Source organism: Oncorhynchus masou, chromosome 32 (assembly GCF_036934945.1).
Source record: "Oncorhynchus masou masou isolate Uvic2021 chromosome 32, UVic_Omas_1.1, whole genome shotgun sequence".
In the NCBI taxonomy this organism is placed as follows: Eukaryota; Metazoa; Chordata; class Actinopteri; order Salmoniformes; family Salmonidae; genus Oncorhynchus; species Oncorhynchus masou.
Window position 1 is genome coordinate 93,063,304 of NC_088243.1, and position 121,896 is coordinate 93,185,199.

The 121,896-nt window shown below is 47.8% G+C and overlaps 4 protein-coding genes across 8 annotated transcripts; 3 read left to right on the plus strand and 1 right to left on the minus strand.

Moving 5' to 3' along the window:
* Positions 1 to 2,914: 2,914 nt before the first annotated feature.
* LOC135526805 (serine protease inhibitor Kazal-type 1-like) lies at positions 2,915 to 4,602 on the minus strand. The gene is made up of 4 exons (XM_064955472.1): positions 4,498 to 4,602; positions 4,199 to 4,239; positions 3,452 to 3,561; positions 2,915 to 3,316 (listed from the first exon to the last, which is right to left on the minus strand). Exons 1-4 carry the CDS (start codon positions 4,541 to 4,543, stop codon positions 3,271 to 3,273), a joined length of 243 nt encoding a protein of 80 aa, XP_064811544.1. The 5' UTR covers positions 4,544 to 4,602; the 3' UTR covers positions 2,915 to 3,270.
* Positions 4,603 to 20,638: 16,036 nt separating this feature from the next.
* On the plus strand, positions 20,639 to 25,597 carry LOC135526806 (vacuolar ATPase assembly integral membrane protein vma21-like). Its single transcript, XM_064955473.1, has 3 exons — positions 20,639 to 20,798; positions 23,641 to 23,750; positions 24,442 to 25,597. Exons 1-3 carry the CDS (start codon positions 20,737 to 20,739, stop codon positions 24,579 to 24,581), a joined length of 312 nt encoding a protein of 103 aa, XP_064811545.1. The 5' UTR covers positions 20,639 to 20,736; the 3' UTR covers positions 24,582 to 25,597.
* An 8,597-nt stretch (positions 25,598 to 34,194) lies between these two features.
* On the plus strand, positions 34,195 to 36,910 carry LOC135526809 (gap junction beta-1 protein-like). The gene is made up of 2 exons (XM_064955480.1): positions 34,195 to 34,277; positions 34,818 to 36,910. Exon 2 carries the CDS (start codon positions 34,832 to 34,834, stop codon positions 35,657 to 35,659), a length of 828 nt encoding a protein of 275 aa, XP_064811552.1. The 5' UTR covers positions 34,195 to 34,277; positions 34,818 to 34,831; the 3' UTR covers positions 35,660 to 36,910.
* On the plus strand, positions 34,206 to 104,580 carry LOC135526808 (gap junction alpha-3 protein-like). Of its 5 annotated transcripts, none has more exons than XM_064955476.1 (4): positions 34,206 to 34,277; positions 78,412 to 78,599; positions 103,173 to 103,316; positions 103,430 to 104,580. In XM_064955476.1, exons 3-4 carry the CDS (start codon positions 103,188 to 103,190, stop codon positions 104,438 to 104,440), a joined length of 1,140 nt encoding a protein of 379 aa, XP_064811548.1. In that variant the 5' UTR covers positions 34,206 to 34,277; positions 78,412 to 78,599; positions 103,173 to 103,187; the 3' UTR covers positions 104,441 to 104,580. The 5 variants fall into 5 exon arrangements, with proteins under 5 accessions (XP_064811548.1, XP_064811547.1, XP_064811551.1 ...); XM_064955475.1 differs by lacking the exon at positions 34,206 to 34,277 and adding an exon at positions 77,284 to 77,422; XM_064955479.1 differs by lacking the exon at positions 34,206 to 34,277 and having other exon boundaries at positions 77,901 to 78,599; positions 103,430 to 104,115; positions 104,155 to 104,580.
* Positions 104,581 to 121,896: the final 17,316 nt, after the last annotated feature.

Genomic DNA, 121,896 nt, shown 5'->3' on the forward strand with positions numbered 1-121,896 from the left:
TATAATACCCCAGATATATAGATATAGATATATAATATATAATACCCCAGATATATAGATATATAATATATAATACCCCAGATATATAGATATATAATATATAATACCCCAGATATATATAGATATTTAGATATATAATATAATACCCCAGATATATAGATATAGATATTTAGATATATAATATATATAATACCCCAGATATATAGATATAGATATTTAGATATATAATATATATAATACCCCAGATATATAGATATATAATACCCCAGATATATAGATATAGATATTTAGATATATAGATATATAATACCCCAGATATATAGATATAGATATATATAATACCCCAGATATATAGATATATAATACCCCAGATATATAATATCCCAGATATATAGTTATATAATATCCCAGATATATAGTTATATAATACCCCAGATATATAGTTATATAATACCCCAGATATATAGTATCCCAGATATATAGTTATATAATATATAATACCCCAGATTTCTAGATATAGTTTTATAATCTATATATAATACCCCAGATAGATGGGGTGCAAATGGGTGTGCAAATGGGTGTGAATACTTATATATTTCTGTATCTAATTTAATACAATAATTTTGCAAACATATCTTAAAAAAACATGGTTTTCACTTGGTCATGATTGGATATTGTGTGTATATGGGTGAGAAAAAAATGTTTAATCCATTTTGAAATCACGCTGTAAGAAAATGTGAAATAAGTCAAAGGGTAGGAACATTTTCAGAAGAAACTGTAAATACATACTTTGAAACATGAAGCCAATCAGTGAAAAATGTACAATTCTGCACGTAGAAAGTGCCATTAAAGAGGTGTCTGTACAGAGTAAGAGAGAAGAAAGCTTCAAACACACAGACTGAGAAATGTAGGCAGGCCTCAACAAAAAAGACAGAATTTCCAACAGGTCAAATCCTTGAAGACACAGTAATGCTAATGGTGATGACAACATTTCGTTAGGGCTCTATTCAATGCACATCACAGAAGTTCAGCTGTTACAGCGTGATTGACATTTAGAGGCAGAGTTCCTGCTATAGAGGAGACGCTACATATGTCACGTCCACTACCTTCATATTTCTATCATGGAATCTGTAACACCAAATGTAACCTGCCTAAATGACTACCGACCCGTAGCACTCACGTCTGTAGCCATGAAATGCTTTGAAAGGCTGGTCATGACTCACATCAACATCCCAGAAAACCTAGAACCACTCTAATTTGCCCCCCCCGGACAAAAAGGAACACCTACGTGAGAATGCTGTTCATTGAAGACAGCTCAGCATTCAACACCATAGTGCCCTCAAAGCTCATCACTAAGCTAAGGACCCTGGGATTGTACACCTCCCTCTGCGACTGGATCCTGGACTTCCTGACGGGCAGCCCCCAGGTGGTGAGGGTAGGTAACACATCTGTCAAGCTGATCTTCAACACAGGGACCCTGCATGACTCCAACATCATTAAGTTTGCTGATGACAACACAACCTATAGGGAGGTCAGAGACCTGACCGTGTGGTGCCAGGACAACAACCTCTCCCTCAACGTGATCAAGACAAAGGAGATGATTATGGACTACAGGAAAAGGAGGACCAAGCACGCCCCCATTCTCATCGATGGGGCTGTAGTGGAGCAGGTTGAGAGCTTCAACTTCCTTGGTGTCCACATTAAACTAACATGGTCCAAGCACACCAAGAGAGTCGTGAATAGGGCACGACAAAACCTATTCCCACTCAGGAGACTGAAATGATTTGGCATGGGTCGTCAGATCCTCAAAAGGTTCTACAGCTGCACCATCGAGAGCGTTGAATCACTGGCTGGTATGGCAACTGCTCGGCCTCCGACCGCAAGGCACTACAGAGGGTAGTGTGTATATCACTGGGGCCAAGGCACTACAGAGGGTAGTGTGTACATCCCAGTACATCACTGGGGCCAAGGCACTACAGAGGGTAGTGTGTACATCCCAGTACATCACTGGGGCCAAGGCACTACAGAGGGTAGTGTGTACATCCCAGTACATCACTGGGGCCAAGGCACTACAGAGGGTAGTGTGTACATCCCAGTACATCACTGGGGCCAAGGCACTACAGAGGGTAGTGTGTACATCCCAGTACATCACTGGGGACAAGCTTCCTGCCATCCAGGAACTCTATACCAGACGGTGTCATAGGAAAGCCCTAAAAATGGTCAAAGACTCCAGCCACCCTAGTCATACACTTCTCTGCTACCACACGGCAAGCGGTACCGGAGCACCAAGTCCAAGAGGCTTCTAAACAGCTTCTACCCCCAAGCCATAAGACTCCTGAACAGCTAATCAAATGGCTTCCAAGACTATTTGCATTGCCGCCCCCCCCCCCCAACACACTGGTGCTACTCTATCAAGGAATAGTCACTTACACTAACCGGTATCCCCTGTATATAGTCTATTGCTTTTTAATTATTTTCATAGAACTGCATTGTTGGTTAAGGGCTTGGTTAAATGTTAAATCCATTTGTATTTTAAAAGGACAACATTTTCCATTCCCACTGTACCTTTGTAGGGATCATAATGACTAAACAAAAACCAGACGTCATGGGTCCTGCAGAACCAGTTCCTCCACATTTCAGCTATACTTTTAAACTGGAAGAACTTGTCCAGATTGCTGTTAAGGATTTTGAGGCTGATTCCCTGACCTGTCAATGTATTTAATTTTTAATCTGTTTTATACTCGTGAAGTCAATAGTTTTTACTAGATTACTTGTAGTTTTTCATGTTGTCTAATTTTTTGCAATGACTAGGTGCTGCCCATCTTGGCCAGGGCACTCTTGAAAAAGAGATTAATTTCAATGAGCCCTTCCTGGTTAAATAAAAATTAAATCCAGAACCTGACAGTTGACAAGGAACTTTGCTAAAATTGTTTTAATTACAGATTTTTAAAAGGATGGCCAAGTAAAAACACAATAAAGATTATTCCATTTAAAATTCAATTTTGCCACCAAGGTACACTACACAAGTCTTAAAGACTAGGGGGTTAAGTGCTCTACAGAAGACAAACAGGGAGCCCATAAGGTTTGGAGAAGGAAACAGGTGTTGAGGAAACGGCTCAAAGTATATCGAGACAAATCGTTTACCGTCTCCTCAGCATTTAGAAAGCAATAGAAAATACGTCAGTGTTTTGACAAGACAACAGGAAGTGGTTTAAAGTAATGTTGAGGGGGCCTGGTGTGTCGCTGAGACAATGGACGGTCATGTCTGGTTCAGCACTCTCCTTTACTCCGGATGAGAATGTTACTCTTCCGTTCCCTGGGAACACACACACGAGCAGAATTATTATTTTTTAAACACCGAGCGAAACAAGGCAGGCAGACCCGAACAAGACAGGCACAGAGCAAGAGAGAAAGAGAAGTCAGTTGTTGAAAGCTTAAGTTGGATACTTACATGTTCTGAAAGCACAGCATGCATTCATTAGAGTAGTTGGTGCCGTCGCTTCCACACACTGGCTCGAAGTTGCGGGGGCACATGGGCAAGTTGTACTGGGAACAGTCAGCCTGTTGGACAAAGACCAGGTTCTGTACTAAAATGGGGTGTTGGTAATAGTGTACTGGGAACAGTCAACCTGTTTTTTTGGTCCAACAGACTAGTAAAGGACTTGTCTCAATAAATAAAGCGAGGTATTGGTAATAGTGTTCTGGAATGAGCCAATATGAAGAGAACAGGGTTGTAATAGTGTACTGGTATTACACCATATGAAGAGAACATGGAAAACAGGGAACAAACCATACCTTCCCTGCTCCTTCCACTGGTGCAGTGCACCTGGGGTGTATTCATTAGTCAGATTCTGTTGCAAAACGTTTCGCAATGGAAGCCAATTACAGTTTATTCTTGGAATCAAACAGAACGTTTGTCCAATAGAAATTCTCGTTTACTGCAAAACATTTTACATGGAGTAAATAGTTAGTTTCAAAACGTTTCGCAACATAATCCAACTAATGAATGCAGCCCTGAATGTAATGTCAACTAAGGAAGTGACTAAACATACGGGTGTACTTGGTGAACTGAATTTTGTCCAGAGGAAGACCCATACCACAGTTCTACATGAAGTAATCCAGCACATAGAGCAACGTGTTTTAGAAAGGCACATCGCCTTTCACTACACGAAGTAAACAACGCGTTTAGCCTGCTTACCTCTGTGGTTCCGTCTGGGAGACTCGCTCCTCGTGCCAAAACTAAAAACAGAGAAAGATATTAAACCGGAGGCTCATTAAATTATTTAAACGTCAGATGTGATTTCCAATCTAAAACGACAAAAAGGTTCATGTTTTCTCTAGTCAAAAAAATGCGCGTCGGTCATCAAGGCAGTTCGCTGTCTTTGTCTAAACTGCTCTTAGTAGTTAATGTGCCGTTTTTTTTTATTGTTATTTAATAAAACTATTTGACTGCCACTTGGTACTAATTATGTAAAAGTCAAGATGAACAACACTCACCGGCAACACTGAGAAGGCATAGCGTCATCGGTGTAAAGTTCCACATTCTATCCGTTGTGAAGGTGCGTAGGCAGGTGACGCTCCCACCCACCGGAGCCGTATTTATACCTTGTAGGTCTCCACCCCAACCGCTTAAGGATCGGCCCCTTTTTTTCAAATGTTCGCCTAAAAGGACATTCCCAAATCTAACTGCCTGTAACTCAGGCCCTGAAGCAAGGATATGGTTATTATTGGTACCATTTGAAAGGAAACACTTTGAAGTTTATGGAAATGTGAAATTAATGTAGGAGAATATAACAAATTAGATCTGGTAAAAGACAAGACAAAGAAAAAAACATTTATTTATCTTTGAAATGCAAGTGATAGGCCATGATGTATTATTCTTGCCCAGGTGCAGTTTAGATTCTGGCCACTAGATGGCAGCAGTGTACGTGCAAAGTTTTAGACGATCCAATGAACCATTGCATTTCTGTTCAAAATGTTGTATCAAGACTGCCCAAATGTGCCTAGTTGGTTTATTAATACATATTCAAGTTCATAGCTGTGCACTCTCCTCTAACGATAGCATGGTATAATTTCACTGTAAATTGGACAGTGCAGTTGGATGAACAGGAAGTTAAGCTTTCTGCCAATATCAGACATGTCTCTGTCCTGGGAAATGCTCTTGTTACTTACAACATCATGCTAATCGCATTAGCGAGTGACGAAGTTGGTTCGTCACTAGTTACCACAGTCACAAATCATTAACCCCGACTATTTGTACAATGTATCTTCTTAAAATGTGCCTAACCCTCTTAACCTTACATTTCAATGAAATTTGTCTATGGAAACTAGTGAGAGAGATGTGTCCTGTACCTTTGTGAGAGTGTTGTGATTAACCAAAGGGACTTACATCAATTTATTCCCCCCAAAAACATCTGGAGGATCTAATATTTTTTAAATTTTATTTCACCTTTATTTTGTTGCGGAATAGAAAGCCGACTAGATTTGATTTTAGATTGGAGATGTTTGATATGAGTCTGGAAGAAGAGTTTACAGTCTAGCCAGACACCTAGGTACTTATAGGTGTCCACATATTCAAGGTCGGAACCATCCAGGGTGGTGATGCTCGTCGGGCATGCAGGTGCAGGCAGCGATCGGTTGAAAAGCATGCATTTGGTTTTACTAGCGTTTAAGAGCAGTTGGAGGCCACGGAAGGAGTGTTGTATGGCATTGAAGCTTGTTTGGAGGTTAGATAGCACAGTGTCCAAGGACGGGCCAGAAGTATACAGAATGGTGTCGTCTGCATAGAGGTGGATCAGGGAATCGCCCGCAGCAAGAGCAACATCATTGATATATACAGAGAAATGAGTCGGCCCGAGATTTGAACCCTGTGGCACCCTCATAGAGACTGCCAGAGGACCGGACAGCATGCCCTCCGATTTGACACACTGAACTCTGTCTGCAAAGTAGTTGGTGAACCAGGCAAGGCAGTCATCAGAAAAACCGAGGCTACTGAGTCTGCCAATAAGAATATGTTGATTGACAGAGTCGAAAGCCTTGGCAAGGTCGATGAAGACGGCGGCACAGTACTGTCTTTTATCGATGGCGGTTATGATGTCGTTTAGGACCTTGAGCGTGGCTGAGGTGCACCTATGACCGGCTCGGAAACCAGATTGCACAGCGGAGAAGGTACGGTGGGATTCGAGATGTTCAGTGACCTGTTTGTTGACCTGGCTTTCGAAGACCTTAGATAGGCAGGGCAGGATGGATATAGGTCTGTAACAGTTTGGGTCCAGGGTGTCTCCCCCTTTGAAGAGGGGGATGACTGCGGCAGATTTCCAATCCTTGGGGATCTTAGACGATATGAAAGAGAGGTTGAACAGGCTGGTAATAGGGGTTGCGACAATAGTTTCAGAAATAGTTTGTGGAAATCAGCCAGTTTGCAGGAAGTTTGTAATGTAATGTAATGAAAATAAGATATGATAATGTAAACCAAAAACTGTTTTGTGTCCTTAAAGTAAAGCTTTATCCAGGGTATCTTTAAGACTTGGTAAAAATTGGTGAAGTTCAACACATTAGCACTGCCCTCGTTCACTCTGTTTAAAGAACATATTTTTGTTCACTTTGTGAGGTTTATTTTTCCAAATAAAGTTAAACAGCGTCTTATCTAATTGGGAGAAAATAGATTTGGGATTGTCAAGACAAGAGAACACATACGAAGGCCTTAGATAAGCCTTAGTCAGAAAGACAAATCTATGTCTCGCCGTAAAACTTGTGTTTTATTGACAACTGGGGGAAGATGAAGGTTCTTCATTATTTCCTTCTCTTGTGTCATTTTTTATCCCTATATAATTCACTGTGTCTTTGATCTGTCCTATGGTATTGTGTAGAACCATATTAAATATTAAATAATAGTATTGAGGTGATTCGTGCCCTCAATAGATTTAGAGCGTCTAGTACTGAGCAGTGACTCGTTTAGGCCCTCAATAAATTGTGTTGTCTCTGATCATGCATGCAAGGTTCTCCTTCTCTCATTCGTTTTCAGTGTTAGAGACCCAATTATGTTTTGTTGTAGCTCAAGTAAAGATGGTTCTGTGTTTGCTCTCTTTGGTACAATGGCGAAAAAAAGTTTCCATCCGTTGTCATTTCGTGTTCAGAAGTAGTACTCATTGAGCCGGCCCACTGCATTGAGCCGGGTAACAGTGTTCTAGGGCAGGAGTGATTTTCTGCCTGTTCTGCTTCTCCTTTTTCCGTTTGTCTCGTTTGATCATTTTACCTCAGGTTAGCCTGCTAGCTAACTAGCTGGCAACAGGTCTAGAATGTTTTAAAAAATACAAAAAACTAAAGATATTCCTGACACACAAAAGTCACATGTAACTATTTAGTCGCGTAGTCTGTTCACAGTTATGACATGAATCGGAAAAATTTGAGAGCAGGCGTCCAAATCCACGAGGAGCGCTCGCTCACATCACATCTGACCAAGTCGCCGTCACCATGGCAACCCCTATATGGAGCCCTCCGCATTGTTACAACATTTGGGCGGCGCATGGCGAAGCGATACGGAGCGCCATAAGCTCTTTGCACGCCCACTAGCCTACGTATTTCCGCTAAAATCCGAGCCAGACAGCTAGCAAGATGCACATAATGCTCCCACAGCAGAGAGAGAGAGAGAGCAACGACGTGCTGCACAGATCTGCACATATGTGATGTAGAACGCCATTATCGGGGACAGCCTTTTGGCTCGTGAGGGCTCCTATTAGAACTAATGGCAACAACAAACAGGAAACACAAGTGCCGGAGAATGCCTGTAAGAGACATTTGAGATTTGAGATTTTCAATCTGATACCAGATGATTCTCCTATGGTTGTGTTTAAATTGCATCCTAATCTCCCACATTGTAATCTCATTTATTACACTTTTAGTAGAGAGACACCTCAAACAAAATATGTTTATTTTAACCTGGTAAATTGACTGAGAACACATTCTCATTTACAGCAACGACCTGGGGAATAGTTACAAGGGAGAGGAATGAGACAATTGTAAGTGATTTGGTGGCCGTGATGGTTTGAAGGCCAGACTGGTAATTTATCCAGGACACTGGGGTTAACATCCGTACTCTTACGACAAATGCCATGGGATCTTTTAGTGACCACAGAGAGTCAGGACACCTGTTTAACGTCCCATCCGAAAGACAGCACCCTACACCAATCACTACCCTGGGATGTTTTCTTTAGACCAGAGGAAAGGGTGCCTCCTACTGGCCCTCCAACACCACTTCAAGCAGCATCTGATCTCCCATCCAGGGACTGACCAGGACCAACTCTGTTTAGCTTCAGAAGCAAGCCAGCAGTGGTATGCAGGGTGGTATGCTGATGGCTACTAAAAGTCTACGAAATCCAATTCTCCAGTAATATACTACAGTGTTTTGACCTGGCTGTGGCAGAGAGAGCAGATAACAGCCATTAGAGATGGTGTTTCTGCTGAGGCTGTTAAGGTGGTTGTTGAAGCAACAGATAAATATGTCCTGGTGCCAATGAAGAGGTTTACGCAGGCTGATAAAAGCTTTCGAGGTCACTCTGCACGACTGTCTTTAGTGTGCTTGGACCATGTTAGTTTGTTGTTGATGTGGACACCAAGGAACTTGAAGCTCTCAACCTGCTCTACTGCAGCCCCGTCTATGAGAATGGGGGCGTGCTCCATCCTCCTTTGCCTGTAGTCTACAATAATCTGTTTTGTCTTGATCATATGATATGTTGCGATTTTACAATTCGTATGATATGTTAACGAATTTGCTAAATGTATGATGTGTTACGAAGTCCAATTTGTTGTGGCTAACCGTTAGCTAGGCGGCTAACCGCTAGCTAGGCGGCTAACGTTAAGGTTAGGAGTTCGGTTAGGGGTTAGGGAAAGGGAAATGGTTAGCTAATATGGTAAGCAGTTGCAAAGTAACAAAAAAGTAGATGCTAATTAGCTAAAATTGTCCGGTTTTGAGATTTAAACACACAACCATTGGGTTGCTAGACGTTCGCATGACAGGCCTACCCATCCACCCTGATCAACCACCCTACTTTCGTTTTTGCATTAAGTGAGCTTCTGTCTTATGTAACCATAACAATCGAAACATATCATACTAATTTGAGTGTTTTGGATTTACATGTATTATGTTATGTCTAGTCTATGAGACCAGGCTGATTTACTCACCAGCAGAAATAATAGTTTATTTGTGCCTGTCCTCAAGACTCCGCGTCCCAAACTGATACTGTTGAGTGGTACTTTGTATTAATAAAGGCTGACAGCAAACTGTCTTGAATGTCAAATAGTGGATTTGGGCATTTCAGCATCTCAACCGGTCAGCAGTGAATGGTTTGGTTAGTCCTGGCCTTTTCCTGAGAGGCTGATTAGAATGACATGTTTTCTGTGTAACCTGCTGAGAGAAGGGCTGCATGGGGCCGAGGAGAACTGAAGCAGAAACACACTGCCACTGTAACACACAGTCAGGGGAGTTGACCCCACAGAAACATACTGCAGGAACACACAGTCAGGGAAGTTGACCCCACGGAAACACACTGCCTTAACACACAGTCAGGGAAGTTGACCCCACGGAAACCCACTGCCTTAACACACAGTCAGGGAAGTTGACCCCACAGAAACACACTACCACTCTAACACACCGTCAGGGGAGTTGACCCCACAGAAACACACTACCACTCTAACACACAGTCAGGGGAGTTGACCCCACAGAAACACACTGCAGGAACACACAGTCAGGGAAGTTGACCCCACAGAAACACACTGCCACTCTAACACACAGTCAGGGAAGTTGACCCCACAGAAACACACTGCAGGAACACACAGTCAGGGAAGTTGACCCCACAGAAACACACTACCACTCTAACACACAGTCAGGGAAGTTGACCCCACAGAAACATACTGCAGGAACACACAGTCAGGGTAGTTGACCCCACAGAAACACACACCACACACCAGCCAACCAGCAGGGTTCTCTGTTCATTGTGCAGAACAGGAACAAAGAACTCTGCAGGAAACAAAGAGGTGGAGAGGTCATGATTAACAACTCATGGTGTGATTGTGGTAACGTACAGGAACTCAAGTCCTTTTGTTGTCCTGATCTGGAGTACCTCAACGTCAAATACCAACCGCATTACCTCCTGAGAGAATTATCTTCGGTTATAGTCACTGCCGTGTACATTACCCCACAAGCCGACACCCCGACGACTCTTAAGGAGTGTTAACCATTGCTAGGCCCAGACGGCATCACAAGCCGTGTCCTCAGAGCATGCGCAGACCAGCCGGCTGGAGTGTTTACAGACATATTCAATATCTCCCTATCCCCGTTTGTTGTCCTCACTTGCTTCAAGATGAGCACCATCGTTCCTGTTCCCAAGAAAGTGAAAGTATCTGAACTAAACGGTGTTGTGTCATCAGTAAACTTGACGATTGAGTTGGAGATGTGCATAGCCACGCAGTCGTGGGTGAACAGGGAGGACGGGAGGGTACTAAACTTCTGCTCCCTCCTGTCCTCCCTGTTCACCTGCTCCCTCCTGTCCTCCCTGTTCACCTGCTCCCTCCTGTCCTCCCTGTTCACCTGCTCCCTCCTGTCCTCCCTGTTCACCTGCTCCCTCCTGTCGTCCCTGTTCACCTGCTCCCTCCTGTCCTCCCTGTTCACCTGCTCCCTCCTGTCCTCCCTGTTCACCTGCTCCCTCCTGTCCTCCCTGTTCACCTGCTCCCTCCTGTCCTCACTGTTCACCTGCTCCCTCCTGTCCTCCCTGTTCACCTGCTCCCTCCTGTCCTCCCTGTTCACCTGCTCCCTCCTGTCCTCCCTGTTCACCTGCTGCCTCCTGTCCTCCCTGTTCACCTGCGGCCTCCTGTCCTCCCTGTTCACCTGCTCCCTCCTGTCCTCCCTGTTCACCTGCTCCCTCCCGTCCTCCCTGTTCACCTGCTCCCTCCTGTCCTCCCTGTTCACCCACGACTCTGTGGCTACGCACATCTCCAACTCAATCGTCAAGTTTACTGACGACACAACACTGGTAGGCCTGATTACCAATTATGACGAGACAGCCTGAGTTGTGTCAGGAAAACAACGTCTCCCTCAACGTCAACAAAATGAAGAGAGACAGCAGAGAGAGCACTTCCACAGGGTCAAAATAGGGACCTGAAATTGTCCCTTTACACAGACAGTGTTGTGAAGAAGGCTCAACGGTGCCTCTTCAACCTCAAGAGACTGAAGAAATTTGGCAAGGCCTCTATCATAGCCTGGTATGGATATTTCACCCTCTTCAATTGCAGGGCTTTGCCAGAGGGTGGTGCTGCCAGCCCAACGCATCACCGGGGACACACTATCTGCCCTCCAGGACATCATCAAGATCATCAAGGACAACAACCACCTGAGCCACTGCCTGTTCACCCCGCTATCATCCAGAAGGTGGACCCAGTACAGGTGTATCAAAGCAGGGACCGAGAGACTGAAAAACAGCTTCTTTCTCCAGGCCATCAGACTGTTAAACAGCCATCACTAGTCTACCTTCGCCCAGGACCCTGCCTTGAACCTTAGTCACTGTTACGGCTACCACCCAGTACTCTACCCTGAACCTTGTCACTGTTACGGCTCCCACCCGGTACTCTACCCTGAACCTTAGTCACTGTTACCACCACCACCCGGTACTCTACCCTGAACCTTAGTCACTGTTACCACCACCACCCGGTACTCTACCCTGAACCTTAGTCACTGTTACCACCACCACCCGGTACTCTACCCTGAACCTTAGTCACTGTTACGGCTCCCACCCGGTACTCTACCCTGAACCTTAGTCACTGTTACGGCTCCCACCCGGTACTCTACCCTGAACCTTAGTCACTGTTACCACCACCACCCGGTACTCTACCCTGAACCTTAGTCACTGTTACCACCACCACCCGGTACTCTACCCTGAACCTTAGTCACTGTTACCACCACCACCCGGTACTCTACCCTGAACCTTAGTCACTGTTACGGCTCCCACCCGGTACTCTACCCTGAACCTTAGTCACTGTTACGGCTCCCACCCGGTACTCTACCCTGAACCTTAGTCACTGTTACCACCACCACCCGGTACTCTACCCTGAACCTTAGTCACTGTTACCACCACCACCCAGTACTCTACCCTGAACCTTAGTCACTGTTACCACCACCACCCGGTACTCTACCCTGAACCTTAGTCACTGTTACCACCACCACCCGGTACTCTACCCTGAACCTTAGTCACTGTTACGGCTCCCACCCAGTACTCTACCCTGAACCTTAGTCACTGTTACGGCTCCCACCCGGTACTCTACCCTGAACCTTAGTCACTGTTACGGCTCCCACCCGGTACTCTACCCTGAACCTTAGTCACTGTTACCACCACCACCCGGTACTCTACCCTGAACCTTAGTCACTGTTACCACCACCACCCGGTACTCTACCCTGAACCTTAGTCACTGTTACGGCTCCCACCCGGTACTCTACCCTGAACCTTAGTCACTGTTACGGCTCCCACCCGGTACTCTACCCTGAACCTTAGTCACTGTTACCACCACCACCCGGTACTCTACCCTGAACCTTAGTCACTGTTACCACCACCACCCGGTACTCTACCCTGAACCTTAGTCACTGTTACGGCTCCCACCCGGTACTCTACCCTGAACCTTAGTCACTGTTACCACCACCACCCGGTACTCTACCCTGAACCTTAGTCACTGTTACCACCACCACCCGGTACTCTACCCTGAACCTTAGTCACTGTTACCACCACCACCCGGTACTCTACCCTGAACCTTAGTCACTGTTACGGCTCCCACCCGGTACTCTACCCTGAACCTTAGTCACTGTTACGGCTCCCACCCGGTACTCTACCCTGAACCTTAGTCACTGTTACCACCACCACCCGGTACTCTACCCTGAACCTTAGTCACTGTTACCACCACCACCCAGTACTCTACCCTGAACCTTAGTCACTGTTACCACCACCACCCGGTACTCTACCCTGAACCTTAGTCACTGTTACCACCACCACCCGGTACTCTACCCTGAACCTTAGTCACTGTTACCACCACCACCCGGTACTCTACCCTGAACCTTAGTCACTGTTACGGCTCCCACCCGGTACTCTACCCTGAACCTTAGTCACTGTTACGGCTCCCACCCGGTACTCTACCCTGAACCTTAGTCACTGTTACCACCACCACCCGGTACTCTACCCTGAACCTTAGTCACTGTTACGGCTCCCACCCGGTACTCTACCATGAACCTTAGTCACTGTTACTGCTCCCACCCGGTACTCTACCCTGAACCTTAGTCACTGTTACGGCTCCCACCCAGTACTCTACCCTGAACCTTAGTCACTGTTACGGCTCCCACCCGGTACTCTACCCTGAACCTTAGTCACTGTTACGGCTCCCACCCGGTACTCTACCCTGAACCTTAGTCACTGTTACGGCTCCCACCCGGTACTCTACCCTGAACCTTAGTCACTGTTACGGCTACCACCCGGTACTCTACCCTGAACCTTAGTCACTGTTACCACCACCACCCAGTACTCTACCCTGAACCTTAGTCACTGTTACCACCACCACCCGGTACTCTACCCTGAACCTTAGTCACTGTTACGGCTCCCACCCGGTACTCTACCCTGAACCTTAGTCACTGTTACGGCTCCCACCCGGTACTCTACCCTGAACCTTAGTCACTGTTACGGCTCCCACCCGGTACTCTACCCTGAACCTTAGTCACTGTTACGGCTCCCACCCGGTACTCTACCCTGAACCTTAGTCACTGTTACGGCTCCCACCCGGTACTCTACCCTGAACCTTAGTCACTGTTACGGCTCCCACCCGGTACTCTACCCTGAACCTTAGTCACTGTTACGGCTCCCACCCGGTACTCTACCCTGAACCTTAGTCACTGTTACGGCTCCCACCCGGTACTCTACCCTGAACCTTAGTCACTGTTACGGCTCCCACCCGGTACTCTACCCTGAACCTTAGTCACTGTTACGGCTACCACCCGGTACTCTACCCTGAACCTTAGTCACTGTTACGGCTCCCACCCGGTACTCTACCCTGAACCTTAGTCACTGTTACGGCTCCCACCCGGTACTCTACCCTGAACCTTAGTCACTGTTACCACCACCACCCGGTACTCTACCCTGAACCTTAGTCACTGTTACCACCACCACCCGGTACTCTACCCTGAACCTTAGTCACTGTTACGGCTCCCACCCAGTACTCTACCCTGAACCTTAGTCACTGTTACGGCTCCCACCCGGTACTCTACCCTGAACCTTAGTCACTGTTACCACCACCACCCGGTACTCTACCCTGAACCTTAGTCACTGTTACCACCACCACCCGGTACTCTACCCTGAACCTTAGTCACTGTTACCACCACCACCCGGTACTCTACCCTGAACCTTAGTCACTGTTACCTCCACCACCCGGTACTCTACCCTGAACCTTAGTCACTGTTACCACCACCACCCGGTACTCTACCCTGAACCTTAGTCACTGTTACGGCTCCCACCCGGTACTCTACCCTGAACCTTAGTCACTGTTACGGCTCCCACCCGGTACTCTACCCTGAACCTTAGTCACTGTTACGGCTACCACCCGGTACTCTACCCTGAACCTTAGTCACTGTTACCACCACCACCCGGTACTCTACCCTGAACCTTAGTCACTGTTACCACCACCACCCGGTACTCTACCCTGAACCTTAGTCACTGTTACCACCACCACCCAGTACTCTACCCTGAACCTTAGTCACTGTTACCACCACCACCCGGTACTCTACCCTGAACCTTAGTCACTGTTACGGCTCCCACCCGGTACTCTACCCTGAACCTTAGTCACTGTTACGGCTCCCACCCGGTACTCTACCCTGAACCTTAGTCACTGTTACGGCTCCCACCCGGTACTCTACCCTGAACCTTAGTCACTGTTACAGCTCCCACCCGGTACTCTACCCTGAACCTTAGTCACTGTTACGGCTCCCACCCGGTACTCTACCCTGAACCTTAGTCACTGTTACGGCTACCACCCGGTACTCTACCCTGAACCTTAGTCACTGTTACGGCTCCCACCCAGTACTCTACCCTGAACCTTAGTCACTGTTACCACCACCACCCGGTACTCTACCCTGAACCTTAGTCACTGTTACCACCACCACCCGGTACTCTACCCTGAACCTTAGTCACTGTTACCACCACCACCCGGTACTCTACCCTGAACCTTAGTCACTGTTACCACCACCACCCAGTGCTCTACCCTGAACCTTAGTCACTGTTACCACCACCACCCAGTACTCTACCCTGAACCTTAGTCACTGTTACGGCCACCACCCGGTACTCTACCCTGAACCTTAGTCACTGTTACGGCTCCCACCCGGTACTCTACCCTGAACCTTAGTCACTGTTACCACCACCACCCGGTACTCTACCCTGAACTTTAGTCACTGTTACCACCACCACCCGGTACTCTACCCTGAACCTTAGTCACTGTTACGGCTCCCACCCGGTACTCTACCCTGAACCTTAGTCACTGTTACCACCACCACCCGGTACTCTACCCTGAACCTTAGTCACTGTTACGGCTCCCACCCAGTACTCTACCCTGAACCTTAGTCACTGTTACGGCTCCCACCCAGTACTCTACCCTGAACCTTAGTCACTGTTACGGCTCCCACCCGGTACTCTACCCTGAACCTTAGTCACTGTTACAGCTCCCACCCGGTACTCTACCCTGAACCTTAGTCACTGTTACCACCACCACCCGGTACTCTACCCTGAACCTTAGTCACTGTTACCACCACCACCCGGTACTCTACCCTGAACCTTAGTCACTGTTACCACCACCACCCGGTACTTTACCCTGAACCTTAGTCACTGTTACCACCACCACCCGGTACTCTACCCTGAACCTTAGTCACTGTTACGGCTCCCACCCGGTACTCTACCCTGAACCTTAGTCACTGTTACGGCTCCCACCCGGTACTCTACCCTGAACCTTAGTCACTGTTACCACCACCACCCGGTACTCTACCCTGAACCTTAGTCACTGTTACCACCACCACCCAGTACTCTACCCTGAACCTTAGTCACTGTTACCACCACCACCCGGTACTCTACCCTGAACCTTAGTCACTGTTACCACCACCACCCGGTACTCTACCCTGAACCTTAGTCACTGTTACCACCACCACCCAGTACTCTACCCTGAACCTTAGTCACTGTTACCACCACCACCCGGTACTCTACCCTGAACCTTAGTCACTGTTACGGCTCCCACCCGGTACTCTACCCTGAACCTTAGTCACTGTTACGGCTCCCACCCGGTACTCTACCCTGAACCTTAGTCACTGTTACGGCTCCCACCCGGTACTCTACCCTGAACCTTAGTCACTGTTACAGCTCCCACCCGGTACTCTACCCTGAACCTTAGTCACTGTTACGGCTCCCACCCGGTACTCTACCCTGAACCTTAGTCACTGTTACGGCTACCACCCGGTACTCTACCCTGAACCTTAGTCACTGTTACGGCTCCCACCCAGTACTCTACCCTGAACCTTAGTCACTGTTACCACCACCACCCGGTACTCTACCCTGAACCTTAGTCACTGTTACCACCACCACCCGGTACTCTACCCTGAACCTTAGTCACTGTTACCACCACCACCCGGTACTCTACCCTGAACCTTAGTCACTGTTACCACCACCACCCAGTACTCTACCCTGAACCTTAGTCACTGTTACCACCACCACCCAGTACTCTACCCTGAACCTTAGTCACTGTTACCACCACCACCCAGTACTCTACCCTGAACCTTAGTCACTGTTACCACCACCACCCAGTACTCTACCCTGAACCTTAGTCACTGTTACGGCTCCCACCCGGTACTCTACCCTGAACCTTAGTCACTGTTACGGCTACCACCCAGTACTCTACCCTGAACCTTAGTCACTGTTACGGCCACCACCCGGTACTCTACCCTGAACCTTAGTCACTGTTACGGCTCCCACCCGGTACTCTACCCTGAACCTTAGTCACTGTTACCACCACCACCCGGTACTCTACCCTGAACCTTAGTCACTGTTACCACCACCACCCGGTACTCTACCCTGAACCTTAGTCACTGTTACCACCACCACCCAGTACTCTACCCTGAACCTTAGTCACTGTTACCACCACCACCCAGTACTCTACCCTGAACCTTAGTCACTGTTACGGCCACCACCCGGTACTCTACCCTGAACCTTAGTCACTGTTACGGCTCCCACCCGGTACTCTACCCTGAACCTTAGTCACTGTTACCACCACCACCCGGTACTCTACCCTGAACCTTAGTCACTGTTACGGCTCCCTCCCAGTACTCTACCCTGAACCTTAGTCACTGTTACGGCTCCCACCCGGTACTCTACCCTGAACCTTAGTCACTGTTACGGCTACCACCCGGTACTCTACCCTGAACCTTAGTCACTGTTACGGCTCCCACCCGGTACTCTACCCTGAACCTTAGTCACTGTTACGGCTCCCTCCCGGTACTCTACCCTGAACCTTAGTCACTGTTACGGCCACCACCCGGTACTCTACCCTGCCTTGAACCTTAGTCACTGTTACGGCTACCACCCAGTACTCTACCCTGAACCTTAGTCACTGTTACGGCTCCCACCCAGTACTCTACCCTGAACCTTAGTCACTGTTACGGCTACCACCCGGTACTCTACCCTGCTCACTAGAGACTGCTGATCTCGTTATTGAACACTGGCCACATTAATCATTTGTACTTAATGTTTTAACCACTCTATATGTATGTACTGTTGATCCAGGAGCTACTGTATACAGTACCAGCCAATAGTTACTGTATATATTCTGTTGGTCTAGACTCCAGGAGCTACTGTATACAGTACCAGCCAATAGTTACTGTATATATTCTGTTGGTCTAGACTCCAGGAGCTACTGTATACGGTACCAGCCAATAGTTACTGTATATATTCTGTTGATCTAGACTCCAGGAGCTACTGTATACAGTACCAGCCAATAGTTACTGTATATATTCTGTTGATCTAGACTCCAGGAGCTACTGTATACGGTACCAGCCAATAGTTACTGTATATATTCTGTTGGTCTAGACTCCAGGAGCTACTGTATACAGTACCAGCCAATAGTTACTGTATATATTCTGTTGGTCTAGACTCCAGGAGCTACTGTATACAGTACCAGCCAATAGTTACTGTATATATTCTGTTGATCCAGACTCCAGGAGCTACTGTATACAGTACCAGCCAATAGTTACTGTATATATTCTGTTGATCCAGACTCCAGGAGCTACTGTATAAGGTACCAGTCAACAGGTTGGACACACCTACTCATTCAATGATTTTTCTTTATTTTTACTATTTTCTACATTGTGGAATAATAGTGAAGACATCAAAACTATTAAATAACACATATGAAATCACGTAGTAACCAAAAAAACGAATCAAAATATATCTTGTTATTGAGATTCTTTAAAGTAGCAACCCTTTGTCTTGATGACGGCTTTGTAAACTCTTGGCATTGGGCTATGGCACACAAAAAAAAGCACATTTTAAATTCACACGTGTATAATACACACGGGTACATGTGTGAAATAGGACAGATGTAATCAACTACCACATCCTGATTACACAACTCCCAGTCAACAAGCAGCTGAAACACACACAGACAGTCATCTCATGAGTTCATATTAACGTCACCGTCATTGGCTGCTGAATGACTCTAGTTCCAGCAACAATTATTAAAGGAAACGATGTCAGACTCCCTTCACTACCTCATTACTCATTGGTGTAGACAAGCTAGGTCCCCCATATACCGGTGCAGAGTGCATGGTGGAGGGATGGTGGTGGAAGGCTACTCTACATCCCAAATGGCTCCCTATTCCCTATATAGTGCACTACTTTAGACCAGAGACCTATGGGCTGTAGCACCCTATTCCCTATATAGTGCACTACTTTAGACCAGAGCCCTATGGGCCGTAGCACCCTATTCCCTATATAGTGCACTACTTTAGACCAGAGCCCTATGGGCCGTAGCACCCTATTCCCTATATAGTGCACTACTTTAGACCAGAGACCTATGGGCCGTAGCACCCTATTCCCTATATAGTGCACTACTTTAGACCAGAGACCTATGGGCCGTAAGCACCCTATTCCCTATATAGTGCACTACTTTAGACCAGAGCCCTATGGGCCGTAGCACCCTATTCCCTATATAGTACACTACTTTAGACCAGAGACCTATGGGCCGTAAGCACCCTATTCCCTATATAGTACACTACTTTAGACCAGAGCCCTATGGGCCGTAGCACCCTATTCCCTATATAGTACACTACTTTAGACCAGAGACCTATGGGCCGTAAGCACCCTATTCCCTATATAGTGCACTACTTTAGACCAGAGCCCTATGGGCCGTAGCACCCTATTCCCTATATAGTGCACTACTTTAGACCAGAGACCTATGGTCCGTAGCACCCTATTCCCTATATAGTGCACTACTTTAGACCAGAGACCTATGGTCCGTAGCACCCTATTCCCTATATAGTGCACTACTTTAGACCAGAGCCCTATGGGCTGTAGCACCCTATTCCCTATATATAGTGCACTACTTGGGCTCTGGTCAACAGAAGTGCACTATATAGGGAGTTGACTGCTATTTGGGAGCCTGTGTAAATAACATTTAAACCAGTTGATGATGTTTCTAAAAGTCTAATTTATTTATTTATGTTTGATTTGCTATTAATAGGCCTGCTGTGTCCTCTTAGAGGGTTTAAACATCATACGTGCATCCCAGATGGTACCCTATTCCCTATATAGTGCACTACTTTAGACCAGAGCCCTATGGAACCCTGTTCCCTATATAGTGCACTACTTTAGACCAGAGCCCTATGGGCCGTAGCACCCTGTTCCCTATATAGTGCACTACTTTTGACAAGCCACTAGGGAATAGGGCTCTAACCAAAAGTAGTGCAGTCTATAAGGAATAGGGTACCATTTGAGAGGTAGGAAAATATTGGTCTGGGTTTTGAAAGACCTCATATGCAAACATGTTGAATGCATTGGAAGTCGACAATGAGTCTTTGCAGAGTCACTTCACCCCTACCTGTACCCCTGCACATTGACTCAGTACCCCCCTGTATATAGCCTCTTATTGTCATTTTATTGTGTTACTTTTTATTTTAAAATGTTACTTTAGTTTATTTTGTAAATATTTTCTTAACCCTTCTTGAACTGGACTGTTAGTTAAGGGATTGTAAAATCAGCATTTCACGATGAAGGTCCACACTTCGGCGCATGTGACAAATAAAGTTTGATTTGATTTGGATTTGAGATTACATCAAATAAAATTGTATTTGTCACGTGCGTCGAATACAACAGGTGTAGACCTTGTAATAAAATGCTTACTTACAAGCTCTTTCAGAGATTACATCACATCACACACACACACACGCACGCACGCACACACACACACACACACACACACACACACGCTCAGGTGAATCAAGTGCCATTTCCTACCAACCCAGTAGATGACGCACTGAGACAGTTCTCATGCCAAAGACTGGAAAGAAGTCATGTGCTTGTCCCGTGATCAAATGCGGAAGTGTTGAAATATATCCATAGCGACAACAGTTTACCCTCTCTATTTCATATAGATTTTGCTGTTTTATTTGCTGTATTTCTCAGAGAAATGGAAGGATATGCCAAAACATCACTTAGCACCACGTATACTGGAGCCCCGGATTTCAGAGGGTAAGAGAGTGCAAATGATTCAGTCGTCGTATTAGATAGTTAGTTAACATTAGCCCATTCATTACATAGATAGCGAGGCGCTTTAGCCAGCACCTCAACTGGGAGGTCGCGGGAGGATTTTAAGGGGTCGCGGGACTTGTGTAAGAAAAAAAAGATATATAATAATAACACATTTAAAAATTAAAAATATTTTGAAAGGTAACCTCCTCATCGACACTTTTATTTTGAAAGGATGCCACAGCACCGTTTATTGCTGCTGTATTTACATGTGTAGCGGGTCGGTAGTGGGGTTCGGTATCGGAGGGTTTTCGGGCTGCACACACTCACTGACCAATACAATAATGTTCTCGCCCCACACGCAAAAACTGATCCTATGAAATTACAGATTTCTAGACACACACACAGGACCAATAAAATAAATAAATAAAAATGTCATTCTGACACTGTTTTGTTTTAAATGTGACATGTCGTCCAATCAGATAATACAGATTTTCAGTTAGATTGATTGACAGCTAACTATCCAGATGTGGTCTGCAGGCATTGCACAGGTGGATAGTTCGCTGTCATTTAACTCATGTGGGCTAGCTGTCAGAGTAAAATCATGGACACGTTTTTAAAATGTGCAGCTCCCTCTTCTGCTGCTTCCAATGTCAACGACAAGGCAGACAACCCGGCCCCCTGTCGACTGGAGAAAATATAACTCCGACATCATGGAATATGGTTTTCCATATAAAGAAGCCAGGCAGGGTGAGTGTAGGCCACTGGGCGTCCTATGCAATGAGCTGTTCGCTGATGAGAGCATGAAACCCTTCAAAATGAAAAGACATCTGGACACCAAGCATCCAAGCCACAAAGATAAGACAGCTGACTTTTTTTTTTTTTTAAGAGAGAAAATGTCAATATCTGGAGGCCTCACGAGATTCATTTGCAAATATATGTACCATACATGAAGAGGCACTTTGTGCAAAAAAAGCCCACACCTGCCATTAATATACTGCTGCTCCAGTTTCAACTGTTCTGCCTGTGGCTATGAAACCCTGACCTGTTCACCTGGACGTGCTACCTGTCCCAGACCTGCTGTTTTCAACTCTCTAGAGACAGCAGGAGCGGTAGAGATGCTCTTAATGATCGGCTATGAAAAGCCAACTGACATTCACTCCTGAGGTGCTGACTTGTTGCACCCTCAACAACTACTGATTATTATTTGACCCTGCTGGTCATCTATGAACATTTGAACATCTTGGCCATGTTCTGTTATAATCTCCACCCGGCACAGCCAGAAGAAGACTGGCCACCCCTCATAGCCTGGTTCCTCTCTAGGTTTCTTCCTAGGTTCTGGCCTTTCTAGGGAGTTTTTCCTAGCCACCGTGCTTCTACACCTGCATTGCTTGCTGTTTGGGGTTTTAGGCTGGTGTTTCCAGACCGTAAGTAGGGACATGGAGAGGAGCACCAGCAGGTGTTTCCAGACCGTCTGCAGGGACATGGAGAGGAGCACCAGCAGGTGTTTCCAGACCGTCTGTAGGGACATGGAGAGGAGCACCAGCAGGTGTTTCCGTAAGCAGGGACATGGAGAGGAGCACCAGCAGGTGTTTCCAGACCGTCTGCAGGGACATGGAGAGGAGCACCAGCAGGTGTTTCCAGACCGTCTGTAGAGACATGAAGAGGAGCACCAGCAGGTGTTTCCGTAAGCAGGGACATGGAGAGGAGCACCGGCAGGTGTTTCCAGACCGTCTGCAGGGACATGGAGAGGAGCACCAGCAGGTGTTTCCAGACCGTCTGTAGGGACATGGAGAGGAGCACCAGCAGGTGTTTCCAGACCGTCTGTAGGGACATGAAGAGGAGCACCAGCAGGTGTTTCCAGACCGTAAGCAGGGACATGGAGAGGAGCACCAGCAGGTGTTTCCAGACCGTCTGTAGGGACATGGAGAGGAGCACCAGCAGGTGTTTCCAGACCGTCTGTAGGGACATGGAGAGGAGCACCAGCAGGTGTTTCCAGACCGTCTGTAGGGACATGGAGAGGAGCACCGGCAGGTGTTTCCAGACCGTCTGCAGGGACATGGAGAGGAGCACCAGCAGGTGTTTCCAGACCGTCTGTAGGGACATGGAGAGGAGCAGCAGCAGGTGTTTCCAGACCGTCTGTAGGGACATGGAGAGGAGCACCAGCAGGTGTTTCCAGACCGTCTGCAGGGACATGGAGAGGAGCACCAGCAGGTGTTTACAGACCAGCACCACTGGTCTACATTCTGAGTGTCCCCACTAGAGGGCAGCACCACTGGTCTACATTCTGAGTGTTCCCACTAGAGGGCAGCACCACTGGTCTACATTCTGAGTGTCCCCACTAGAGGGCAGCACCACTGGTCTACATTCTGAGTTTCCCCACTAGAGGGCAGCACCACTGGTCTACATTCTGAGTTTCCCCACTAGAGGGCAGCACCACGGGTCTACATTCTGAGTTTCCCCACTAGAGGGCAGCACCACTGGTCTACATTCTGAGGTCCCCACTAGAGGGCAGCACCACTGGTCTACATTCTGAGGTCCCCACTAGAGGGCAGCACCACTGGTCTACATTCTGAGTTTCCCCACTAGAGGGCAGCACCACGGGTCTACATTCTGAGTGTCCCCACTAGAGGGCAGCACCACGGGTCTACATTCTGAGTGTCCCCACTAGAGGGCAGCACCACTATTATAAGGTATTTTAGCTAGCTCTATCAGTATTAACGTCCCATAGCTAACAGTAGGTCTATGCATTCAATAATATCAAACACATGCAGTTCACGTAATGTACTCACCCAGAGCCACCATCAAGACATATGATGGAGGATATATATTGTCTCTCCTGCAGGAATGACAGTTCTCTGGTATCTGCTCTGAAAACTCTTCTCTTCTTCACCATCCTGATGGTCACCCTGCCCATAGGACTGTACTTCGCATCAAAGGCATACATCTTTGAAGGTAAATCATTATTTCTTGTCTGAGAGACGCCTAAATATCCCAATCAATATTCAAAAACAATTCATTTGAATTTCCTCCTCTCTCCTCCTCACCTCTCCTTCCTCCCACCCCTCTCTCCTCCTCACCTCTCCTTCCTCCCACCCCTCTCTCCTCCTCACCTCTCCTTCCTCCCACCCCTCTCTCCTCCTCACCTCTCCTTCCTCCCACCCCTCTCTCCTCCTCACATCTCCTTCCTCCCACCCCTCTCTCCTCCTCACCTCTCCTTCCTCCCACCCCTCTCTCCTCCTCACCTCTCCTTCCTCCCACCCCTCTCTCCTCCTCACCTCTCCTTCCTCCCACCCATCTCTCTCCTCCTCTCCTCTCCTTCCTCCCACCCCTCTCTCTCCTCCTCTCCTTCCTCCCACCCCTCTCTCTCTCCTCCTCCTCTCCTCCTCCCCTCTCCTCCTCCCCTTCCTCCCACCTCTCTCTACCTCCTCCTCCCCTCTCCTTCCTCCCACCCTCTCTCTCCTCCCCACCTCTCCTTCCTCCCACCTCTCTCTCCTCCCTCATCTCCTCCTCCCCTCTCCTCCTCCCCTTCCTCCCACCTCTCTCTCTCCTCCTCCCCTCTCCTTCCACCTCTCTCTCTCCTCCTCCCCTCTCCTTCCTCCCACCCTCTCTCTCCTCCCCACCTCTCCTGCTCTCCTCTCTCCAGGTTCCCTACAGATGTCTAACTCTGACAGTTATTTCTATGCTGCCATCGTAGCTGTGCTGGCCGTACATGTGGTTCTGGCTTTGTTTGTCTACGTGGCCTGGAACGAGGGCTCCACGAAGGACAAGGGGAAACACGACTAACCCTTAAACTGGCCGTGCTGCTGGCCCAGAGAAGGCCTGGACCAAGCCACTTCCAGCCCCCACCCCAGCCTGGCTTCTCTCCAGCCCCAACCCAGACTGGCTTCTCTCCAGCCCCCAGCCCCCTGTTTGACCAGCCCCCACCCCAGCCCCCAACCACCGCCTGGCTTCTCTCCAGCCCCCACCCCAGCCCCCTGTTTGACCAGCCCCCAACCCAGCCCCCTGTTTGACCAGCCCCCAACCCAGCCCCCTGTTTGACCAGCCCCCAACCCAGCCCCCAACCCAGCCCCCAACCCAGCCCCCTGTTTGACCAGCCCCCAACCCAGCCCTCTGTTTGACCAGCCCCCACCCCAGCCCCCAACCACCGCCTGGCTTCTCTCCAGCCCCCAACCCAGCCCCCTGTTTGACCAGCCCCCAACCCAGCCCCCAACCCAGCCCCCTGTTTGACCAGCCCCCACCCCAGCCCCTTGTTTGACCAGACCCTTCCCCAGCCCTCTGTTTGACCAGCCCCCAACCCAGCCCCCTGTTTGACCAGCCCCGTCCCCAGCCCCCTGTTTGACCAGCCCTGTCCTCAGCCCCCTGTTTGACCAGCCCCCACCCCAGCCCAACAGCCATGGAGGGGTTCATACCGAGTCCATCTCCTGGTGTTAGGAGAGAATAATGTATTGGGTGTTTCTGAGCTTCTGCTCAGTGTATTTTGAGACAGACTGAACACCTTCCCTGTCATGTGTTACAGCCCGTTAGAGGGTGTGTCATAAACTGGTCCCTGGCCAGAGATGGCCGTGAAATGCCAGTTCACAACTGGAGCGTGCATGTAGAAATGTATTGTCTGCGTCCAACCCTATTCCCTATTTAATGCACTACGTTTGACCAGGGCCCCGTAAGGCTGCTTGACCAGGGCCCCGTAAGGCTGCTTGACCAGGGCCCCGTAAGGCTGCTTGACCAGGGCCCCGTAAGGCTGCTTGACCAGGGCCCCGTAAGGCTGCTTGACCAGGGCCCCGTAAGGCTGCTTGACCAGGGCCCCGTGACCAGGCTGCTTGACCAGGGCCCCGTAAGGCTGTTTGACCAGGGCCCCGTAAGGCTGTTTGACCAGGGCCCCGTAAGGCTGTTTGACCAGGGCCCCGTAAGGCTGTTTGACCAGGGCCCCGTAAGGCTGCTTGACCAGGGCCCCGTAAGGCTGCTTGACCAGGGCCCCGTAAGGCTGTTTGACCAGGGCCCCGTAAGGCTGTTTGACCAGGGCCCCGTAAGGCTGCTTGACCAGGGCCCCGTAAGGCTGCTTGACCAGGGCCCCGTAAGGCTGCTTGACCAGGGCCCCGTAAGGCTGCTTGACCAGGGCCCCGTAAGGCTGATTGACCAGGGCCCCGTAAGGCTGCTTGACCAGGGCCCCGTAAGGCTGTTTGACCAGGGCCCCGTAAGGCTGTTTGACCAGGGCCCCGTAAGGCTGTTTGACCAGGGCCCCGTAAGGCTGTTTGACCAGGGCCCCGTAAGGCTGTTTGACCAGGGCCCCGTAAGGCTGTTTGACCAGGGCCCCGTAAGGCTGTTTGACCAGGGCCCCGTAAGGCTGCTTGACCAGGGCCCCGTAATGCTGCTTGACCAGGGCCCCGTAAGGCTGTTTGACCAGGGCCCCGTAAGGCTGTTTGACCAGGGCCCCGTTGACCAAACGTAGTGGATTATACAGGGAATAAGGTGACATTTTGTTTTCTGTATGTTTACATCATGTCACTGCTGTTGGATCCGTCTTTGTTGACCGGATTCATTTAAGAACGTTGTGTTTTCGTGCGACTGTCTGTAGACGTTTATTTTTGGTTGTAATTTGATGTCTCCAGAACTGTAGTATAATCATCAGGGTACTCAAGAGTAGTATTTCAACTCCAGAGTGTTTGTTATGATGAAACATTAAACAAATCAAATGATCCATGAACTGTGGAAACATTTTAGTTCTGTAGCAGATGCTCCTATCCAGAGTAGTGACTACTGACTGACACAGCAAGCACCATGCTCTACTGACTGACACAGCAAGCACCATGCTCTACTGACTGACACAGCAAGCACCATGCTCTACTGACTGACACACAGCAAGCACCATGCTCTACTGACTGACACAGCAAGCACCACGCTCTACTGACTGATACAGCAAGCACCATGCTCTACTGACTGACACAGCAAGCACCATGCTCTACTGACTGACACAGCAAGCACCACGCTCTACTGACTGACACACAGCAAGCACCACGCTCTACTGACTGACACACAGCAAGCACCATGCTCTACTGACTGACACACAGCAAGCACCATGCTCTACTGACTGACACACAGCAAGCACCATGCTCTACTGACTGACACACAGCAAGCACCATGCTCTACTGACTGACACACAGCAAGCACCATGCTCTACTGACTGACACACAGCAAGCACCATGCTCTACTGACTGACACACAGCAAGCACCATGCTCTACTGACTGACACACAGCAAGCACCACGCTCTACTGACTGACACACAGCAAGCACCATGCTCTACTGACTGACACACAGCAAGCACCATGCTCTACTGACTGACACACAGCAAGCACCATGCTCTACTGACTGACACACAGCAAGCACCATGCTCTACTGACTGACACACAGCAAGCACCATGCTCTACTGACTGACACACAGCAAGCACCATGCTCTACTGACTGACACACGGCAAGCACCATGCTCTACTGACTGACACAGCAAGCACCACGCTCTACTGACTGACACAGCAAGCACCATGCTCTACTGACTGACACAGCAAGCACCACGCTCTACTGACTGAGACACAGCAAGCACCATGCTCTACTGACTGACACACAGCAAGCACCATGCTCTACTGACTGACACACAGCAAGCACCATGCTCTACTGACTGACACACAGCAAGCACCATGCTCTACTGACTGACACAGCAAGCACCATGCTCTACTGACTGACACAGCAAGCACCACGCTCTACTGACTGAGACACAGCAAGCACCATGCTCTACTGACTGACACAGCAAGCACCATGCTCTACTGACTGACACAGCGAGCACCATGCTCTACTGACTGACACAGCAAGCACCATGCTCTACTGACTGACACACAGCAAGCACCATGCTCTACTGACTGACACAGCAAGCACCATGCTCTACTGACTGACACAGCAAGCACCATGTATTGCTGACTGAGACAGTCATACAGACATCATTATGTATGGCTCAGAGACACAGCAAGCACCACCAAACCACCATGCAGAACAACTCTCATCCTCAGAGTTCCTGTTAGCTCAGTGTTTTCACTGTAGTGTCTTGCGTCACCTGCTGGGCTATGCACATCATGCATCACAAATAATACTCATTTATAAATGGTTCCAATTAGGGGTGTGAACATTTAAATATTTAAACGACATTGGGATTGTTCATGTTTATTAAAAAAAATCCCTAACCTAATTTTTTACCAAATTAAAATCACAGTGCAGTTCTCACAATTACCACTAACAGGTCCCGGTCATAAAGGAATATATTTACGTTAAACAAACACCTAACGCAACAATGCTGTGACGTTTGTCATTCATGATTCCCCTTGATGATATTTTGAAAAGAGGAAGCACTTTTAAGCATACGAAGGAGCACCGGATGTCACAGGAAGGCCTCATCAAGGATAACAACCACCGAGCCACTGCCTGTTCACCCCACTATCATCCAGAAGGTGAGGTCAGTACAGGTGCATCAACGCAGAGACTGAGAGACTGAAAAACAATACATTTATATGGGGAGGTAAGTGGCCTAGTGGTTGGAGCGTTGGACAAGTTGCCGAAAGGTTGCTGGATCGAATCCCCGAATGGACAAGTTAAAAATCTGTCGTTCTGCCCCTGAACAAGGCAGTTAACCCACTGTTCCTAGGCTGTCATTGAAAATAAGACTTTGTTCTTAACTGACTTGCCTAGTTAAATTAAAAATAATATTAAAATATATAAAGTTTTTTTTTTTAAATAGATAAGATCTTGCTACCATGGAAAGGAAAATACACCCTGATTAATTCTATAATTTACCTATTTACTTATGGCCCTGCCTACACTGAACAACTTTATTATATTATATGTGCAAAATATATTCCACTTTATTTGGAATGGCAAACCAGACAAAATGAAACGGGTCTATTTATATAATGAATGTTCGTTCAGAGGGCTGAAATGATTAAATATTAAATAATTGAACCTCTCAGTCATACAAAAGTTGTACTTAAATCCAAATGGTTTTTCCAGCAGATTAGTAAAAATGTTCAAAAATGAACCCCATGTTCAAGAATGGCCTTTTCCCCGTTATACTTGATGAAAGAATAAAATGAGTTAAAGAAAATTGTGATAAATTAAAAAAGTATACCAGCTTAATTTAAGGACCAAAAAATTGACAGCTGTGCCATACAGGTAGCAAAAAAGTTGTGAAGATATTTTCAATGTGCCGATTCCATGGCACATTGTTTATGAACAAAACAACGCCGGATTAAAAAAAATATTTTTTCTATTCAAATTATTATACAAAATTCCATTAGAATGTAATATGTATGGGGGATACAACCATCCAGCTCTGCAGATTTTGCTGTGAAGAGACAGAATAATTAGATCATTTGTTTTGGTCCTGTCCACATGTAGGTTGTTTTTGGTCATAGGTCGAGATATGGCTCAAGAATTGCAACATTTACCTGAAGCTAACTCTGGTAGCACTGCTGGGTGATCTGAAAAGCCATAGTCAATCGATTTAATAAAATAATATTTAGTAAAAATATGCATCTTTAATTTACAATCTGTAGAACCTATGAGAATATAAAGGTTCAGAACTTGTGAAACACCACAGCACAGTTGAAAAATATATGTCGATTAGAAATCAAGGCTGGATGTTTTTCAGAGATGGATGGAAAGGATTTGAGGGTGGGCCTAAAAACAAATCAAAATGAATACATAAAGATAACTATTGTAAAATAGACTGTGTCCGTAAAATGTATAAAAAATAGTGTTCGTAAAATGTATAAAGTGTAAGTTTAAGTAGCAGCCTAAGTGTTGTCGGTTATTTTACTCCAATTAAGGGAGGGGTGGTAGAATTAGGGAATTTATATATATATATATATATATATATATATATACACATACATACATACATACATACATACATACATACATACATACATACATACATACATAGGGGCAAAAAAGTATTTAGTCAGCCACCAATTGTGCACGTTCTCCCACTTAAAAAGATGAGAGGCCTGTAATTTTCATCATAGGTACACTTCAACTATGACAGACAAAATGAGAAAAAAAATCCAGAAAATCAATGCTGCAGAAACATTTTGGTACCCTTCCCCAGATCTGTGCCTCGACACAATCCTGTCTCGGAGCTCCATGGACAATTCTTTCGACCTCATGGCTTGGTTTTTACTCTGACATGCGCTGTCAAATGTCAGACCTTATATAGACAGGTGTGTGTGCCTTTCCAAATCGTGTCCAATCAATTGAATTTACCACAAGTGGACTCCAATCAAGTTGTAGAAACATCTTAAGGATGATCAATGGAAACAGGATGCACCTGAGCTGAATTTCGAGACTCATAGCAAAGGTTCTGAATAAATAAGCTGTTTCCTTTTTTTAATGTTAACACATTTGCAAAATTGTCAAAAAAATCTGTTTGCGCTTTGTCATTATGGGGTATTGTGATGTCATTATGGGGTATTGTGATGTCATTATGGGGTATTGTGATGTCATTATGGGGTTTTGTGATGTCATTATGGGGTATTGTGATGTCATTATGGGGTATTGTGATGTCATTATGGGGTATTGTGTGTAGATTGATGACGAAAAAAATGATGTAATCAATTACAGAATAAGGCTGTAAAGTAACAAAATGTGGAAAAGGGGAAGGGGTCTGAATACTTTCTGAATGCCCTGTTTCTCAGGGATGGAAAGACACTCTTGACCTGTAAAACGACTAACCCCCAAAAAATGAAAACGGACTCTTAATTAGTGCTTGACTTGGGCAGGAGATCAACAGAGCTGAGTACCGGAACCTCAAATGTTCAACTGCTTGATCTCCTCATCCTCTTATAGAACACTAGCTCAACAGTGTTGTGGAGCTCCAGAACCTAAATATAAACCGTACCGGAACACAAAATGAGTACCGGAATCTATTTGAGTCCAAGTCACGCACTGCCCTTACCTTATCTCTAACTTTAACCAGACCATTAACCCTATAACCTAATCTTAACCAATTCTGAAAGTACATTTTGGTTTGCAGGTCAGGAGTGTCCGTACAGCCTTTTCTGTCTGTCTCTGCGTCATGTTGAGGATTTATGGCTGGGTGTACAATGGTATCCTATTCTAAAACATGCACCCCCTCCTCTCCCCTGTAACTATTCCCCAGGTCGTTGCTGTAAATGAGAATGTTCTCAGTCAACTCACCTGGTAAAATAACGGATAAGCAAATATAGCCTTTCTGTGGTGGTTCCCCCAGGTGATGACGTGTGCTCAGGGCTCTTGGCTTGGGGCTCTGGGCTTGTCCTCAGGACTTGGGGCTCAGGGCTTGGGGCTCTGGGCTTGTCCTCAGGACTTGGGGCTCAGGGCTTGTCCTCAGGACTTGGGGCTCAGGGCTTGTCCTCAGGACTTGGGGCTCAGGGCTTGTGTACTCAGGACTTGGGGCTCTGGGCTTGTGTCCTCAGGGCTTGTGTCCTCAGGGCTTGGGGCTCAGAACTTGGGGCTTAGGGCTTGTGTCCTCAGGACTTGGGGCTCTGGGCTTGTGTCCTCAGGGCTTGTGTCCTCAGGGCTTGTGTCCTCAGGGCTTGGGGCTCAGGGCTTGTGTCCTCAGGGCTTGTGTCCTCAGGGCTTGGGGCTCAGGGCTTGGGGCTCAGGGCTTGTGTCCTCAAGACTTGGGGCTCTGGGCTTGTGTCCTCAGGGCTTGTGTCCTCAGGGCTTGGGGCTCAGGGCTTGTGTCCTCAGGGCTTGGAGCTCAGGGCTTGTGTTCTCAGGACTTGGGGCTCAGGGCTTGTGTCCTCAGTGCTTGGGGCTCTGGGCTTGGGGCTCAGGGCTTGGGGCTCAGGGCTTGTGTCCTCAGGACTTGTGTCCTCAGGACTTGTGTCCTCAGGGCTTGGGGCTCAGGGCTTGGGGCTCAGGGCTTGGGGCTCAGGGCTTGTGTCCTCAGGACTTGGGGCTCTGGGCTTGTGTCCTCGGGGCTTGTGTCCTCAGGGCTTGGGGCTCAGGGCTTGTGTCCTCAGGGCTTGGGGCTCAGGGCTTGTGTCCTCAGGGCTTGTGTTCTCAGGACTTGGGACTCAGGGCTTGTGTCCTCAGGGCTTGGGGCTCAGGGCTTGTGTCCTCAGGGCTTGTGTCCTCAGGGCTTGGGGCTCAGGGCTTGGGGCTCAGGGCTTGGGGCTCAGGGCTTGTGTCCTCAGGACTTGGGGCTCTGGGCTTGTGTCCTCAGGGCTTGTGTCCTCAGGGCTTGGGGCTCAGGACTTGTGTCCTCAGGGCTTAGGGCTCAGGGCTTGTGTCCTCAGGGCTTGGGGCTCAGGGCTTGTGTCCTCAGGGCTTGTGTCCTCAGGGCTTGTGGCTCAGCAGGGTTGTTTTCAACCTCTGTCTGACATGAGACCACATGAGTCACTTAGAATGGAATGACTAACACCTGATTGGGTAAGAGGTGTGAATGTTATTCTTAGCGGAATATAGACAGATGAACAGAAATAACATTTAGAGATTTGAGCTATGAATGGATAGATCAGGGAAACAAGACCAATCAGAACCATCTAATTGATAGACCAGGGGAACAAGCCAATCAGAACCATCTAATGGATAGATCAGCAGAACAAGCCAATCAGAACCAGCTAATGGATAGATCAGGGGAACAAGCCAATCAGAACCATCTAATGGATAGATCAGGGAAACAAGCCAATCAGAACCATCTAATGGATAGATCAGGAGAACAAGCCAATCAGAACCAGCTAATGGATAGATGAGGGAAACAAGCCAATCAGAACCATCTAATGGATAGATCAGGAGAACAAGCCAATCAGAACCATCTAATGGATAGACCAGGAGAACAAGCCAATCAGAACCATCTAATGGATAGATCAGGGGAACAAGCCAATCAGAACCATCTAATGGATAGATCAAGGGAACAAGCCAATCAGAACCATATCATGGATAGATCAGGGGATCTAGCCAATCAGAACCATCTAATGGATAGATCAGGGAAACAAGCCAATCAGAACCATCTAATGGATAGATCAGGGAAACAAGCCAATCAGAACCATCTCATGGATAGATCAGGAGAACAAGCCAATCAGAACCATCTAATGGATAGATCAGGGAAACAAGCCAATCAGAACCATCTAATGGATAGATCAGGGAAACAAGCCAATCAGAACCATCTCATGGATAGATCAGGGAAACAAGCCAATCAGAACCAGCTAATGGATAGATCAGGGAAACAAGCCAATCAGAACCAGCTAATCCCTAAATAAACACCCAGTATATAACACAAAGACATTGACTGTCCACTTTTGGAAATGTTTCAGATTTATAGTTTCTTGAATGATTCTGCAAACATCTCATTTTGCCCACTGCCCGCCTTTTTTCCCTGCTCTCTCGCTCAGTGGTTCGGGCCCTCTGCCCTCCCCTCCCAGCACAATAATTCATGTGGCATGGAGCTCAGGCCTTTTGTGTCCACACAGATTCTTTCTACTGTATGTTCTGCTGGGGGTAGGCAGAAACCAGGGCGTTTTATCAGAACAACACAGAGTCTTGTTGGGGCTCTGATAAAGGGCAGCATTGTATGGTAATAGTTTATATAAGACCATGTGACCGCTGTGCTGCGCTGGGCTCTGCTACGGTGCAGGGTAGTGGCTAGTGTCGCGGGAATGATTAGCATTTTACCAATGCATCGTGTTCACAAGCCAAGAGCCTTCTGATTCGATGATAAAATAAACACATTTCATTTAACCCTTCTTTGTACACATTTTGTGTACCACCACAGCTGAAGGTAAAATCCATCATATCTCTGATTCTCTTCATTAACCTTTCGGATGATGATGTGTTGAGATTCCTGAGGAAAAGGAAAGAGATTCTGACTCTCTGAGGTGTTCTGGAGTTCTCTGAGAATTCTAGAATTCCAGACTAGATTCTAGAATGGTTCTGCAGAAAGACAGTAGTTACTGATATGAAACATCTGTTCACTCGAATACAATAACTTCTGTTGGTTTGATCTGGGCGTATTTTATGATTGGCATAGTTTGAAGACTGTTTCAAGATTGGTTATATTTCTTCAGTTACAGTAGAGGTCTTAGACAGTGTCTGTCTGAAGTTAGTTGTAAAATTCTTCTAGTGAGATGGATGTTTGAGTCGTTGCTTGGAGAATATACCTTGGCTGGTTTGTCTGGTGTAGCCGTGTCCGTTTGTCCGTCTGTCTGAAGGTCAGGTTACAGTCAGTCAGTATTAATACTTGTTGAATGGATCACATGTCTCCGTTATCGTTTCGCTATTGGCTATCGGAGCGTTACGTGGCGTGACGTTACGCCCGTGTTAGGCTACCGCCCCGAGGTTCTTAAAGCGCAGGCCAGGGATAGGCTGAGTCTTGTTTGCCGTTGCTGTGACCCGACCGCTCCAGCTCCATGGCTACACCTGACGGTGGTGGTTGAAGGACCCGGTGCTGCCAGCGGAGACTGGTAGGACCAACAGCTCAGGGAGTACTGGGGCTGCTTTCTAAATCACACCCTATTCAATGGGTCCTGGTTGAAAGTAGTGCACTTTTCTAGGTGCAGACAAGGGTGTGTTTTGTTGGGGGTTGTTGACTATATAGGAGGAAGGTTCTGTTTTAGTCCACATTAGTACGGTTTGAGAATGTTTCTCTGTCTGGTGTTTTAGTAATTTGAGTTCATTTCGGATGATTGTTGGTTGGATACATACAGTACACCTGTGGGGTTATTTAAGAACTCTCTCTTCCTCACTACAGGTTTGATTGATTGCCTTTATTAAGGCTTGACTCAGAGATTGTACAGTTTCAATGACTATATCAATTTGTTAAATCAAATCAAATCAAATCAACATGTGTTACCAACCTTGATGTCCCCTAATTCCTTCATTACATGTTTCCTTGACACGGTCGTTCTTATAGAGAATGACCACCCTTCCCAGTGTGATCGAACGTCAGCTTGCATCAACACATTGTCTACAGAACTATATCCCTTCTCGTTTCTCCTCTCCAGACCTGGAATCGAAAATGAACTGGGGGTCGTTTTACGCCGTGATCAGCGGCGTAAACAGGCATTCCACCGGCATCGGCCGCATCTGGCTGTCTGTCATCTTCATCTTCAGAATCCTGGTCCTCGTGGTGGCGGCCGAGTCGGTCTGGGGCGACGAGAAGTCTGGCTTCACCTGCAACACCCAGCAGCCCGGCTGCAACTCTGTCTGCTATGACCAGTTCTTTCCCATCTCACACATCCGCCTGTGGGCCTTGCAGCTCATCCTGGTGTCCACGCCTGCTCTCCTAGTGGCCATGCATGTAGCCCATCGCAGACATATCAACAAGAAGATCCTGAAGAAGTCCGGGCGCGCTTCCCCTAAGGAGTTGGAACAAATCAAGTATCAGAAGTTTGCGATCGCAGGCGCCCTCTGGTGGACCTACATGATCAGTGTGCTGTTTAGGATCGTTCTGGAAGTCGGCTTCCTTTATATATTCTACTTGATCTACCCTGACTTCAAGATGTTCCGTCTGGTCAAGTGTGACTCGTACCCCTGCCCCAACACTGTGGACTGCTTCGTGTCACGACCCACGGAGAAAACCATCTTCACCGTGTTCATGCTCTCCGTGTCGGGGGTGTGTGTTCTCCTCAACCTGGCCGAGGTGGCCTACCTGATTGGCAGAGCCTGTCTGAGGTGTATCCATGGTAACCAGGACAAGAATAAGGTAGCAGGGATTGGTCAGAAACTGTCCTCCTACAAACAGAATGAAATCAACCAGATGATCGCTGACCAGTCGAAGTTCAAGTTCAACGTGGGAGCTAGGAAGACCTCTATGGAGAAGGGAGAGAGGTGCTCTGCTTTCTGATAGGCTGCCCTGGAAGGGAGAGAGGGGCTCTGCTTTCTAATAGGCTGCCCTGGAAGGGAGAGAGGTGTTCTGCTTTCTGATAGGCTGCCCTGGAAGGGAGAGAGGTGCTCTGCTTTCTGATAGGCTGCCCTGGAAGAGAGAGAGGGGCTCTGCTTTCTGATAGGCTGCCCTGGAAGGGAGAGAGGGGCTCTGCTTTCTGATAGGCTGCCCTGGAAGGGAGAGAGGGGCTCTGCTTTCTAATAGGCTGCCCTGGAATGGAGAGAGGGGCTCTGCTTTCTGATAGGCTGCCCTGGAAGAGAGCGAGGTGCTCTGCTTTCTAATAGGCTGCCCTGGAAGGGAGAGAGGGGCTCTGCTTTCTGATAGGCTGCCCTGGAAGGGAGAGAGGTGCTCTGCTTTCTGATAGGCTGCCCTGGAAGGGAGAGAGGTGCTCTGCTTTCTGATAGGCTGCCCTGGAAGAGAGAGAGGTGCTCTGCTTTCTGATAGGCTGCCCTGGAAGGGAGAGAGGGGCTCTGCTTTCTGATAGGCTGCCCTGGAAGAGAGAGAGGTGCTCTGCTTTCTAATAGGCTGCCCTGGAAGGGAGAGAGGTGTTCTGATTTGCTGCCTATGGAGATGGGAAAGCAGTGCTCTGCTTTCTGATAGGCTGTCTAGCCCGAGCTCCCACAAATTTTCACTGCTTCAAACTAATGAACTGTAACCAAGCTTGTAACCATACTGGATAGAAATCCTCAATAGCTCCATCTAGTAATAACATCAATCATTCACTCATTTATTTCTTACATTTACATTTACATCATCTATTTATTCTAGTGGCTGGTGCTAGGTTCTCAACATTCCTAACGGTGGTAGGATATAGAGAAGAACAAACAAGCCCAGACAAACTCAACGCTGGATAGGAGAGAGAACTTTGTTTCATCGTGATCGACACAGTCACTGTTTTGTCTCACAACCTTGGGGCAGGAACTAGTGGATAAAGGAACATTTGTTTTAGCACATGACTTGACAAAACCATTGTATTGGAACTCACTGAGTCTCCTACAGCGGGGAGACTACTCCTACAGACTACTCCTACAGCGTGGAGACTACTCCTACAGCAGGGGGACTACTCCTACAGCAGGGAGACTACTCCTACAATACGGGGATTACTCCTACAGCGGGGAGACTACTCCTACAATACGGAGATTACTCCTACAGCGGGGAGACTACTCCTACAGCAGGGAGACTACTCCTACAGCAGGGAGACTACTCCTACAGCAGGGAGACTACTCCTACAGCAGGGAGACTACTCCTACAGACTACTCCTACAGCAGGGGGACTACTCCTACAGCGGGGAGACTACTCCTACAATACGGAGATTACTCCTACAGCGGGGAGACTACTCCTACAGCAGGGAGACTACTCCTACAGCAGGGAGACTACTCCTACAGACTACTCCTACAGCAGGGGGACTACTCCTACAGACTACTCCTACAGCAGGGAGACTACTCCTACAGACTACTCCTACAGCAGGGGGACTACTCCTACAGCGGGGAGACTACTCCTACAATACGGAGATTACTCCTACAGCAGGGAGACTACTCCTACAGCAGGGAGACTACTCCTACAGCAGGGGGACTACTCCTACAGCGGGGAGACTACTCCTACAGCAGGGGGACTACTCCTACAGCAGGGAGACTACTCCTACAGCAGGGAGACTACCCCTACAGTAGGGAGACGACTCCTACAATACAGAGATTACTCCTACAGCGTGGAGACGACTCCTACAGCAGGGAGACTACTCCTACAGCAGGGAGACTACTCCTACAGACTACTCCTGCAGAAGGGACTACTCCTACAGCAGGGGGACTACTCCTACAGCGGGGAGACTACTCCTACAGCAGGGGGACTACTCCTACAGCAGGGAGACTACTCCTACAGCAGGGAGACTACTGCTACAGCACAGACTACCCCTATAGACTACTCCTACAGTGGAGGGACTACTCCTACGGCACGGAGACTACTCCTACAGACTATTCCTACAGACTACTCCTACAGACTATTCCTACAGACTACTCCTACAGTAGGGAGACTACTCCTACAGCAGGGAGACTACTACTACGGCACAGAGAGTACTCCTACAGACTACTCCTACAGACTACTCCCACGGCACGGAGACTACTCCTACAGACTACTCCTACAGCAGGGAGACTACCCCTACAGTAGGGAGACTACTCCTACAGCAGGGTGACTACCCCTACAGCAGGGAGACTACTCCTACAGCAGGGAGACTACTCCAACAGCAGGGAGACTACCCCTACAGCAGGGAGACTACTCCTACAGCAGGGAGACTACTCCTGCAGACTACTCCTACAACAGGGAGACTACTCCTACAGTAGGGAGACTACTCCTACGGCACGGAGACTACTCCAACAGACTACTCCTACAGCACGGAGACTACTCCTACAGCAGGGAGACTACTACTACGGCACAGAGAGTACTCCTACAGACTACTCCTACAGACTACTCCTACGGCAGAGAGACTACTCCTACAGCAGGGAGACTACTCCTACAGCAGGGAGACTACTCCTACAGCAGGGAGACTACTCCTACAGTAGGGAGACTACTCCTACGGCAGAGAGACTACTCCTACAGCAGGGAGACTACTCCTACAGCAGAGAGACTACTCCTACAGCAGGGAGACTACTCCTACAGCAGGGAGACTACTCCTACAGACTACTCCTACAGCAGGGAGACTACTCCTACAGCAGAGAGACTACTCCTACAGCAGGGAGACTACTCCTACAGCAGAGAGACTACTCCTACAGCAGAGAGACTACTCCTACAGACTACTCCTACAGCAGGGAGACTACTCCTACGGCAGGGAGACTACTCCTACAGCAGGGAGACTACTCCTACAGCAGGGAGACTACTCCTACAGCAGGGAGACTACTCCTACAGCAGAGAGACTACTCCTACAGCAGGGAGACTACTCCTACAGCAGGGAGACTACTCCTACGGCAGGGAGACTACTCCTACAGCAGAGAGACTACTCCTACAGCAGGAACTGATCCCTCATCAAGACACTGAAGGTCTTTTTAATGGTGCACAGCAAACTATGGAGCTTTACTACATTGCTATCAGTACCAAGAGTTGTCCTGAGATGGATTACTGACAACTTCCATTAACGGTTGTTAACCCGTACAAAAATATGGTATGTTCATATCCCACATTATAGTGTTTTATATATATATATATATATATATATATGTTCATATCCCACATTATTCTGTTATATATGATATGTTCATATCCCACAGTGTTATATACTGCAGTACTCTGACTATAATGAGGATGTTTACACAACAACATCTTCAGCTGCAAAGTAAACCTGTTGTTGAGGTTTCGGCTCACAGCATCTGATCGTGGATTGATGGATACAAGTGTTTATGTTTTGCAAATCAAATCAAAATGTGTAGACGTTACAGTGAAATGCTTACTTACAAGCCTTTAACCAACAATGCAGTTTTCAGAAAATACACGCAAAAAAAGTAAGCTATAAGAATAACAAATAATTAAAGAGCAGCAGTAAATAACAGTAGTGAGACTATATACAGGGGGTACCAGTACAGAGTCAATGTGGAGGCTATATACAGGGGGTACCAGTACAGAGTCAATGTGGAGGCTATATACAGGGTATTACGGTACAGAGTCAATGTGGAGGCTATATACAGGGGGTACCGGTACAGAGTCAATGTGGAGGCTCTATACAGGGGGTACCGTTACAGAGTCAATGTGGAGACTATATACAGGGGGTACCAGTATTGAGTCAATGTGGAGGCTATATACAGGGGGTACCGGTACAGAGTCAATGTGGAGGCTATGTACAGGGGGTACCGGTACAGAGTCAATGTGGAGGCTATATACAGGGGGTACCGGTACAGAGTCAATGTGGAGGCTATGTACAGGGGGTACTGGTACAGAGTTAATGTGGAGGCTATATACAGGGGGTACCGGTACAGAGTCAATGTGGAGGCTATATACAGGGGGTACCAGTACAGAGTCAATGTGGAGGCTATATACAGGGGGTACCAGTACAGAGTCAATGTGGAGGCTATATACAGGGGGTACCATTATTGAGTCAATGTGGAGGCTATATACAGGGGTACCGGTACAGAGTCAATGTGGAGGCTATATACAGGGGGTACCGGTACAGAGTCAATGTGGAGGCTATGTACAGGGGGTACTGGTACAGAGTCAATGTGGAGGCTATATACAGGGGGTACCAGTACAGAGTCAATGTGGAGGCTATATACAGGGGGTACCATTATTGAGTCAATGTGGAGGCTATATACAGGGGGTACCGGTACAGAGTCAATGTGGAGGCTATATACAGGGGGTACCGGTACAGAGTCAATGTGGAGGCTATGTACAGGGGGTACTGGTACAGAGTTAATGTGGAGGCTATATACAGGGGGTACCGGTACAGAGTCAATGTGGAGGCTATATACAGGGGGTACCAGTACAGAGTCAATGTGGAGGCTATATACAGGGGGTACCAGTACAGAGTCAATGTGGAGGCTATATACAGGGGGTACCATTATTGAGTCAATGTGGAGGCTATATACAGGAGGTACCATTATTGAGTCAATGTGGAGGCTATATACAGGGGGTACCAGTGCAGAGTCAATGTGGAGGCTATATACAGGGGGTACCAGTACAGAGTCAATGTGGAGGCTATATATAGGGGGCACTAGTACAGAGTCATTGTGGAGGCTATATACAGGGGGTACCAGTACAGAGTCAATGTGGAGGCTATATACAGGGGGTACCAGTACAGAGTCAATGTGGAGGCTATATACAGGGGGTACCAGTACAGAGTCAATGTGGAGGCTATATACAGGGGGTACCAGTACAGAGTCAATGTGGAGGCTATATACAGGGGTACCGGTACAGAGTCAATGTGGAGGCTATATACAGGGGGTACCATTATTGAGTCAATGTGGAGGCTATATACAGGAGGTACCATTATTGAGTCAATGTGGAGGCTATATACAGGGGGTACCAGTGCAGAGTCAATGTGGAGGCTATATACAGGGGGTACCAGTACAGAGTCAATGTGGAGGCTATATATAGGGGGCACTAGTACAGAGTCATTGTGGAGGCTATATACAGGGGGTACCAGTACAGAGTCAATGTGGAGGCTATATACAGGGGGTACCAGTACAGAGTCAATGTGGAGGCTATATACAGGGGGTACCAGTACAGAGTCAATGTGGAGGCTATATACAGGGGGTACCAGTACAGAGTCAATGTGGAGGCTATATACAGGGGTACCGGTACAGAGTCAATGTGGAGGCTATATACAGGGGGTACAGAGTCAATGTGGAGGCTATATACAGGGGGTACTAGTACAGAGTCAATGTGGAGACTATATACAGGGGGTACCAGTGCAGAGTCAATGTGGAGACTATATACAGGGGGTACTAGTACAGAGTCAATGTGGAGGCTATATACAGGGGGTACAGAGTCAATGTGGAGGCTATATACAGGGGGTACTAGTACAGAGTCAATGTGGAGGCTATATACAGGGGGTACTAGTACAGAGTCAATGTGGAGGCTATATACAGGGGGTACTAGTACAGAGTCAATGTGGAGGCTATATACAGGGGGTACCAGTACAGAGTCAATGTGGAGACTATATACAGGGGGTACCAGTACAGAGTCAATGTGGAGGCTCTATACAGGGGGTACCAGTACAGAGTCAATGTGGAGACTATATACAGGGGGTACCGGTACAGAGTCAATGTGGAGGCTATATACAGGGGGTACCAGTACAGAGTCAATGTGGAGGCTATATACAGGGGGTACCAGTACAGAGTCAGTGTGGAGGCTATATACAGGGGGTACCAGTACAGAGTCAATGTGGAGGCTATATACAGGGGGTACCGGTACAGAGTCAATGTGGAGGCTATATACAGGTGGTACCGGTACAGAGTCAATGTGGAGGCTATATACAGGGGGTACCAGTACAGAGTCAGTGTGGAGGCTATATACAGGGGGTACCAGTACAGAGTCAATGTGGAGGCTATATACAGGGGGTACCAGTACAGAGTCAATGTGGAGGCTATATACAGGGGGTACCGGTACAGAGTCAATGTGGAGGCTATATACAGGGGGTACCAGTACAGAGTCAGTGTGGAGGCTATATACAGGGGGTACCGGTACAGAGTCAATGTGGAGGCTATAAACAGGGGGTACCAGTACAGAGTCAATGTGGAGGCTATATACAGGGTGTTAGAAGCTGTTTAGAAGCCTATTGGACCTGGACTTGGTGCTCTGGTACCACTTGCCGTGCGGTAGCAGAGAGAACCGTCTATGACTGGGGCGGCGTTGGTCACATGGTGTTTCTATCTTCTCAGACCGCTACTATACTGAACAAATATAGAAACGCAACATGCAAGAATTTCACTTTAAAAAAATTTATTTGCACCGAATCTATGGATTTAACATGACTGGGCATAGGCCCACCCACTTGGGAGGGGCACAGAGGGCATAGGCCCACCCACTGGGCAGGGGCACAGAGGGCATAGGCCCACCCACTGGGCAGGGGCACAGAGGGCATAGGCCCACCCACTGGGCAGGGGCACAGAGGGCATAGGCCCACCCACTGGGCAGGGGCACAGAGGGCATAGGCCCACCCACTTGGGAGCCAGGCCCAGCCAATCAGAATTAGTTTTTCCCCACAAATGGACTTTATTGCAGACATAAACACTCCTCAGCACCCCCTCCACCCCCCTCAGATGATCCTGCAGGTGAAGAAGGCGGATGTGAAGGTCCTGGGCTGGTGTGGTTACATGTGGTCTGAGGTTGTGAGGCTGGTTGGACGTACTGCCAAATTCTCTAAAGCGACGTTGGAGGCAGTTTATGGTGGAGAAATTAACATTCAATTATCTGTAAACAGCTCTTGCTGACATTCCTGCAGTCAGCATGCCAATTGCACGCTCCCTCAAAATTTGAGACATCTGTGGCATTGTGTTGTTGTCCAAACGGCACATTTTAGAGTGGCCTTGTATTGTGATCATGCTGTTTAATCAGATTCTTGATATGCCACACCTGCCAGGTGGATTATCTTGTCAAGGGAGAAATACTCACTAACAGGAATGTAAACAAATGTGTGCACAACATTTTTGAGAAATCAGCTTTTTGTGCAAATGGAACATTTCTGTGAATTTTTATTTATTTAAGGAAACATTAGTCATCTCAGCACAATGAACTGAGTTTGAACCTGGTCATTATTCTGGATCTGCCCAGAAATGGTGTCATTGTTGAGAAGTCACATGACGTGCAGTGGAACCTATGAAGAGAGCAGAGATTTGAGAGAGAATTCATTTGTCTTTCTTCATGTTTGGGCGTTGCCAGGCAAAGTAGATTAGAAAATAACATCCTGTTTTTTGATTGGTTGAAAACAGGTTGTTGCCATTTGACATTTACCTACAGTTTTTTTAATGACATTAAATCATTTTATTTGGATAATATTATTTATTTTTCATATTTAACGAAAGTTATTGTACTGTAATATAATTATTCTCCTCTCTTTTCCTGTCTAGTTTCCAGTTTATAATTTAATCATATGCATTGTTCTCATAAATACATTTTGTTGTACAGTAAAATTATAAAGATTATGAATTGAACCTGTGCTTGTCATTCAGCTGTTCTACAGCTCTTTATTTCTGCTTCAGTTGCAGTATTAAATGTTCATCTACTGTCTGTAAACATTCCTGTTACTTCCCAGAAATCCTGGTTGATGTCACATGTGCTCCCTCTCCGGTCTCGAGGTCACCAGGCTGCTCGTTATGGCGCACACCTGTCACCATTGTTACGCGCACCTGTCACCATCGTTACGCGCATTATGACACTCACCTGGACTCCATCACTTCCCTGATTACCTTCCCTATATCTGTCCCTCCCTGTGGTTCCTTCCCTATATCTGTCTCTCCCTGTGGTTCCTTCCCTATATATGTTACTTCCTTTGGTTCCTTCCCTATATATGTCTCTCCCTGTGGTTCCTTCCCTATATATGTTACTTCCTTTGGTTCCTTCCCTATATATGTCTCTCCCTGTGGTTCCTTCCCTATATATGTCACTCCCTTTGGTTCCTTCCCTATATCTGTCACTCCCTGTGGTTCCTTCCCTATATATGTCACTCCCTTTGGTTCCTTCCCTATATCTGTCACTCCCTTTGGTTCCTTCCCTAAATATGTCCCTCCCTTTGGTTCCTTCCCTATATATGTCCCTCCCTTTGGTTCCTTCCCTATATATGTCCCTCCCTTTGGTTCCTTCCCTATATCTGTCACTCCCTGTGGTTCCTTCCCTATATATGTCACTCCCTTTGGTTCCTTCCCTATATCTGTCACTCCCTTTGGTTCCTTCCCTATATCTGTCCCTCCCTGTGCTTCCGGTCTGTGGCCTTTGTTCTTGTTTGTGTATTACGTTGTGTCTATTTATTAAAACACACCCTGAACTTGCTTTCCGACTCTCAGCGCACATCGATACAGTTGGAGCGGTACAGATTTCCTGCTTATTCCGTCTTGATTCCCGGAATTCTAAAAAACGGGATTTCTGGGAATTTTGGGGAAAGTAAACAGAATTGTGCAACCCTAATGCAGTCCATGGTGTATATCTGACAGATGAAACACGTTGGAACAGTGTATCTATATATTATTGTACATTAAGGAATAAAATCCACAATGATTTGAACAACTTGTGTGTTGACTTTATAACATTGACTGACATTGCAAAGTGTCAGTAGCTGTATGTTGTTATAGATCCCGACCTCTGGTTTCACATCTCAGTATACAGTAAATCCATGAGGATGTCATCTGTGTGTTTACCAGCACTCCCTATAGCAACCTTGCTGGAGTTGTCTACGTTGGAGTCTTCTCATTCCCTCCGTTACACTCCCTATAGCAACGTTCCTGGTGTTGTCTACGATGGAGTCTTCTCATTCCCTCCGTTACACTCCCTATAGCAACGTTCCTGGAGTTGTCTATGTTGGAGTCTTCTCATTCCCCCCGTTACACTCCGTACAGCAACCTTCCTGGAGTTGTCTACGTTGGAGTCTTCTCATTCCCTCCGTTACACTCCCTATAGCAACCTTCCTGGAGTTGTCTCCATTGGAGTCTTCTCATTCCCTCCGTTACACTCCCTATAGCAACCTTCCTGGAGTTGTCTACGTTGGAGTCTTCTCATTCCCTCCGTTACACTCCCTATAGCAACCTTCCTGGAGTTGTCTACGTTGGAGTCTTCTCATTCCCTCCGTTACACTCCCTACAGCAACCTTCCTGGAGTTGTCTACGTTGGAGTCTTCTCATTCCCTCCGTTACACTCCCTATAGCAACCTTCCTGGAGTTGTCTACGTTGGAGTCTTCTCATTCCCTCCGTTACACTCCCTATAGCAACCTTCCTGGAGTTGTTTACGTTGGAGTCTTCTCATTCCCTCCGTTACACTCCCTATAGCAACCTTCATGTAGTTGTCTACGTTGGAGTCTTCTCATTCCCTCCGTTACACTCCCCACAGCAACCTTCCTGGAGTTGTCTACGTTGGAGTCTTCTCATTCCCTCCGTTACACTCCCTACAGCAACCTTCCTGGAGTTGTATACGTTGGAGTCTTCTCATTCCCTCCGTTACACTCCCTATAGCAGCCTTCCTGGAGTTGTCTCCGTTGGAGTCTTCTCATTCCCTCCGTTACACTCCCTATAGCAACCTTCCTGGAGTTGTCTACGTTGGAGTCTTCTCATTCCCTCCGTTACACTCCCTATAGCAACCTTCATGTAGTTGTCTACGTTGGAGTCTTCTCTTTCCCTCCGTTACACTCCCCACAGCAACCTTCCTGGAGTTGTCTACGTTGGAGTCTTCTCATTCCCTCCGTTACACTCCCTACAGCAACCTTCCTGGAGTTGTCTACGTTGGAGTCTTCTCATTCCCTCCGTTACACTCCCTATAGCAACCTTCCTGGAGTTGTCTACGTTGGAGTCTTCTCATTCCCTCCGTTACACTCCATATAGCAACCTTCGTGGAGTTGTCTCCGTTGGAGTCTTCTCATTCCCTCCGTTACACTCCCTATAGCAACCTTACTGGAGTTGTCTACATTGGAGTCTTCTCATTCCCTCCGTTACACTCCCCACAGCAACCTTCCTGGAGTTGTCTACGTTGGAGTCTTCTCATTCCCTCCGTTACACTCCCTACAGCAACCTTCCTGGAGTTGTCTCCGTTGGAGTCTTCTCATTCCCTCCGTTACACTCCCTATAGCAACCTTCCTGGAGTTGTCTCCGTTGGAGTCTTCTCATTCCCTCCGTTACACTCCCCACAGCAACCTTCCTGGAGTTGTCTACGTTGGAGTCTTCTCATTCCCTCCGTTACACTCCCTACAGCAACCTTCCTGGAGTTGTCTACTTTGGAGTCTTCTCATTCCCTCCGTTACACTCCCTACAGCAACCTTCCTGGAGTTGTCTACGTTGGAGTCTTCTCATTCCCTCCGTTACACTCCCTATAGCAACCTTCCTGGAGTTGTCTACGTTGGAGTCTTCTCATTCCCTCTGTTACACTCTTTATAGCAACCTTCCTGGAGTTGTCTACGTTGGAGTCTTCTCATTCCCTCCGTTACACTCCCTATAGCAACCTTCATGTAGTTGTCTACGTTGGAGTCTTCTCATTCCCTCCATTACACTCCCCACAGAAACCTTCCTGGAGTTGTCTACGTTGGAGTCTTCTCATTCCCTCCGTTACACTCCCTACAGCAACCTTCCTGGAGTTGTCTACGTTGGAGTCTTCTCATTCCCTCTGTTACACTCCCTATAGCAACCTTCCTGGAGTTGTCTACATTGGAGTCTTCTCATTTCCTCCGTTACACTCCCTATAGCAACCATCCTGGAGTTGTCTACGTTGGAGTCTTCTCATTCCCTCCGTTACACTCCCTACAGCAACCTTCCTGCAGTTGTCTACATTGGAGTCTTCTCATTCCCTCCGTTACACTCCCTATAGCAACCTTCCTGGAGTTGTCTCCGTTGGAGTCTTCTCATTCCCTCCATTACACTCCCTCTAGCAACCTTGCTGGAGTTGTCTCCGTTGGAGTCTTCTCATTCCCTCCGTTACACTCCCTATAGCAACCTTCCTGGAGTTGTCTACGTTGGAGTCTTCTCATTCCCTCCGTTACACTCCCTATAGCAACCTTCCTGGAGTTGTCTCCGTTGGAGTCTTCTCATTCCCTCCGTTACACTCCCTATAGCAACCTTCCTGGAGTTGTCTCCGTTGGAGTCTTCTCATTCCCTCCGTTACACTCCCTATAGCAACCTTCCTGGAGTTGTCTACGTTGGAGTCTTCTCATTCCCTCCGTTACACTCCCTATAGCAACCTTCCTGGAGTTGTCTACGTTGGAGTCTTCTCATTCCCTCCGTTACACTCCCTATAGCAACCTTCCTGGAGTTGTCTACGTTGGAGTCTTCTCATTCCCTCCGTTACACTCCCTACAGCAACCTTCCTGGAGTTGTCTATGTTGGAGTCTTCTCATTCCCTCCGTTACACTCCCTATAGCAACCTTCCAGGAGTTGTCTACGTTGGAGTCTTCTCATTCCCTCTGTTACACTCCCTATAGCAACCTTCCTGGAGTTGTTTACGTTGGAGTCTTCTCATTCCCTCCGTTACACTCCCTATAGCAACCTTCATGTAGTTGTCTACATTGGAGTCTTCTCATTCCCTCCGTTACACTCCCCACAGCAACCTTCCAGGAGTTGTCTACGTTGGAGTCTTCTCATTCCCTCCGTTACACTCCCTACAGCAACCTTCCTGGAGTTGTATACGTTGGAGTCTTCTCATTCCCTCCGTTACACTCCCTATAGCAACCTTCCTGGAGTTGTCTCCGTTGGAGTCTTCTCATTCCCTCCGTTACACTCCCTATAGCAACCTTCCTGGAGTTGTCTACGTTGGAGTCTTCTCATTCCCTCCGTTACACTCCCTACAGCAACCTTCCTGGAGTTGTCTACGTTGGAGTCTTCTCATTCCCTCCGTTACACTCCCTATAGCAACCTTCCTGGAGTTGTTTACGTTGGAGTCTTCTCATTCCCTCCGTTACACTCCATATAGCAACCTTCCTGGAGTTGTCTCCGTTGGAGTCTTCTCATTCCCTCCATTACACTCCATATAGCAACCTTGCTGGAGTTGTCTCCGTTGGAGTCTTCTCATTCCCTCCGTTACACTCCCTATAGCAACCTTCCTGGAGTTGTCTACGTTGGAGTCTTCTCATTCCCTCCGTTACACTCCCTATAGCAACCTTCCTGGAGTTGTCTCCGTTGGAGTCTTCTCATTCCCTCCGTTACACTCCCTATAGCAACCTTCCTGGAGTTGTCTCCGTTGGAGTCTTCTCATTCCCTCCGTTACACTCCCTATAGCAACCTTCCTGGAGTTTTCTACGTTGGAGTCTTCTCATTCCCTCCGTTACACTCCCTATAGCAACCTTCCTGGAGTTGTCTACGTTGGAGTCTTCTCATTCCCTCCGTTACACTCCCTATAGCAACCTTCCTGGAGTTGTCTACGTTGGAGTCTTCTCATTCCCTCCGTTACACTCCCTACAGCAACCTTCCTGGAGTTGTCTACGTTGGAGTCTTCTCATTCCCTCAGTTACACTCCCTATAGCAACCTTCCTGGAGTTGTCTACGTTGGAGTCTTCTCATTCCCTCTGTTACACTCCCTATAGCAACCTTCCTGGAGTTGTTTACGTTGGAGTCTTCTCATTCCCTCCGTTACACTCCCTATAGCAACCTTCATGTAGTTGTCTACGTTGGAGTCTTCTCATTCCCTCCGTTACACTCCCCACAGCAACCGTCCTGGAGTTGTCTACGTTGGAGTCTTCTCATTCCCTCCGTTACACTCCCTACAGCAACCTTCCTGGAGTTGTATACGTTGGAGTCTTCTCATTCCCTCCGTTACACTCCCTATAGCAACCTTCCTGGAGTTGTCTCCATTGGAGTCTTCTCATTCCCTCCGTTACACTCCCTATAGCAACCTTCCTGGAGTTGTCTACGTTGGAGTCTTCTCATTCCCTCCGTTACACTCCCTATAGCAACCTTCATGTAGTTGTCTACGTTGGAGTCTTCTCTTTCCCTCCGTTACACTCCCCACAGCAACCTTCCTGGAGTTGTCTCCGTTGGAGTCTTCTCATTCCCTCCGTTACACTCCCTATAGCAACCTTCCTGGAGTTGTCTACGTTGGAGTCTTCTCATTCCCTCCGTTACACTCCCTACAGCAACCTTCCTGGAGTTGTGTACGTTGGAGTCTTCTCATTCCCTCCGTTACACTCCCTATAGCAACCTTCCTGGAGTTGTTTACGTTGGAGTCTTCTCATTCCCTCCGTTACACTCCATATAGCAACCTTCCTGGAGTTGTCTCCGTTGGAGTCTTCTCATTCCCTTCGTTACACTCCCTATAGCAACCTTACTGGAGTTGTCTACGTTGGAGTCTTCTCATTCCCTCCGTTACACTCCCCACAGCAACCTTCCTGGAGTTGTCTACGTTGGAGTCTTCTCATTCCCTCCGTTACACTCCCTACAGCAACCTTCCTGGAGTTGTCTCCGTTGGAGTCTTCTCATTCCCTCCATTACACTCCCCATAGCAACCTTCCTGGAGTTGTCTCCGTTGGAGTCTTCTCATTCCCTCCGTTACACTCCCCACAGCAACCTTCCTGGAGTTGTCTACGTTGGAGTCTTCTCATTCCCTCCGTTACACTCCCTACAGCAACCTTCCTGGAGTTGTCTACTTTGGAGTCTTCTCATTCCCTCCGTTACACTCCCTATAGCAACCTTCCTGGAGTTGTCTACGTTGGAGTCTTCTCATTCCCTCCGTTACACTCCCTACAGCAACCTTCCTGGAGTTGTCTACGTTGGAGTCTTCTCATTCCCTCCGTTACACTCCCTATAGCAACCTTCCTGGAGTTGTCTACGTTGGAGTCTTCTCATTCCCTCCGTTACACTCCCTACAGCAACCTTCCTGGAGTTGTCTACGTTGGAGTCTTCTCATTCCCTCAGTTACACTCCCTATAGCAACCTTCCTGGAGTTGTCTACGTTGGAGTCTTCTCATTCCCTCCATTACACTCCCCACAGCAACCTTCCTGGAGTTGTCTACGTTGGAGTCTTCTCATTCCCTCTGTTACACTCCCTATAGCAACCTTCCTGGAGTTGTCTACATTGGAGTCTTCTCATTTCCTCCGTTACACTCCCTATAGCAACCATCCTGGAGTTGTCTACGTTGGAGTCTTCTCATTCCCTCTGTTACACTCCCTATAGCAACCTTCCTGGAGTTGTCTCCATTGGAGTCTCTCATTCCCTCCGCTACACTCCCTATAGCAACCTTCCTGGAGTTGTCTACATTGGAGTCTTCTCATTCCCTCTGTTACACTCTTTATAGCAACCTTCCTGGAGTTGTCTACGTTGGAGTCTTCTCATTCCCTCCGTTACACTCCCTACAGCAACCTTCCTGGAGTTGTCTACGTTGGAGTCTTCTCATTCCCTCTGTTACACTCCCTATAGCAACCTTCCTGGAGTTGTCTACGTTGGAGTCTTCTCATTCCCTCCGTTACACTCCCTATAGCAACCTTCCTGGAGTTGTCTACGTTGGAGTCTTCTCATTCCCTCCGTTACACTCCCTACAGCAACCTTCCTGCAGTTGTCTACATTGGAGTCTTCTCATTCCCTCCGTTACACTCCCTATAGCAACCTTCCTGGAGTTGTCTCCGTTGGAGTCTTCTCATTCCCTCCGTTACACTCCCTCTAGCAACCTTCCTGGAGTTGTCTCCGTTGGAGTCTTCTCATTCCCTCCGTTACACTCCCTATAGCAACCTTCCTGGAGTTGTCTACATTGGAGTCTTCTCATTCCCTCCGTTACACTCCCTACAGCAACCTTCCTGGAGTTGTCTACGTTGGAGTCTTCTCATTCCCTCCGTTACACTCCATATAGCAACCTTCCTGGAGTTGTCTACGTTGGAGTCTTCTCATTCCCTCCGTTACACTCCCTATAGCAACCTTCCTGGAGTTGTCTACGTTGGAGTCTTCTCATTCCCTCCGTTACACTCCCTACAGCAACCTTCCTGCAGTTGTCTACATTGGAGTCTTCTCATTCCCTCCGTTACACTCCCTATAGCAACCTTCCTGGAGTTGTCTCCGTTGGAGTCTTCTCATTCCCTCCGTTACACTCCCTCTAGCAACCTTGCTGGAGTTGTCTCCGTTGGAGTCTTCTCATTCCCTCCGTTACACTCCCCATAGCAACCTTCCTGGAGTTGTCTCCGTTGGAGTCTTCTCATTCCCTCCGTTACACTCCCTCTAGCAACCTTGCTGGAGTTGTCTCCGTTGGAGTCTTCTCATTCCCTCCGTTACACTCCCTATAGCAACCTTCCTGGAGTTGTCTACGTTGGAGTCTTCTCATTCCCTCCGTTACACTCCCTATAGCAACCTTCCTGGAGTTGTCTCCGTTGGAGTCTTCTCATTCCCTCCGTTACACTCCCTATAGCAACCTTCCTGGAGTTGTCTCCGTTGGAGTCTTCTCATTCCCTCCGTTACACTCCCTATAGCAACCTTCCTGGAGTTGTCTCCGTTGGAGTCTTCTCATTCCCTCCGTTACACTCCCTATAGCAACCTTCCTGGAGTTGTCTACGTTGGAGTCTTCTCATTCCCTCCGTTACACTCCCTATAGCAACCTTCATGTAGTTGTCTACGTTGGAGTCTTCTCTTTCCCTCCGTTACACTCCCCACAGCAACCTTCCTGGAGTTGTCTACGTTGGAGTCTTCTCATTCCCTCCGTTACACTCCCTACAGCAACCTTCCTGGAGTTGTCTCCGTTGGAGTCTTCTCATTCCCTCCGTTACACTCCCTATAGCAACCTTCCTGGAGTTGTCTACGTTGGAGTCTTCTCATTCCTCCGTTACACTCCCTACAGCAACCTTCCTGGAGTTGTCTACGTTGGAGTCTTCTCATTCCCTCCGTTACACTCCCTATAGCAACCTTCCTGGAGTTGTTTACGTTGGAGTCTTCTCATTCCCTCCGTTACACTCCATATAGCAACCATCCTGGAGTTGTCTACGTTGGAGTCTTCTCATTCCCTCCGTTACACTCCCTATAGCAACCTTCCTGGAGTTGTCTCCGTTGGAGTCTTCTCATTCCCTCCGTTACACTCCCTCTAGCAACCTTCCTGGAGTTGTCTCCGTTGGAGTCTTCTCATTCCCTCCGTTACACTCCCTATAGCAACCTTCCTGGAGTTGTCTACATTGGAGTCTTCTCATTCCCTCCGTTACACTCCCTACAGCAACCTTCCTGGAGTTGTCTACGTTGGAGTCTTCTCATTCCCTCCGTTACATACCTTAAGGGAACATTTCGACAATCACCGTATAGTTAGTGAGAAAGTCCCTATTGGAACTGTACGGTCCCTTACTAGACGTCCGAAAACATTTTAGAAATTCGGGGACGGCGTCGGGCCGAGCGGTAGGGCCAGACCTACCGGGAAGTCATCAAATGAACTTTGTCGGACATTCGGTTTTCGTTTAATAAAATAAACAAATTTTAGCCCATTTTTGCGCAATGCCGAAATATCCCACAAGAGGGCATAAGCAATCATATTGCTATTGGACAAAACATCACGAATCACGACGTGCCATATCTCGGAAACCGAAAATATTTCGAAGCCGAAACTTGGGGGGCGTAGGTTTGGCATTATGGGAAGATGGCCCCGAACAAGATGGCGTCTAGGCCTCAACGGTTTTTGAGTTATGGCCATATTTCTGGGATTAAAGGTCCAAAATGAAAATAGAGAAAAGATTTTTTCACTTCACGTCAAAGTCAAGGAGCCTCCGGTGTCAATAAAAAAAAAATCGGCCATTTATCTATCGTCATTTACGAGAAATCGTACGTTGACCAGATCGTGATGTTCAGATATAGGTGTTTTTTTTTTCAACGGTTACAGATCCAGTTGCAGGGTGTTCATACGAGTATTTTTAAAATGTGCTGCGGAGCTCTGCGACATTTCTGTGATTTTCTATGATTTTCTGAAATAACACACACTCACTAAACCCTCCGTAAATAACTCAGTTCTTAACGTAAAGACTTAAAACTCAGGATTCTGTAAAGGCATACCCCAATGAGGATATGAGTTTATTTATAGCTTCCTGTGCCAACCGGAAGTGCCATAATTGGCGTCTCAGGGGCTGTTTGGAAGGGTTAAAAAAATCAGATCTGTCCAAAACTTCATATGTGTGATTAGACAACCCCCATGAACTGTAAATCAGTCATTTTTCCCAACAGATGTCAAAGAAAAGCTCTCACACACACACACACAGCAAGGATGGAGTGACAAAGCGTGGTGTTTAAAGACACAGAGAGCAGGCAATGGCATAAACATAATCCCAAGGCAGGGCCGAGTCCAACGAGGTGCCCCGCTTGACCGTAGCTCACTCGGTCTGAGCGCAGCGACCATGAGAAAAATAGGCCCACAATGAAGCCTGCACCACAATGTCATTTGATTTTGGGTGACAGCGGCGGAACCGTTAGGTTTAGAAGGACAATTCAAACACAGGACTGTTCCTAAGGTCCTCCCGATCTGTGCAAGCCTAACCTTGACTGTGTGGCATTAACCTTTCACAGTTAAAAGAAGGTGTTTACAAAAAAACAGTGTGCATTGACTTCTCTCCCCATAGGAATACATTGACTGCTCCCCTAAATACAACCTGGGGTCTTTATGGGTTATGAATGCTGTATGAACCTGTCTTCTATGACATTCCATCAGACCACTATGAGGTCTACCTGTGTCGATTCTAAGCTTCCTGGAGCAACCGGAAGTGGTTAGATTGACCCAAAAGGTATTTGGATGTACATCACCTCGAAAGGTGCCGAGGCCTCTGCATTATTCAACCCTGTGTAGATCAGTCAATTCTCAACTTAAAGACTTAAAACTCAGGATTCCCTAGGTTTCTATGTCAGTCAAGACATGTGTGTATTTATAGCTTCCTGTGCCAACCGGAAGTGCCATAATTGGTGACTCAGGGGCTGTTTGGAAGGGTTAAAAAAATCAGATCTGTCCAAAACTTCATATGTGTGATTAGACAACCCCCATGAACTGTAAATCAGTCATTTTTCCCAACAGATGTCAAAGAAAAGCTCTCACACACACACACAGCAAGGATGGAGTGACAAAGCGTGGTGTTTAAAGACACAGAGAGCAGGCAATGGCATAAACATAATCCCAAGGCCGTGCCGAGTCCAACGAGGTGCCCCTCTTGACCGTAGCTCGCTCGGTCTGAGCGCAGCGACCATGAGAAAAATAGGCCCACAATGATGCCTGCACCACAATGTCATTGGATTTTGGGTGACAGCGGCGGAACCGTTAGGTTTAGAAGGACAATTCAAACACAGGACTGTTCCTAAGGTCCTCCCGATCTGTGCAAGCCTAACCTTGACTGTGTGGCATTAACCTTTCACAGTTAAAAGAAGGTGTTTACAAAAAAACAGTGTGCATTGACTTCTCTCCCCATAGGAATACATTGCCTGCTCCCCTAAATACAACCTGGGGTCTTTATGGGTTATGAATGCTGTATGAACCTGTCTTCTATGACATTCCATCAGACCACTATGAGGTCTACCTGTGTCGATTCTAAGCTTCCTGGAGCAACCGGAAGTGGTTAGATTGACCCAAAAGGTATTTGGATGTACATCACCTCGAAAGGTGCCGAGGCCTCTGCATTTTTCAACCCTGTGTAGATCAGTCAATTCTCAACTTAAAGACTTAAAACTCAGGATTCCCTAGGTTTCTATGTCAGTCAAGACATGTGTGTATTTATAGCTTCCTGTGCCAACCGGAAGTGCCATAATTGGTGACTCAGGGGCTGTTTGGAAGGGTTAAAAAAATCAGATCTGTCCAAAACTTCATATGTGTGATTAGACAACCCCCATGAACTGTAAATCAGTCATTTTTCCCATAAAAATTCAAAGGAAAAATAAATCACACAGATACACAACTTGGATGGAGGGACGTATTGGGGTGTGTAGAGACTGACAGTGCCTCCAATAGTTAGCTTTGTTCGAGCTAAAAAAGAACCGTCAGACCTAGAGTTCCGAAACTTTAGAATCCTGTTCTAGACCTCAGGTAGATAGTGCGTGGTGAGTTACGGCGCTCTAGGAGGTTCTCGGACCGAGAAACAGCGTCGAACATTTGCAATGACTTCAATTCATTTTGACCATTACGAAAATGGCGACATTTAGAAATGTCCCAGAGACACAAGACTAGGTGCATTGTGACCGTCTCGGCCCATAGAGACAGAACCCAACATCTCGGTCCGATAGCTCATTCAAGGACCCCGTAGCAAGGCATTGAAAAAGTGGATTTTCAGCACCAATTAGGCTTTTACTCGGACACCAAATGACCTATCGGGCCGAAACTCGGGATTCGGGGTCGCCTCACATAGGACTACACATAATGTCCGAACTGGCCCCGCAGCTAGAAAGTAACTATGTGTTTTATGGTTTTTTAATGTTTTGTACCGAAGGCCTTGTGAATTTTGGGCCAGCTCTGAAGTATGTTATACTTGGCTCCTAAATGAGTTGGGAAAAGTGGGTTTGGTGTCAGTTTGTATCAGTTTGGTGTCAGAATGATATCAAATTGACTGATGGACGGTGACTTGCAGGTGACTCTTGTCCATTAGCAATATGTTTAAGCGGTGAGGTACCATCACCAAAAGCGACATTCTGAAATCAACCCAAACGAGCGATGGAGAGGTACCAGTATCACTGCCCAGACATCCCGAGGTCATCGGGCCAGTCAATTTGGCATTCCTGCATGATTTTTATGGCATGACAAATTGGTGATGGTGAATGCCCAGTTAACCATATGGCAAATGCACAGTGACTTTGAAAGAGTGAGAAAAATCACCAAATGGACATTCTGGAATCGACCCTAACGAGTGATGGAGAGGTACCAGAATCACTGCCAAGCCATCCCGAGTTCATCGGGCCAGTCAATTTGGCATTCCTGCACAAATTTTCAGTGACTTTGCAAAAGTAAGGAACATTTGCAATATGTTTTAACAGTGAGGTACCATCACCAAAAGCGACATTCTGAAATCAACCCAAACGAGCCATGGAGAGGTACCAGTATCACTGCCCAGCCATCCCGAGGTCATCGGGCCAGTCAATTTGGCATTCCTGCATGATTTTTATAGCATGACAAATTGGTGATGGTGACTGCCCAGTTAACCATATGGCAAATGCACAGTGACTTTGAAAGAGTGAGAAAAATCACCAAATGGACATTCTGAAATCAGCCCAAACGAGCGATGGAGAGGTACCAGTATCACTGCCCAGCCATTCCGAGGTCATCGGGCCAGTCAATTTGGCATTCCTGCAAAAAAAAATTGTGACTTTGCAAAAGTAAGGAACATTTGCAATATGTTTAAGCGGTGAGGTACCATCACCAAAAGCGACATTCTGAAATCAACCCAAACGAGCGATGGAGAGGTACCAGTATCACTGCCCAGCCATCCCGAGGTCATCGGGCCAGTCAATTTGGCATTCCTGCATGGTTTTTATAGCATGACAAATTGGTGATGGTGACTGCCCAGTTAACCATATGGCAAATGCACAGTGACTTTGAAAGAGTGAGAAAAATCACCAAATGGACATTCTGAAATCAGCCCAAACGAGCGATGGAGAGGTACCAGTATCACTGCCCAGCCATTCCGAGGTCATCGGGCCAGTCAATTTGGCATTCCTGCAAGAATTTTTTGTGACTTTGAAAAAGTAAGGAACATTTGCAATATGTTTTAACAGTGAGGTACCATCACCAAAAGCGACATTCTGAAATCAACCCAAACGAGCCATGGAGAGGTACCAGTATCACTGCCCAGCCATCCCGAGGTCATCGGGCCAGTCAATTTGGCATTCCTGCAAAAATTTTCAGTGACTTTGAAAAAGTAAGGAACATTTGCAATATGTTTTAACAGTGAGGTACCATCACCAAAAGCGACATTCTGAAATCAACCCAAACGAGCCATGGAGAGGTACCAGTATCACTGCCCAGCCATCCCGAGGTCATCGGGCCAGTCAATTTGGCATTCCTGCAAAAATTTTCAGTGACTTTGCAAAAGTAAGGAACATTTGCAATATGTTTTAACAGTGAGGTACCATCACCAAAAAAGCGACATTCTGAAATCAACCCAAACGAGCGATGGAGAGGTACCAGTATCACTGCCCAGCCATCCTGAGGTCATCGGGCCAGTCAATTTGGCATTCCTGCATGATTTTTATGGCATGACAAATTGGTGATGGTGACTGCCCAGTTAACCATATGGCAAATGCACAGTGACTTTGCAAAAGTGAGAAAAATCACCAAATGGACATTCTGGAATCGACCCTAACGAGTGATGGAGAGGTACCAGAATCACTGCCAAGCCATCCCGAGTTCATCGGGCCAGTCAATTTGGCATTCCTGCACAAATTTTCAGTGACTTTGCAAAAGTAAGGAACATTTGCAATATGTTTTAACAGTGAGGTACCATCACCAAAAGCGACATTCTGAAATCAACCCAAACGAGCCATGGAGAGGTACCAGTATCACTGCCCAGCCATCCCGAGGTCATCGGGCCAGTCAATTGGCATTCCTGCAAAATTTTCAGTGACTTTGCAAAAGTAAGGAACATTTGCAATATGTTTTAACAGTGAGGTACCATCACCAAAAGCGACATTCTGAAATCAACCCAAACGAGCGATGGAGAGGTACCAAAATCACTGCCCAGCCATCCTGAGGTCATCGGGCCAGTCAATTTGGCATTCCTGCATGATTTTTATGGCATGACAAATTGGTGATGGTGACTGCCCAGTTAACCATATGGCAAATGCACAGTGACTTTGCAAAAGTGAGAAAACATGACCAAATGGACATTCTGAAATCAACACAAACAATGGCATGACCATAGTGTCCAGACTGTGCCGAGTCCAACGAGGTGCCCCGCTTGACCGTAGCTCGCTCGGTCTGAGCGCTGCGACCATGAGAAAAATAGGCCCAATATTAAGCCTTCACCAGTACGTCATTTGATTTTGGGTGACAGCGGCGGAACCGTTAGGTTTAGAAAGACAATTCAACCACAGGACTGTTCCTAAGGTCCTCCTGATCTGTCCAAGCCTATCCTTGACCGTGTGACATTAACCCTTCACAGTCAAAAGAAGGTGTTTACATAAAAACAGTGTTCATTGACTTCTCTCCCCATAGGAATATATTGGCTGCTCCACTAAATACAACCTGGAGTCTATATGGGTTATGAATGTTGTATGAACCTGTCTTTGGTACCAGTCCATCAGACCACTATAAGGTCTACCTGTGTCGATTCTAAGCTTCCTGGACCAACGGAAGTGGTCCAAATCGCCCTAAAAGTGTATACCCATACACTGCCTGCAATTTGATGGACATAGTGCATTGAACCCTGTGTAAATCAGTCAGTTTTAATGGTAAAGACTTAAAACTCAGGATTCTCTAATGGAATAGCCCAATGAGGATGTATGTTGAGTTACAGCTTCCTGTGCCAACCGGAAGTGCCATAATTGGTCTCTCATGGGCTGTTTGGAGGGGTTAAAAATATCAGATCTTTCCAAAACTTCATATATATGATTAGGCAACCCCCATGAACTGTAAATCAGTCATTTTTCCCATAAAAATTCAAAGGAAAACTAAATCACACAGATACACAACATGGATGGAGGGACGTATCATTGGGGTGCGTAGAGACTGACAGTGCCTCCAATAGTTAGCTTTGAATGATATCAAATTGACTGATGGACAGTGACTTGCAGGTGACTCTTGTCCATTAGCAATATGTTTAAGCGGTGAGGTACCATCACCAAAAGCGACATTCTGAAATCAACCCAAAAGAGCCATGGAGAGGTACCAGTATCACTGCCCAGCCATCCCGAGGTCATCGGGCCAGTCAATTTGGCATTCCTGCATGATTTTTATAGCATGACAAATTGGTAATGGTGACTGCCCAGTTAACCATATGGCAAATGCACAGTGACTTTGAAAGAGTGAGAAAAATCACCAAATGGACATTCTGGAATCGACCCTAACGAGTGATGGAGAGGTACCAGAATCACTGCCAAGCCATCCCGAGGTCATCGGGCCAGTCAATTTGGCATTCCTGCAAAAATTTTCAGTGACTTTGCAAAAGTAAGGAACATTTGCAATATGTTTTAACAGTGAGGTACCATCACCAAAAGCGACATTCTGAAATCAACCCAAACGAGTGATGGAGAGGTACCAGAATCACTGCCAAGCCATCCCGAGGTCATCGGGCCAGTCAATTTGGCATTCCTGCAAGAATTTTTTGTGACTTTGCAAAAGTAAGGAACATTTGCAATATGTTTAAGCGGTGAGGTACCATCACCAAAAGCGACATTCTGAAATCAACCCAAACGAGCCATGGAGAGGTACCAGTATCACTGCCCAGCCATCCCGAGGTCATCGGGCCAGTCAATTTGGCATTCCTGCAAAAATTTTCAGTGACTTTGAAAAAGTAAGGAACATTTGCAATATGTTTTAACAGTGAGGTACCATCACCAAAAGCGACATTCTGAAATCAACCCAAACGAGCCATGGAGAGGTACCAGTATCACTGCCCAGCCATCCCGAGGTCATCGGGCCAGTCAATTTGGCATTCCTGCATGATTTTTATAGCATGACAAATTGGTGATGGTGACTGCCCAGTTAACCATATGGCAAATGCACAGTGACTTTGAAAGAGTGAGAAAAATCACCAAATGGACATTCTGGAATCAACCCTAACGAGCGATGGAGAGGTACCAGAATCACTGCCATGCCATCCCGACTTCATCGGGCCAGTCAATTTGGCATTCCTGCAAAAATTTTCAGTGACTTTGCAAAAGTAAGGAACATTTGCAATATGTTTTAACAGTGAGGTACCATCACCAAAAGCGACATTCTGAAATCAACCCAAACGAGCCATGGAGAGGTACCAGTATCACTGCCCAGCCATCCCGAGGTCATCGGGCCAGTCAATTTGGCATTCCTGCAAAAATTTTCAGTGACTTTGCAAAAGTAAGGAACATTTGCAATATGTTTTAACAGTGAGGTACCATCACCAAAAGCGACATTCTGAAATCAACCCAAACGAGCCATGGAGAGGTACCAGTATCACTGCCCAGCCATCCCGAGGTCATCGGGCCAGTCAATTTGGCATTCCTGCATGATTTTTATGGCATGACAAATTGGTGATGGTGAATGCCCAGTTAACCATATGGCAAATGCACAGTGACTTTGCAAAAGTGAGAAAACATAAACAAATGGACATGATGAAATCAACACCACGAGTGATTGAAAGGAACAACAATCACTGCCCGGCCATCCCGAGTTCATCAGGCCAGTCAATTTTGCATTTCTGAAGGATTTTTGAGCATGTCAAATTTCTTATGACATTTGGCCCCCACAAAACATATGCCTTATGCACAAGCAAAAAAAAAAAAAAAACATTATAATAATAAAATATGACTAAAGTATGTTGATACAGTTCTTATACGTGTGTAACTGACACAAAATTCGAAAAAATTTCGAAAAACGGTCCAGAAAGCACTTTTTTAGGGGTGTGTGAAGTTTTTATGAAATGTAATAATTTTTGACTTTTGACTTCTGACTTCCTATGAAATCATATTGCAGATGGACAAAACACATGCAATATGCGCAAGTAAAAAAAAAAAAAAAAAAAAAATTATGATAATAAAATATGACTAAAGTATGTTGATACAGTTCTTATACGTGTGTAACTGACACAAAATGCGAAAAAATTTCGAAAAACGGTCCAGAAAGCACTTTTTTAGGGGTGTGTGAAGTTTTTTATGAAATTTAAGAATTTTTGACTTTTGACTTCTGACTTCCTATGAAATCATATTGCAAATGGACAAAACATATGCAATATGCGCAAGTAAAAAAATGTAAAAAATTATGTTAATAAAATTGGACAAAAGTATTTTCATACAGTTCTTATACATGTGTAATTGTCAAAAAAAGCGAAAGAATTTCGAAAAACGGTCCAGAAAGCACTTTTTTAAGGGGTGATACGTTTTTTTCAAAAAATTCGTTTTTTCAAAATTTGGCTTTTGGATGTTGACTTGGAGTCCAATACCAATATGAAAAACCATGGTGGAGTGCAATCGCCACCTGTTGGATTTTTGAGGTGTTACAACTGGCAATACCCATATGGCAATAGAAGTAAACTTTGCATGAATCAACGCCGCTTTGGGTGGTATTGGCCAATGTGTGCATGGTTCGGTCAATGCCAATAACTTGCCATTCATTTTTGTCCACTACGGGGGTGAATTCCCTTACACTCCATATAGCAACCTTCCTGGAGTTGTCTACGTTGGAGTCTTCTCATTCCCTCCGTTACACTCCCTATAGCAACCTTCCTGGAGTTGTCTACGTTGGAGTCTTCTCATTCCCTCCGTTACACTCCCTACAGCAACCTTCCTGCAGTTGTCTACATTGGAGTCTTCTCATTCCCTCCGTTACACTCCCTATAGCAACCTTCCTGGAGTTGTCTCCGTTGGAGTCTTCTCATTCCCTCCGTTACACTCCCTCTAGCAACCTTGCTGGAGTTGTCTCCGTTGGAGTCTTCTCATTCCCTCCGTTACACTCCCTATAGCAACCTTCCTGGAGTTGTCTCCGTTGGAGTCTTCTCATTCCCTCCGTTACACTCCCTCTAGCAACCTTGCTGGAGTTGTCTCCGTTGGAGTCTTCTCATTCCCTCCGTTACACTCCCTATAGCAACCTTCCTGGAGTTGTCTACGTTGGAGTCTTCTCATTCCCTCCGTTACACTCCCTATAGCAACCTTCCTGGAGTTGTCTCCGTTGGAGTCTTCTCATTCCCTCCGTTACACTCCCTATAGCAACCTTCCTGGAGTTGTCTCCGTTGGAGTCTTCTCATTCCCTCCGTTACACTCCCTATAGCAACCTTCCTGGAGTTGTCTCCGTTGGAGTCTTCTCATTCCCTCCGTTACACTCCCTATAGCAACCTTCCTGGAGTTGTCTACGTTGGAGTCTTCTCATTCCCTCCGTTACACTCCCTATAGCAACCTTCATGTAGTTGTCTACGTTGGAGTCTTCTCTTTCCCTCCGTTACACTCCCCACAGCAACCTTCCTGGAGTTGTCTACGTTGGAGTCTTCTCATTCCCTCCGTTACACTCCCTATAGCAACCTTCCTGGAGTTGTCTACGTTGGAGTCTTCTCATTCCCTCCGTTACACTCCCTACAGCAACCTTCCTGGAGTTGTCTACGTTGGAGTCTTCTCATTCCCTCCGTTACACTCCCTATAGCAACCTTCCTGGAGTTGTTTACGTTGGAGTCTTCTCATTCCCTCCGTTACACTCCATATAGCAACCATCCTGGAGTTGTCTACGTTGGAGTCTTCTCATTCCCTCTGTTACACTCCCTATAGCAACCTTCCTGGAGTTGTCTCCATTGGAGTCTCTCATTCCCTCCGCTACACTCCCTATAGCAACCTTCCTGGAGTTGTCTACATTGGAGTCTTCTCATTCCCTCTGATACACTCTTTATAGCAACCTTCCTGGAGTTGTCTACGTTGGAGTCTTCTCATTCCCTCCGTTACACTCCCTACAGCAACCTTCCTGGAGTTGTCTACGTTGGAGTCTTCTCATTCCCTCTGTTACACTCCCTATAGCAACCTTCCTGGAGTTGTCTACGTTGGAGTCTTCTCATTCCCTCCGTTACACTCCCTATAGCAACCTTCCTGGAGTTGTCTACGTTGGAGTCTTCTCATTCCCTCCGTTACACTCCCTACAGCAACCTTCCTGCAGTTGTCTACATTGGAGTCTTCTCATTGCCTCCGTTACACTCCCTATAGCAACCTTCCTGGAGTTGTCTCCGTTGGAGTCTTCTCATTCCCTCCGTTACACTCCCTCTAGCAACCTTCCTGGAGTTGTCTCCGTTGGAGTCTTCTCATTCCCTCCGTTACACTCCCTATAGCAACCTTCCTGGAGTTGTCTACATTGGAGTCTTCTCATTCCCTCCGTTACACTCCCTACAGCAACCTTCCTGGAGTTGTCTACGTTGGAGTCTTCTCATTCCCTCCGTTACACTCCATATAGCAACCTTCCTGGAGTTGTCTACGTTGGAGTCTTCTCATTCCCTCCGTTACACTCCCTATAGCAACCTTCCTGGAGTTGTCTACGTTGGAGTCTTCTCATTCCCTCCGTTACACTCCCTACAGCAACCTTCCTGCAGTTGTCTACATTGGAGTCTTCTCATTCCCTCCGTTACACTCCCTATAGCAACCTTCCTGGAGTTGTCTCCGTTGGAGTCTTCTCATTCCCTCCGTTACACTCCCTCTAGCAACCTTGCTGGAGTTGTCTCCGTTGGAGTCTTCTCATTCCCTCCGTTACACTCCCTATAGCAACCTTCCTGGAGTTGTCTCCGTTGGAGTCTTCTCATTCCCTCCGTTACACTCCCTCTAGCAACCTTGCTGGAGTTGTCTCCGTTGGAGTCTTCTCATTCCCTCCGTTACACTCCCTATAGCAACCTTCCTGGAGTTGTCTACGTTGGAGTCTTCTCATTCCCTCCGTTACACTCCCTATAGCAACCTTCCTGGAGTTGTCTCCGTTGGAGTCTTCTCATTCCCTCCGTTACACTCCCTATAGCAACCTTCCTGGAGTTGTCTCCGTTGGAGTCTTCTCATTCCCTCCGTTACACTCCCTATAGCAACCTTCCTGGAGTTGTCTACGTTGGAGTCTTCTCATTCCCTCCGTTACACTCCCTATAGCAACCTTCCTGGAGTTGTCTACGTTGGAGTCTTCTCATTCCCTCCGTTACACTCCCTATAGCAACCTTCCTGGAGTTGTCTCCGTTGGAGTCTTCTCATTCCCTCCGTTACACTCCCTATAGCAACCTTCCTGGAGTTGTCTACTTTGGAGTCTTCTCATTCCCTCCGTTACACTCCCTATAGCAACCTTCCTGGAGTTGTCTCCGTTGGAGTCTTCTCATTCCCTCCGTTACACTCCCTTTAGCAACCTTCCTGGAGTTGTCTCAGTTAGAGTCTTCTCATTCCCTCCATTACACTCCCTATAGCAACCTTCCTGGAGTTGTCTACGTTGGAGTCTTCTCATTCCCTCCGTTACACTCCCTACAGCAACCTTCCTGGAGTTGTCTACGTTGGAGTCTTCTCATTCCCTCCGTTACACTCCCTATAGCAACCTTCTTGGAGTTGTCTACGTTGATGTCTTCTCATACCCTCCGTTACACTCCCTACAGCAACCTTCCTGGAGTTGTCTACGCTGGAGTCTTCTCATTCCCTCCGTTACACTCCCTACAGCAACCTTCCTGGAGTTGTTCTACATTGGAGTCTTCTCATTCCCTCCGTTACACTCCCTACAGCAACCTTCCTGGAGTTGTCTATGTTGGAGTCTTCTCATTCCCTCCGTTACACTCCCTATAGCAACCTTCCTGGAGTTGTCTACGTTGGAGTCTTCTCATTCCCTCCGTTACACTCCCTATAGCAACTTTGCTGGAGTTGTCTACGTTGGAGTCTTCTCATTCCCTCCGTTACACTCCCTATAGCAACCTTCCTGGAGTTGTCTCCGTTGGAGTCTTCTCATTCACTCCGTTACACTCCCTATAGCAACCTTCCTGGAGTTGTCTACGTTGGAGTCTTCTCATTCCCTCCGTTACACTCCCTACAGCAACCTTCCTGGAGTTGTCTACGTTGGAGTCTTCTCATTCCCTCCGTTACACTCCCTACCGCAACCTTCCTGGAGTTGTCTCAGTTAGAGTCTTCTCATTCCCTCCGTTACACTCCCTACAGCAACCTTCCTGGAGTTGTCTACGTTGGAGTCTTCTCATTCCCTCCGTTACACTCCCTATAGCAACCTTCCTGGAGTTGTCTACGTTGGAGTCTTCTCATTCCCTCCGTTACACTCCCTATAGCAACCTTCCTGGAGTTGTCTCCGTTGGAGTCTTCTCATTCCCTCCGTTACACTCCCTATAGCAACCTTCCTGGAGTTGTCTCCATTGGAGTCTTCTCATTCCCTCCGTTACACTCCCTATAGCAACCTTCCTGGAGTTGTCTACGTTGGAGTCTTCTCATTCCCTCCGTTACACTCCCTATAGCAACCTTCCTGGAGTTGTCTACGTTGGAGTCTTCTCATTCCCTCCGTTACACTCCCTACAGCAACCTTCCTGGAGTTGTCTACGTTGGAGTCTTCTCATTCCCTCCGTTACACTCCCTATAGCAACCTTCCTGGAGTTGTCTACGTTGGAGTCTTCTCATTCCCTCTGTTACACTCCCTATAGCAACCTTCCTGGAGTTGTTTACGTTGGAGTCTTCTCATTCCCTCCGTTACACTCCCTATAGCAACCTTCCTGGAGTTGTCTCCATTGGAGTCTTCTCATTCCCTCCGTTACACTCCCTATAGCAACCTTCCTGGAGTTGTCTACGTTGGAGTCTTCTCATTCCCTCCGTTACACTCCCTATAGCAACCTTCCTGGAGTTGTCTACGTTGGAGTCTTCTCATTCCCTCCGTTACACTCCCTACAGCAACCTTCCTGGAGTTGTCTACGTTGGAGTCTTCTCATTCCCTCCGTTACACTCCCTATAGCAACCTTCCTGGAGTTGTCTACGTTGGAGTCTTCTCATTCCCTCTGTTACACTCCCTATAGCAACCTTCCTGGAGTTGTTTACGTTGGAGTCTTCTCATTCCCTCCGTTACACTCCCTATAGCAACCTTCATGTAGTTGTCTACGTTGGAGTCTTCTCATTCCCTCCGTTACACTCCCCACAGCAACCTTCCTGGAGTTGTCTACGTTGGAGTCTTCTCATTCCCTCCGTTACACTCCCTACAGCAACCTTCCTGGAGTTGTATACGTTGGAGTCTTCTCATTCCCTCCGTTACACTCCCTATAGCAGCCTTCCTGGAGTTGTCTCCATTGGAGTCTTCTCATTCCCTCCGTTACACTCCCTATAGCAACCTTCCTGGAGTTGTCTACGTTGGAGTCTTCTCATTCCCTCCGTTACACTCCCTATAGCAACCTTCATGTAGTTGTCTACGTTGGAGTCTTCTCTTTCCCTCCGTTACACTCCCCACAGCAACCTTCCTGGAGTTGTCTACGTTGGAGTCTTCTCATTCCCTCCGTTACACTCCCTACAGCAACCTTCCTGGAGTTGTCTCCGTTGGAGTCTTCTCATTCCCTCCGTTACACTCCCTATAGCAACCTTCCTGGAGTTGTCTACGTTGGAGTCTTCTCATTCCCTCCGTTACACTCCCTACAGCAACCTTCCTGGAGTTGTCTACGTTGGAGTCTTCTCATTCCCTCCGTTACACTCCCTATAGCAACCTTCCTGGAGTTGTCTACGTTGGAGTCTTCTCATTCCCTCCGTTACACTCCATATAGCAACCTTCGTGGAGTTGTCTCCGTTGGAGTCTTCTCATTCCCTCCGTTACACTCCCTATAGCAACCTTACTGGAGTTGTCTACATTGGAGTCTTCTCATTCCCTCCGTTACACTCCCCACAGCAACCTTCCTGGAGTTGTCTACGTTGGAGTCTTCTCATTCCCTCCGTTACACTCCCTACAGCAACCTTCCTGGAGTTGTCTCCGTTGGAGTCTTCTCATTCCCTCCGTTACACTCCCTATAGCAACCTTCCTGGAGTTGTCTCCGTTGGAGTCTTCTCATTCCCTCTGTTACACTCCCCACAGCAACCTTCCTGGAGTTGTCTACGTTGGAGTCTTCTCATTCCCTCCGTTACACTCCCTACAGCAACCTTCCTGGAGTTGTCTACTTTGGAGTCTTCTCATTCCCTCCGTTACACTCCCTATAGCAACCTTCCTGGAGTTGTCTACGTTGGAGTCTTCTCATTCCCTCCGTTACACTCCCTACAGCAACCTTCCTGGAGTTGTCTACGTTGGAGTCTTCTCATTCCCTCCGTTACACTCCCTATAGCAACCTTCCTGGAGTTGTCTACGTTGGAGTCTTCTCATTCCCTCTGTTACACTCTTTATAGCAACCTTCCTGGAGTTGTCTACGTTGGAGTCTTCTCATTCCCTCCGTTACACTCCCTATAGCAACCTTCATGTAGTTGTCTACGTTGGAGTCTTCTCATTCCCTCCATTACACTCCCCACAGAAACCTTCCTGGAGTTGTCTACGTTGGAGTCTTCTCATTCCCTCCGTTACACTCCCTACAGCAACCTTCCTGGAGTTGTCTACGTTGGAGTCTTCTCATTCCCTCTGTTACACTCCCTATAGCAACCTTCCTGGAGTTGTCTACATTGGAGTCTTCTCATTTCCTCCGTTACACTCCCTATAGCAACCATCCTGGAGTTGTCTACGTTGGAGTCTTCTCATTCCCTCCGTTACACTCCCTACAGCAACCTTCCTGCAGTTGTCTACATTGGAGTCTTCTCATTCCCTCCGTTACACTCCCTATAGCAACCTTCCTGGAGTTGTCTCCGTTGGAGTCTTCTCATTCCCTCCGTTACACTCCCTCTAGCAACCTTGCTGGAGTTGTCTCCGTTGGAGTCTTCTCATTCCCTCCGTTACACTCCCTATAGCAACCTTCCTGGAGTTGTCTACGTTGGAGTCTTCTCATTCCCTCCGTTACACTCCCTATAGCAACCTTCCTGGAGTTGTCTCCGTTGGAGTCTTCTCATTCCCTCCGTTACACTCCCTATAGCAACCTTCCTGGAGTTGTCTCCGTTGGAGTCTTCTCATTCCCTCCGTTACACTCCCTATAGCAACCTTCCTGGAGTTGTCTACGTTGGAGTCTTCTCATTCCCTCCGTTACACTCCCTATAGCAACCTTCCTGGAGTTGTTTACGTTGGAGTCTTCTCATTCCCTCCGTTACACTCCATATAGCAACCTTCCTGGAGTTGTCTCCGTTGGAGTCTTCTCATTCCCTCCATTACACTCCCTCTAGCAACCTTGCTGGAGTTGTCTCCGTTGGAGTCTTCTCATTCCCTCCGTTACACTCCCTATAGCAACCTTCCTGGAGTTGTCTACGTTGGAGTCTTCTCATTCCCTCCGTTACACTCCCTATAGCAACCTTCCTGGAGTTGTCTCCGTTGGAGTCTTCTCATTCCCTCCGTTACACTCCCTATAGCAACCTTCCTGGAGTTGTCTCCGTTGGAGTCTTCTCATTCCCTCCGTTACACTCCCTATAGCAACCTTCCTGGAGTTGTCTACGTTGGAGTCTTCTCATTCCCTCCGTTACACTCCCTATAGCAACCTTCCTGGAGTTGTCTACGTTGGAGTCTTCTCATTCCCTCCGTTACACTCCCTATAGCAACCTTCCTGGAGTTGTCTACGTTGGAGTCTTCTCATTCCCTCCGTTACACTCCCTACAGCAACCTTCCTGGAGTTGTCTACGTTGGAGTCTTCTCATTCCCTCCGTTACACTCCCTATAGCAACCTTCCTGGAGTTGTCTACGTTGGAGTCTTCTCATTCCCTCTGTTACACTCCCTATAGCAACCTTCCTGGAGTTGTTTACGTTGGAGTCTTCTCATTCCCTCCGTTACACTCCCTATAGCAACCTTCATGTAGTTGTCTACGTTGGAGTCTTCTCATTCCCTCCGTTACACTCCCCACAGCAACCTTCCTGGAGTTGTCTACGTTGGAGTCTTCTCATTCCCTCCGTTACACTCCCTACAGCAACCTTCCTGGAGTTGTATACGTTGGAGTCTTCTCATTCCCTCCGTTACACTCCCTATAGCAACCTTCCTGGAGTTGTCTCCGTTGGAGTCTTCTCATTCCCTCCGTTACACTCCCTATAGCAACCTTCCTGGAGTTGTCTACGTTGGAGTCTTCTCATTCCCTCCGTTACACTCCCTATAGCAACCTTCATGTAGTTGTCTACGTTGGAGTCTTCTCTTTCCCTCCGTTACACTCCCCACAGCAACCTTCCTGGAGTTGTCTACGTTGGAGTCTTCTCATTCCCTCCGTTACACTCCCTACAGCAACCTTCCTGGAGTTGTCTCCGTTGGAGTCTTCTCATTCCCTCCGTTACACTCCCTATAGCAACCTTCCTGGAGTTGTCTACGTTGGAGTCTTCTCATTCCCTCCGTTACACTCCCTACAGCAACCTTCCTGGAGTTGTCTACGTTGGAGTCTTCTCATTCCCTCCGTTACACTCCCTATAGCAACCTTCCTGGAGTTGTTTACGTTGGAGTCTTCTCATTCCCTCCGTTACACTCCATATAGCAACCTTCCTGGAGTTGTCTCCGTTGGAGTCTTCTCATTCCCTTCGTTACACTCCCTATAGCAACCTTACTGGAGTTGTCTACGTTGGAGTCTTCTCATTCCCTCCGTTACACTCCCCACAGCAACCTTCCTGGAGTTGTCTACGTTGGAGTCTTCTCATTCCCTCCGTTACACTCCCTACAGCAACCTTCCTGGAGTTGTCTCCGTTGGAGTCTTCTCATTCCCTCCGTTACACTCCCTATAGCAACCTTCCTGGAGTTGTCTCCGTTGGAGTCTTCTCATTCCCTCCGTTACACTCCCCACAGCAACCTTCCTGGAGTTGTCTACGTTGGAGTCTTCTCATTCCCTCCGTTACACTCCCTACAGCAACCTTCCTGGAGTTGTCTACTTTGGAGTCTTCTCATTCCCTCCGTTACACTCCCTATAGCAACCTTCCTGGAGTTGTCTACGTTGGAGTCTTCTCATTCCCTCCGTTACACTCCCTACAGCAACCTTCCTGGAGTTGTCTACGTTGGAGTCTTCTCATTCCCTCCGTTACACTCCCTATAGCAACCTTCCTGGAGTTGTCTACGTTGGAGTCTTCTCATTCCCTCTGTTACACTCTTTATAGCAACCTTCCTGGAGTTGTCTACGTTGGAGTCTTCTCATTCCCTCCGTTACACTCCCTATAGCAACCTTCATGTAGTTGTCTACGTTGGAGTCTTCTCATTCCCTCCATTACACTCCCCACAGCAACCTTCCTGGAGTTGTCTACGTTGGAGTCTTCTCATTCCCTCTGTTACACTCCCTATAGCAACCTTCCTGGAGTTGTCTACATTGGAGTCTTCTCATTTCCTCCGTTACACTCCCTATAGCAACCATCCTGGAGTTGTCTACGTTGGAGTCTTCTCATTCCCTCTGTTACACTCCCTATAGCAACCTTCCTGGAGTTGTCTCCATTGGAGTCTCTCATTCCCTCCGCTACACTCCCTATAGCAACCTTCCTGGAGTTGTCTACATTGGAGTCTTCTCATTCCCTCTGTTACACTCTTTATAGCAACCTTCCTGGAGTTGTCTACGTTGGAGTCTTCTCATTCCCTCCGTTACACTCCCTACAGCAACCTTCCTGGAGTTGTCTACGTTGGAGTCTTCTCATTCCCTCTGTTACACTCCCTATAGCAACCTTCCTGGAGTTGTCTACGTTGGAGTCTTCTCATTCCCTCCGTTACACTCCCTATAGCAACCTTCCTGGAGTTGTCTACGTTGGAGTCTTCTCATTCCCTCCGTTACACTCCCTACAGCAACCTTCCTGCAGTTGTCTACATTGGAGTCTTCTCATTCCCTCCGTTACACTCCCTATAGCAACCTTCCTGGAGTTGTCTCCGTTGGAGTCTTCTCATTCCCTCCGTTACACTCCTCTCTAGCAACCTTCCTGGAGTTGTCTCCGTTGGAGTCTTCTCATTCCCTCCGTTACACTCCCTATAGCAACCTTCCTGGAGTTGTCTACATTGGAGTCTTCTCATTCCCTCCGTTACACTCCCTACAGCAACCTTCCTGGAGTTGTCTACGTTGGAGTCTTCTCATTCCCTCCGTTACACTCCATATAGCAACCTTCCTGGAGTTGTCTACGTTGGAGTCTTCTCATTCCCTCCGTTACACTCCCTATAGCAACCTTCCTGGAGTTGTCTACGTTGGAGTCTTCTCATTCCCTCCGTTACACTCCCTACAGCAACCTTCCTGCAGTTGTCTACATTGGAGTCTTCTCATTCCCTCCGTTACACTCCCTATAGCAACCTTCCTGGAGTTGTCTCCGTTGGAGTCTTCTCATTCCCTCCGTTACACTCCCTCTAGCAACCTTGCTGGAGTTGTCTCCGTTGGAGTCTTCTCATTCCCTCCGTTACACTCCCTACAGCAACCTTCCTGCAGTTGTCTACATTGGAGTCTTCTCATTCCCTCCGTTACACTCCCTATAGCAACCTTCCTGGAGTTGTCTCCGTTGGAGTCTTCTCATTCCCTCCGTTACACTCCCTCTAGCAACCTTCCTGGAGTTGTCTCCGTTGGAGTCTTCTCATTCCCTCCGTTACACTCCCTATAGCAACCTTCCTGGAGTTGTCTACATTGGAGTCTTCTCATTCCCTCCGTTACACTCCCTACAGCAACCTTCCTGGAGTTGTCTACGTTGGAGTCTTCTCATTCCCTCCGTTACACTCCATATAGCAACCTTCCTGGAGTTGTCTACGTTGGAGTCTTCTCATTCCCTCCGTTACACTCCCTATAGCAACCTTCCTGGAGTTGTCTACGTTGGAGTCTTCTCATTCCCTCCGTTACACTCCCTACAGCAACCTTCCTGCAGTTGTCTACATTGGAGTCTTCTCATTCCCTCCGTTACACTCCCTATAGCAACCTTCCTGGAGTTGTCTCCGTTGGAGTCTTCTCATTCCCTCCGTTACACTCCCTCTAGCAACCTTGCTGGAGTTGTCTCCGTTGGAGTCTTCTCATTCCCTCCGTTACACTCCCTATAGCAACCTTCCTGGAGTTGTCTCCGTTGGAGTCTTCTCATTCCCTCCGTTACACTCCCTCTAGCAACCTTGCTGGAGTTGTCTCCGTTGGAGTCTTCTCATTCCCTCCGTTACACTCCCTATAGCAACCTTCCTGGAGTTGTCTACGTTGGAGTCTTCTCATTCCCTCCGTTACACTCCCTATAGCAACCTTCCTGGAGTTGTCTACGTTGGAGTCTTCTCATTCCCTCCGTTACACTCCCTATAGCAACCTTCCTGGAGTTGTCTCCGTTGGAGTCTTCTCATTCCCTCCGTTACACTCCCTATAGCAACCTTCCTGGAGTTGTCTACTTTGGAGTCTTCTCATTCCCTCCGTTACACTCCCTATAGCAACCTTCCTGGAGTTGTCTCCGTTGGAGTCTTCTCATTCCCTCCGTTACACTCCCTTTAGCAACCTTCCTGGAGTTGTCTCAGTTAGAGTCTTCTCATTCCCTCCATTACACTCCCTATAGCAACCTTCCTGGAGTTGTCTACGTTGGAGTCTTCTCATTCCCTCCGTTACACTCCCTACAGCAACCTTCCTGGAGTTGTCTACGTTGGAGTCTTCTCATTCCCTCCGTTACACTCCCTATAGCAACCTTCTTGGAGTTGTCTACGTTGATGTCTTCTCATACCCTCCGTTACACTCCCTACAGCAACCTTCCTGGAGTTGTCTACGCTGGAGTCTTCTCATTCCCTCCGTTACACTCCCTACAGCAACCTTCCTGGAGTTGTTCTACATTGGAGTCTTCTCATTCCCTCCGTTACACTCCCTACAGCAACCTTCCTGGAGTTGTCTATGTTGGAGTCTTCTCATTCCCTCCGTTACACTCCCTATAGCAACCTTCCTGGAGTTGTCTACGTTGGAGTCTTCTCATTCCCTCCGTTACACTCCCTATAGCAACTTTGCTGGAGTTGTCTACGTTGGAGTCTTCTCATTCCCTCCGTTACACTCCCTATAGCAACCTTCCTGGAGTTGTCTCCGTTGGAGTCTTCTCATTCACTCCGTTACACTCCCTATAGCAACCTTCCTGGAGTTGTCTACGTTGGAGTCTTCTCATTCCCTCCATTACACTCCCTACAGCAACCTTCCTGGAGTTGTCTACGTTGGAGTCTTCTCATTCCCTCCGTTACACTCCCTACCGCAACCTTCCTGGAGTTGTCTCAGTTAGAGTCTTCTCATTCCCTCCGTTACACTCCCTACAGCAACCTTCCTGGAGTTGTCTACGTTGGAGTCTTCTCATTCCCTCCGTTACACTCCCTATAGCAACCTTCCTGGAGTTGTCTACGTTGGAGTCTTCTCATTCCCTCCGTTACACTCCCTATAGCAACCTTCCTGGAGTTGTCTCCGTTGGAGTCTTCTCATTCCCTCCGTTACACTCCCTATAGCAACCTTCCTGGAGTTGTCTACTTTGGAGTCTTCTCATTCCCTCCGTTACACTCCCTATAGCAACCTTCCTGGAGTTGTCTCCGTTGGAGTCTTCTCATTCCCTCCGTTACACTCCCTATAGCAACCTTCCTGGAGTTGTCTCAGTTAGAGTCTTCTCATTCCCTCCATTACACTCCCTATAGCAACCTTCCTGGAGTTGTCTACGTTGGAGTCTTCTCATTCCCTCCGTTACACTCCCTACAGCAACCTTCCTGGAGTTGTCTACGTTGGAGTCTTCTCATTCCCTCCGTTACACTCCCTATAGCAACCTTCTTGGAGTTGTCTACGTTGATGTCTTCTCATACCCTCCGTTACACTCCCTACAGCAACCTTCCTGGAGTTGTCTACGCTGGAGTCTTCTCATTCCCTCCGTTACACTCCCTACAGCAACCTTCCTGGAGTTGTTCTACATTGGAGTCTTCTCATTCCCTCCGTTACACTCCCTACAGCAACCTTCCTGGAGTTGTCTATGTTGGAGTCTTCTCATTCCCTCCGTTACACTCCCTATAGCAACCTTCCTGGAGTTGTCTACGTTGGAGTCTTCTCATTCCCTCCGTTACACTCCCTATAGCAACTTTGCTGGAGTTGTCTACGTTGGAGTCTTCTCATTCCCTCCGTTACACTCCCTATAGCAACCTTCCTGGAGTTGTCTCCGTTGGAGTCTTCTCATTCACTCCGTTACACTCCCTATAGCAACCTTCCTGGAGTTGTCTACGTTGGAGTCTTCTCATTCCCTCCGTTACACTCCCTACAGCAACCTTCCTGGAGTTGTCTACGTTGGAGTCTTCTCATTCCCTCCGTTACACTCCCTACCGCAACCTTCCTGGAGTTGTCTCAGTTAGAGTCTTCTCATTCCCTCCATTACACTCCCTACAGCAACCTTCCTGGAGTTGTCTACGCTGGAGTCTTCTCATTCCCTCCGTTACACTCCCTACAGCAACCTTCCTGGAGTTGTCTACATTGGAGTCTTCTCATTCCCTCCATTACACTCCCTATAGCAACCTTCCTGGAGTTGTCTACGTTGGAGTCTTCTCATTCCCTCCGTTACACTCCCTATAGCAACCTTCCTGGAGTTGTCTACGTTGGAGTCTTCTCATTCCCTCTGTTACACTCTTTATAGCAACCTTCCTGGAGTTGTCTACGTTGGAGTCTTCTCATTCCCTCCGTTACACTCCCTACAGCAACCTTCCTGGAGTTGTCTACGTTGGAGTCTTCTCATTCCCTCTGTTACACTCCCTATAGCAACCTTCCTGGAGTTGTCTACGTTGGAGTCTTCTCATTCCCTCCGTTACACTCCCTATAGCAACCTTCCTGGAGTTGTCTACGTTGGAGTCTTCTCATTCCCTCCGTTACACTCCCTACAGCAACCTTCCTGCAGTTGTCTACGTTGGAGTCTTCTCATTCCCTCCGTTACACTCCCTATAGCAACCTTCCTGGAGTTGTCTCCGTTGGAGTCTTCTCATTCCCTCCGTTACACTCCCTATAGCAACCTTCCTGGAGTTGTCTACATTGGAGTCTTCTCATTCCCTCCGTTACACTCCCTACAGCAACCTTCCTGGAGTTGTCTACGTTGGAGTCTTCTCATTCCCTCCGTTACACTCCCTATAGCAACCTTCCTGGAGTTGTCTACATTGGAGTCTTCTCATTCCCTCCGTTACACTCCCTACAGCAACCTTCCTGGAGTTGTCTACGTTGGAGTCTTCTCATTCCCTCCGTTACACTCCATATAGCAACCTTCCTGGAGTTGTCTACGTTGGAGTCTTCTCATTCCCTCCGTTACACTCCCTATAGCAACCTTCCTGGAGTTGTCTACGTTGGAGTCTTCTCATTCCCTCCGTTACACTCCCTACAGCAACCTTCCTGCAGTTGTCTACATTGGAGTCTTCTCATTCCCTCCGTTACACTCCCTATAGCAACCTTCCTGGAGTTGTCTCCGTTGGAGTCTTCTCATTCCCTCCGTTACACTCCCTCTAGCAACCTTGATGGAGTTGTCTCCGTTGGAGTCTTCTCATTCCCTCCGTTACACTCCCTATAGCAACCTTCCTGGAGTTGTCTACGTTGGAGTCTTCTCATTCCCTCCGTTACACTCCCTATAGCAACCTTCCTGGAGTTGTCTCCGTTGGAGTCTTCTCATTCCCTCCGTTACACTCCCTATAGCAACCTTCCTGGAGTTGTCTCCGTTGGAGTCTTCTCATTCCCTCCGTTACACTCCCTATAGCAACCTTCCTGGAGTTGTCTCCGTTGGAGTCTTCTCATTCCCTCCGTTACACTCCCTATAGCAACCTTCCTGGAGTTGTCTCCGTTGGAGTCTTCTCATTCCCTCCGTTACACTCCCTATAGCAACCTTCCTGGAGTTGTCTCCGTTGGAGTCTTCTCATTCCCTCCGTTACACTCCCTATAGCAACCTTCCTGGAGTTGTCTCCGTTGGAGTCTTCTCATTCCCTCCGTTACACTCCCTATAGCAACCTTCCTGGAGTTGTCTACGTTGGAGTCTTCTCATTCCCTCCGTTACACTCCCTATAGCAACCTTCCTGGAGTTGTCTACGTTGGAGTCTTCTCATTCCCTCCGTTACACTCCCTATAGCAACCTTCCTGGAGTTGTCTCCGTTGGAGTCTTCTCATTCCCTCCGTTACACTCCCTATAGCAACCTTCCTGGAGTTGTCTACTTTGGAGTCTTCTCATTCCCTCCGTTACACTCCCTATAGCAACCTTCCTGGAGTTGTCTACTTTGGAGTCTTCTCATTCCCTCCGTTACACTCCCTATAGCAACCTTCCTGGAGTTGTCTCCGTTGGAGTCTTCTCATTCCCTCCGTTACACTCCCTATAGCAACCTTCCTGGAGTTGTCTCAGTTAGAGTCTTCTCATTCCCTCCATTACACTCCCTATAGCAACCTTCCTGGAGTTGTCTACGTTGGAGTCTTCTCATTCCCTCCGTTACACTCCCTACAGCAACCTTCCTGGAGTTGTCTACGTTGGAGTCTTCTCATTCCCTCCGTTACACTCCCTATAGCAACCTTCTTGGAGTTGTCTACGTTGATGTCTTCTCATACCCTCCGTTACACTCCCTACAGCAACCTTCCTGGAGTTGTCTACGCTGGAGTCTTCTCATTCCCTCCGTTACACTCCCTATAGCAACCTTCCTGGAGTTGTCTCCGTTGGAGTCTTCTCATTCACTCCGTTACACTCCCTATAGCAACCTTCCTGGAGTTGTCTACGTTGGAGTCTTCTCATTCCCTCCATTACACTCCCTACAGCAACCTTCCTGGAGTTGTCTACGTTGGAGTCTTCTCATTCCCTCCGTTACACTCCCTACAGCAACCTTCCTGGAGTTGTCTACGCTGGAGTCTTCTCATTCCCTCCGTTACACTCCCTACAGCAACCTTCCTGGAGTTGTCTACATTGGAGTCTTCTCATTCCCTCCGTTACACTCCCTATAGCAACCTTCCTGGAGTTGTCTACGTTGGAGACTTCTCATTCCCTCCGTTACACTCCCTATAGCAACCTTCCTGGAGTTGTCTACGTTGGAGTCTTCTCATTCCCTCCGTTACACTCCCTATAGCAACCTTCCTGGAGTTGTCTCCGTTGGAGTCTTCTCATTCCCTCCGTTACACTCCCTATAGCAACCTTCCTGGAGTTGTCTACGTTGGAGTCTTCTCATTCCCTCCGTTACACTCCCTATAGCAACCTTCCTGGAGTTGTCTCCGTTGGAGTCTTCTCATTCCCTCCGTTACACTCCCTATAGCAACCTTCCTGGAGTTGTCTACGTTGGAGTCTTCTCATTCCCTCCGTTACACTCCCTATAGCAACCTTCCTGGAGTTGTCTACGTTGGAGTCTTCTCATTCCCTCCATTACACTCCCTATAGCAACCTTCCTGGAGTTGTCTACGTTGGAGTCTTCTCATTCCCTCCGTTACACTCCCTATAGCAACCTTCCTGGAGTTGTCTCCGTTGGAGTCTTCTCATTCCCTCCATTACACTCCCTATAGCAACCTTCCTGGAGTTGTCTCCGTTGGAGTCTTCTCATTCCCTCCGTTACACTCCCTATAGCAACCTTCCTGGAGTTGTCTACGTTGGAGTCTTCTCATTCCCTCCGTTACACTCCCTATAGCAACCTTCCTGGAGTTGTCTCCGTTGGAGTCTTCTCATTCCCTCCGTTACACTCCCTATAGCAACCTTCCTGGAGTTGTCTACGTTGGAGTCTTCTCATTCCCTCCGTTACACTCCCTATAGCAACCTTCCTGGAGTTGTCTCCGTTGGAGTCTTCTCATTCCCTCCGTTACACTCCCTATAGCAACCTTCCTGGAGTTGTCTACGTTGGAGTCTTCTCATTCCCTCCGTTACACTCCCTATAGCAACCTTCCTGGAGTTGTCTCCGTTGGAGTCTTCTCATTCCCTCCGTTACACTCCCTATAGCAACCTTCCTGGAGTTGTCTACGTTGGAGTCTTCTCATTCCCTCCATTACACTCCCGTCATTGGTGGCTTTAACATTCTTCGCCTGCCTGTCATTGGTGGCTTCAGGACCTGAACGGCTGCTCTTCTCCAAATGTGAGTCCCAAATAGCACCCTGTTCCAAATTTAGTGCTCATAGGTCTCTTGTCTAAAATAGTGCACAATATAGGGAGTAGGGTTCCGTAGGGCTCTGGTCTAAAGTAGTGCACTATACAGGGAATAGGGTGCCCTAGGGCTCTGGTCTAAAGTAGTGCACTATATAGGGAATAGGGTGCCATTAGGGACACACATGAAGTCATGCCCCCTGCCCTCCTACACCACAGTAACAGAGACACCCTTCCCCTATATTTAGCACTGAGCTGCACTTGATGCCAGACAGACCAGAAAGTCAAGCTTATTGGCCAGCTGCCCTGTCAATCACCTCAACAGGCTGGGGAGTTGGGTCAGGGGCTCCCATAGCTGACGTTAGAGAGTGCCCTCAGCCCTGGGCCAAATGTAACCCTGGGGGACAGAGGGAGGGGATAGAGGGAGGGAGAGTTGGTCTTGGCTAGCAGCAGTATCAGTAGCAGTGCCGTTCAGCTGGTTGGAAGGGAGAGAGGATCAGAGAGGAACTCTAGGAGGGAAGACAAGGAGAGAGGATCAGAGAGGAACTCTAGGAGGGAAGACAAGGAGAGAGGATCAGAGAGGAACTCTAGGAGGGAAGACAAGGAGAGAGGATCAGAGAGGAACTCTAGGAGGGAAGACAAGGAGAGAGGATCAGAGAGGAACTCTAGGAGGGAAGACAAGGAGAGAGGATCAGAGAGGAACTCTAGGAGGGAAGACAAGGAGAGAGGATCAGAGAGGAACTCTAGGAGGGAAGACAAGGAGAGAGGATCAGAGAGGAACTCTAGGAGGGAAGACAGAGAGAGAGGATCAGAGAGGAACTCTAGGAGGGAAGACAAGGAGAGAGGATCAGAGAGGAACTCTAGGAGGGAAGACTGGGAGAAGCCTTGACTGACTGAAGAGGGAAGACAGCAGTGTGTTGGTGTGGAACGGTCTTGTTGTGGCCAGCGGTGGGCTGATCTGGTGTTTCCTGTCCATTCAAGGGCATTCCATCTGCTGAGACCTGGACAGGAGAGAGACAGCGGAGAGGAGCAACCAGCCACATAGGCCTCACTGGGTTGGAGAGAGAGAGAGGGACAGGGGAGGAGGGAGAGACGCAGAAGGAAGGAGGCTACGAGGGGAGCCACATGGTCTCAGTCCCACAGGGAGCTGGGGACAGTAGACTGACAAGGTAGGTACTTCCATATTCTACTTTCTGTTTCAGTCTTCCTCTCTGGATTTCTGTGTGTGGTACTGTTAGGATGGAGAGAAAAGATGTAGTTTCAACGTAAAAGGTGTTGACTTGACCCAGTAACCCAGTAAGGTGGGGACTTGGCCCAGTAACCCAGTAAGGTGGGGACTTGACCCAGTAAGGTGGGGACTTGACCCAGTAAGGTGGGGACTTGGCCCAGTAACCCAGTAAGGTGGGGACTTGGCCCAGTAACACAGTAAGGTGGGGACTTGGCCCAGTAACCCAGTAAGGTGGGGACTTGGCCCAGTAACCCAGTAAGGTGGGGACTTGACCCAGTAACCCAGTAAGGTGGGGACTTGGCCCAGTAACCCAGTAAGGTGGGGACTTGGCCCAGTAACCCAGTAAGGTGGGGACTTGACCCAGTAACCCAGTAAGGTGGGGACTTGGCCCAGTAACCCAGTAAGGTGGTGACTTGGCCCAGTAACCCAGTAAGGTGGGGACTTGACCCAGTAACCCAGTATCCCAGTAAGGTGGGGACTTGGCCCAGTAACCCAGTAAGGTGGGGACTTGGCCCAGTAACCCAGTAAGGTGGGGACTTGACCCAGTAACCCAGTAAGGTGGGGACTTGGCCCAGTAACCCAGTAAGGTGGGGACTTGGCCCAGTAACCCAGTAAGGTGGTGACTTGGCCCAGTAACCCAGTAAGGTGGGGACTTGGCCCAGTAACACAGTAAGGTGGGGACTTGACCCAGTAAGGTGGGGACTTGGCCCAGTAACCCAGTAAGGTGGGGACTTGACCCAGTAAGGTGGGGACTTGGCCCAGTAACACAGTAAGGTGGGGACTTGACCCAGTAAGGTGGGGACTTGGCCCAGTAACCCAGTAAGGTGGGGACTTGGCCCAGTAAGGTGGGGACTTGGCCCAGTAACCCAGTAAGGTGGGGACTTGGCCCAGTAAGGTGGGGACTTGGCCCAGTAACACAGTAAGGTGGGGACTTGGCCCAGTAACACAGAAACACAACAGACATCATGGTAAGAGTCCTCCCTTATACCAAGTATGAAAATCAGGTTGAAATATATTGTGAATCATTCTGAAACATATATTTTATTCTCAGATAATTCTCATTATTTGAGAGGGGAACTACAAATGAGTTTCTTATAAGATGTAAATGAATACAGTGTCATAAGAGGTTGAGATCTGAATGAAACCCAGTATTGAAAAGGCAGATATGGTTTGGCAGTTATTGTTGTGTTCCCGAAGAGGACATGGGCATTAACCGTTGCTCTTTCCCAAACAGTAGCAGCCCAATCTCAACAACTGATTCCACTGTTAGACCTGTTGATTCCAGACCAAACTCAGTCATGGATCATATCTACTAGCTGTCTGTAATGACAGTCAGACTGGCGTTAGTCTCTAGTTATAACTAAATACGGTCTAATTCCTACAGTCTGTAATGACAGTCAGACTGGCGTTAGTCTCTAGTTATAACTAAATACTGTCTAATTCCAACAGTCTGTAATGACAGTTTAGCCTCTAGTTATAACTAAATACGGTCTAATTCCTACAGTCTGTAATGACAGTCAGACTGGCGTTAGTCTCTAGTTATAACTAAATACTGTCTAATTCCAACAGTCTGTAATGACAGTTTAGTCTCTAGTTATAACTAAATACGGTCTAATTCCTACAGTCTGTAATGACAGTCTCTAGACACACACAGGCCTCTCTCTATACTATCCCTGGCTACAACCTGCTGTCCCCCTGTCCAAATATACCCCCATGCTAAATGTAATATAAACCTGTCTGTGTCACTACCTGCCCTGAAGTCAGAGGTGTGAAGAAACACACACACACACACACACACACACACACACACACACACACACACACACACACACACACACACACACACACACACACAGACACACACACACACACACACACACACACACACACACACACACACACACACACACACACACACACACACACACACACACACACACACGCTTGGGATACTCCTCTGATCTTGGCCCTCCTGGTGTGATTGGAAGACAGGGACAGGACACTCAGCACGTTGAGGACAGTTGTCTCTGGCACTCTTTTCACACAAGGCAGGGATTATACTTATTTAACAGTTTAAATGATATGGACTTGACAGATTCAGATACAGACGTGACAGATACAGACGTGACAGATACAGACCTGACAGATACAGACCTGACAGATACAGACGTGACAGATACAGACCTGACAGATACAGACCTGACAGATCTGACAGATACAGACCTGACAGATACAGACCTGACAGATACAGATACAGACCTGACAGATACAGTCCTGACAGATACAGACCTGACAGATACAGACCTGACAGATACAGACCTGACAGATACAGATACAGACCTGACAGATACAGACCTGACAGATACAGACCTGACAGATACAGACCTGACAGATACAGACCTGACAGATACAGACCTGACAGATACAGACCTGACAGATACAGACCTGACAGATACAGACCTGACAGATACAGATACAGACCTGACAGATACAGACCTGACAGAAACAGACCTGACAGATACAGACCTGACAGATACAGACCTGACAGATACAGACCTGACAGATACAGACCTGACAGAAACAGACCTGACAGAAACAGACCTGACAGAAACAGACCTGACAGATACAGATACAGACCTGACAGATACAGACCTGACAGATACAGATACAGACCTGACAGATACAGACCTGACAGATACAGACCTGACAGATACAGACCTGACAGATACAGACCTGACAGATACAGATACAGACCTGACAGATACAGACCTGACAGATACAGACCTGACAGATACAGACCTGACAGATACAGGCCTGACAGAAACAGACCTGACAGAAACAGACCTGACAGAAACAGACCTGACAGATCTGACAGATACAGACCTGACAGATAGAGAAACAGACCTGACAGATACAGACCTGACAGATACAGACCTGACAGATACAGACCTGACAGATACAGACCTGACAGATACAGACCTGACAGATACAGACCTGACAGATACAGACCTGACAGATACAGGCCTGACAGATACAGACCTGACAGATACAGAAACAGACCTGACAGAAACAGACCTGACAGATACAGTCCTGACAGATACAGACCTGACAGATACAGACCTGACAGATAAAGACCTGACAGATACAGGCCTGACAGATACAGGCCTGACAGATACAGACCTGACAGATACAGACCTGACAGATACAGACCTGACAGATACAGATACAGACCTGACAGATACAGACCTGACAGAAACAGACCTGATAGATACAGGCCTGACAGAAACAGACCTGACAGATACAGGCCTGACAGATACAGACCTGACAGATACAGACCTGACAGATACAGACCTGACAGATACAGACACAGACCTGACAGAAACAGACCTGACAGATACAGACCTGACAGATACAGACCTGACAGATACAGGCCTGACAGATACAGACCTGACAGAAACAGACCTGATAGATACAGGCCTGACAGAAACAGACCTGACAGATACAGGCCTGACAGATACAGACCTGACAGATACAGACCTGACAGATACAGACCTGACAGATACAGACACAGACCTGACAGAAACAGACCTGACAGATACAGACCTGACAGATACAGACCTGACAGATACAGGCTTGACAGATACAGACCTGACAGATACAGACCTGACAGATACAGACCTGACAGATACAGACCTGACAGATACAGATACAGACCTGACAGATACAGACCTGACAGATACAGACCTGACAGATACAGACCTGACAGATACAGACCTGACAGATACAGGCCTGACAGATACAGACCTGACAGATACAGACCTGACAGATACAGACCTGACAGAAACAGACCTGACAGATACAGACCTGACAGAAACAGACCTGACAGATACAGGCCTGACAGAAACAGACCTGACAGATACAGACCTGACAGATACAGACCTGACAGATACAGACCTGACAGATACAGACCTGACAGATACAGACCTGACAGATACAGAAACAGACCTGACAGATACAGACCTGACAGATACAGACCTGACAGATACAGATACAGACCTGACAGAAACAGACCTGACAGAAACAGACCTGACAGAAACAGACCTGACAGAAACAGACCTGACAGATCTGACAGATACAGATACAGACCTGACAGAAACAGACCTGACAGAAACAGACCTGACAGAAACAGACCTGACAGATACAGATACAGACCTGACAGATACAGACCTGACAGATACAGGCCTGACAGATACAGACCTGACAGATACAGACCTGACAGATACAGACCTGACAGATACAGACATGACAGAAACAGTCCTGACAGATACAGACCTGACAGATACAGACCTGACAGATACAGACCTGACAGATACAGATACAGACATGACAGATACAGACCTGACAGATACAGACCTGACAGAAACAGACCTGACAGATACAGACCTGACAGATACAGGCCTGACAGATACAGACCTGACAGATACAGACCTGACAGATACAGACCTGACAGATACAGACCTGACAGATACAGACCTGACAGATACAGGCCTGACAGATACAGACCTGACAGATACAGACCTGACAGAAACAGACCTGACAGATACAGGCCTGACAGATACAGACCTGACAGATACAGAAACAGACCTGACAGAAACAGACCTGACAGATACAGTCCTGACAGATACAGACCTGACAGATACAGACCTGACAGATAAAGACCTGACAGATACAGGCCTGACAGATACAGACCTGACAGATACAGATACAGACCTGACAGATACAGACCTGACAGAAACAGACCTGACAGATACAGGCCTGACAGAAACAGACCTGACAGATACAGGCCTGACAGATACAGACCTGACAGATACAGAAACAGACCTGACAGATACAGACCTGACAGATACAGACCTGACAGAAACAGACCTGACAGATACAGGCCTGACAGAAACAGACCTGACAGATACAGGCCTGACAGATACAGACCTGACAGATACAGACCTGACAGATACAGACCTGACAGATACAGATACAGACCTGACAGATACAGACCTGACAGAAACAGACCTGACAGATACAGACCTGACAGATACAGATACAGACCTGACAGATACAGACCTGACAGATACAGACCTGACAGAAAGACCTGACAGATACAGGCCTGACAGAAACAGACCTGACAGAAACAGACCTGACAGATACAGACCTGACAGAAACAGACCTGACAGATACAGATACAGACCTGACAGATACAGGCCTGACAGATACAGACCTGACAGATACAGACCTGACAGATACAGACCTGACAGATACAGACCTGACAGATACAGACCTGACAGATACAGGCCTGACAGATACAGACCTGACAGATACAGACCTGACAGATACAGACCTGACAGAAACAGACCTGACAGATACAGACCTGACAGATACAGACCTGACAGATACAGACCTGACAGATACAGAAACAGACCTGACAGAAACAGTCCTGACAGATACAGACCTGACAGATACAGACCTGACAGATACAGACCTGACAGATACAGACCTGACAGATACAGACCTGACAGATACAGACCTGACAGATACAGACCTGACAGATACAGAAACAGACCTGACAGAAACAGACCTGACAGATACAGACCTGACAGATACAGACCTGACAGATACAGTCCTGACAGATACAGAAACAGACCTGACAGATACAGACCTGACAGATACAGACCTGACAGATACAGAAACAGACCTGACAGATACAGACCTGACAGATACAGACCTGACAGATACAGATACAGGCCTGACAGAAACAGACCTGACAGAAACAGACCTGACAGAAACAGACCTGACAGATACAGACCTGACAGAAACAGACCTGACAGATACAGATACAGACCTGACAGATACAGGCCTGACAGATACAGACCTGACAGATACAGACCTGACAGATACAGACCTGACAGATACAGACCTGACAGATACAGACCTGACAGATACAGACCTGACAGATACAGGCCTGACAGATACAGACCTGACAGATACAGACCTGACAGATACAGACCTGACAGATACAGACCTGACAGAAACAGACCTGACAGATACAGACCTGACAGATACAGACCTGACAGATACAGACCTGACAGATACAGACCTGACAGATACAGACCTGACAGATACAGGCCTGACAGATACAGACCTGACAGATACAGAAACAGACCTGACAGAAACAGTCCTGACAGATACAGACCTGACAGATACAGACCTGACAGATACAGACCTGACAGATACAGACCTGACAGATACAGACCTGACAGATACAGACCTGACAGATACAGAAACAGACCTGACAGAAACAGACCTGACAGATACAGACCTGACAGATACAGACCTGACAGATACAGACCTGACAGATACAGACCTGACAGATACAGATACAGACCTGACAGATACAGACCTGACAGAAACAGACCTGACAGATACAGACCTGACAGATACAGACCTGACAGATACAGACCTGACAGATACAGACCTGACAGATAAAGACCTCACAGATACAGGCCTGACAGAAACAGGCCTGACAGAAACAGACCTGACAGATACAGGCCTGACAGATACAGACCTGACAGATACAGAAACAGACCTGACAGAAACAGACCTGACAGATACAGTCCTGACAGATACAGACCTGACAGATACAGACCTGACAGATAAAGACCTGACAGATACAGGCCTGACAGATACAGACCTGACAGATACAGACCTGACAGATACAGATACAGACCTGACAGATACAGACCTGACAGAAGCAGACCTGATAGATACAGGCCTGACAGAAACAGACCTGACAGATACAGGCCTGACAGATACAGACCTGACAGATACAGACCTGACAGATACAGACCTGACAGATACAGACACAGACCTGACAGAAACAGACCTGACAGATACAGACCTGACAGATACAGACCTGACAGATACAGGCCTGACAGATACAGACCTGACAGAAACAGACCTGATAGATACAGGCCTGACAGAAACAGACCTGACAGATACAGGCCTGACAGATACAGACCTGACAGATACAGAAACAGACCTGACAGATACAGACCTGACAGATACAGACCTGACAGAAACAGACCTGACAGATACAGGCCTGACAGAAACAGACCTGACAGATACAGGCCTGACAGATACAGACCTGACAGATACAGACCTGACAGATACAGACCTGACAGATACAGATACAGACCTGACAGATACAGACCTGACAGAAACAGACCTGACAGATACAGACCTGACAGATACAGATACAGACCTGACAGATACAGACCTGACAGATACAGACCTGACAGAAAGACCTGACAGATACAGGCCTGACAGAAACAGACCTGACAGAAACAGACCTGACAGAAACAGACCTGACAGATACAGACCTGACAGAAACAGACCTGACAGATACAGATACAGACCTGACAGATACAGGCCTGACAGATACAGACCTGACAGATACAGACCTGACAGATACAGACCTGACAGATACAGACCTGACAGATACAGACCTGACAGATACAGACCTGACAGATACAGGCCTGACAGATACAGACCTGACAGATACAGACCTGACAGATACAGACCTGACAGAAACAGACCTGACAGATACAGACCTGACAGATACAGACCTGACAGATACAGACCTGACAGATACAGACCTGACAGATACAGACCTGACAGATACAGACCTGACAGATACAGAAACAGACCTGACAGAAACAGTCCTGACAGATACAGACCTGACAGATACAGACCTGACAGATACAGTCCTGACAGATACAGAAACAGACCTGACAGATACAGACCTGACAGATACAGACCTGACAGATACAGAAACAGACCTGACAGATACAGACCTGACAGATACAGACCTGACAGATACAGATACAGGCCTGACAGAAACAGACCTGACAGAAACAGACCTGACAGATACAGACCTGACAGAAACAGACCTGACAGATACAGATACAGACCTGACAGATACAGGCCTGACAGATACAGACCTGACAGATACAGACCTGACAGATACAGACCTGACAGATACAGACCTGACAGATACAGACCTGACAGATACAGACCTGACAGATACAGGCCTGACAGATACAGACCTGACAGATACAGACCTGACAGATACAGACCTGACAGATACAGACCTGACAGATACAGACCTGACAGATACAGACCTGACAGAAACAGACCTGACAGATACAGACCTGACAGATACAGACCTGACAGATACAGACCTGACAGATACAGACCTGACAGATACAGACCTGACAGATACAGGCCTGACAGATACAGACCTGACAGATACAGAAACAGACCTGACAGAAACAGTCCTGACAGATACAGACCTGACAGATACAGACCTGACAGATACAGACCTGACAGATACAGACCTGACAGATACAGACCTGACAGATACAGACCTGACAGATACAGAAACAGACCTGACAGAAACAGACCTGAGAGATACAGACCTGACAGATACAGACCTGACAGATACAGACCTGACAGATACAGACCTGACAGATACAGATACAGACCTGACAGATACAGACCTGACAGAAACAGACCTGACAGATACAGACCTGACAGATACAGACCTGACAGATACAGACCTGACAGATACAGACCTGACAGATACAGACCTGACAGATACAGACACAGACCTGACAGAAACAGACCTGACAGATACAGACCTGACAGATACAGACCTGACAGATACAGGCCTGACAGATACAGACCTGACAGAAACAGACCTGATAGATACAGGCCTGACAGAAACAGACCTGACAGGTACAGGCCTGACAGATACAGACCTGACAGATACAGACCTGACAGATACAGACCTGACAGATACAGACACAGACCTGACAGAAACAGACCTGACAGATACAGACCTGACAGATACAGACCTGACAGATACAGGCTTGACAGATACAGACCTGACAGATACAGACCTGACAGATACAGACCTGACAGATACAGACCTGACAGATACAGATACAGACCTGACAGATACAGACCTGACAGAAACAGACCTGACAGATACAGGCCTGACAGAAACAGACCTGACAGATACAGGCCTGACAGATACAGACCTGACAGATACAGACCTGACAGATACAGACCTGAAAGATACACATACAGACCTGACAGATACAGACCTGACAGAAACAGACCTGACAGATACAGGCCTGACAGAAACAGACCTGACAGATACAGGCCTGACAGAAACAGACCTGACAGATACAGACCTGACAGAAACAGACCTGACAGATACAGACCTGACAGATACAGACCTGACAGATACAGAAACAGACCTGACAGATACAGACCTGACAGATACAGACCTGACAGATACAGATACAGACCTGACAGAAACAGACCTGACAGAAACAGACCTGACAGAAACAGACCTGACAGAAACAGACCTGACAGATCTGACAGATACAGATACAGACCTGACAGAAACAGACCTGACAGAAACAGACCTGACAGAAACAGACCTGACAGATACAGACCTGACAGATAGAGAAACAGACCTGACAGATACAGACCTGACAGATACAGGCCTGACAGATACAGACCTGACAGATACAGACCTGACAGATACAGACCTGACAGATACAGATACAGACATGACAGATACAGACCTGACAGATACAGACCTGACAGAAACAGACCTGACAGATACAGACCTGACAGATACAGGCCTGACAGATACAGACCTGACAGATACAGACCTGACAGATACAGACCTGACAGATACAGACCTGACAGATACAGACCTGACAGATACAGGCCTGACAGATACAGACCTGACAGATACAGACCTGACAGAAACAGACCTGACAGATACAGGCCTGACAGATACAGACCTGACAGATACAGAAACAGACCTGACAGAAACAGACCTGACAGATACAGTCCTGACAGATACAGACCTGACAGATACAGACCTGACAGATAAAGACCTGACAGATACAGGCCTGACAGATACAGACCTGACAGATACAGATACAGACCTGACAGATACAGACCTGACAGAAACAGACCTGACAGATACAGGCCTGACAGAAACAGACCTGACAGATACAGGCCTGACAGATACAGACCTGACAGATACAGAAACAGACCTGACAGATACAGACCTGACAGATACAGACCTGACAGAAACAGACCTGACAGATACAGGCCTGACAGAAACAGACCTGACAGATACAGGCCTGACAGATACAGACCTGACAGATACAGACCTGACAGATACAGACCTGACAGATACAGATACAGACCTGACAGATACAGACCTGACAGAAACAGACCTGACAGATACAGACCTGACAGATACAGATACAGACCTGACAGATACAGACCTGACAGATACAGACCTGACAGAAAGACCTGACAGATACAGGCCTGACAGAAACAGACCTGACAGAAACAGACCTGACAGATACAGACCTGACAGAAACAGACCTGACAGATACAGATACAGACCTGACAGATACAGGCCTGACAGATACAGACCTGACAGATACAGACCTGACAGATACAGACCTGACAGATACAGACCTGACAGATACAGACCTGACAGATACAGACCTGACAGATACAGACCTGACAGATACAGAAACAGACCTGACAGAAACAGACCTGACAGATACAGACCTGACAGAAACAGACCTGACAGATACAGACCTGACAGATACAGACCTGACAGATACAGACCTGACAGATACAGACCTGACAGATACAGACCTGACAGATACAGAAACAGACCTGACAGAAACAGTCCTGACAGATACAGACCTGACAGATACAGACCTGACAGATACAGACCTGACAGATACAGACCTGACAGATACAGACCTGACAGATACAGACCTGACAGATACAGACCTGACAGATACAGACCTGACAGATACAGAAACAGACCTGACAGAAACAGACCTGACAGATACAGACCTGACAGATACAGACCTGACAGATACAGACCTGACAGATACAGACCTGACAGATACAGACCTGACAGATACAGAAACAGACCTGACAGATACAGACCTGACAGATACAGACCTGACAGATACAGAAACAGACCTGACAGATACAGACCTGACAGATACAGACCTGACAGATACAGATACAGGCCTGACAGAAACAGACCTGACAGAAACAGACCTGACAGATACAGACCTGACAGAAACAGACCTGACAGATACAGATACAGACCTGACAGATACAGGCCTGACAGATACAGACCTGACAGATACAGACCTGACAGATACAGACCTGACAGATACAGACCTGACAGATACAGACCTGACAGATACAGGCCTGACAGATACAGACCTGACAGATACAGACCTGACAGATACAGACCTGACAGAAACAGACCTGACAGATACAGACCTGACAGATACAGACCTGACAGATACAGACCTGACAGATACAGACCTGACAGATACAGACCTGACAGATACAGAAACAGACCTGACAGAAACAGTCCTGACAGATACAGACCTGACAGATACAGACCTGACAGATACAGACCTGACAGATACAGACCTGACAGATACAGACCTGACAGATACAGACCTGACAGATACAGACCTGACAGATACAGAAACAGACCTGACAGAAACAGACCTGACAGATACAGACCTGACAGATACAGACCTGACAGATACAGACCTGACAGATACAGACCTGACAGATACAGACCTGACAGATACAGACCTGACAGATACAGGCCTGACAGATACAGACCTGACAGATACAGAAACAGACCTGACAGAAACAGTCCTGACAGATACAGACCTGACAGATACAGACCTGACAGATACAGACCTGACAGATACAGGCCTGACAGATACAGACCTGACAGATACAGACCTGACAGATACAGACCTGACAGATACAGACCTGACAGATACAGACCTGACAGATACAGACCTGACAGATACAGGCCTGACAGATACAGACCTGACAGATACAGACCTGACAGATACAGACCTGACAGATACAGACCTGACAGAAACAGACCTGACAGATACAGACCTGACAGATACAGACCTGACAGATACAGACCTGACAGATACAGACCTGACAGATACAGACCTGACAGATACAGACCTGACAGATACAGAAACAGACCTGACAGAAACAGTCCTGACAGATACAGACCTGACAGATACAGACCTGACAGATACAGACCTGACAGATACAGACCTGACAGATACAGACCTGACAGATACAGACCTGACAGATACAGACCTGACAGATACAGAAACAGACCTGACAGAAACAGACCTGACAGATACAGACCTGACAGATACAGACCTGACAGATACAGTCCTGACAGATACAGAAACAGACCTGACAGATACAGACCTGACAGATACAGACCTGACAGATACAGAAACAGACCTGACAGATACAGACCTGACAGATACAGACCTGACAGATACAGACCTAGTCTAGTCTCTCTCCTCCAGACACATTAACTAGTCTAGTCTCTCTCTCTACTCCAGACACATTAACTAGTCTAGTCTCTCTCTTTCCTCCAGACACATTAACTAGTCTAGTCTCTCTCTCTACTCCAGACACATTAACTAGTCTAGTCTCTCTCCTCCAGACACATTAACTAGTCTAGTCTCTCTCTCTCTCCTCCAGACACATTAACGAGTCTAGTCTCTCTCTCTCCTCCAGACACATTAACTAGTCTAGTCTCTCTCCTCCAGACACATTAACTAGTCTAGTCTCTCTCTCTCCTCCAGACACATTAAATAGTCTAGTCTCTCTCCTCCAGACACATTAACTAGTCTAGTCTTTCTCTCTCCTCCAGACACATTAACTAGTCTCTCTCCTCCAGACACATTAAATAGTCTAGTCTCTCTCCTCCAGACACATTAACTAGTCTAGTCTCTCTCTCTCCTCCAGACACATTAACTAGTCTAGTCTCTCTCCTCCAGACACATTAACTAGTCTAGTCTCTCTCTCTCCTCCAGACACATTAACTAGTCTCTCTCCTCCAGACACATTAAATAGTCTAGTCTCTCTCCTCCAGACACATTAACTAGTCTAGTCTCTCTCTTCTCCAGACACATTGTCGAGTCTCTCTCCTCCAGACACATTAACTAGTCTAGTCTCTCTCTCTCCTCCAGACACATGAACTAGTCTAGTCTCTCTCTCTACTCCAGACACATTAACTAGTCTAGTCTCTCTCTCTCCTCCAGACACATTAACAAGTCTCTCTCTCTCCTCCAGACACATTAACTAGTCTAGTCTCTCTCTCTCCTCCAGACACATTAACTAGTCTAGTCTCTCTCCTCCAGACACATTAACTAGTCTAGTCTCTCTCTCTCCTCCAGACACATTAACTAGTCTAGTCTCTCTCCTCCAGACACATTAACTAGTCTAGTCTCTCTCTCTCCTCCAGACACATTAACTAGTCTCGTCTCTCTCCTCCAGACACATTAACTAGTCTAGTCTTTCTCTCTCCTCCAGACACATTAACTAGTCTAGTCTCTCTCCTCCAGACACATTAACTAGTCTCTCTCTCTCCTCCAGACACATTAACTAGTCTCTCTCTCTCCTCCAGACACACTAACTAGTCTAGTCTCTCTCTCTCCTCCAGACACATTAACTAGTCTAGTCTCTCTCTCTACTCCAGACACATTAACTAGTCTAGTCTCTCTCCTCCAGACACATTAACTCATCTTGTCTCTCTCCTCCAGACACAGTTACTAGTCTAGTCTCTCTCCTCCTCTCTCTCTCCGTTCCCTTTGGTCTCTCTCTCCTCTCTCCCCGTTCCCTTCGGTCTCTCTCTCCTCTCTCCCCGTTCCCTTCAGTCTCTCTGTTCCCTTCGGTCTCTCTCTCCTCTCTCTCTGTTCCCTTCGGTCTCTCTCTCCTCTCTCTCCGTTCCCTTCGGTCTCTCTCTCCTCTCTCTCCGTTCCCTTCAGTCTCTCTCCGTTCCCTTCGGTCTCTCTCTTCGCTCTCTCTCTTCGCTCTCTCCTTTCCCTTCAGTCTCTCTGTTCCCTTCGGTCTCTCTCTCCTCTCTCTCCATTCCATTCGGTCTCTATCTCCTCTCTCTCCGTTCCCTTCAGTCTCTCTCCGTTCCCTTCGGTCTCTCTGTCCTCTCTCTCCGTTCCCTTCGGTCTCTCTCTCCTCTCTCTCCGTTCCCTTTGGTCTCTCTCTCCTCTCTCCCCGTTCCCTTTGGTCTCTCTCTCCTCTCTCCCCGTTCCCTTCGGTCTCTCTCTCCTCTCTCCCCGTTCCCTTCGGTCTCTCTCTCCTCTCTCCCCGTTCCCTTCGGTCTCTCTCTCCTCTCTCTCCGTTCCCTTCGGTCTCTCTCTCTCCTCTCTCTCCGTTCCCTTCGGTCTCTCTCTCCTCTCTCTCTGTTCCCTTCGGTCTCTCTCTCCTCTCTCTCTGTTCCCTTCGGTCTCTCTCTCCTCTCTCTCCTCTCACTCTGTTCCCTTTGGTCTCTCTCTTCGCTCTCTCCTTTCCCTTCAGTCTCTCTGTTCCCTTCGGTCTCTCTCTCCTCTCTCTCCATTCCCTTCGGTCTCTCTCTCCTCTCTCTCCGTTCCCTTCAGTCTCTCTCTGTTCCCTTCGGTCTCTCTCTCCTCTCTCTCCTCTCACTCTGTTCCCTTCGGTCTCTTTCTTCGCTCTCTCCTTTCCCTTCAGTCTCTCTGTTCCCTTCGGTCTCTCTCTCTCTCTCTCTGTTCCCTTCGGTCTCTCTCTCCTCTCTCTCCATTCCCTTCGGTCTCTCTCTCCTCTCTCTCCGTTCACTTCAGTCTCTCTCCATTCCCTTCGGTCTCTCTCTTCGCTCTCTCTCTTCGCTCTCTCCTTTCCCTTCAGTCTCTCTGTTCCCTTCGGTCTCTCTCTCCTCTCTCTCCATTCCCTTCGGTCTCTCTCTCCTCTCTCTCCGTTCCCTTCAGTCTCTCTCCGTTCCCTTCGGTCTCTCTGTCCTCTCTCTCCGTTCCCTTCGGTCTCTCTCTCCTCTCTCTCCGTTCCCTTTGGTCTCTCTCTCCTCTCTCCCCGTTCCCTTTGGTCTCTCTCTCCTCTCTCCCCGTTCCCTTCGGTCTCTCTCTCCTCTCTCCCCGTTCCCTTCGGTCTCTCTCTCCTCTCTCCCCGTTCCCTTCGGTCTCTCTCTCCTCTCTCTCCGTTCCCTTCAGTCTCTCTCCGTTCCCTTCGGTCTCTCTCTCCTTTCTCTCCGTTCCCTTCGGTCTCTCTCTCCTCTCTCTCCATTCCCTTCGGTCTCTCTCTCCTCTCCCCCCGTTCCCTTCAGTCTCTCTCTCCTCTCTCTCTCCCTTCGGTCTCTCTCTCCTCTCTCCCTGTTTCCTTCGATCTCTCTCTCCTCTCTCTCCGTTCCCTTCAGTCTCTCTCCGTTCCCTTCGGTCTCTCTCTCCTCTCTCTCCGTTCCCTTCGGTCTCTCTCTCCTCTCTCTCTGTTCCCTTCGGTCTCTCTCTCCTCTCTCCCTGTTCCCTTCGGTCTGTCTCTCCTCTCTCTCCGTACCCTTCGGTCTCTGTCTCCTCTCTCTCCGTTCCCTTCGGTCTCTGTCTCCCTTCGGTCTCTGTCTCCTCTCTCTCTGTTCCCTTCGGTCTCTCTCTCCTTTCTCCCCGTTCCCTTCGGTCTCTCTCTCCTCTCTCTCTGTTCCCTTCGGTTTCTCTCTCCTCCCTCCCCGTTCCCTTCGGTTTCTCTCTCCTCTTTCTCCTCTCCCTTCGGTCTCTTTCTCCTCTCTCTCCGTTCCCTTCGGTCTCTCTCTCCTCTCTCTCCATTCCCTTCAGTCTCTCTCCGTTACCTTCGGTCTCTCTCTCCTCTCTCTCCATTCCCTTCAGTCGCTCTCTCCCTTCGGTCTCTCTCTCCTCTCCCCGTTCCCTTCGGTCTCTCTCTCCTCTCTCTCTCTGTTCCCTTCAGTCTCTCTCCCCGTTCCCTTCGGTCTCTCTCTCCGTTCCCTTCGGTCTCTGTCTCCTCTCTCCCCATTCCCTTCGGTCTCTCTCTCCTCTCTCTCCTTTCTCTCCGTTCCCTTCAGTCTCTCTCTCCCTTCGGTCTCTGTCTCCTCTCTCTCCGTTCCCTTCGGTCTCTCTCTCTGTTCCTTTCGGTCTCTCTCTCCCCTCTCTGTTCCCTTCGGTCTCTCTCTCCTCTCTCTCCGTTCCCTTCGGTCTCTCTCTCTCCTCTCTCTCCGTTCCCTTCGGTCTCTCTCTCCTCTCTCTCTGTTCCCTTCGGTCTCTCTCTCCTCTCTCTCTGTTCCCTTCGGTCTCTCTCTCCTCTCTCTCCTCTCACTCTGTTCCCTTCGGTCTCTCTCTTCGCTCTCTCCTTTCCCTTCAGTCTCTCTGTTCCCTTCGGTCTCTCTCTCCTCTCTCTCTGTTCCCTTCGGTCTCTCTCTCCTCTCTCTCCATTCCCTTCGGTCTCTCTCTCCTCTCTCTCCGTTCCCTTCAGTCTCTCTCTGTTCCCTTCGGTCTCTCTCTCCTCTCTCTCCTCTCACTCTGTTCCCTTCGGTCTCTTTCTTCGCTCTCTCCTTTCCCTTCAGTCTCTCTGTTCCCTTCGGTCTCTCTCTCCTCTCTCTCTGTTCCCTTCGGTCTCTCTCTCCTCTCTCTCCATTCCCTTCGGTCTCTCTCTCCTCTCTCTCCGTTCACTTCAGTCTCTCTCCATTCCCTTCGGTCTCTCTCTTCGCTCTCTCTCTTCGCTCTCTCCTTTCCCTTCAGTCTCTCTGTTCCCTTTGGTCTCTCTCTCTCCTCTCTCTCCATTCCCTTCGGTCTCTCTCTCCTCTCTCTCCGTTCCCTTCAGTCTCTCTCCGTTCCCTTCGGTCTCTCTGTCCTCTCTCTCCGTTCCCTTCGGTCTCTCTCTCCTCTCTCTCCGTTCCCTTTGGTCTCTCTCTCCTCTCTCCCCGTTCCCTTTGGTCTCTCTCTCCTCTCTCCCCGTTCCCTTCGGTCTCTCTCTCCTCTCTCCCCGTTCCCTTCAGTCTCTCTGTTCCCTTCGGTCTCTCTCTCCTCTCTCTCTGTTCCCTTCGGTCTCTCTCTCCTCTCTCTCCGTTCCCTTCGGTCTCTGTCTCCTCTCTCCCCATTCCCTTCGGTCTCTCTCTCCTCTCTCTCCTTTCTCTCCGTTCCCTTCAGTCTCTCTCTCCCTTCGGTCTCTGTCTCCTCTCTCTCCGTTTCCTTCGGTCTCTCTCTCTGTTCCTTTCGGTCTCTCTCCCCTCTCTGTTCCCTTCGGTCTCTCTCTCCTCTCTCTCCGTTCCCTTCGGTCTCTCTCTCTCCTCTCTCTCCGTTCCCTTCGGTCTCTCTCCTCTCTCTCTGTTCCCTTCGGTCTCTCTCTCCTCTCTCTCTGTTCCCTTCGGTCTCTCTCTCCTCTCTCTCCGTTCCCTTCGGTCTCTGTCTCCTCTCTCCCCATTCCCTTCGGTCTCTCTCTCCTCTCTCTCCTTTCTCTCCGTTCCCTTCAGTCTCTCTCTCCCTTCGGTCTCTGTCTCCTCTCTCTCCGTTTCCTTCGGTCTCTCTCTCTGTTCCTTTCGGTCTCTCTCCCCTCTCTGTTCCCTTCGGTCTCTCTCTCCTCTCTCTCCGTTCCCTTCGGTCTCTCTCTCTCCTCTCTCTCCGTTCCCTTCGGTCTCTCTCTCCTCTCTCTCTGTTCCCTTCGGTCTCTCTCTCCTCTCTCTCTGTTCCCTTCGGTCTCTCTCTCCTCTCTCTCCTCTCACTCTGTTCCCTTCGGTCTCTCTCTTCGCTCTCTCCTTTCCCTTCAGTCTCTCTGTTCCCTTCGGTCTCTCTCTCCTCTCTCTCTGTTCCCTTCGGTCTCTCTCTCCTCTCTCTCCATTCCCTTCGGTCTCTCTCTCCTCTCTCTCCGTTCCCTTCAGTCTCTCTCTGTTCCCTTCGGTCTCTCTCTCCTCTCTCTCCTCTCACTCTGTTCCCTTCGGTCTCTTTCTTCGCTCTCTCCTTTCCCTTCAGTCTCTCTGTTCCCTTCGGTCTCTCTCTCCCCTCTCTGTTCCCTTCGGTCTCTCTCTCCTCTCTCTCCGTTCCCTTCGGTCTCTCTCTCTCCTCTCTCTCCGTTCCCTTCGGTCTCTCTCTCCTCTCTCTCTGTTCCCTTCGGTCTCTCTCTCCTCTCTCTCTGTTCCCTTCGGTCTCTCTCTCCTCTCTCTCCTCTCACTCTGTTCCCTTCGGTCTCTCTCTTCGCTCTCTCCTTTCCCTTCAGTCTCTCTGTTCCCTTCGGTCTCTCTCTCCTCTCTCTCTGTTCCCTTCGGTCTCTCTCTCCTCTCTCTCCATTCCCTTCGGTCTCTCTCTCCTCTCTCTCCGTTCCCTTCAGTCTCTCTCTGTTCCCTTCGGTCTCTCTCTCTCCTCTCTCTCCTCTCACTCTGTTCCCTTCGGTCTCTTTCTTCGCTCTCTCCTTTCCCTTCAGTCTCTCTGTTCCCTTCGGTCTCTCTCTCCTCTCTCTCTGTTCCCTTCGGTCTCTCTCTCCTCTCTCTCCATTCCCTTCGGTCTCTCTCTCCTCTCTCTCCGTTCACTTCAGTCTCTCTCCATTCCCTTCGGTCTCTCTCTTCGCTCTCTCTCTTCGCTCTCTCCTTTCCCTTCAGTCTCTCTGTTCCCTTCGGTCTCTCTCTCTCTCTCTCCATTCCCTTCGGTCTCTCTTTCCTCTCTCTCCGTTCCCTTCAGTCTCTCTCCGTTCCCTTCGGTCTCTCTGTCCTCTCTCTCCGTTCCCTTCGGTCTCTCTCTCCTCTCTCTCCGTTCCCTTTGGTCTCTCTCTCCTCTCTCCCCGTTCCCTTTGGTCTCTCTCTCCTCTCTCCCCGTTCCCTTCGGTCTCTCTCTCCTCTCTCCCCGTTCCCTTCAGTCTCTCTGTTCCCTTCGGTCTCTCTCTCTCTCTCTCTGTTCCCTTCGGTCTCTCTCTCCTCTCTCTCCGTTCCCTTCGGTCTCTGTCTCCTCTCTCCCCATTCCCTTCGGTCTCTCTCTCCTCTCTCTCCTTTCTCTCCGTTCCCTTCAGTCTCTCTCCGTTCCCTTCGGTCTCTCTGTCCTCTCTCTCCGTTCCCTTCGGTCTCTCTCTCCTCTCTCTCCGTTCCCTTTGGTCTCTCTCTCCTCTCTCCCCGTTCCCTTTGGTCTCTCTCTCCTCTCTCCCCGTTCCCTTCGGTCTCTCTCTCCTCTCTCCCCGTTCCCTTCAGTCTCTCTGTTCCCTTCGGTCTCTCTCTCCTCTCTCCATTCCCTTCGGTCTCTCTCTCCTCTCTCTCCGTTCCCTTCAGTCTCTCTCCGTTCCCTTCGGTCTCTCTGTCCTCTCTCTCCGTTCCCTTCGGTCTCTCTCTCCTCTCTCTCCGTTCCCTTTGGTCTCTCTCTCCTCTCTCCCCGTTCCCTTTGGTCTCTCTCTCCTCTCCCCGTTCCCTTCCTCTCTCTCTCTCCTCTCTCTCCGTTCCCTTCGGTCTCTCTCTCTGTTCCTTTCGGTCTGTCTCTCCCCTCTCTGTTCCCTTCGGTCTCTCTCTCCTCTCTCTCCGTTCCCTTCAGTCTCTCTCTCTCCTCTCTCTCCGTTCCCTTCGGTCTCTCTCTCCTCTCTCTCTGTTCCCTTCGGTCTCTCTCTCCTCTCTCTCTGTTCCCTTCGGTCTCTCTCTCCTCTCTCTCCTCTCACTCTGTTCCCTTCGGTCTCTCTCTTCGCTCTCTCCTTTCCCTTCAGTCTCTCTGTTCCCTTCGGTCTCTCTCTCCTCTCTCTCTGTTCCCTTCGGTCTCTCTCTCCTCTCTCTCCATTCCCTTCGGTCTCTCTCTCCTCTCTCTCCGTTCCCTTCAGTCTCTCTCTGTTCCCTTCGGTCTCTCTCTCCTCTCTCTCCTCTCACTCTGTTCCCTTCGGTCTCTTTCTTCGCTCTCTCCTTTCCCTTCAGTCTCTCTGTTCCCTTCGGTCTCTCTCTCCTCTCTCTCTGTTCCCTTCGGTCTCTCTCTCCTCTCTCTCCATTCCCTTCGGTCTCTCTCTCCTCTCTCTCCGTTCACTTCAGTCTCTCTCCATTCCCTTCGGTCTCTCTCTTCGCTCTCTCTCTTCGCTCTCTCCTTTCCCTTCAGTCTCTCTGTTCCCTTCGGTCTCTCTCTCCTCTCTCTCCATTCCCTTCGGTCTCTCTTTCCTCTCTCTCCGTTCCCTTCAGTCTCTCTCCGTTCCCTTCGGTCTCTCTGTCCTCTCTCTCCGTTCCCTTCGGTCTCTCTCTCCTCTCTCTCCGTTCCCTTTGGTCTCTCTCTCCTCTCTCCCCGTTCCCTTTGGTCTCTCTCTCCTCTCTCCCCGTTCCCTTCGGTCTCTCTCTCTCTCTCTCCCCGTTCCCTTCAGTCTCTCTGTTCCCTTCGGTCTCTCTCTCCTCTCTCTCTGTTCCCTTCGGTCTCTCTCTCCTCTCTCTCCGTTCCCTTCGGTCTCTGTCTCCTCTCTCCCCATTCCCTTCGGTCTCTCTCTCCTCTCTCTCCTTTCTCTCCGTTCCCTTCAGTCTCTCTCCGTTCCCTTCGGTCTCTCTGTCCTCTCTCTCCGTTCCCTTCGGTCTCTCTCTCCTCTCTCTCCGTTCCCTTTGGTCTCTCTCTCCTCTCTCCCCGTTCCCTTTGGTCTCTCTCTCCTCTCTCCCCGTTCCCTTCGGTCTCTCTCTCCTCTCTCCCCATTCCCTTCAGTCTCTCTGTTCCCTTCGGTCTCTCTCTCCTCTCTCCATTCCCTTCGGTCTCTCTCTCCTCTCTCTCCGTTCCCTTCAGTCTCTCTCCGTTCCCTTCGGTCTCTCTGTCCTCTCTCTCCGTTCCCTTCGGTCTCTCTCTCCTCTCTCTCCGTTCCCTTTGGTCTCTCTCTCCTCTCTCCCCGTTCCCTTTGGTCTCTCTCTCCTCTCTCCCCGTTCCCTTCGGTCTCTCTCTCCTCTCTCTCCGTTCCCTTCGGTCTCTCTCTCTGTTCCTTTCGGTCTGTCTCTCCCCTCTCTGTTCCCTTCGGTCTCTCTCTCCTCTCTCTCCGTTCCCTTCGGTCTCTCTCTCTCCTCTCTCTCCGTTCCCTTCGGTCTCTCTCTCCTCTCTCTCTGTTCCCTTCGGTCTCTCTCTCCTCTCTCTCTGTTCCCTTCGGTCTCTCTCTCCTCTCTCTCCTCTCACTCTGTTCCCTTCGGTCTCTCTCTTCGCTCTCTCCTTTCCCTTCAGTCTCTCTGTTCCCTTCGGTCTCTCTCTCCTCTCTCTCTGTTCCCTTCGGTCTCTCTCTCCTCTCTCTCCATTCCCTTCGGTCTCTCTCTCCTCTCTCTCCGTTCCCTTCAGTCTCTCTCTGTTCCCTTCGGTCTCTCTCTCCTCTCTCTCCTCTCACTCTGTTCCCTTCGGTCTCTTTCTTCGCTCTCTCCTTTCCCTTCAGTCTCTCTGTTCCCTTCGGTCTCTCTCTCCTCTCTCTCTGTTCCCTTCGGTCTCTCTCTCCTCTCTCTCCATTCCCTTCGGTCTCTCTCTCCTCTCTCTCCGTTCACTTCAGTCTCTCTCCATTCCCTTCGGTCTCTCTCTTCGCTCTCTCTCTTCGCTCTCTCCTTTCCCTTCAGTCTCTCTGTTCCCTTCGGTCTCTCTCTCCTCTCTCTCCATTCCCTTCGGTCTCTCTCTCCTCTCTCTCCGTTCCCTTCAGTCTCTCTCCGTTCCCTTCGGTCTCTCTGTCCTCTCTCTCCGTTCCCTTCGGTCTCTCTCTCCTCTCTCTCCGTTCCCTTTGGTCTCTCTCTCCTCTCTCCCCGTTCCCTTTGGTCTCTCTCTCCTCTCTCCCCGTTCCCTTCGGTCTCTCTCTCCTCTCTCCCCGTTCCCTTCAGTCTCTCTGTTCCCTTCGGTCTCTCTCTCCTCTCTCTCTGTTCCCTTCGGTCTCTCTCTCCTCTCTCTCCGTTCCCTTCGGTCTCTGTCTCCTCTCTCCCCATTCCCTTCGGTCTCTCTCTCCTCTCTCTCCTTTCTCTCCGTTCCCTTCAGTCTCTCTCCGTTCCCTTCGGTCTCTCTGTCCTCTCTCTCCGTTCCCTTCGGTCTCTCTCTCCCTCTCTCTCCGTTCCCTTTGGTCTCTCTCTCCTCTCTCCCGTTCCCTTTGGTCTCTCTCTCCTCTCTCCCCGTTCCCTTCGGTCTCTCTCTCCTCTCTCCCCGTTCCCTTCAGTCTCTCTGTTCCCTTCGGTCTCTCTCTCCTCTCTCTCCATTCCCTTCGGTCTCTCTCTCCTCTCTCTCCGTTCCCTTCAGTCTCTCTCCGTTCCCTTCGGTCTCTCTGTCCTCTCTCTCCGTTCCCTTCGGTCTCTCTCTCCTCTCTCTCCGTTCCCTTTGGTCTCTCTCTCCTCTCTCCCCGTTCCCTTTGGTCTCTCTCTCCTCTCTCCCCGTTCCCTTCGGTCTCTCTCTCCTCTCTCTCCGTTCCCTTCGGTCTCTCTCTCTGTTCCTTTCGGTCTGTCTCTCCCCTCTCTGTTCCCTTCGGTCTCTCTCTCCTCTCTCTCCGTTCCCTTCGGTCTCTCTCTCTCCTCTCTCTCCGTTCCCTTCGGTCTCTCTCTCCTCTCTCTCTGTTCCCTTCGGTCTCTCTCTCCTCTCTCTCTGTTCCCTTCGGTCTCTCTCTCCTCTCTCTCCTCTCACTCTGTTCCCTTCGGTCTCTCTCTTCGCTCTCTCCTTTCCCTTCAGTCTCTCTGTTCCCTTCGGTCTCTCTCTCCTCTCTCTCTGTTCCCTTCGGTCTCTCTCTCCTCTCTCTCCATTCCCTTCGGTCTCTCTCTCCTCTCTCTCCGTTCCCTTCAGTCTCTCTCTGTTCCCTTCGGTCTCTCTCTCCTCTCTCTCCTCTCACTCTGTTCCCTTCGGTCTCTTTCTTCGCTCTCTCCTTTCCCTTCAGTCTCTCTGTTCCCTTCGGTCTCTCTCTCCCCTCTCTGTTCCCTTCGGTCTCTCTCTCCTCTCTCTCCGTTCCCTTCGGTCTCTCTCTCTCCTCTGTCTCCGTTCCCTTCGGTCTCTCTCTCCTCTCTCTCTGTTCCCTTCGGTCTCTCTCTCCTCTCTCTCTGTTCCCTTCGGTCTCTCTCTCCTCTCTCTCCTCTCACTCTGTTCCCTTCGGTCTCTCTCTTCGCTCTCTCCTTTCCCTTCAGTCTCTCTGTTCCCTTCGGTCTCTCTCTCCTCTCTCTCTGTTCCCTTCGGTCTCTCTCTCCTCTCTCTCCATTCCCTTCGGTCTCTCTCTCCTCTCTCTCCGTTCCCTTCAGTCTCTCTCTGTTCCCTTCGGTCTCTCTCTCCTCTCTCTCCTCTCACTCTGTTCCCTTCGGTCTCTTTCTTCGCTCTCTCCTTTCCCTTCAGTCTCTCTGTTCCCTTCGGTCTCTCTCTCCTCTCTCTCTGTTCCCTTCGGTCTCTCTCTCCTCTCTCTCCATTCCCTTCGGTCTCTCTCTCCTCTCTCTCCGTTCACTTCAGTCTCTCTCCATTCCCTTCGGTCTCTCTCTTCGCTCTCTCTCTTCGCTCTCTCCTTTCCCTTCAGTCTCTCTGTTCCCTTCGGTCTCTCTCTCCTCTCTCTCCATTCCGTTCGGTCTCTCTCTCCTCTCTCTCCGTTCCCTTCAGTCTCTCTCCGTTCCCTTCGGTCTCTCTGTCCTCTCTCTCCGTTCCCTTTGGTCTCTCTCTCCTCTCTCCCCGTTCCCTTCGGTCTCTCTCTCCTCTCTCCCCGTTCCCTTCAGTCTCTCTGTTCCCTTCGGTCTCTCTCTCCTCTCTCTCTGTTCCCTTCGGTCTCTCTCTCCTCTCTCTCCATTCCCTTCAGTCTCTCTCTCCTCTTTCTCCGTTCCCTTCAGTCTCTCTCCGTTCCCTTCGGTCTCTCTGTCCTCTCTCTCCGTTCCCTTCGGTCTCTCTCTCCTCTCTCTCCGTTCCCTTTGGTCTCTCTCTCCTCTCTCCCCGTTCCCTTCGGTCTCTCTCTCCTCTCTCCCCGTTCCCTTCGGTCTCTCTCTCCTCTCTCCCCGTTCCCTTCGGTCTCTCTCTCCTCTCTCCCCGTTCCCTTCAGTCTCTCTCCGTTCCCTTCGGTCTCTCTCTCCTTTCTCTCCGTTCCCTTCGGTCTCTCTCTCCTCTCTCTCCATTCCCTTCGGTCTCTCTCTCCTCTCCCCCCGTTCCCTTCAGTCTCTCTCTCCTCTCTCTCTCCCTTCGGTCTCTCTCTCCTCTCTCCCTGTTTCCTTCGATCTCTCTCTCCTCTCTCTCCGTTCCCTTCAGTCTCTCTCCGTTCCCTTCGGTCTCTCTCTCCTCTCTCTCCGTTCCCTTCGGTCTCTCTCTCCTCTCTCTCCATTCCCTTCGGTCTCTCTCTCTCCTCTCCCCCCGTTCCCTTCAGTCTCTCTCTCCTCTCTCTCTCCCTTCGGTCTCTCTCTCCTCTCTCCCCGTTTCCTTCGATCTCTCTCTCCTCTCTCTCTCCTCTCCCTTCAGTCTCTCTCTCCATCCACATATATAATCTGTGGTTAGCTAGTATTTTTCACCCCTTACAGCCAGGGCTCTGATCTGTCACTTCCATGGGGGGGGGGGGGGACTGGAACCTGCTGTCTATGTTTTAACTAGTCCCTCTCTCCCCTCGCTCTCCCTCCCTACAACCACAGTAGTCTGCTACTACCATGGGGGACTGGAACCTGTTCGGGAAGTTGCTGGAGAAAGCCCAGGAACACAGCACCGTAGTGGGAAAGGTCTGGCTCACGGTCCTCTTCATCTTTAGGATCCTGGTCCTAAGCGCCGCAGCAGAGAAGGTCAATAAGAATTATTCAACACCTTTAAAAATATGTTTAGAACGTCAGCCATTGTAGTGCAACAATACACAAACACTAAATGCAGCTTGTTATTTCCGTTGTGTTCCCGGTAGGTGTGGGGGGACGAGCAGTCAGGGTTCACCTGCGACACCAAGCAACCTGGATGTGAGAACGTCTGTTATGACATCACCTTCCCCATCTCTCACGTCCGCTTCTGGGTCCTACAGATCATATTCGTCTCCACGCCCACCCTCATTTACCTGGGTCATATATTACACCTGGTGAGGATGGAGGAGAAACAGAAGCAGAGAGAGAAGGACGCAGATCGGGCCGGGGACAAACCACCCTTGCTGGAGACCAAAGCCTGTAAAGTCCAGGTGAGGGACGACAGTGGTAGGGTTCGACTGAAGGGGGAACTACTGAGGACCTACGTGTTCAACGTCATCTTCAAGACGCTGTTCGAGGTGGGCTTCATCGTCATGCAGTACCTGCTATATGGCTTCCAGCTGCAGCCCATGTACACCTGTGACCGCTCGCCCTGCCCCAACACAGTCAACTGCTACATCTCCCGACCCACAGAGAAAACCATCTTCATCATCTTCATGCTAGTAGTGGCAGGTTTGTCTCTGTTCCTCAACCTGATAGAGATGTACCACCTGGGATCCACTAAGTGTCGCCAGGGGATCAAGTACCACCGGGAGGATCTGAGCTCAGACTCTGTCTCCAAGGAGCCCAGCGAGGTGGACGAAGCTGTACCCTACGCTCCCAGCTACGACCACTACCACGGAGGCCAGCCAGCCTACCCCCAACTCCAACCAGACCAGCAGATCCAGCCAGCATATCCTCCTGTCCCCAGCTATAACATGTCCCCGTTATCTGAGGAGACTGACTCCACCTACCAGCCCTACCACAATAAGGCAGCCTACAAGCAGAACAAGGACAACCTGGCGGTGGAGAGGAGTGGCAGCAGGCAGCCGGAAGAGGAGGGGGACTTGAAAGGGAAGATGGGTGGAGGAGAAACGTGGGGGGGGTCGGAGCCAGGTTCCCCATCTCTAGCCCGGGCTGGACGCACCACTGCTAAACACGGCAACAACAAGACCAGAATAGACGATCTGAAGATCTGAGAGGGGGGTTAGGTTGCTATGACGATGTCTTAGGTTCCTTCCGAGGGTCTTATGTTGCTTGAAAGGCATTCTTAGGGTTCTGCCCCAAATGGCACCCTATTTGCTATATAGTGCACTATTTTTGACCGAGGCCTGTGACAGTCCAGAGCCCCGGCCCAAGTAGATCACTATATAGGGAATAGGGTGCCATTTGGGACAGAACCCTAAGAATGCCTTTCAAGCAACATAAGACCCTCGGAAGGAACCTACAACAGACCTGAGGCCATCCTGCCCCCCCCCCTCTCTCGGTGGCCTGGTGGATGGCAGAGCTTTGACTCGCTGGGGGGGAATGACACTTGCAGGACACACAAATAAACGTTGAGCGTTACGGTTGTAGAACACGATCTGCGAAGGGACCATTGGGTTTCATGCTATATGACGAACCGCGACGTCTCAAATCTCTTTTAGAAAACCTTCTGGTTCTGGTCTCTACGTGGGATAGAAGGATTACGTCCATTAAATACAACAACTATTATATTGAACATGTTTGTGCATTTCAGACTCTGGAGAATAAGAGGATATATTCGACATGTAGTTATTGAACGTGTGTGTTGTGTTGTAGTAAGGATGCTATATTGAGGGGAAAGGATGTTATTTAACATTTGACAAAGTAAAAACAAATGTTTGAATGAAGACGTCATGTTTAATTTGTTTCTACGTCGAAGAATAATAACCCTGCGTGTACTTTAACAGTCTGGCCCAAATGGTACCCTATTCTCCATAGGGTACACTACCTTGGGCTAGGAACCATAGGGTACACTACCTTGGGCTAGGAACCATAGGGTACACTACCTTGGGCTAGGAACCATAGGGTACACTACCTTGGACTAGGAACCATAAGGTACACTACCTTGGACTAGGAACCATAGGGTACACTACATTGGGCTAGGAACCATAGGGTACACTACCTTGGACTAGGAACCATAGGGTACACTACCTTGGACTAGGAACCATAGGGTACACTACCTTGGGCTAGGAACCATAGGGTACACTACCTTGGGCTAGGAACCATAGGGTACACTACCTTGGACTAGGAACCATAGGGTACACTACCTTGGACTAGGAACCATAGGGTACACTACCTTGGGCTAGGAACCATAGGGTACATTACCTTGGGCTAGGAACCATAGGGTACACTACCTTGGGCTAGGAACCATAGGGTACACTACCTTGGACTAGGAACCATAGGGTACACTACCTTGGGCTAGGAACCATAGGGTACACTACCTTGGGCTAGGAACCATAGGGTACACTACCTTGGGTTAGGAACCATAGGGTACACTACCTTGGACTAGGAACCATAGGGTACACTACCTTGGGCTAGGAACCATAGGGTACACTACCTTGGGCTAGGAACCATAGGGTACACTACCTTGGGCTAGGAACCATAGGGTACACTACCTTGGGCTAGGAACCATAGGGTATACTACCTTGGACTAGGAACCATAGGGTACACTACATTGGACTAGGAACCATAGGGTACACTACATTGGACTAGGAACCATAGGGTACACTACCTTGGGCTAGGAACCATAGGGTACACTACCTTGGGCTAGGAACCATAGGGTACACTACCTTGGACTAGGAACCATAGGGTACACTACATTGGACTAGGAACCATAGGGTACACTACATTGGGCTAGGAACCATAGGGTACACTACATTGGACTAGGAACCATAGGGTACACTACATTGGACTAGGAACCATAGGGTACACTACCTTGGACTAGGAACCATAGGGTACACTACCTTGGACTAGGAACCATAGGGTACACTACATTGGACTAGGAACCATAGGGTACACTACCTTGGACTAGGAACCATAGGGTACACTACATTGGGCTAGGAACCATAGGGTATACTACCTTGGGCTAGGAACCGTAGGGTACACTACCTTGGACTAGGAACCATAGGGTACACTACATTGGACTAGGAACCATAGGGTACACTACATTGGACTAGGAACCATAGGGTACACTACCTTGGACTAGGAACCATAGGGTACACTACCTTGGACTAGGAACCATAAGGTACACTACCTTGGGCTAGGAACCGTAGGGTACACTACCTTGGACTAGGAACCATAGGGTACACTACATTGGACTAGGAACCATAGGGTACACTACATTGGACTAGGAAACATAGGGTACACTACCTTGGGCTAGGAACCTTAGGGTACACTACCTTGGACTAGGAACCGTAGGGTACACTACATTGGACTAGGAACCATAGGGTATACTACCTTGGACTAGGAACCATAGGGTACACTACATTGGACTAGGAACCATAGGGTATACTACCTTGGACTAGGAACCATAGGGTACACTACCTTGGACTAGGAACCATAGGGTACACTACCTTGGGCTAGGAATCATATGGTACACTACATTGGACTAGGAACCATAAGGTACACTACCTTGGGCTAGGAACCATAGGGTGTACTACCTTGGGCTAGGAACCATAGGGTACACTACATTGGACTAGGAACCATAGGGTATACTACCTTGGACTAGGAACCATAGGGTACACTACATTGGGCTAGGAACCATAGGGTATACTACCTTGGACTAGGAACCATAGGGTACACTACATTGGACTAGGAACCATAGGGTATACTACCTTGGACTAGGAACCATAGGGTACACTACCTTGGACTAGGAACCATAGGGTACACTACCTTGGACTAGGAACCATAGGGTACACTACATTGGACTAGGAACCATAGGGTATACTACCTTGGACTAGGAACCATAGGGTACACTACATTGGACTAGGAACCATAGGGTACACTACATTGGACTAGGAACCATAGGGTATACTACCTTGGACTAGGAACCATAGGGTACACTACATTGGACTAGGAACCATAGGGTACACTACCTTGGACTAGGAACCATAGGGTACACTACCTTGGACTAGGAACCATAGGGTACACTACCTTGGACTAGGAACCATAGGGTACACTACATTGGGCTAGGAACCATAGGGTACACTACCTTGGACTAGGAACCATAGGGTACACTACATTGGACTAGGAACCATAGGGTACACTACCTTGGGCTAGGAACCATAGGGTACACTACATTGGACTAGGAACCATAAGGTACACTACCTTGGGCTAGGAACCATAGGGTACACTACCTTGGGCTAGGAACCATAGGGTACACTACATTGGACTAGGAACCATAGGGTACACTACCTTGGACTAGGAACCATAGGGTACACTACATTGGGCTAGGAACCATAGGGTACACTACCTTGGACTAGGAACCATAGGGTACACTACATTGGACTAGGAACCATAGGGTACACTACCTTGGGCTAGGAACCATAGGGTACACTACATTGGACTAGGAACCATAAGGTACACTACCTTGGGCTAGGAACCATAGGGTACACTACCTTGGGCTAGGAACCATAGGGTACACTACATTGGACTAGGAACCATAGGGTACACTACATTGGACTAGGAACCATAGGGTACACTACCTTGGACTAGGAACCATAGGGTACACTACATTGGGCTAGGAACCATAGGGTACACTACCTTGGACTAGGAACCATAGGGTATACTACCTTGGACTAGGAACCATAAGGTACACTACCTTGGACTAGGAACCATAGGGTTTGGGCTCTTTGTAGTGCACTAATCAAATACATCCCCCCCATGGAAATAAATGCCCCCCCCATGGAAATCAAATGCCCCTTGTAGACCATATAGACCTAACCCCATATAGACCTTACCCCTCATATTGACCTAACCACCTAACCCCTCATATAGACCTAACCCCTCATATAAACCTAACCACCTAACCCCTCATATAGACCTAACCCCTCATATTGACCTAACCACCTAACCCCTCATATAGACCTTACCCCTCATATTGACCTAACCACCTAACCCCTCATATAGACCTAACCACCTAACCCCTCATATAGACCTAACCACCTAACCCCTCATATAGACCTAACCACCGAACCCCTCATATATACCTAACCACCTAACCCCTCATATAGACCTAACCCCTCATATTGACCTAACCCCTCATATAGACCTAACCACCGAACCCCTCATATAGACCTAATCACCTAACCCCTCATATAGACCTAACCACCTAACCCCTCATATAGACCTAACCCCTCATACAGACCTAACCCCTCATATAGACCAAACCACCTAACCCCTCATATAGACCTAACCCCTCATACAGACCTAACCACCTAACCCCTCATACAGACCTAACCCCTCATCCCCTCATCTAGAGGAGTTACTACTACTACTACTGCTACCTTCACATTCTAGAAGAGTTACTACTACTACTACTACTACTACCTTCACATTCTAGAAGAGTTACTACTACTACTACTACTACTACTACCTTCACATTCTAGAAGAGTTACTACTACTGCTACTACTACTACTACCTTCACATTCTAGAAGAGTTACTACTACTACTACTACTACTACCTTCACATTCTAGAAGAGTTACTACTACTGCTACTACATTCACATTCTAGAAGAGTTACTACTACTACTACTACTACTACTACTACTACTACTACTACCTTCACATTCTAGAGGAGTTACTACTACTGCTACCTTCACATTCTAGAAGAGTTACTACTACTACTACAACTACTACTACCTTCACATTCTAGAGGAGTTACTACTACTGCTACCTTCACATTCTAGAAGAGTTACTACTACTACTACTACTACTACCTTCACATACTAGAGTAGTTACTACTACTACTACTACTGCTACCTTCACATACTAGAGGAGTTACTACTACTACTGCTACCTTCACATTCTAGAGGAGGTACTACTACTACTACTACTACTACCTTCACATTCTAGAAGAGTTACTACTACTGCTACTACTACTACTACCTTCACATTCTAGAAGATTTACTACTACTACTACTACTACCTTCACATTCTAGAGGAGTTACTACTACTGCTACCTTCACATACTAGAGGAGTTACTACTACTACTACTACTGCTACCTTCACATACTAGAGGAGTTACTACTACTACTACTACTGCTACCTTCACATTCTAGAGGAGTTACTACTACTGCTACTACTACTACTACCTTCACATTCTAGAAGAGTTACTACTACTACTACTACTACTACCTTCACATTCTAGAAGAGTTACTACTACTACTACTACTACTACTACCTTCACATTCTAGAAGAGTTACTACTACTGCTACTACTACTACTACCTTCACATTCTAGAAGAGTTACTACTACTACTACTACTACTACCTTCACATTCTAGAAGAGTTACTACTACTGCTACTACATTCACATTCTAGAAGAGTTACTACTACTACTACTACTACTACTACTACTACTACCTTCACATTCTAGAGGAGTTACTACTACTGCTACCTTCACATTCTAGAAGAGTTACTACTACTACTACAACTACTACTACCTTCACATTCTAGAGGAGTTACTACTACTGCTACCTTCACATTCTAGAAGAGTTACTACTACTACTACTACTACTACCTTCACATACTAGAGTAGTTACTACTACTACTACTACTGCTACCTTCACATACTAGAGGAGTTACTACTACTACTACTGCTACCTTCACATTCTAGAGGAGGTACTACTACTACTACTACTACTACCTTCACATTCTAGAAGAGTTACTACTACTGCTACTACTACTACTACCTTCACATTCTAGAAGATTTACTACTACTACTACTACTACCTTCACATTCTAGAGGAGTTACTACTACTGCTACCTTCACATACTAGAGGAGTTACTACTACTACTACTACTGCTACCTTCACATACTAGAGGAGTTACTACTACTACTACTACTGCTACCTTCACATACTAGAGGAGTTACTACTACTACTGCTACTACTGCTACCTTCACATTCTAGAAGAGTTACTACTACTACTACTACTACTACTACCTTCACATACTAGAGGAGTTATTACTACTACTACTACTGCTACCTTCACATACTAGAGGAGTTACTACTACTACTACTACTGCTACCTTCACACACTAGAGGAGTTACTACTACTACTGCTACTACTGCTACCTTCACATTCTAGAAGAGTTACTACTAATACTACTACTACTGCTACCTTCACATTCTAGAAGAGTTACTACTACTACTACTACTGCTACCTTCACATTCTAGAAGAGTTACTACTACTACTACTACTACTGCTACCTTCACATTCTAGAAGAGTTACTACTACTACTACTACTACCTTCACATACTAGAGGAGTTACTACTACTACTACTACTGCTACCTTCACATTCTAGAGGAGTTACTACTATTACTACTACTACCTTCACATTCTAGAAGAGTTAGTACTACTACTACTACTACTACCTTCACATTCTAGAAGAGTTACTACTACTACTACTGCTACCTTCACATACTAGAGGAGTTACTACTACTACTACTACTGCTACCTTCACATTCTAGAAGAGTTACTACTACTGCTACTACTACTACTACCCTCACATACTAGAGGAGTTACTACTACTGCTACTACTACTACTACCTTCACATTCTAGAGGAGTTACTACTATTTCTACTACTACCTTCACATTCTAGAAGAGTTACTACTACTGCTACTACTACTACTACCTTCACATTCTAGAAGATTTACTACTACTACTACTACTACTGCTACCTTCACATTCTAGAAGAGTTACTACTACTACTACTACTACTGCTACCTTCACATTCTAGAAGAGTTACTACTACTACTACTACTACTGCTACCTTCACATTCTAGAAGAGTTACTACTACTACTACTACTACTGCTACCTTCACATTCTAGAAGAGTTACTACTACTACTACTACTACTACTGCTACCTTCACATTCTAGAAGAGTTACTACTACTACTACTACTGCTACCTTCACATACTAGAGGAGTTACTACTACTACTACTACTGCTACCTTCACATTCTAGAGGAGTTACTACTACTACTACTACTACCTTCACATTCTAGAAGAGTTACTACTACTGCTACTACTACTACTACCTTCACATTCTAGAGGAGTTACTACTATTACTACTACTACCTTCACATTCTAGAAGAGTTACTACTACTGCTACTACTACTACTACCTTCACATTCTAGAAGAGTTACTACTACCTTCACATTCTAGAGAAGTTACTACTACTGCTACCTTCACATTCTAGAAGAGTTACTACTACTGCTACCTTCACATACTAGAGGAGTTACTACTACTACTACTACTACTACTACCTTCACATTCTAGAGGAGTTACTACTACTACTACTACTGCTACCTTCACATACTAGAGGAGTTACTACTACTACTACTGCTACCTTCACATACTAGAGGAGTTACTACTACTACTACTACTGCTAACTACACATTCTAGAATAGTTACTACTACTACTACTACTACTACTGCTACCTTCACATTCTAGAAGAGTTACTACTACTGCTACCTTCACATACTAGAGGAGTTACTACTACTACTACTACTGCTACCTTCACATACTAGAGGAGTTACTACTACTACTACTACCACTACCTTCACATACTAGAAGAGTTACTACTACTACTACTACCTTCACATACTAGAGGAGTTACTACTACTACTACTACTGCTACCTTCACATACTAGAGGAGTTACTAATACTACTACTACTACTACTACCTTCACATACTAGAGGAGTTACTACTACTACTACTACTGCTACCTTCACATTCTAGAGGAGTTACTACTACTACTATTACTACTGCTACCTTCACATACTAGAGGAGTTACTACTACTACTACTACTACTGCTACCTTCACATACTAGAGGAGTTACTACTATTACTACTGCTACCTTCACATACTAGAGGAGTTACTACTACTACTACTACCACTACCTTCACATACTAGAGGAGTTACTACTAATACTACCACTACCTTCACATACTAGAGGAGTTACTACTAATACTACCACTACCTTCACATACTAGAGGAGTTACTACTACTACTACTACTGCTACCTTCACATTCTAGAGGAGTTACTACTACTACTACTACTACTACCTTCACATTCTAGAAGAGTTACTACTACTACTACTACTACCTTCACATACTAGAAGAGTTACTACTACTACTACTACTGCTACCTTCACATACTAGAGGAGTTACTACTACTACTACTACTACCTTCACATACTAGAAGAGTTACTACTACTACTACTACTGCTACCTTCACATACTAGAGGAGTTACTGCTACTACTACTGCTACCTTCACATACTAGAATAGTTACTACTACTACTACTACTACTACTACTACCTTCACATTCTAGAGGAGTTACTACTACTACTGCTACCTTCACATACTAGAGGAGTTACTACTACTACTACTACCTTCACATACTAGAAGAGTTACTACTACTACTACTACTACCTTCACATACTAGAGGAGTTACTACTACTACTGCTACCTTCACATTCTAGAGGAGTTACTACTACTACTACTACTACTACTACTACCTTCACATACTAGAAGAGTTACTACTACTGCTACTTCTACTACTACCTTCACATTCTAGAGGAGTTACTACTACTGCTACTACTACTACTACCTTCACATTCTAGAAGAGTTACTACTACTACTACTACTACTACTACTACCTTCACATTCTAGAGGATTTACTACTACTGCTACTACTACTACTACCTTCACATTCTAGAAGAGTTACTACTACTACTACTACTACTACTACCTTCACATTCTAGAAGAGTTACTACTACTACTACTACTACTACTACTACCTTCACAAACTAGAGGAGTTACTACTGCTACTACTACTACTACCTTCACATTCTAGAAGAGTTACTACTACTGCTACTACTACTACTACCTACCCAATCACAGTAAAGTATGTAGGTAACATGTCTTACAGTAGAGTATGTAGGTAACATGTCTCACAGTAGAGTATGTAGGTAACATGTCTCACAGTAAAGTATGTAGGTAACATGTCTCACAGTAGAGTATGTAGGTAACATGTCTCACAGTAGAGTATGTAGGTAACATGTCTCACAGTAGAGTATGTAGGTAACATGTCTCACAGTAAAGTATGTAGGTAACATGTCTCACAGTAAAGTATGTAGGTAACATGTCTCACAGTAGAGTATGTAGGTAACATGTCTCACAGTAGAGTATGTAGGTAACATGTCTCACAGTAGAGTATGTAGGTAACATGTCTCACAGTAGAGTATGTAGGTAACATGTCTCACAGTAGAGTATGTAGGTAACATGTCTTACAGTAGAGTATGTAGGTAACATGTCTCACAGTAGAGTATGTAGGTAACATGTCTCACAGTAAAGTATGTAGGTAACATGTCTCACAGTAGAGTATGTAGGTAACATGTCTCACAGTAGAGTATGTAGGTAACATGTCTCACAGTAGAGTATGTAGGTAACATGTCTCACAGTAAAGTATGTAGGTAACATGTCTCACAGTAAAGTATGTAGGTAACATGTCTCACAGTAGAGTATGTAGGTAACATGTCTCACAGTAGAGTATGTAGGTAACATGTCTCACAGTAGAGTATGTAGGTAACATGTCTCACAGTAGAGTATGTAGGTAACATGTCTCACAGTAGAGTATGTAGGTAACATGTCTCACAGTAGAGTATGTAGGTAACATGTCTTACAGTAAAGTATGTAGGTAACATGTCTCACAGTAAAGTATGTAGGTAACATGTCTCACAGTAAAGTATGTAGGTAACATGTCTCATAGTAAAGTATGTAGGTAACATGTCTCACAGTAAAGTATGTAGGTAACATGTCTCACAGTAAAGTATGTAGGTAACATGTCTCACAGTAGAGTATGTAGGTAACATGTCTCACAGTAGAGTATGTAGGTAACATGTCTCACAGTAGAGTATGTAGGTAACATGTCTCATAGTAAAGTATGTAGGTAACATGTCTCACAGTAGAGTATGTAGGTAACATGTCTCACAGTAGAGTATGTAGGTAACATGTCTCACAGTAGAGTATGTAGGTAACATGTCTCACAGTAGAGTATGTAGGTAACATGTCTCACAGTAGAGTATGTAGGTAACATGTCTTACAGTAAAGTATGTAGGTAACATGTCTCACAGTAAAGTATGTAGGTAACATGTCTCACAGTAAAGTATGTAGGTAACATGTCTCATAGTAAAGTATGTAGGTAACATGTCTCACAGTAAAGTATGTAGGTAACATGTCTCATAGTAAAGTATGTAGGTAACATGTCTCATAGTAAAGTATGTAGGTAACATGTCTCACAGTAAAGTATGTAGGTAACATGTCTCACAGTAAAGTATGTAGGAAACATGTCTCACAGTAAAGTATGTAGGTAACATGTCTCACAGTAGAGTACAGTTGAAGTCAGAAGTTTACATACACCTTAGCCAAATACTTTCAACTCAGTTTTTGACAATTCCTGACATTTAATCCTATTAAGAATGTGAAATGTCGGAATAATAGTAGAGATAATTATTTATTTCAGCTTTTATTTCTTTCATCACATTCCCAACGGGTCAGAAGTTAACATACACTCAATTAGTATTTGGTAGCATTGCCTTAAAATTGATTAACTTGGGTCTAATGTTTCGGGTAGCCTTCTATAAGCTTCCCACAATAAGTTGGGTGAATTTTGGCCCATTCCTCCTGACAGAGCTGGTGTAACCAAGTCAGGTTTGTAGGCCTCCTTGCTCACACATGCTTTTTCAGTTCTGTCCACAAATGTTCTATGTGATTGAGGTCAGGGCTTTGTGATGGCCACTCCAATACCTTGACTTTGTTGTCCTTAAGCCATTTTGCCACAACTTTGGAAGTATGCTTGGGGTCATTGTCCATATGGAAGACCCATTTGTGACCAAGCTTTAACTTCCTGACTGATGTCTGAGATGATGCTTCAATATATCCACATCATTTTCCTGCCTCGTGATGCAATCTACTTTGTGAAGTGCACCAGTCCCTCCTGCAGCAAAGCACCCCCACAACTTGATGCTGCCACCCCCGTGCTTCATGGTTGGGATGGTGTTCTTTGGTTTGCAAGCCTCCCCCTTTTCCCTCCAAACATAACGATGGTCATTATGGCTAAACAGTTCTATTTTTGTTTCATCAGACCAGAGGACATTTCTCCAAAAAGTACAATCTTTGCCCCATGTGCAGTCGCAAACCGTAGTCTGTTTTTTTTTAATGGGGTTTTGGAGCAGTGACATCTTCCTTGCTGAGCGGCCTTTCAGTTTCTGTCGATATAGGACTCGTTTTACTGTGGATATAGATACTTTTGTACCGGTTTCCTCCAGCATCTTCACAAGGTCCTTTGCTGTTGTTCTGGGATTGATTTGCACTTTTAACACCACAGTACATTCATCTCTAGGAGACAGAACGCGTCTCCTTCCTGAGCGGTATGACGGCTGCGTGGTCCCATGGTGTTTATACTTACATACTATTGTGTGTACAGATGAACGTGGTACCTTCAGGTGTTTGGAAATTGCTCCCAAGGATGAACGAGACTTGTGGAAGTCTACAATTGTTTTTCTGAGATCTTGGCTGATTTCTTTTGATTTTCCCATGATGTCAAGCAAAGAGTCACTGAGGTTGAAGGTAGACCTTGAAATACATCCACAGGTACACCTCCAATTGACTCAAATGATGTCAATTAGCCTATCAGAAGCTCCTAAAGCTATGATATAATTGTCCAAGCTCTTCAAAGGCTGTTACGTTCCCCAGTTTGTGTTGTAGTTTGTGTATTTGCATGTGTTTATTTCAGGAAATTGCTTCCTGAAATCCCTCAAGCAGCTGATTGGTCGACTCCATGGCTAATTGGAGAGTTGACCCCGCCCCCTCGTCAAGACACAGCTGTCTCCAGTTACACATTCATTCTGAAGCTATATAAAAGCCAGTGTTCTGTTCAGGAGGTTCATTGCTGGGAGATTGAATGTGATAGAGAATCATTGCTGAGAGAGGAGGCTGATGGCTGTGGATAATTTACTATGTTAGTTGTTGGTAGCAGTTGGTATGTTCAGTGAGTTTGTTGCTCAGATAGAGCTTATTTGATGTCCTTTGATCTTAGTTTGTTTGAGAAATGATTTGTTCTCCTGTTTCATTTGTTCCCAGGGGGAAAGGGGAAGGCACCTAGGGAGTGCTTAGGCACGAGGCCCGCGGGCATACATATACCCATTTACATTTACATTTAAGTCATTTAGCAGACGCTCTTATCCAGAGCGACTTACAAATTGGTGAATTCACCTTCTGACATCCAGTGGAACAGCCACTTTACAATAGTGCATCTAAGTCATTAAGGGGGGGGTGAGAAGGATTACTTATCCTATCCTAGGTATTCCTTGAAGAGGTGGGGTTTCAGGTGTCTCCGGAAGGTGGTGATTGACTCCGCTGTCCTGGCGTCGTGAGGGAGTTTGTTCCACCATTGGGGGGCCAGAGCAGCGAACAGTTTTGACTGGGCTGAGCGGGAACTGTACTTCCTCAATGGTAGGGAGGCGAGCAGGCCAGAGGAGGATGAACGCAGTGCCCTTGCTTGGGTGTAGGGCCTGATCAGAGCCTGGAGGTACTGCGGTGCCGTTCCCCTCACAGCTCCGTAGGCAAGCACCATGGTCTTGTAGCGGATGCGAGCTTCAACTGGAAGCCAGTGGAGAGAGCGGAGGAGCGGGGTGACGTGAGAGAACTTGGGAAGGTTGAACACCAGACGGGCTGCGGCGTTCTGGATGAGTTGTAGGGGTTTAATGGCACAGGCAGGGAGCCCAGCCAACAGCGAGTTGCAGTAATCCAGACGGGAGATGACAAGTGCCTGGATTAGGACCTGCGCCGCTTCCTGGGTGAGGCAGGGTCGTACTCTGCGGATGTTGTAGAGCATGAACCTACAGGAACGGGCCACCGCCATGATGTTGGTTGAGAACGACAGGGTGTTGTCCAGGATCACGCCAAGGTTCTTAGCGCTCTGGGAGGAGGACACAATGGAGTTGTCAACCGTGATGGCGAGATCATGGAACGGGCAGTCCTTCCCCGGGAGGAAGAGCAGCTCCGTCTTGCCGAGGTTCAGCTTGAGGTGGTGATCCGTCATCCACACTGATATGTCTGCCAGACATGCAGAGATGCGATTCGCCACCTGGTCATCAGAAGGGGGAAAGGAGAAGATTAATTGTGTGTCGTCTGCATAGCAATGATAGGAGAGACCATGTGAGGTTATGACAGAGCCAAGTGACTTGGTGTATAGCGAGAATAGGAGAGGGCCTAGAACAGAGCCCTGGGGGACACCAGTGGTGAGAGCGCGTGGCGAGGAGACAGATTCTCGCCACGCCACCTGGTAGGAGCGACCTGTCAGGTAGGACGCAATCCAAGCGTGGGCCGCGCCGGAGATGCCCAACTCGGAGAGGGTGGAGAGGAGGATCTGATGGTTCACAGTATCGAAGGCAGCCGATAGGTCTAGAAGGATGAGAGCAGAGGAGAGAGAGTTAGCTTTAGCAGTGCGGAGCGCCTCCGTGATGCAGAGAAGAGCAGTCTCAGTTGAATGACTAGTCTTGAAACCTGACTGATTTGGATCAAGAAGGTCATTCTGAGAGAGATAGAGGGAGAGCTGGCCAAGGACGGCACGTTCAAGAGTTTTGGAGAGAAAAGAAAGAAGGGATACTGGTCTGTAGTTGTTGACATCGGAGGGATCGAGTGTAGGTTTCTTCAGAAGGGGTGCAACTCTCGCTCTCTTGAAGACGGAAGGGACGTAGCCAGCGGTCAGGGATGAGTTGATGAGCGAGGTGAGGTAAGGGAGAAGGTCCCCGGAAATGGTCTGGAGGAGAGAGGAGGGGATAGGGTCGAGCGGGCAGGTTGTTGGGTGGCCGGCCGTCACAAGAAGCGAGATTTCATCTGGAGAGAGAGGGGAGAAAGAGGTCAGAGCACAGGGTAGGGCAGTGTGAGCAGAACCAGCGGTGTCGTTTGACTTAGCAAACGAGGATCGGATGTCGTCGACCTTCTTTTCAAAATGGTTGACGAAGTCATCTGCAGAGAGGGAGGAGGGGGGGGAGGGGGAGGAGGATTCAGAAGGGAGGAGAAGGTGGCAAAGAGCTTCCTAGGGTTAGAGGCAGATGCTTGGAATTTAGAGTGGTAGAAAGTGGCTTTAGCAGCAGAGACAGAGGAGGAAAATGTAGAGAGGAGGGAGTGAAAGGATGCCAGGTCCGCAGGGAGGCGGGTTTTCCTCCATTTCCGCTCGGCTGCCCGGAGCTCTGTTCTGTGAGCTCGCAATGAGTCATCGAGCCACGGAGCGGGAGGGGAGGACCGAGCCGGCCTGGAGGATAGGGGACATAGAGAGTCAAAGGATGCAGAAAGGGAAGAGAGGAGGGTTGAGGAGGCAGAGTCAGGAGAAAGGTTGGAGAAGGTATGAGCAGAGGGAAGAGATGAAAGGATGGAAGAGGAAAGAGTAGCGGGGGAGAGAGAGCGAAGGTTGGGACGGCGCGATACCATCCGAGTAGGGGCAGTGTGGGAAGTGTTGGATGAGAGCGAGAGGGAAAAGGATACAAGGTAGTGGTCGGAGACTTGGAGGGGAGTTGCAGTGAGGTTAGTGGAAGAACAGCATCTAGTAAAGATGAGGTCGAGCGTATTGCCTGCCTTGTGAGTAGGGGGGAAGGTGAGAGGGTGAGGTCAAAAGAGGAGAGGAGTGGAAAGAAGGAGGCAGAGAGGAATGAGTCAAAGGTAGACGTGGGGAGGTTAAAGTCGCCCAGGACTGTGAGAGGTGAGCCGTCCTCAGGAAAGGAGCTTATCAAGGCATCAAGCTCATTGATGAACTCTCCGAGGGAACCTGGAGGGCGATAAATGATAAGAATGTTAAGCTTGAAAGGGCTGGTAACTGTGACAGCATGGAATTCAAAGGAGGCGATAGATAGATGGGTAAGGGGAGAGAGAGAGAATGACCACTTGGGAGAGATGAGGATCCCGGTGCCACCACCCCGCTGACCAGAAGCTCTCGGGGTGTGCGAGAACACGTGGGTGGACGAAGAGAGAGCAGTAGGAGTAGCAGTGTTATCTGTGGTGATCCATGTTTCCGTCAGTGCCAGGAAGTCGAGGGACTGGAGGGAGGCATAGGCTGAGATGAACTCTGCCTTGTTGGCCGCAGATCGGCAGTTCCAGAGGCTACCGGAGACCAGGAACTCCACGTGGGTCGTGCGCGCTGGGACCACCAGATTAGGGTGGCCGCGGCCACGCGGTGTGGAGCGTTTGTATGGTCTGTGCAGAGAGGAGAGAACAGGGATAGATAGACACATAGTTAACAGGGTACAGAAGAGGCTACGCTAATGCAAAGGAGATTGGAATGACAAGTGGACTACACGTCTCGAATGTTCAGAAAGTTAAGCTTACGTAGCAAGAATCTTATTGACTAAAATGATTGAAATGAAACAGTACTGCTGGAGTAGGCTAGCTGGTAGTGGCTGCGATGTTGACACTACACTAATCAAGTCGTTCCGTCGAGTGTAATAGTTTCTACAGTGCTGCTATTCGGGGCTGGCTGGCTAGCTAGCAAGGTTGATTGCGTTCCGTTACTTAAAAGAACGACAATAGCTGGCTGGCTAACCTAGAAAATCGCTCTAGGCTACACAATTGTCTTAGATACAAAGACGGCTATGTATCTAGCTAGCTACGATCAAACAAAACAAACCGTTGTACTGTAATAGTTACTACGGTGCTGCTATTCAAACAGTAGAAGAACGACAATAGCTGGCCAGCTAACCTAGAAAGCTAACCTAGAAAATCGCTCTAGACTACACAATTGTCTTAGATACAAAGACGGCTATGTAGCTGGCTAGCTACGATCAAACAAATCAAACCGTTGTACTGTAATGAAGTGAAATGAAAATGTGATACTACCTGTGGAACGACGCGGAATGTTGACCGGGTAGTTGGAGTTCAATTCGGTAGAGGTTGGCTAGCTGTTGGCTAGCTAGCTAGCAGCATTTCCTACGTTAAGGACGACAAATAGCTGGCTAGCTAACCTCGGTAAATTAAGATAATCACTCTAAGTCTACACACTCTAAACTGCACAATTATCTTGGATACGAAGACAACTATGTAGCTAGCTGACACTACGCTAATCGAGTCGTTCAGTTGAGTGTAATAGTTACTACAGTGCTAGTGGACAGTGGATGTTAGCTAGCTGCTTAGCTGCTTAGCTAGCTGCTTAGCTAGCTGCTGGGCAGATACGTTAGGACGACGAAATACGATAATTATGCAATTGTCGTTGATACAAGGACGGCTATGTAGCTGGCTAAGAAGAAATTGCTAAGATTAGACAAATCAAACCGTTGTACTATAACGAAATGTAATGAAAAGTTATAAAAAGTTATACTACCTGCGGACCGAAGTGTAGATGCGGCCGCTCGCTCCAACCGGAACCCGTAGCATATTCACTGTCTAGGCACAATAGGTAAGACCTGGGCGGACCACCCCTGTATTTTGGTTAGGGCACCAGGTGGTGCTAAATTAGGTAAGTATTGGTTAGGCTGGTAAGATAGGAGAGGGGCTTTGAGATTTACTTTCTTTGCTTTGGTTCCGTCCAGCCCCTTTTCCCCATATTACTGTGTAAAGGAATAAAGTCCTTGTAAACGGTACCACATTCTGTCTGTTGTCATCCTTACTCGCACCTACAGTCCATACTTTTTTCACTTCACGGAGAGTTTAGTTGTAGCAGGGTGTTGCGTTCCCTCTTCATAGAGGCGTGCGTAACATAATGGGGGCTCATCCGGGATCTTTCCATTAAACCCACCGGACCCTGCTGCTCTGAGCTCTCTGTGGTTAGTGATTGAGGTGTGATGGTAGGTTGTGAGTTTGGATGACTTGTTTAGTTAGTGTGTTCAGGAGACTGCATTGTATATAAGATGGCTGCATCAGCCATCTCCAAGTTTTTTGAAGCGCCCTCTGTTGATTGTTTGGTGAGGTTTCGTAAAGTAGACCTTATAGCTATAGCTGACCATTATGGATTTGTTTTCCCTGAGGAAGCCCTAAAGGCTGAGCTTTTGGTGCTAGTCAGGGAGGGTTTAGTGAGAGAACGGATTCTCTCATTGCAAGGAGAGGAGACGGGTAGACCATCTGATGCCAAGTCGGAGGACAGGGTGGAGGAAGGGGTTCCTCGTACCCCTTTTACATTGCCCCGATTTGATCCTTCATCTTCTGCTTCGGGTCATTCAGATGGGACTGCTAGGCTGAAGGTGAGGCTGGCTCGGTTAGAAATGGAGCAAAAAGATAAAGAGAGACAGATGAATTTTGAACTTGAAATTAGGAAAATAGAAGCTGACAAGGAGGTGAGGATCCGACAACTGGAGCTAGACGCTGGCTCCAGTGCGACTCCACAAGCTGCTCATCATCAAGCCCACTTCG

What these genes read in the sequence shown, in the direction of transcription:
- LOC135526805 (XM_064955472.1), bottom strand. Translation starts at nt 4,543, where the DNA reads ATGTGGAACTTTACACCGATGACGCTATGCCTTCTCAGTGTTGCCG. An exon ending in TCCCAGACGGAACCACAGAG is followed by an intron (nt 3,562 to 4,198) that starts GTAAGCAGGCTA and finishes TTTGTCCAACAG; the next exon opens with GCTGACTGTTCCCAGTACAA. An exon ending in ATGCTGTGCTTTCAGAACAT is followed by an intron (nt 3,317 to 3,451) that starts GTAAGTATCCAA and finishes GTGTGTTCCCAG; the next exon opens with GGAACGGAAGAGTAACATTC.
- LOC135526806 (XM_064955473.1), top strand. Translation starts at nt 20,737, where the DNA reads ATGGAAGGATATGCCAAAACATCACTTAGCACCACGTATACTGGAGCC. An exon ending in GGAGCCCCGGATTTCAGAGG is followed by an intron (nt 20,799 to 23,640) that starts GTAAGAGAGTGC and finishes TCTCTCCTGCAG; the next exon opens with GAATGACAGTTCTCTGGTAT. An exon ending in AAAGGCATACATCTTTGAAG is followed by an intron (nt 23,751 to 24,441) that starts GTAAATCATTAT and finishes TCCTCTCTCCAG; the next exon opens with GTTCCCTACAGATGTCTAAC.
- LOC135526809 (XM_064955480.1), top strand. Translation starts at nt 34,832, where the DNA reads ATGAACTGGGGGTCGTTTTACGCCGTGATCAGCGGCGTAAACAGGCAT.
- LOC135526808 (XM_064955476.1), top strand. Translation starts at nt 103,188, where the DNA reads ATGGGGGACTGGAACCTGTTCGGGAAGTTGCTGGAGAAAGCCCAGGAA. An exon ending in TAAGCGCCGCAGCAGAGAAG is followed by an intron (nt 103,317 to 103,429) that starts GTCAATAAGAAT and finishes TGTTCCCGGTAG; the next exon opens with GTGTGGGGGGACGAGCAGTC.